We start from the raw sequence: 144179 nt of genomic DNA, 5'->3' as shown, positions 1-144179 counted from the left end.
AGAACTAACACAAGGATTGACTGACTCAGATCAGCTTCTGTAAAAGTCAAATTTCTGCACTAAAATATAGACATTAGAATGACACCCCAAGCTTTCTGAGTTTGGCAATAAACCCCAAGATACAATTTCTACTTGTATCCTACCATATTACAATTAACACAGTCACAGTGAACCACACATGGCATGTTTTATTAGTTCCTTCTTAGCTTTACAATGGTTTGCAAATGGGATTTTTGCTATATATATATATCTTTTTTTTTTTTTTTTTTGCACTAAATTCTAGCATGCCTGGTCATTAGCACATCATGTCCCATATTATTCAAAGTACTACGGTGAAGTGGGAATTGGGTTGGAATACAGAATTCATGCTTATCAGGGTATTCAGAATGCAGTTATTAAGAGCAGTCTGTGCATGTAAATTAGAAAGAAAAGATTTGATTACACATTTAAATTGAAATATAGACACTGAGATATGCTTTGTCTAGGGCCGTTTGCACTTTCTAATGTAAAACTAATGGCTTGTTTTAAAGCTTGAAAAGCAGATGTAGACTGCACAAAACTAAACTATTTATTTTAAGGATTGTATTAAAACTATCATCCTGAATGGGTTCATATGGTACTTTTCTAAAGTGAAAAGTGCATTAAGCCTTCCATTTAATATGATTTATACATATGTGGTTAGAGTACGTTTTACATGAAAGACTAATCCTAAAGTTGAAATCTGTGGGAATACAAAGAAGTACATGCAAGTGGATATATAACTTGTTAAAATGTGAAGTCATGATTCTCCAAGTTGAACAATAAAAATCAATCAATCAATCAATCAATCTTTATTTTATATAGGGCCTTTCATAGTGGACCACCATCACAAAGCGCTTTACAAAATGCAGTACAAAAAAACCCCAAAGCGTAATACATTAAATACAGTGGAAAGTGCACATAATACAAGTGCACAAAAATGTTCTTTATATATTTATGTGTTCATTATTAACACAATATATATTTGGATAAACCCTGTTTAATACTATGTTGTAGTTTTTACATACATTTTTGGAAACCAATTAAAATTTAACATTCAGAAGTGCTTTGTACAAAATAAACATTTAAATTCATGCAATTTAGCATTCATATGCATCAGATTGCAGTAGTGCTTGTCTCCTACCCATGTATTTATCATGGTTGATGTAATGTCACTCATATGTCACCCAGATGTCCCTGTGATGTCAGGAAAACAAGCAACTCAAAATAATTCGACTGCCGGCTACAGATCTCATTGTCGCTGTTTGTGTTTTCCAAATGCATATTGCTTATTGTACTGCTTATTGCAAGTGGGACCAAACATTACATTTTCTGTTAAACAAATAATTTATCATTGTGGCAGTGAGGGCTGCAGTGGTCAGACCAGGAAATGAAACAGATACACAGGATGGTACGGGGCAAAACGGCACAGCTGCGCTTTGTGGGGCTAAAGCTTGTATTTTAATTAATTAAACAAAAACAAACAGTTTAAACAAAACACAAAAGAAACGGGCACATTGGCCAAAACAAAATAAACACTAACAATAATAATACTTTCTCATAAAACAAGCCTTAATTACCTATTAAACAATTACCTTATTAAGGCTCCAGCCACATTCCCATGAGCTTTATATAGGGATGGGGAATTAACCCCATCCACCCAGCTACACATTATACAGCCGGCTTTTTCGCTGGTCTCGAATAATATATAATAACAGGTGGCTTTCGTCCGCCCGCACATAAACACCACAATAATAATAATAATAATAATAATAATAATAATAAATAAATAAATAAATAAATATACATAAGGGGTGAGCACCCTGTCACAATCATACATTTAAAATGAAAGTTTATTCATATAAGTCTCTGGAATAAAGTGTCAGCAGCCAATATCACTGAGACAGGCCTCTGTGCAGTATGTGGGATATCCCAGCTTGATAAACTTTAGTTATTTCAAAGTCTGTAAATACTAAAAAACATTGTTTGTTTTTTTATGAAACAGTTATATGCTGTTATTGACCTTTTATCAACACTATAGAGTAGTTTCATTTTTATTAATTAAAAAAGACCCATTAGATAATATATTAGATAATATTAATAAGTCTGCCTCTATTTACAACTTAGCGCACTAACAAAATGTATATTCACATTGAACGATTAACATAAATTAATTAATTAGTTATGAAAGGTTGAAAGAATGACAATTTTTGTTTAACATTAGTTTACTGTTGATAAACCCTCATAAGGGCACTTTGGAAAACTGACTTTCGGACCCCAGCAATAAAACAACATATAACTAACAACTGGAGTAAATGAATGAATGAAAATGTGTACATGGACACTTTATTTAGCTGTTCCTTTACTTCTAGCCATTGTTTGGTATAATATGTTGTTTACGCTATGCACAATGGATAAGACGCCCAATGCACACAGCTGTCTCCTAGCAAATGAAGGCACCACTGTATTCTGGACACTGTTGATAATTGACTGAAGTATCTAACATATTAAAAGAAGTTGACATAGTTAACCCAAACCAATACTTTAAGCACAGTACAGAAACCAGGACCACAGGACAGTTAAAAATTGAGTGCAGATAGACTTAGAATAGATGAAAGTAGACACTTCTTCACACAGAGAGTGGTGAGGGTATGGAATGGGCTATTGTGGCAAAGTGGTTTGTAGTGCACAGGTGTAGAGGTGATGCAGTGCTTAGAAACAACAGTCCAACAACAGTTCTAATGGTGAAAATGAAGCTTTATTTGATGTTTTAAATAATAAAATGGACTATACACAGCGATGTGTAAAGCCAGTCAAAACCACAGGGTTCAGTCCTGAAATAAAAATAACACACACTATACACAGACACGGTGATGAATCCCAACAGTGAGTACTCCTTGTGTAAGTGGTGATTTATACAGTAACAGTGAAAAAGTAGTGCAATGCAGTAAGGAGTTGATGCTGGCTGAATAGCGACAGCTCCCAGATTTAGTCTTCTATGAATGATAAGGGTGACAGTTAATAGACAGACAGCTACAACACAACAAAAACTCAGTTACTTTTGGCTTTTACCGTCCTTTACAGGTCTTTCACAACCATAACAAAGGAAAAGATCACTCGGCCACATCCCCTGATATACCTTCAGGTCACGCCCCCTTTGGTAGTGAGTGCAATCACGTATCCTCCAATCCCTGATTGACACATCGCCTACTGCAGTAAGGCGCTGACTTCTGGTATTGTGGCATCGCCCCCTATCTGGCTGACTGCTGACTGACCCTGGAACGAACTGTCAAACCATCCAGTCCGGAGCACACTGTTCCTGTTATACCGTGCCCCCACAGGTCGGGTGGGAGACTGTTGACTCGGATTCATTCGCGCTCTGTCACAGCTACCTAGTCATGTTGTTGAGGCAGAATCACTAGGATCCTTTAAGTCCCAACTTGAAAAAAGTTCTGATCAATCAGCTACTTGGAACTGGACAAGCTTAGATGGGCCGAATTGCCTCCTCTCATTTGTAAATCGTCATGTTTTTATGTTTTTATGTAATCAGTAAAAACAATGTGCAGAATAATGTTTGTGATATTTTGTCTAGCAGCTTACAAATATTTCTGTTGTTTTTTAAGATACCAGGGCAAGGCAAGGCAATCATTCACTGTCAATGCCTAAGATCCTAATTTGTCATAAATGACAACATTGACTACAAAGAGCTGTCCTGTGATGATATTGGACAGAAAACTTATCTTATACCATTATCCGCATATGGGCAATATCATCATAGCGTCTGAACTGTGCCTTGCAAATAATGGTAAAATAATAACTAACTTTGTATTTTTATTTGTAAAGGATGAAAACGGATCCCTACTTTTGATGGCTGTTATTACTGATTTAGTTTTTATGGATTTACTTCAAATGCAATCAGAACCAAATGTGTACCTAATCCTGTAAGTTTGGGAAATCAGTCTTCTAAAACATAGACTTGTGAAGCGCTGTATGTTGATTCTCTCTGATATTCCATCTAGTAATCCACCAGAATACCAAATGGAGGACTCTGCAGAAGTGGAAGTGGAAGGAGGTAGAGCAAGTTGTGTATATATATATATATATATATATATATATATATATATATATATATATTATTATTATATTATTTATTTCTTAGCAGACGCCCTTATCCAGGGCGACTTACAATTGTTACAAGATTATACATTATTTCACTTTATACAGATATCACATTATTTCTACATACAATTACCCATTTATACAGTTGGGTTTTTACTGGAGCAATCTAGGTAAAGTACCTTGCTCAAGGGTACAACAGCAGTGTCCCCCACTGGGGATTGAACCCACAACCCTCCGGTCAGGAGTCCAGAGCCCTAACCACTACTCCACACTGCTGCATGCACATATATATATATATATATATATATATATATATATATATATATATATATATATATATATATATATATATATATATATATATATATATATATATATATATAGTGAACCAAAGCTTATGCAGTATTTTTAATAATACAAATATAAAACAAAAACGAAAACAAAACCTAACTCCATTTTTGGAGCGCTGACCAAAAACGACAGGAACCTAAACTATCTTGTACCTGCCAAATAAACAATACACACAGTTTTACTTTTAAACAAACATGAAACAAAAGGATCACCAAGTACACTTTTCCCATATGGTGGAGTAGTGGTTAGGGCTCTGGACTCTGGACCAGTGGGTCATGGGTTCAATCCCTGGTGGGGGGACAGTGCTGCTGTACCCTTGAGCAAGGTACTTTACCTAGATTGCTCCAGTAAAAACCCAACTGTATAAATGGGTAATTGTATGTAAAAATAATGTGTAAAAAAATGTAATTGTATGTAAAAATAACGTGATATCTTGTAACAATTGTAATTCGCCCTGGATAATAAAGTTCCACAGCTCATAATTACTGTTTAATCACCTACTCAGACAGAAATAATTAATCAAAGGAAGTGTCCTACAGGCTGATTGGAAGTACTTCAAATTTAATATATTTATATATATAGTACATATTTTTGCTTTTATCTTACTGAACTGAAGCTGTATGTTTTCTCTCTGTGATGCTGCTTAGAAGAAAGGTGCATCTATGTTTTCCTGTGAACAAGTTTTTAAAATACTGTAGCTTCACATAAAGATACCGTCATATTCAGTGCCTATGCCCTCAATTAGCAGACAGTCAAGCAGCAATTCAGAACCGAACATGCTGACTCTTTCTTACATGCCATACCACAGTTGTAAATTCATTTCACGTAAAAATACTTCTTTGACTTTTTGAAGATTGTTTTCAAGATGACAGCTAAACCTTACTATTATCCTTTTTAATAGTTGATTCATTTGAAAGCTTAAATATCAAATATGAATGATATGTTTTGTAAAGATGTACAAAACTACACAGGTGGCTGGGATTACTACAAAATTAGTTTTCATTCATACTGTAGCGCATGCCCATGTGTTTCCTTTAGACTGAGAAGTGCATATTCTAGGAAGCCTTTCAAACAGAGCAAGATAAGATAGATTTGCATAAACCAGTTAGCTGTGTCTAACTTGGTGTCTAACTTGGTGTCTAACTGAACTTCATGTGCTATCCATTATCTCAAAACAAACAAACATGACTTTTGCAGTCATATTTGCCTTATACACTGTCAAAAATATCTATCTTGGAAGCAAATTTCCTTGAAGTACTTCTTGCTTTTTATCTTACACTGTGCAGGCTAGCTAAGAAGGGCAAAACCAGTGTGTAGGTGTGTGACAGAGATCGAATGACTCTTGGTGTTAGATCTCCCTCACGACCTGTGAGGGCACGGTGCAAGAGGAACAGAGTACCCTTAATTAAATGGCACGACAATTTATTCCGTAGGGTAGGTGGAAGTCGGTCATTTAGGAAGGGGGCGAAGCTACGGCACCCAAGCTCATTGACCCGGACGGTAAGCGGCGTGGCATCCGAGGACTGGAGGAGCGGATGCGCTCGTTAACCTCAGGGTCATGGGCGAGGGTATAAATAGGGGGCATGGCTTGAGTGATCGGTTCCTTTGTAGATGGTTAAGCAAATAAACCTAGAAGGAGCCCGTGAACTTGAAACTAAGAAACCGTGAGTGTTCGCTGTATTCGTCTGTCTTGTAACACTGTCTGTTTTGTGTTGTTTGTTGTTTAAGAGTACTATCACAATCCGGAGCTGTAGCCGTCGGCTAGCATTAACCCGGACTTCAGCACTCACTTCTTTCACTTCAGGACTGTCTTTTCACCACAAGCACCTAATTCACGCACTGTAGAAACTGTGTCTGTGTTTGTGTTTTGTGTGGGTGAGGAAAAACAGGACTTTTTGGTTGCGGGTCAAACCCGTAGGCTCTGTATAAACGGAGTGATACACGCCGCTGTACCACTTCCAACAGTATTATTATTTACAGGTTGTTGCCATAAGGCTCTGGACATTATAAACATTAATAAACACCCTTGCACCTGTACCATACGTTTCTGTGTGATTATTCCGCTCTGCACTGCACTCACCTGCACGTAGTTACCACTTTGCCACAAGGTGCCACCCACAGTTTCTGTTTTTGGCAGATTTGATCCGGCATGCTTTGGGTACTGCCTTGTGAACAAAGCTGCCACACCACCAAAATTGCTGAGAAATATCCATCCTACATAGATATTATTATTATTATTATTATTATTATTATTTATTTCTTAGCAGACGCCCTTATCCAGGGCGACTTACAATCGTAAGCAAATACATTTCAAGTGTTACAATACAGGTAATACAATAAGAGCAAGAAATACAATAACTTTTGTTCAAGCACAGTATAAGTGTGACAAACCACAATTCAATAATACAGCAGATAATAGTGATAGTTACATCAGGGTATGATTAAATAGTGATAGTTACATCAGGATATGATTAAATGCAAAGTACTGCAGGTTAAACACTTGGCAGATTACAGTATTCTGAAGTACAGGATTAAATGCAGTAAAATAGGGGCAGATAAGAGCAAAATAAAGCACATTTACATGAAGGGTGATAGTGTCCCAGGATACAAACAGAGGAGTTCTACAGGTGCTCTTTGAAGAGGTGAGTCTTAAGGAGGCGCCGGAATGTGGGTACTATTGTAGGCAGTTAATATATTCTTAAGAGCAATAAATTAAAGGACCTCCAAAAACTGTAGGGGATAAAGAGATACCTTCGATAGTCAAGATCTCGGTGGGACCTCTACAATAAACAGTGTCCTATTATAATGTACAAACCTGTTTTTAATATCGCTCTCTGAAAACGATGGCGGATTTACATGTTACAACAAGCCAAAAATAGACCACATTCCAGACTGTTCAAAGTTCATAAATCGTGTTTGTTCAACATGAGCGAATGACTCAATAGTGGGAATCTCTACTTAGAAAGATGGTATTTATTAAGCATGCATCAATATAAGTTTGAAAATCACACAAAACAGTTACACAATTAATGTCACATAAAAAGCATTACAATGAGAACTAAGGTTTAAAACAACAATTTATCAAATAAATATTAGTACATACTGACACAACAACAAGGGGTCACACAATACCTGAAAAGATATTTAAGAGTATTGTTACCTAGCCTGAAAAGCAGTCACTTTCAGCACTCTGTTACCTTGTGTTTCTCCGAGTGTCAGGGCCCCCAACCTTGATGGATAAATACTGAGAGCTGAGGGCTCCATGTGCAGTCTTGTAGTTTCTTAGAGTCTGAGCGAACAGGGCTAGCACAGGTCTGGGGCAGAGATTAGAGGGCTCACGCAGATCTGGGGCAAGCGTAGCGGGGTAGAGCTGGGGACTCAGATTAGAGGGCTAGAGCTGGGGACTCAGATTAGAGGGCAAGTGTAGGGGGGTAGAGCTGGGGACAAGGAGCTGGGGCTAAAGCAGGGGGTTTTATACTTTTCAAACAAAGAGATTATTTGAATTTCCTGCTGCATGCTCCGATTGGCTAGTTTGTAGCGAATGGGCTTGCAATCTTGATTGATTGCTCCTCCATTCCTCTGTCTGATTAGTTCTTTGTCATAATCTGGAAAGGGGAAACTTTTAAAACGTGCATAACTTTTGCTAAATAATTCAGATTTTATTCAGAATTCCCGTTATTTTTACCATAAGAAATTACATTTCTTTAGACACCAAACATGTCTGGTTGCGACTTTGGTTAGACATTGCAAACAGTTTAATTCTCTTAGGGATTTATTACCTGGGTTATTCTATACTTGTTAGGCAATTTAAGAATAAAAACGCTTGCATCTTGTACTCATAGTGGTATTAAATCAATATGATGTGAAATTTGTCTTAAATCTCTAAGCTATTTTTCTCTCTTTCAGACTCCTATGCTAAACCACCTCTCTCACTAGACGGGTTAATTAAATCATGGAGACCGTTTTGATTAGCCTTTTGTTTCCTGAGTGCCTGGTGCTTTCAAGGTGTCAGATCGATCGTTATTTCTAGGCAAAGCTAGACAAATTAGATTAAAGTTAATTCAATGTAGATTCCTGATACAATATCATAAGAACATAACATAAGAAAGTCCATGACATTTGCAATATATTTGAGATGACAATGTCTATAGAACCTACAGATATTTCAAAGTGCTTTGAGGCATATAATTTAGGGCATGGGCAAAACTGTGCACACAGAGTAGGATAACTTTCAAACACGCTTGCACTCCACTGTGCTCAGTTGCCACTAGGTTTGGTCAAATAATTTTTGAAACAGTCAAAATCACTCATAAAGCAAATCACTACATCTGAGATGGCGGGGCCAGGCTTATTTTCTGTCACATCAACAAAACTCAGAAAACATTTATCCAAGACATGCGTTGTCACATTGATAAACATGAGAAAGTGTGTTTCTGATCTCGTTAGTTTTGTCTAACATTGCAGTCACAGATTTAGCTTTAGGCACTTTTGCTTGTATTGCACCTGAGGTGGAATTAAGTCATTCTGAATCCTGTTGAACATGCCTGAGAATCCTATGGCTGTTGACAAGTGATTTAACACACTGTCATAGCCAGTAATCGTGTAAAGTAATTGAATGAACAGAGGCTTGGTTAGATGGTTTGACAAGTTTAATCTATCAAACACTTTGTACCACAGATTTTTTTGTCACTACATCTCTGTTTTGATGTGAAGTGTATCATATGTACGTACCTACATACGTAGGACCACCTACTCAATACCCCCTATGTAGGGATTTCATCCCCAGAGGGGGATAATAGGCCCTGTTTCTTGACTGGAAATGTTACTTATACGGCTGCTTTCCAAGAAATATGCTATAGAAAATTTTAACACTTGATAACTTCATATCTGGTGCTGCATTAGAATAATAAAATCTCAGTGTGCAAGATTTGTTTTCAGATAGGGTTGCACTTTCTTACTCATTTTATCTGCAGAGTCAAATTGTCCCCACTGCTTCAATGACTTATTTCCTGTCATCCTGTCACAAACCAGTTGTTCCCCTATTGACTAAAATCTTTGCAGTCAGTAACATGATTTTGCCTCCAGAAACACTGCTGAGGTGAAATAACATAAGTAGTAAGACACTAATAGACTTCCTGAAGGCAAACAAACTCAAAACGTTTCTTAACTTGGTGTGGTATCAGATTTAAAAATGAAAATACAGTATATATTCCTTTCAAAACTGCTTAATTGAGGCACATATAGCAACTAGAAGTGCATTACAGATAAGAATTATGTAATTATTTTGTCAGCTACAATGAGCTACAATCAGCTTAAATAGGCAGAAAGGAAGGAACAGAGACATGAAGAAGATAAGTTGAGTGCATGGGAAAAGCATTTTTTTCTGAAAGTAATAAACAATGGTTTCATTATTGGTTTTGTACTGTTAAGGCCGCTATACACCAGATGCGATGCGACAAGTGAAAATGGCCAGTGATGTGACAAAATGAATAGAACCTATACTTTTGATAAGTATCTTTCACACCACAGGCAACACCACAGGCTACATAGTATTGAATATTAACCCTTTGAGTAGTACGAATACACCCTGTACGTTTGCTGCTCTCTGGTCCCCAGGGAGTATGAACGTACCGGTACGTTCTGCAACTTTAAACTTGAATTACTGAGCCTACAAAACCTCTGATCACATAACATTGTAATACTAGGTTTCTGTAACACCTTTTATTGGTCTCTTGCGTGCTCTGCCAGATATTGACTGAATTACATATAATTATCCCAGTCACAAAATGCCAACAGTGTTTGTGAACCGGCAAAAATCGCTCAGTGAGAAAGAAGTATTAGTAATAATACTGAATTCAGATTGTGATTTAAATTCAAATACATACAATTCTTCCACTGAATCAGATGTCAGCAAATGTGTCAGTGAAGACATAAGCAAGGAATATTTACCATCAACATCAAGTGACAGTGAAGAGGCGACGCCAAAGTTCTGTGCGTTGCTCCATGCTTCAAGGAGTATCATACGCTAAAGCATTAGACCCCACAACCTGTTTACCCGGTGTAAGATAGCAGGGAGAGAGTCTGATTCCTCCTTGCATAAAACATGTGCGTATGCACATTTTGTTTAATTGTTTAATTATTTTGTTAATTGTTTTATTGGTTTTTTTAATTATCACCTGCACCAGACAATTATTGAAAATTAGAGCCTGGTGCAGGGTATAAAAGGGAAGCAGTCAGTCTGCTCGAGGCTGCTGTGGAATGAAGAGCCTGACGGAATGTTGTAAAGGTCTGTTTAAAAGCTACGTTTAGTTTGAAAAGAATTTGGTAATAGTGTTTTGGTTTGGTGTTATATGTCAGGTAAACAGCTTAGCTGTCCTGCACCTTAGACAGGGACCTGCATATGTGTGCAGTGAGTGCTCAAGGAGAGCTAGGGTTTTGTTTATTTTGTTTTTGTTATTATTAAAATATTGCATCAGCGCTTAAAAAAAACTCCTGGGTTTATTTTTAAAGGGGCAACGAACCAGAGTGGTGCAAGTTTTATTACACCGGATATGATTTATTCATGTCTCAAGCGCATGCAGAAGCAAATTATGCATAGTTTAGAAGCCCTGGTTCCTAGCATTCCATTTGTGTTAAAATGTTCAAAATATGGATAGAAATGAATTTAAACTCCACCAACATTTGTCCAATGTTAACGTTTTAAGGATTAAAAATAGCACACTGGACAATTACTGATGCTCATTACAGCAGGCTATTAAAAACATCAATTTTGACAGCCCGCTCTAATGGGCACCATTAAGGGCAAAGCAAATTCAAATTTTAAGATAATGCATTAGTAGGGCAATCACCCTACAATGCCCATGCCAGCTATATCATTCATAAATGCAACTTATGACAAAGAAAGAAATTGCTTACCACTAAGCTCTTTTATGAAGAAACAATTACAAGTTTCTCTAAGGAGGACATGCTAATGATAACAAAACACTTTTTAAAAGTAAAAATCAAATGCATATTTATTTGAATCAGTTGTCCAACCAATTCCCATCATTAAAAGATGCAGTCTTATTGTTAATATCTGAAGGCTAGGATCTGAAATTAAAGAGACACATCTTTCTAAATCATTTACCTTACTATCTGGTGCAACAAAAATATTAAGCTATTGTTAACATATGTCAACCTATTAATTGTGGTTCGGGGGGCAGGAGCTGGGCTCCACCCTATCCTTTCATCTCCTATCATCAATTTGATCTACTTCCTATTTAAATCATTGGTCAGACCCAATGTAGTTGCCTTGTGTTTTTCGTTCAACCTAAGCGACTGCAAGACCCCCAGCTAAAAAACTTCTTGTGTAAAGAGCAAGAAATAATAGCATGGAATACTTACACGAACTCTCTTCCTTGGATTCAGAGGGTTTCAAGGATAACTTCATGTCCGTATCAGAGCATTCTCCAACAGCGTCAATCCAAGATCCGATCACCCCACCACTCTTCCCTCTATCAGGCATATCCGTAACATCCAAACAAGTGCCACCCAGCTGCCCCTTTATTTTGGCAATTTCCATGTTAAAAATGCAAGTAATATTTTTGTGACAACTTTCAATTCTGTATAAATTATTAAACTAAGAATGTTTGAAAAAAAAATAATTCTTACTTGCCAAAATCACAAACAAAATGGAAAAAAGTAGACCAGTATGGTTTCAAAATACATGAGTAGCTTGTTATGTAAAACATATACATATAATTAATTGAAAATTCATTGATTTGCATCAGTATTAACCACATTGAGACGGTTTCTCCTGCAGCAGTAGTAATTTGTGCTGTCTAAGATCTCTTATTTTGTCAGATCTGCTATCATGCTTATAGTGGCTGAAATTTATTTGCAGCAGTGAGATGCAGCTTTTATATATTATAGAGTGCTGAGGCAATCCCGTGGGCACCAGTGCAGACGGAGACGTTTAATAGTCCCAGTATTTCAACTGTCCATCTTCTACATTTTAATACAGCTCCCTTTTTCATCCAGTGTTGTGTAGTGAAAAAATGAAGCTGACAAATGTTTTTTGATTCAAAAACACTTTATATACAAGAAAGGTATACCTCCATGTGGCAATGTGCCCCGCCCCTGTGTGCATTTGTGTGTTATGTGTTGTATGTTGCATGTGTTAATATTGGTGTATAGAGATTGGTACACGGGATATAAACGGGTCTGTGTTTCACGTGTGATTTAAATTGTATATTTGTATTTAGGCACGGGATTGCACATCACTGCACGTGCATTTAAAGCATAGTATGTCAGCACGGGGTTGCACAGAATTAATTCACGTGCTGGGATTCAAGTAAATAATTAATTAGTAATTGAATCCCAGCACAACAGTATATATAGATGCACGTTTGACTCACTCGAGGTTGGGTGTTCGAGAGCGGAGAACAGGTGAGAGAGAAGGAGAACATAAAATTAAGGAAAATATTAATAATAAGTGTTTAGTACTGATCGTGTTTGTTTGTCTCCGCGCACCGTTTGTTAAGTGTTAGTTCGTTTTGTTTATCTATTTATTTTGGCGTAAGTGCTGTGTCCTGTTTTGTGTTTGTGTTTGTTTGTTCAACCTTTTTATTTTCTGTTCTGTTTATTAAAACCACACCTCTCTGTCGTTTTATTTCCTGCTTCTGGTCTGACACCACCCACTCCGGCCGTCTTTGTGACACTCCAATACAATCATATAAGCACAAGTTTCAAACTGACTTTGGACAAGGCCTCAGTACAGCTCAGTGCATGATATGTTTATATCAGAAAGCACAAATATCCATGGAGTCAATTTGAAACAGATGAAAAGACTGACAAAACTTGATATTGTCTTATATTTATACCTTTGTAAGCAATTGTTGACTCCCCTTCAACCTGGCTAAATTCAGCAGGGTGTATCCATCTTGTCTTTTAAAATACTTCCCCCCCCCCCCGTCTCAGGGTCAGCCACGTGTGATGTGGCATGGTGCGTTCACTTTGTCTTTTAATGCACCTTCCACACATCTCAGGGTCAGCCATTTGTAATGAGAGAATTCTAAACTTGGACAATACTGATTTAAAACGACTATAAAGGCACATTTGCACACAATTTAAACATAATGATTAAAAACAACTTAACTATAAAAGACACACACATTATTATTATTATTATTATTATTTATTTCTTAGCAGATGCCCTTATCCAGGGCGACTTACAATCGCAAGCAAATACAAATACATTCAATATATATACACAAGTGTTACAATATAAGTCATACAATAAGAACAAGAAATACAATAATTCTCAAGTGTGACAAACCACAATTCAATAATACAGCAGATAATAGTGAAAGTTACATCAGGATATGATTAAATAGTGATAGTTACATCAGGATATGATTAAGTACAAAATACTACAGATTAAACACTTGGCAGATTACAATATTCTGAGGTACAGGATTAAATGCAGTAAAATAGGGGGCAGATAAGAGCAAAATAAAGCATATTTAAATGAAGGGTGATAGTGTCCCAGGATACAACAGAGGAGTTCTACAGGTGCTGTTTGAAGAGGTGAGTCTTAAGGAGGCGCCGGAATGTGGTCAGGGACTGGGCAGTCCTGACATCTGTAGGAAGGTCGTTCCACCACTGCGGAGCAAGGGTGGAGAAGGAGCGGGCTCGGGAGGCAGGGAAGCGTAGTGGAGGTAGAGCCGGTCTTCTAGTGCAGGCGGAGCGGAGAGGTCGAGTGGGGGTGTAGGGAGAGATGAGGGTCTGGAGGTAGCTGGGTGCAGTCTGATCAAGGCATCTGTAGGCTAGTACAAGAGTCTTGAACTGGATGCGAGCGGTGATCGGGAGCCAGTGGAGCGAGCGGAGTAGTGGAGTAGCGTGGGCGAAGCGAGGTAGAGAGAACACCAGGCGAGCAAAACTTATAATTAATGTAAAACTTATAATTAATAATTAATAACATAATTAATACCTCATGCAGAAAGCCATTAATACCTCATGCAGAAAGCCATTACTACAGTTGTTCATATTGTGTGAGTTTAGCCAGACTACAATGACTGATTTTACTGTTTGTAGGGTTCGCCAAGAGGTGTTGTAGATGTTCAATGCAGGTAAGCAGATGGACAAACAGAAGTCAGGTTTGCCACCCTAAAATCTTTTATTATTGTTTTTTAAGGAAACCGAATAGAACAGAAAAAAACTAAAAATCAAAAACTTCTAAGAAAATAAACCAAAAGCTTTGAGAGACACCAACACAAAGAAAACGCTAAACGCTAAATATCCTAATAACAGCTCTGATGATTACTCACAATCCACTATGATTAGAGTGTGTGATTGCTCCTCTTTTGCTATTCATTACATAATTGTCTATAGGCTAGTCCAAAATTCCACAATATTGTCAATGTTCAAACAGCTGACAGACAATTGCTTTCACAAGAATATAGAAGCAACACAATCAGCTAAAGAAAGAAGTGCATAGTTCTCTTTGCCATATTCCATCACTGCGTTACCCAGTTTTCATAGTAGAATACATCTACTTAAACCATGCAGAATCACTTAATTCATTGATTTGAAAAATCATTGACGGGAACATCTGATCCTTGAAAAGACCACCAGAGACAAAGCCAAAAACAACGTCTGACACATGAGAAATCGATTTTTTGAGACAACTCATCTCAACTCATTGTAACAAAATGTTTACTGTGGTTTTTGCACATTATTGAAAAGATACTAACTGACAAAAGGTATTTGAAATAGACACTACAGGCTTGATTTTCATCACTTCACAACAAAAAAAAAAGACGCTGGATATTAGTTGAAATGTTTTTTTTGTTTCTTTTTATTATTATTAAACTGAAATGTAGTCTTTACGTAACAAGAAAAATAAATTGCACACATACACATACATATACAGTCGCAGAAGAGGTATTTGGGCAATTAAAAAATTAGAAAAACCATATATAAAGTGATTTCTAATTGTTCTATTGAAAGATATACATTAAAGTAGAGATTCAGCTGTATAATAAAACAACAAATGATTACATAACATGCATAAAATGAAAAATAACATGCAAAAACTAATTTCATACTTTGACAAAAGTATTTGGGCAGTCGTATGAAACCCATTTGTTGCTAATTATTGACAATTATCATGATTGAAAGCCAACCCCTGATAATTATAGAATAAATAAATACATAATCATCAAGTGATGAAAAATAAATTGGAAATTTGTGATTTCAAAAAAGCAACAAAAATTGTTAAAACTAAAGAGTACAGCAATGATCTCAAAATGGCAGTGATACAATTAAACAAAAAAGCAGAAAGACTCGGTTTACCGAATAGCACTATTATTGACAAACACAGGAGAACAGGAACTACTGTAACTAGGTCCAGGTGTGAAAGACCGATTTCTGCAAAATCTGGAAGAACAATTGTAGCAGCCCAGCAAAATCCTTGGATTGCTGTAAAAGATTTGACACAATAATTGAGAGAAGATAGTCAAGAAATTCATAAGTAAACAATTCAACAATAGCTTAACAAGATGAATACACATGGGCGAAAAACCAAGATGTAATTGTTAAAAACAATACATTGAATACTTGAAGAAGCCTGGTGATTTCTTCAACCAAATTTTATGGTTAGACAAATCCAAAATAGAACTTTCACCAAGAAAGCAACAATATGTTTGGAGGAAAAGAGAAGGATTTAAAGTTAATCATGCCCAGTGTTAACATGATGGAGGTGGTGTGATGGTATGAGCTTAATTTTCTTCCTCAGGCACTGGCGACGTTTGTATTGTAGAAGGATCAATGAATGCTTCAAAATATCAAGACATTTTGCACTCTTATTTGTTACCCAATGCTAGAAGGCTTATTGGACGGAAGTTTGTATTCCAGCAGGATAATGACCCTAAGAATTTCTGAAAAAAAAGGAAGATTACTATTATGGATTGGCCATTTCATTCCCCAGACTTGAATCCCATCAAGATGGTGTGGATTGACTTGAAGGCTGCTGTTGCAAAAAGGAAACCAAAGTCGATAGCAGAACTCAAGAGCTGTATGTCTTGAAGAATGGGCAAAAAATATATCCAGAAAGATGCCAGGAACTGGTTTCAAAATACAAAAATGACTGCAAGCTGTAAAGGAAGCAAAGGGTGGGCACACAAAATACTAATGTAAGGGTGCCCAAATACATTTCATACTTTGATAAATTAGTTTTTGCATGTTTTTCATTTTATGCATGTTATGTAATAATGTTTTGTTTTATTATAAAACGGAATCTCTAATTTATATCTTAAAATAGAGCCATTAGTAATTGTCGAAATCGCTTTCTTTGTGGTTTTCTCTATATGTGTGTGTAATTTATTTTTCTTGTTACGTAAAGACAACATTTCAGTTTAATAAAAAAAAAAAAAAAAAACATTTAAACTGACATCCAGCATCTTTTTTTTTTGTTGTCTTACGCAAGGAAATCATTTTTGGGGTACGTGTACTGTTCATGTATTAGTGGCATCTCATTATCGAATATACTTTTCCGGGGTTGGAGGCACTTTGTCTCATGCTTCACATTGCCTGAGGCGTCCGTATATTCTATGTATACAGACACCTTGTCGGGCCTTATTGCATATTGTCAGTTATTAGCAACCCTGATAAAGACAACTTTTGGTTATTAACAACATTTTCCCAGGAACCAATCCCGTCCCAAAGACTTCAATGTTAATGGAATTCTGATATTAGCAACTGCACGCCGCTTATTGACAACTTCATTACCAGTTGCCAGTGCTACAGAGCGCACTTGCATGATTTATGTGCATACTTCATGCAGCTTTTATAACACACTGACTTCACAACTGCGTATTTCTGGCGGCCTGAGGCAGAATCGTGGCTTTGAAACTGGCTACGAAGCTGCACGCAAAATTGAGATGGATTTACAGCAGGAAGGGGTACATTGTAAAAAGCAGACAAAGTTGGACAACTTTTTGTTTTAAAATTGTGTTCTTTAGAATTGATTATAAGTACAACACATATTTTGCATTACTCTTTGTAAGGACAATTGTAGTACATCGTTGTGTTGTACTATTTAAGCCTACTCCTTTTTGTTTTACACACGCGTGAAGTAAACAGTTCTATGTTTGGGTATTTTGTGTTTCTCATGTTAATTTTGTAACACTGTAACATTTAAAACACATGTATTTCGGTGCCATATTTGTACATCTACAGTATATATCGTTCCATATAAATACACTTGAAAATGGGGGTGTCACAGACAATGGGAATGTGGGGTGCGCTACAGAATAAAACCACTTGAGGCAGTATTGAGTTTCTAGAAAATTCTATTATTTTCTGTTTATTATCTTTCACAACATTCCTTCTTCTTATTTAATAACTCAAAGTTCCTTTAAAGATCGTACTCTCTTTACATAAATCACCAAAAATAATTCCTTGAAAAATCCTCCCCTCCTACTAACAATGGTATTCGGTTTGGTAAAAAAAAAAAAGATTCTTAAACTTAAAAGAAGCGCTAACCAAGAATCTAAAAATAAACAAAAGAAGCTCTGACGGCTTGGAGGTTGAATTGCAGTACAGGATCGCTTTACTCCGCCACAGGTGGCTTTTCGCTTATTGGCAACTTTCGGTTAATGACAACTTTTTGCTGGGAACCGAGAGGTTGTTAATAAGAGGCATCTACTGTATTTATATTGTGAGGGGTGGAAACCATGGGAGGTGAGGAGAGGATATCAGGAGTGTGGGGTTCCTGATAAAATGTCCTCAGATAATAAATCCCTTACAGAGAACAATAGTGTAAGAAAGAGAAAAAACTGCAACTCCCATAAGCCACTCAGAACTAGGAAGGTACAGGTGCCAATTAACCTGCAGGCAGGTATGAAAAGGGAGCAGTACAGAAAGACAAGTTGGGTGTAGAGACTTGGAGGAAGTTTGTGCTGTACCGACCGAAATGATACTTACCAAAGGAACTTGTTTCATCTTCAACCTCAAAGGGAAGGGACAGAGAGGATTGTGTTTGAAAGTAAATATTTTTTAAGTCTGCTTGGTATTCCTAGTGTGTGTTGTCAAACGCTAAGAGACAGAAGAAACATCAGTGGATCCAACTTGAACAGAGTGAAGCATTTCCTAACTTTAGATCACTAAACAATTGGAATTAAAACAGTGTCAATTTCACATACATTGCGTTGGAGCGATTCTGGAATGCAGAGAACAGCACAGAGCTAGTGTGAGTACAACAATCTTTTATCATTTGAGGTATTTAAAAATATGCAGTGTATAAACAAAAGGTGCAGGTATACTTACCGTGTCTTCTCCTTCGTGGACTCAAAAGCACTGGACTTCCTGTTGCATATGTAAACAATCGGACCTAGTGGTTGTTTAAAGCTGCATGGAGCAGTGCATTGCCTGTGTTTGGTTTGTGCTTGCAAAAGGCCTTATTAGTTGTATTTAATTTAAAAGATATGTTATACTCTGCTTATATTCAGATAAGTATTATACTTTTATATTGTGCTGAAAGGCTGACTGTAAGAGCCTGCATAACTCCCTGCAAGGACTGTGATATTTTACCTGCAATAAAATGGACACTGCAGACAGAAATAATTGTTTATTTAAGCAGAAACATGTTCTGCTAACAATTGCATTTGTAGCAGGCCCAGTGTGGTCACGACTGTACAAGGGATATCAACGAGAGGGCGCCTGTGTGGGGACAAAGAAACAGATAGTGAGGAAACATATTAAAGTGAAATATTGCCTGAGACCCAGTCTTGTAAAGCACTTCCTCTGAAGGAACAGAGTCCATCCTGTGAACTTACCGTGCCAGCACCAGACGATCTGCTTGTGGAAGGAAATGCAAAGCAACAGAGTTACCAGGACATCAAGGGGAATACAGCGGACAGACTTGGAGTGTAAAGCCCTATCAACCCTGAGGTCTTGTGAACCAGACCGTGCACCCAGATACTGGACTTTGGCCAGCTGTAGTAATTTTACTACAGAATACTACACCCTGCAGTACATAAAAGAGAAATATTGTTTTTACCTGTTCAAAGGCAAGCTTCAGCAGAATTGGCTAGGGACAAAAGAAAAGGTGAAGTTAGAGCCTAGAGGGCAGGTTTTCTTTGATTTATTATTTTGTTTATTTATCTTTCAAATAAAAACATACCTTTTGATTGAGTAATCCTGCTGTTCTGTCTCCTCTCTGCAAAGGCAAATCTTGGATATATATATATATATATATATATATATATATATATATATATATATATATATATATATATATATATATTATAATGATGGTTTATATTAATTCTAATATTGAACATAAGAGTGAAGGCTATACAAAGAAAAATAATTTATCGATTCAAGGCTGTTAAAGTTTTTTTTTTTTTTACATTGCACCTGGTCAGTATGACACAAAACATAACAGACGGACCTAAATTCTGAACATATTAGGAAGATTAAATGCAATGTACTCTACAATTACATGAGCAACATGAATATGTATTATAAATTACAAATTACCCCTAATTATTATTTTTTTTAAATACATGTTTGATACGGAAAACAATGTAGTTTGTTTTCTGTATCAACCTAGGGAATTCAAGTAAAATATATTGGATTGTTCATGACTATTACTGTTTTCATTTCAATTACTCCCAAAGGCAGGAGCATATGTAGAATTCACATCTGTTCATTTGGATTTCACTCTTCATTACAAAGCAGTTAATCCAGTTGACAGCATAGCTGTTAAAATTACACACTCCTCGCTTTCTTCTGTTTCCCAGGCTTTCTCATTTACAGTTAATTAGTTTTTTTTTTCTTCTTCTTCTTCAAACACTTTTAAAACAAAAAGCTGTGTGAAGGGGTGATAACTGGGCTGAGTGTCCCATCTATTGCTCTTTTTCTAAAGCCTCTGATGGTGTTGTCTAGCCCCCTTGGTAGCCTTATATATTTTGTTTATATAAAACATTTGACAGCTTTACATACTTCAATCGCAAGACCCAGTTAATTGCCCAATGCCAAAAATATTTGAAACTGCCCGATATTAACATGGTGTTGCAAGCCACCGCAAAACTGCAGTCAAGTAGCGTCGGTGACAGGTATGTGTTCTCCAATTTGTTGTCTGCTTTGTCAGTGCTGGACGCAGTTGTTCAACCAGGTACTCAAATGTTTCTCTTCCCATGCAGAGAAAAATATAAAGATATAACAAATCAGATTTTTAGGAATTCAAAAATGTTCTTCATGTTTCTGTCACTCACAGTTACTCTGTTTTAGAAGCAGTGCTAGTCCATTCAGTCCATCCTTTTTGATCACTTTGTACACTTACATGCACCACATTTTGTCTTGACATCGTAACAGGATATCTGAGAACTGCCTGCTGTAGAGCGGTGTTTTTTTCCAGTGTGTCTTTTTTTACATATATGGTATATGATTGCTAGTTGAGATCACTTCCACTTCCTCTGCTGGCACATGTGTAGGGCTCTTTGTTTTTAATTTTTGGTCACCTAATGTCCCTTTAAAGTTATATTGAGCCGACTCTGTTTCTTAATTTAACTCTTGGAAAAGCGTTGATTGTGAGATAAGATCACTTTTGTTTTTTCTCCCATAACTTGAAATAGAAGCATAGTCTGATTCAAGTTACGGGAAAAAAAAGTGAAACTTTCCTTTCGCTGTGGGAGCTGTCATCTTCACCTGCACTGTCAGAAGTGGCATAAATGATACAAAACATGACAGAAAACGGAAATGATTCGTCATGCACACGTGACCTTTCCCTAGCCATACTTTATACAAGCTGTTGAGTCAGGCATAGTAGAAATCCTATTGAGTAAAATACCCCCTGGTCTTTTATTGTTAAATTCCTTTTGCCAGAGAAAAGGCACTTGTTTATCCTTATAAAATAAATCTCATGCATGAAATGTACACTAATGAATCAGAAGATCCAGATGTAATCTTACTTAAAAAGCTGTACACTGAGATTTAATGTGAGAATTACAGTAATGAACATTTAATTTACTTCCCTGTTGCCTTGCTTTTATATAGATTACTACACATTTTACTATCTGAAACAACTTCCTGACTCAAATGCAAAGTTTCAATTTTTAGCTATGCATTTGTAAGTGTACACTTAGTCAGACAGCAATCTCTAAGGATGTGTTGTATTTGCATTTATCTTTACTTGCAAATATCTTAGCTGAAATGTTCAGGTTGTAATCCAAAGGTAAAACGATAAGAAACTAAGTCTAGACAAGCATTTCAGTTTGTGCTTTCTTCAGTATGTGGGAGAAGGCACTTGACTTCATTTATTATAGTTTTATTATCTGGAAAACTTAGTATTAACATTATTTAGCGTAAGTTATTGATACTATTAGATTCCATTGATATAATAGGATCGTCTAGCGGCAATTGTGGTGTGCCAAGTAACGAGTACAAACAGGTATGTGTAACGAGTGTGGTCATTTTTTGCTTTAGCCTGTTTTAATTTTTTTTTACACACAAACCCTGTTTAACTATACATCTTGAAAAGTAAAGCATTCATATATCCTCTTATAAGGAGACAGAGGTTTACTTTATCTTAACAAATTATAATTTCTTGCGCTGTTTAAAAAAAATGTAACAAAGACCTCCTTTCCTTATTTTAGTTAAAGTAAAATAATATAGCTGCATTAGAGAGATTATTTGTGTTTTTGTATTACTTTTTTATTTGAGATCAGGTGTCTGATTTACTAGTAGTACTGTATTATATACAGATGCCACATCTGAAGTTAAGTGTGTATAAAACAGTTGAAAAGCAGTCGCATTTAGGACAACAGTTTTTTTATTTTGGCAAATATTTTCGGTGTTTTTTTCCATGAATTGTGTGCACTGCTTAAAGAGAAATGCATTTTGGAAAGGGCTTTTTATCTTAAAGATGATATATTTCGAGGAGACTTTTTTATGGTGGCAGGCGGGGGGTGGGGTGGGGGGGGGGTCCTTGTTGTTTTTATTTTATTTGAGATATATGTACGATTTTTAATGTTGTACTAGTCGTGCTGGTACAGGTATACAGTCAGACAGCACTTAAGCTATGTGTCTGTAAAATATCTAATAATTGCACTTGTAATTAATTTTGTTCACTTTGCACAAAAAAAAGCTAAGGTCTGTTTTTGCATTTGCTTTTACGACATATTTTTTATGCAAAGATATGTTCCACAAGTTGTATGGATTTTTCACGAGTAGTGTGCATTGTTTAAAGGACCATGTATTTTTTTCATCAGAGACACATTGAATAGTACAGGTGTTTGGAATATGTGTGTGTACATGTTTGAGGTTGCAGATTCAATAAGCAGCCATTAGCCTAATATTGAAAAGTAATCTTTTCTTTTTTGTATACATGCACATCCTCATCACAATAAATACCTAAAATCCCCCAAATAACACTCAAATAATAAATTGAAGATTTGTTATCTTCCCTGATTGATCTCATCATACTTAGCTGATCTTATCATACTTTACAATGTACTGTACAAAAGCACTCCCCCAGCCAAAATTATCCAAAAAAATAACTAGTAAATAAATAATAATTTTCAATTTGGTATAAGTGGTCTCTTCCACTATTAATCACCACCCTATCACAGACATCCCATATAATTTGATAATAAATAACAATTTAGGACTTCAACACAATAGAAAAAGTACCTGATAGAAGTGCAGTTGCGTGGTGTGCAAGGCGAGTCACACAGCGCAGGTTCACGTCCTGGCTGTAGGAAGTAGGCCAGTCTTCGCTGGGGACTTCGAAGGGAGTCACATTGGCTCTGGTGCTCCCGTGGGTGAGGTAGGCAAAAACGTCAGGGACTGCTTTTCCTCATTGCGCTAGAGCATACCCTGCTGGCCAGGCGCCCAGTGAGCTCAGAACAGACACCTGCAAGGCTGGCCTTCAGAGGCCGGTAGTTCACTGACATCTGCTCTCAAGTTCCTGGGTGAAAAAGGAAGCTGGTTTGGTCGAATGCCCACTGAACCTCCGGGTCTACTAAGCCGTGTGGGGGATTGCTGCAGTAAGGGGGAAAACGATTGGGCATTACAAATTAAGAGGAAAATCGGCGGTAAAATTATTGGACACAAAAACACTGTATAGTCACTTTCTGAGTGAAAATCAGGGCCAGACTTTTAATGACACTTCCAGTTTTAGCCCTAACCACTTCCAGAATGAGTAACAGGTTCTCTGCACATCCCTAATGTGTACATTCAACAGTATTATACACTTCACACTTATCTTTTAACATATTTTTTTGTATACAACTATTCACTGACTTACTCTTCAACTTGTAACTGAATCTGTGGCTCATTGGTTGTCTATCTTAATTAGTATTTGATATGTGTCTGCTGCTCCAGCGTAGGTCAGACACATTATGGGATCCAATTAGACATTATCCACGTGGTTTTCATGGAGAAAATGAACCGTATAAAATTGTCATTCCCTTGAGTTTAATTCTTGAACCTTTACAATTAACCCTTTTACACACATCTCAAATTCACTTGACTTAATGAGAAGGAATTTGATTGGAGTTTTTTTGTGATAATACAAAGTGGAATGTTGCACTTAAATGAATGCTTTATACCCTGTGAATGTGTATATATTAATAATCTGGTTATTAGCCCAATCATATGGACTCTAAATAATCATCTATCACTATTTCTGCACTAATGGATTTGTGTGAAATGTGGGAATTTACAATCCACAAATAAAAAAACACATTTTTAGGTCTTTAAAATAAAACAAACAAAAAACAGAGTGTTCCTTTTTTACAAGAACCCCCAGCTGTTCAAATATAATCAAGGTTCTGAAACTATGCAGAGGTATTACTATTTGGATAAGTCTGTGATCTTTCAGTACAACCTTATGATTGGTCAAATTCTTACCAAATCCTATTAAGAGGGGGTATGAGTCCTTCTCCACCACATTGTTCAGGCGCCTGTAGTCGACGCAGAAATGCCACTTGTCGTCCTTCTTCAGGACCATGACCAGTGGGGACATCCAGGGGCTGTCCGAGGGCTCAATGATGCCGGCTTCCCTCATCTCCTGGATAACCTGTTCTGTAGCCTCCTGACGTGCCAGTGGTTGGTGGCGGTGGCGCAACTTTCCCTCCTTCCCCATAGCAAATGACGCCCTTGCTTATATAATTGTGCTGTATGTATGAAGTAAAGATTGATGCTTGGCACCACTACCCTAGGTAGAACTATTGTTAGAAGCACACATCAATGCAGCATAAAAATCCCTCCTGAGTTAGCGCAGGGGTTGCAGCGGTGAGCCAGACTTAAAATTGGGCATTTCAAATTAGGGAGAAAATGGTGTAAAAAACAAATTGCCAATTCCAAATGTATAATAAATAAAGAAATAAATAATAATAATGATCCTTTCTCCCAAATGCACTTACTTTTATACAGTAGGCCACTCATGTGATCTTAAAAGATCTATATAGTACATACCTTAAAGATACATGATAGCTCAAGAGTAACACTTCATATAATTCATCATTACCTTTCCAAAAGCTAAATCTAATTATTTAGTTAATTTATTTTTGTAATGGCATGTTGTCCATTTACTTAACCAACTTACCTAATGCACTTTCAATGCCAAAAGCATTGAGTGCAATGCATAAAGCTGCATAATATTGTGGACTAGTGACGCAAATGCCATGCATCATTAGAAACATTGAAATATTTATATTTCAGCTACATAGCTGTCATTTGTATCTGATTAATTTATAAGACATTATTCTCAGCTTAAACTTGTTCTCCAGGAGAGAAAAAATGTCTTATGAGCATCATTTTTGTATTAAGATCATGCTCCCTGCTGCAACAATTTCATGATTTAAACGACTGTCTATTATGGGAACAAAAAATATCCTATGGCCACTAGCTGTAGACTCCAAATTTGTGACACAAGAACTGTCGTCATCTCAGACAACTGGATACATTTATTTAAATCCCAGTGTTTCTTTGGTTTATTTTAAAAAAAGAAGTAATATCTTTTTTTAAAAAAAAAAAACAACAAACCATCATGCTTGACTACATACCCTACAAAAAACCACCATCCTTTCCACAATAATCCAAAAAATAAATAAATAAATACATAAATTACATTTTCCAGATTTGCAATCTGTTCTAAGTGGTTTTAACTCAGCCCCATTCATTCATATTACTCAGGCACCGTAAAAGCCGCCTACGTGGCTTGTTTAAAAGTACAGACCCGGCGCTTTCCAATGACATCTTCCGTGTTTGTAAGCGGTGCTCCTAGCCGGAGTAAGCCTCTCATCATGTAACAGAGTTTTGTAGGCACAACTATTTTTTGATATAATTACATATCTGAACTAATCTTTTGGATTAATTATTGAGCACACAGTATGCAGGGGCAGCATGTGAACTATTGACTGGAGCAACTTCCGATCACCCAGCACAAAGTAGGGGTTAGTGAGCTCCCTGACCAGTGGACTGTAACTGAACCCGACATAAAGGGTCTCTACAGGATCGTAAATAGATTGGGGCATGCCATGAATATATATATAGCAGTGACCAAACATGATTTTTTATGAAAAGCATTATTTATTTATTTTAATTTTTTTTTACATATATTCTCATCTCTACCACATATAGTATGCCTGATCCTGTTGCAACTTGCATAATATGAAAGGGCATTTTGTGGCATTTCATTTTGATATAAGTTACATGCATGCAGCACAACTATTCAGTAGTTAAATATACATAAATGAAAACTGGCAGAAATAGGGCTGAGTGTAGTTACCAGAGATATCCCATGTCATTTTGTAATAAAGAATAAAAAATCTCGCTCAACAAGAATTAAAAAGAAACAATAGGACTTCAAAATGATAAAAATGAGATTTTTACAGTACTACTGTGTTAGCACCGTCCATTTCCAGTGACATCATCCGAGTATGAGTGTTGATTTCTGAGTACAAATATGATTATGTGTACAAGTAGTAAGTTCGCTACAAACTCATTTATATATACATATTGTGGTATGGTGGCTGAGTGTGCATGCATAATAACCAGATCAGAGATCCAAAACACAGTTTATTTTTATTCTTTTAAACAGAAATTGTCAAACAAACAAAAACCTAACTCACGGAGTTCCTCACTAAACAATAATAATTTTCTCTGCCTAAAGTCAGGACAGGTTAGCTGTTTACCTGACAAACCAAACAGAAGCACGTTTGTTAATTCACACAGATATCCTTGTTTTTTTAATTTTGTTCACCCACACCTCACTCTCCACACCCAGAGTTGGAAACAAACAGACTCTCTATACAGCTGGTTAATTAGTTAACGAGTTAACTACCATTGAACCATCATCAGGGCCATACCAAAGACCCAGGAGTTAGGGGGGTGTGAGCACACTTTGTGCCAACAAAATAATTTTACAATTGGTGACCAGAAGAAGATTTATTCATTTTTATCGAGATGAGACACCATCTTGGTAAGACTTGTGAAACACTGTAATGTGGATGTTAAACTTAGCAATACAAATAAAATTACACATTACTGTATAGATGACTGTGGGCCATTGCAGCTATTTTACAGTAAAACATGCCTCATTTTCAGAGTTGACCATTTCTTGGCAGTTTCATTTAGATCTAAGCTGTCAGTCAGATCCTTCCCACAAGCCAGTAAGATTAGACTGTCCAATCTGTCACCTGTCATTGTCGAACGGTTGAGGTTTTTTATCAGACCAAGCTTACTGAATGTCCTCTCATCTTTGGCAACAGTTACAGGAGCTGTTAAAAGCACCTGGTATGCATGGTATGTCACAATGAAGATGCTCCTCTTATCCCTACACAGCTGAAATGTTTCCTGAATTGTTTTAGGTTGAACATTTTGCAGTGAACAAGTTGACCTGAAAATATCCAACTCAGCAGCTAAAGACATAAGGATCTGGACTATGCACTTGAAACAGATCTCATGCTACAGAAATCCTGTCTTCTGCCAATGGTTCCAATGCCTTCAGACATACTTTCAGGTTTTCTTTGTATTGAACAACCATTATATATTCAGTATAGCATTGAATTCACACCTATAGTATTCTGATAAAGACAGCTCTGCCTGGGTCTCAGGATGATCATCTAAACGTCGTGGTAAGCGTCTGGTTTTGTGCTTCTTCCGGTAGTCTTCATAGGCGTCAATGTTGAATTTTGTAGCAAATACACCTGCTGCATGTATTTCAGCATTCATTCCTCATCATCTGAAATTATTTTCTCCAAACATGTGACAGTACTTTGAACAAGGTTCACAGCATGTAGTATGTTGAACTCTTCACTCTGCAGATTTTCAGTCAGAATCTTGGTTTTGTACATTACATTCTTCATAAACATTAGACTAACAATTAAGTCAAAAATGAAGAGTCTTGGAATACAATCCACTGGCCTTGTCCTTGTCTGACACGGAGGGACCACAGAAAATGTCTTTCAGAGATGCAAAAATTGCTTCAAAGGATTGCCAGACTGCTTGTATTGACTCTGCTCTTGCTATCCATCTGGTTTTGGACAAGTTGCGTAGTTTTAGTGCATTTTCAATGTCATCAAGTTGTGCACGTAGTACTCTGTAACTTATTGTACTACCAAAAAAAAAAAAACGTACAGTTCTTCCACTAGAACAAACAGGTTGGCGATGATTGGACTTGCATTGCAGCTGTGTTCTATTACTTGTTCAATTTTGCTTATACACCTTTGAATTTTCAACTCATTGAAGAAGCACAATCATATGACTGGAAACAGAGTTCATCAGTGTTCAGCGTATTTGACAAAATTGTATTTAAAATGATTTCAGCAAGACCACTACCTGTTTTATCAGTGCTTCTTTCATTTCCAAAATTATTTCTATTGGATCGCCATAACTGTTAACATATCTAACAGCAACAACCAATTGTGGCAATGTGCCCCGTCCCTGTGTGCATTTGTGTGTTGCGTGCGTGTGTAAATGTTGATGTATAGTCATTGGTACACGGGATATAAACGGGTCTGTGTTTCACGTGTGATTTAAAAAGTGTAGATTTGTATTTAGGCACGAGGAGGGCACAAATCACTTCACGTGCTGGTTAAATGTAATATGTGAGCACGGGGTTGCACAGAATTAATTCACGTGCTGGGATTCAAGTGAATAATTAATTAGTAATTGAATCCCAGCACAACAGTATATATAGAGACACGTAGCATTCACTCAGGGTTAGGTGTTCGGTGAGTGGAGAACGAGTGTGGAGAAGGAGGTAAAAAGAATAATAATAATAATAATAATAATAATAATAATAATAATAATAATAATAATAAGGAAAGAACTGTCTCACTCACCGTGTTTTGTTTGTCTGTCTGTCTGTTTACTGTCTAGTCCGTTTTGTTTACCTGTTTATTTTGGCTACCAGTGCCGTGTCCTGTGTTTTTGTTTCAAACCTTTTATTTTCTGTTCTGTTGATTAAATCCTGAGCGCGATCACGCGCCCAGCTTCACCAAACCACATCTCTGTCTGTTTATTTCCTGCATCTGGTCTGACGCCACCCACTCCGGCCATCTTTGTGACACGTGGTGTCCTGCGTGGGATCTACAGTGCCTCCAGGACTCAGGCCAGAGCAGGAACAGCATTTTTGGATTAAAAAAAAAAAAGAGAGAGAAAAAAAAAGAGGGGAAAAAAAATGGCAGAAGACGCAATCAAAGTGCGGGACTGGATGCTGGAAAATGCTGGGCTGGAGGCCCAGTCTATCCCAGTAGTCGTCCAGTTCCTGCGGTTTATGGACAGAGAGCGATGGGAGGCATATGCGAGGGAACAGACCCTAAGCACCTGGGAGGAAGGTGTGGGGTTGGTCCTCAGCTACCTGGAGGCAATTATACGTGGAACAGCAGCCCAGGTAGCAGGTCCACCAGCAGAGGAAGAATGCCTGCTGTCCCCGTCTCCACCAGCAGAGGAAGAATGCCTGCTGGTTTTGCGTCCACAGCCAGAGCGGGAGGAGCCTGAGTGTCCACAGCCCAAGCGGGAGGAGCCCGAACGTCCTACGCCTGAGTGGGAGGAGCCCGAACGTCCTACGCCTGAGTGGGAGGAGCCCGAACGTCCTACGCCTGAGTGGGGGGAGCCCGAACGTCCACAGCCCAAGAGGGGGGAGTCGGTGCGTCCACAGCCCAAAAGGGAAGACTCGGTGTGTCCACAGCCCAAAAGGGAGGAGTCGGTGCGTCCACAGCCCAAAAGGGAGGAGTCGGTGCGTCCACAGCCCGAAGAGAGGGAAGTCGGGGCTTCCACAGCCCCAGGACCCAAGCTGCCAGCAGAGGGAGAATGCCTGCTGGTTCCACCTCCACCAGCAGAGGGAGAATGCCTGCTGGTTTCCCCGTCAAAGGCGGAGCCGCACCAGTCCCCTGCAAGAGAGGCAGAGCAGCACCAGTCCCCTGGAAAAGGGGGAGACTACACGCTGCTCCCACCTCCATCGGCAGGAGACTACACGCTGCTCCCACCTTCACCGGCAGGAGCAGAGCAGCCGGAGCTGCCTCTGCCTCCGCCACCTACACCGGCAGGAGCAGAGCAGCCGGAGCTGCCTCTGCCTCCGCCACCTACACCGGCAGGAGCAGAGCAGTCGGAGCTGCCTCTGCCTCCGCCACCTACACCGGCAGGAGCAGAGCAGCCGGAGCTGCCTCTGCCTCCGCCACCTCCACCGGCAGGAACAGAGCAGCAGGAGCTGCCTCTGCCTCCGCCACCTATACCGGAAGGAGCAGAGGAGCAGGAGCTGCCTCTGCCTCCACCACCTCCAGGAGCAGAGGAGCAGGAGCTGCCTCTGCCTCCACCACCTCCAGGAGCAGAGGAGCAGGAGCTGCCTCTGCCTCCGCCACCACCACCGCAAGGAGCAGAGGAGCAGGAGCTGCCTCTGCCTCCGCCACCACCACCGGAAGGAGCAGAGGGGCAGGAGCTGCCTCTGCCACTTCCAGGAGCAGAGGAGCAGGAGCTGCCTCTGCCTCCACCACCGCCAGAAGCAGAACAGCAGGAGCTGTCTCTGCTTCCCATACTTCCACCACGGGGAGTACGGTGGCCGGAGCCCCAGAAAGGGGAGCTGTCGGCCACGAAGAAGGGGGAGGAGGTCTGGAGACCACCAACCCCAGCAGCAGTTTCGCTGCCGGAGATCGTGGGGGAGGTCCGGAGACCTGCTCCCACTGCAGCAGTTTCGCTGCCGGAGATCGTGGGGGAGGTCCGGAGACCTGCTCCCACTGCAGCACTTGTGCTGAAGAAGAGACTGTGGCCAGAGCCCCGGAAGAGGGAGCTGCCGGCTACGAAGGAAGGGGGTGAGGTCAGGAGACCAGCATCCCCCGCAGCAAGTTCGCTGCAAGCATGGACCAGCAGGCTGTCAGCCGTGCCACTACCGGCAGGGGTGCTGACAGCATTGCCAGCCATGGGCCCACTGAAGCCTCCCTTCCCAGCCCGAGACTTTGTCCTGGACTGCTGGATTTTTAAGGGGGGAGGTGGCCGTTGAGGCCATGTGTGCTGCGCACAAGGGGGGGTATATGTGGCAATGTGCCCCGTCCCTGTGTGCATTTGTGTGTTGCGTGCGTGTGTAAATGTTGGTGTATAGTCATTGGTACACGGGATATAAACGGGTCTGTGTTTCACGTGTGATTTAAAAAGTGTAGATTTGTATTTAGGCACGAGGAGGGCACAAATCACTTCACGTGCTGGTTAAATGTAATATGTGAGCACGGGGTTGCACAGAATTAATTCACGTGCTGGGATTCAAGTGAATAATTAATTAGTAATTGAATCCCAGCACAACAGTATATATAGAGACACGTAGCATTCACTCAGGGTTAGGTGTTCGGTGAGTGGAGAACGAGTGTGGAGAAGGAGGTAAAAAGAATAATAATAATAATAATAATAATAATAATAATAATAATAATAATAATAATAATAAGGAAAGAACTGTCTCACTCACCGTGTTTCGTTTGTCTGTCTGTCTGTTTACTGTCTAGTCTGTTTTGTTTACCTGTTTATTTTGGCTACCAGTGCCGTGTCCTGTGTTTTTGTTTCAAACCTTTTATTTTCTGTTCTGTTGATTAAATCCTGAGCGCGATCACGCGCCCAGCTTCACCAAACCACATCTCTGTCTGTTTATTTCCTGCATCTGGTCTGACGCCACCCACTCTGGCCGTCTTTGTGACACCAATCTGTCCTTGTTGGAAGAATCTGGTGTGGTATCTGCAGTCACTGAGTACAATCCTGCTTCTTTCACTTCAGACTGTATTTTGCACCTAATGTCTGATGCTAAGTGCTCAATAAATTAGTTTTGTGATGCAGCACTGAGGTAACTAACCTCTTCATTGTAGAACTATGACGACCAAGAAGTGCAACAATTTGCTGGAAGTTTCCGTTGCTGTCATCATTTGATCCACGGAATGCTAATCCTTGACGTGCTATGGTTCTTGCAACATCCAACAGGATGGTCATTGCTTCCCTGTTAAATGCTTTATCTTCTTCTTGGATACAGGCTGCTCTTTTTTTTTTTTTATCAAGGAGAATATCCAAATGGACAGAGCTATTCATGAAATGAGCATAATCAGACAATGCAGCCTTGTGAGTCTGGGAAGAAAAATGCTCTGATAACTTCCCTTCCTTGGATTTTCTACGACTCTTCATTCTGTGCCATGATCCGACACCCTGAACTGTCCAGGCTGTTTCTGCCCTCTCACAGGAAGGTCCTATTCCTCCCCATGATCGCTCTCCAGGATCATGAGCAGGAATAGGATCTTATTCACCTGTATGAATGTCTCCCTTCTCACTTTGTAGATCCTTTGAGAGGCAGCCAAGTTCCCCAGCACAACTATACCACGAACGCTCAAGATCATCATCTTTGTCTATGACCAAGTCTATATCTGAGTTGTTAAATTAATTTAAAGATATCTGTAAATCAATTTGAGATATCTAAAAATGAAATAAAGAAATCTCAAATTGATTTACAGATATCTTTAAATACTATGGAAACCATATGGATTGTGCTAGCATGGCATGCCAAACTGTCATTTAGAGATATCTTAAAATGAAATCATTTATAGATATCTCTAAATAACTTCCTGTTCATTTAATGATATCTGTAAATCATTTGAAGATATCTTCAAATAACTTCCTGTTCATTTAGAGATATCTCTAAATGATTTAGAGATATCTGATAAGTATTTAAATATATCTCAAAAACATTTAGAGATATCTTAAAACGATTTAAAGATATCTAAAAATGCATTTTAGATATATCATTTAAAGCTCCATTCAAAGATACCTGTAAATCATTTTGAGATATCTCTAAATGTATTTTAGATATCTTCAAATATTTAGAGATATCTGGAAATGATTTAGAGATATCTTCAAATATTTAGAGATATCTCTAGATGAATTTGAGATATCTCTAGATGATAATTTGGCTTGACATAGGAGGCAGCCATGTGTCAACAGTTTCGGCCTTGACCATCATATAATTGTTACCTTTAATTAGGGATCATTAAATTGTTAATTTTGACATATTTTGCTAAACAGTGACCTCTAGTGTACAGATACTTGTAATTACAATTTTACCATCCACTGACAGGAAATATAGACCTTGATATTCTTTTTTTGTGAACAATTATTTGTATTGATTTTCTTTTTCTTTTCCCCACCGTTTGGGGATAGGGAATTGGGGAACAAAAAAAAATATTACATTAATACAAAAATGCAACACCATATCCAGACAAAAACACGAACACTACAACAAAATACAATAAACTATTCATTAAAAGAGAGCTGTTTTATAGGAAAATACCACAATGTAACAATAATAATAATAATAACTTTAATTTGACAATAATGATAATAATAATATGCACTGTAAAACCATTGCACCTCTCCGCGGTTAGTTGCCCCTTTAAGAACAGACCCAGGACTCTGAAAATGAATTTTTAACGCGCTGACGCACTATTTTTAATAAACAAAACAAAGTAATACACAAAATAAACACCTAGCTCCTTGTTGGAGCACTTACTATACAGGCAGGTCCCTGACCAGCTCACAGGACGGCTAAGCCGTTTACCTGACAAACAAAGTAAAACAAAAACTGAACCACACAGGTTTAACACACCACCAAAAGGTTTCACACTACCTTTTTCCTTTGTTCGCCTGCACGCACTTGCAAGCGGACTCTTCACACAGCAGCAGCCTCGAGCAGACCGAGCAGACCTACTGCTTCCCTTTTATATCCTGCACCAGGCTTTCAATAATTGCTGGTGCAGGTGATAATTAAACAAACCAACTAACTAACAAAAATAATTAAACAAAATGTGCATATGCACATGTTTTACGCAGGAAGGAATTAACCCCCTCCCTGCTGTGCCACAACTGTGCCACTTCATCGGCAACAGTATCCCATGCTGCCATCGTATTAGCTGCCATCGTATTGGCAATGCTAACTGAGAGTCATCAGCCAGCAAAAGCACCTTAGGAGAGAGGGGCACGACTACCCCCACTAGAGAGCCCATAGTAGCTATTAACAAACTGTCAAAAGTTAACAATTTTTGGCCACTCACAGAACATATGCACGTGTGTGCCGTCACTCCTAAGGTACAAACCTGACAGGTAGGATCTGCTACCATTTTCTTCTGGAACCTCTGAAGTGGAGTAGCGTAGAATCTGTGAGCCATTTTATAATGAATAAGCTGATGTGCCAGATTTTTAGATGATTGTGGCAGAGTGGTTGCAGTACTGACGTCACGGACCAGGAAGAAGCAATACAAAACAAAGGCAAAGGTAGGTAGGGGAAACGAGACGCGTTTGCACTCGGGTTTTAATAATAAATCAAACAATAAACAAAACACTTTATACCAAACAAAAGGGCTCGATGGCCAAAAATACATAAACAAACAAATACCGAGTGGTACAGCGGTAGCAGTTGCTTCGGATGTATGATCTCATTCCAAACCGTCCTCCCGTCTCTAACTCAAAGGAAAATCTCTCCCCATTACCCTGGAGCTCGTTCTTTTAAGCTGTGGCTGGAGCCTTAATTAATTATCAATAAAACAATTACCTTATTGAGGCTCCAGCCACATTCACACAAGTTTTTTTAAATTAATAAACAAAACGAACAATAAAACACGGCTTTCCCACCGTCAAATACAAATATAATAATAATAATAATAATAATAATAATAATAATAATAATAATAATAATACAAGATATACAAATAATAATACAGGGACGAGGTGTACCCCATCACAATGATATAAAAATATTCTCCCAGATAGGGGTGACAGAAAGCTTACTCAACTCCCTATCCCAAATAGTAGTGATTGGAAGGGTCTTAATATTGAAGGAGACATGTTTATTATATATAAATTAAACAATCCCTACCCTGGGGGGAGAGCTATATAAGAGATTTACCAGAGGGTGAGGATGTAAAGGGGAACCCCAGGGAACCCCATATTCACGAAGGGATTAGCGTAACCTGAGATATAGAAAGAAAGAAAAGCCTGGAAGAGAGTATTGTTGCAAATCCTGAAAAAAAGGCCAGAATCATTAAAGATATCATTCAGTGTGTGTATGTTGTGCGTCAACATAGCAGAATAAACAAAAAGGTGTGAGATGGTTTTTAGAAAAATGGCATTACGCCAGATAGGGGATTGTATGTGCAGTACAGTAGGCATACAAAAAAAAATATGTTAACTTTATTCCACGTTTGCAACGTATTGGCAATAATTGTGCCCATGCAAATCACATTTTTTTTTAAGCCGGAAAAGGGGAGTTCCTGCAAGCGGTACAGTTGATCTAAAATATCCTTAATGGGACACCGAGGAACAGGAGTGTCTGGTTGAAACCACATCTTCACAGCCCTGAGCTGGAAAGCCCAATAGTAATATTGAAAATTCAGTAAGGCGAGACCCCCAGCGGATTTAGAGCGTTGCAAGGTGGGTAAACGAATTCTGAAGTTCTTGCCATTCCAGATAAATTTCAAGCACAACAAATTAATTTTAGTAATACATTTGGGGGGAAGTGATAGAGGAAACATGGAGAACAAGAAAATACGTGGCAACACATTAATTTTAATCACAGATATTCTGCCATGAAGGGTAAGCTGAAGTGGTGACCACATATCCAGATCTAATCATATTTTAGACAACATACTACCAAAGTTTCCTCCCCTAATTGATGGCAGTGTTTTGTAATTTTTTATGCACAGATATGTAAAACTGTCTGTGCAAGTAAGAACAGGTGCTAAGGTTACAAGTAATGGATCTGTAGTAAGTAGATTTAAGGGTAGTGAAGTGGATTTAGACCAATTGGTCTTGTAACCTGAAAAAGAACCAAAAAATCTGCAACGCATTAGGGAGAGAATTAGATATATATGTAAGATATAATAATACATCAGTCCACATACAGAGATATGTGGTGTTTGGTGCCCTGGTTGTCAATAGGAGTAATCACCGTGCTCTGCCTAACCGCTTGTGCTAGAGGCTCCAACGAGATGGCAAACAGGAGAGGACTGAGAAGACAGCCCTGTTGGTTCCTGTTGTCAGAGGAAACTGAGCAGACATCACAGATCCAGTTAATATACAAGCAGCTGGAGTACTATACAGCGTACGAATCATATCGATAAAGGGGGTCCCAAAGTCATAGTGTCGCAATACAGCCCACAAATAATCCTGTTCCACTCTGTCAAAGGATTGTTCAACATCTAATAACAGAACAGCAGAGGGTGATGGTGATCCCTCAGCCAGGTCTATACAATGAAGTAAACAACGCAAATTATCCGAAGCAAGTCTGCCTTTCATAAAACCCATCTGATTGTGGTGAATTAGGCAGTGAATACATGAGTCAAGTCGATGGACTAAGCACTTAGCATATATTTTTATGTCTGCATTCAAGAGAGGCAGTGGACGATAGCTAGAACATTCCAAAGCATCTTTCCCCTTTTTAAAAAGAAGGGAGATCAACGCAGACTTCTGGTCCCTGTGAAAGGAGCTGATTTCTAACAACTAGTTAATTGACTTTAGGAGAAGGCGGACAATCTGTTTCCATAATAATAACAGAAGTTCCGGCAGTAAAGCATCCAATCCTGGGGCATGACCCTTATTCATTGCACATACAGCCTCCTCCAGCTCCTGTAACGTCACAGGCGTGTCTAGCATTGAAGCTTGATGAGGAGATAGTTGGGGTCATTCCAGGGTGTTCAAAAAAATAATCAAAAACACTAATGTCTACAGTTGCTTCAAACACTAATGTCTACAGTTGCGTTGTTCTCCCTGCTTGGCCTGGGAAACGTCTTTACGCACCTCATCCTCTCCTCCTGCTTTTGCACCTCGTTGACTACCAGCTTCCTCTGTTGAACTGGGGCTGCCTTGTGCCATGTAGGAGGAGCTGAACTGAGACTAAGACCCCCTCTTCCATGCTGAACTTGCCCCATGATATCACCTATTCGAAGGGCAGCCTTTGCATCTTCCACAGCCTTCTTTGCCGCCCACTTTCTTCCAGTTTTCAACACAGATGCTGCCTCCCTTTACACATTTGTCGCGTGACTCTACTAATGTAATTTCCAGTCAGACCTTCCCGCACTTAAACTCCTCGGTTAGAGCGGAGACTGGTAGCTGCAGTATTCCTTTACCATAGGACCCTGAGCAAGTCACTTAACCTCCTTGTGCTCCGTCTTTCGGGTGAGACGTAGTTGTAAGTGACTCTGCAGCTGATGCATAGTTCACACACCCTAGTCTCTGTAAGTCACCTTGGATAAAGGCGTCTGCTAAATAAACAAACAAATAATAATAATCTGGTTAAAAAACTGTGCATCGAAAAAATTTGCTGCATAGAGAACGACAATACAGACCTCTATATTATTCTGCAGCGTAGTCACATAGCAGAATCTTCCCTCCAAATCATTACCTTGGAGACGAATTTTAAGGTTCAGCTGTTTCTTTGCAAGAATAAGGACACCCTTATGTTTATTCTGAGCAGAGGAATGCGACCTTGATATTCTGTTCTCTGTGACCTGGCTATTGTTAAAATAGAGATAGAGCTGCAGCATTCCAGCTACAATTAGCAACACCTCACTTAACGTGCTTGCTCAAAAAATCTCGAATTGCCGGTTGATCCACTTTGTACAGAGGAATGTTGGCTTTTACACACATTTTGACAAAATCTGAAACAACAGTTTCACACTGTTCTTTGGCAGTTGTAAGGTGCTGAAATGATCCAAACACAGTGGTCTGTTTCAGTGTTTTCGATGGCCCTGCTGTTCCGGCCTCATCTTGTTTACGTTTCCTTTTTTAATTTATGTTTAGCGCTTCCCATGTGTTCTACAGTGGTCTACCTAGGAGTGTAATCTACAGCCTTGCTGCATGAAGTACAAAACAGCACATTACCATCGGTGTGAAATTCGTCCTTGCAAAACCCGTTGACCTGATCTTTATGGGTGATTTGTATTACATAATAGGTATGTTTACATAAATTTAAAGCAAAGCTTGTGTTAATGTTTATATATATATATATATATATATATATATATATATATATATATATAGATAGATAGATAGATAGATAGATAGATAGATAGATAGATAGATTTGGTTATTATCAAACAAACAAAAAAAGCCTTGTATGTTTTTTGCCTCTCCCTAAGTGTAAATAGAAAGCTTGCAAGGTTTCAGGCAGGAAATCTACAGTACAAATGCCTGCTACATTCATTGGTTAATCTACAAGCCTGTTACCAGCAACTTCTAATTAACCAATAAGGTGTGTATATATACCTATTTTGCAAACTCAGTCTTGCGCTTGCTGTGCTTTCGAATTCAGTGCTTGTCGTTTGCGTACCCCCCGCCGGTCGTATCACCGTTGTCCCTTACTTTCACATTAGGATTCAACTCTCCAAGCGTAGACCAGTCCAGGATTCATGAGGAACGTTCTTACAGGAATCGTCAAAAAACCCACATCAGTCTTACAAATGCTGCATTGTTTCATTCTACAGCAATCCCTTCATCTCAGTCACTCCATCACTGAACGTTTCTCATTCCAGTAATCCTCATCCCAAAAATTCACAAGGTAGGAACTTATAACATAGTAATATTGTTATTTCTCCTTGTATTGCTTAATCAAATTCAGGACTGTGACACCTTGCTTGTGCAAAAACCTGGGTCCAATATTCACTGCACCATCAGAGCATCACTGCCATGGATAGCGTAGCCGAATGATAGCAGAAAGGAATATCCACTAGAAACTGTCCTCAGGGCATCAGATGATTCTAGGACATTTGCCAAGCACTCCCACCTTTAACTCGGCACCTCTCTGACATCAACCCACTGTGACCCTAACCCAACCCCAACCCTAACCTTAAGCAACCCCAGCCCTAAAACCTAACCCAATACCTAACCCTAAACCTAACCATTAAAAATCATCTGATGCCTTGAGGACAGTTTGTAGTGGATATTGTGCTGCAGCCGAATGCGAGAGCAGTCACACAGATCAGGATTTCAGAAAAATAAACTACATTGTTCACAGTTGGTAACGTATCATTGAATCTCAGCATAACATTCACACTTTACAAAGTTAGTCTTTCCAAATGCTGCTTGTACTCCACGTGCCGCTATTCTAGTAGAGTGGTCAAATGTTATGCATACCAGTCTGTCACAGGTATATGTACTGCGTGAACAAATGCAGAAGAATATCTGGATGGATCTATCTTTTAAGTCGTCAACAATTTGACTAATACAGACTGCATTAATTCATATTTTGACCTTTAACCTTCAAGTACTGGTGGAAATCAGTAATATTCTGCCAAATCACGTGATAACTCGGAAACTCCTCCCATTTAACCAACTCAGTTCTGGGATAAATCAGCAAATTGGAGAGCACTCGAGTTGGCTGTCCATGGAAACGAGGTATACTGGGGAAAATGCATGGGTTTCGGTTTATAATATGCAGAAATGTGGCATGTTGTAGCTCGTTTTGGAGGACATTTCTTTGTCTGAGAAATTGTAGCAATGTTTTGTGGTATTTTTTGGGGTTAAAATAATATCAACGTTGTGCATATTGGTAGTTTGTGAGAAACGTTGTTGAACAGGATGGGATTCATGCATTTGCCACGGGAGGGACAGGTAATGTGAATGTCTGTATCCTCTTGAGACCCGAGACTATTTTTTGGTATATTACAATTTTTGGAATTCTGCATGTTGGGGACACAAAGATATCAAACTGAAGACTTTAATAAGTCCAGCCTTACAACAAAGGAAATAAAAGCACATTAAAAGGCTTGTGTGGAAACTTTTAAAGCAGGATTATCTGCTAATTTCAAAAGAAAAACGTTTGAAGTACTGCTTGCTTTTTGGGTAACCTGTCTTGCCATGTTGTAGTAAAGAATTTTAAACCTGACACCTTGTCTTTTACTTCCATATACGTATATGTGGACTGTTTGCCCTATGTATGGAAACTTTTGAAGCAGTTTCTGCGTTTATTCAGGCACAAGAAAACGTTACACTTGATACATCGAACTTGAGATCTTTCAGAACAGCCTGGATTTCTGCACCTTTGGTAAGCTTTTTACATCTCTGATTTCTGGTAAATGGGCTGCCTTCGATGTCCTTGATTCTTATGGAGGCAGTGGAGTCGGAAGGGTTTTTTTTTCTGTGGTGGATTGTCATCTTCACTGGATTCTGAGGATGAAGTGGTATCATTCTCTTCAAATAGAATGACTTGCTCTGCAGATATTGCTTAACCTTTTTACATGGTACAGCCAATGTCTTGCATTCTGAATGGTACTGAAGCCATGAATTAGCTGCTGGCAAATCAGCCATGTGCAAAATTACTTACAGTCCATATATTTGTTTTGTAGGCGATTCTGTAGTAAGCAATCTGTCGATCTATGTGATCGACTCCATCCATTGATTTGTTGTAGGCAGCAACTGTCTGGGGCTGTTAGACGTCAAGGTACAGTTTATCCTTTTTAGACCAACGACGGCAACTGACCTGCAGTTCAACTGAACCACAAGTAGAAGCAAGAAGTATCTCCTTATCATACCATTTGATGATTGCTACCTCCTCGTCTTTTCTGAGTAGCTAATTTGTTGATCCTCTTCCCTTTCAAGACCTTTCGTACTAAGCAGTTTGTTGTTTTTAGGAAGTCTGTTTCTCATTAAGGTTCCACTACAGAACATCCCCTTCTGCAACAAAACGTCCATGAGCTTCAGAGACATGAAGAATCTGTCAAAGTGCACACAAGTGCCCTTTTCCAGCTGCGCTGTTAAACATGCTACAACAGCTTGTCCTTGGTTCGTTTTTTTGGTCTCCTGTAGCATTCCCTAACATTGCAAGCAGGTTGTCTATCTCCTGGTACAGCTCAAGGTCCAGCACTATACCATTGACTGCAGCTAACACAATTCAAGATCCCCTCAGGATTTGGTTTTCAGATTTCTCTAAATGTCACACAGTCAATTCTTCAAGATCAAGAACAATTCAAAAAGTAATTTGCCCAGGACATTCAATTTCAGCGTTCGAATTATTTTCTAACCACAGGCTAGACTAACTTACCAGAAGAGATTTACTTCAGTTAAGTTTTATAAAGAGCCATCTCTACATGTTTTTATAAAAGCTTCTCGTTGCCTTAGAATCTATTAGACTTGCTTCTCTGGTGTATTGCTTCTAACCCCTGATAAACCGGATGTTCTATCACTCACTCACACACCAATCCTCCAGATCAACAAACCATCTCAACGGGTCCAATAGAAAATCTATTCCAATTTGGAAATGATGCTGTGGGACATTTAAAGATCAGATCCAACATTCAGGATACAAATGTCGCTGCAGGACATCTAAGATCTACTCTAACCATCTTCCAAACCACCCCTCACAAAGGAGTCCGGGAGTTCTGTCAAAATTCTGCGCTCTGGATATTTCTCACCATTCAAGGATGTCCTTCTAGAAACTACATAATCTCTGCTACTGTGGGTTCCTTCAGCATGGCAAAATAATACGAATGAGATTGAATGAAAAACCTGAAATAGCAATTTAGACAACAGCTAATAACAGATATCAGGCATAAAGAGCATTGCAATCAAGAGACATCAAGTGGGTCTTGAGAGTTGATTTGAAGCGAGCAACTGTGGGAGCTGCACGCACTAAAGCTGGGAGAGAGTTCCAGAGAGTCGGTCGGGGCCATAAAGCTAAAAGAGCGCTCTCTAAGTGTGGTGCACTTTTGCTTGGGTATAACAAGCAAGCCAAAGTCAGAGGACCTCAGCTTGCGTGCAGGGACATAGTGGGTTAGCAGGTTATTATTATTATTTATTTATTTATTAGCAGACTTACAATTGTTACAAGATATCACATTATTTTTACATACAATTACCCATTTATACAGTTGGGTTTTTACTAGAGCAATCTAGGTAAAGTACCTTGCTCAAGGGTACAGCAGCAGTGTCCCCCCCCCCCCCTGGGATTGAACCCACGACCCTCCGGTCAAGAGTCCAGAGCCCTAACCACTATTCCACACTGCTGCCCAACCTGAAATCTTGTTACAACCTGAAATCTTGATGCATTTAAATTGGATTTTTTTCCTTCGATTTACACAACCTACTCAACACTTTGAAGAGCTAAGAGAATTTTTTATTGTGAAACAAGTTAATGAAAAATAAAAAAATGAAATCTTTTTGTTAGATAGGTATTCACCCCCCTGAGTCAATACTTGGTAGAACCACCTTTATCAGCAATTACAGCTGTGAGTCTTTTGTGGTAAGTCTCTACCAGGTTTGTACATCTGGATTTTGCAATATTCGCCCATTGTTCTTGGCAAAATTGTTCAAGCTCTGTCAATTTGGATGGGGATCGTAGGTGGATAAGTCCAGGCTTTGACTGGGCCACTCTAGGACATTCACTTTCTTGTTTTTAAGCCACACAAGTGTCGCTTTGGCTGTGTGCTTGGGGTGATTGTCCTGCTGAAAGGTGAGTCCCAGTTTTAGGTCTTTTGCAGACTGAAGCAGGTTTTCCTCAAGGATTTGTCTGTATTTAGCTCCATCCATTTTGCCCTCTACCCTGACAAGCCTTCCAGTCCCTGCCGATGAAAAGTATCCCCATAGCAAGATGCTGCCACCACCATGCTTCACAGTAGAGATGGTGTTATCTGGGTGATGTGCTGTGTTGGGTTTGCCCCAGACATAATGCTTTGCATTTAGGCCAATGTTTGTTTTTGCCACATCTTTTCAGAGTCTCCCACATGCCTGCCTGCAAAGCAGGATTTTACATGGGCTTTTTTCAGAAATGGCTTCCTTCTTGCCGCTCTTCCATACAGGCCAGATTTGTGGAGTACCTGAGCAATTGTTGACACATGGACAGTTTCTTCCATCTCAGCCATGGAACGCTGTAGGTCTTTCAGAGTTGTCATTGGCCTCTTGTTGGCTTCTCTGACCAATGCCCGTCTCACCCGGCTGCTCAGTTTGGGAGGACGGCCTGCTCTAAGCAGATTCTGGGTGGTGCCGTATACCTTCCACTTCTTGATGATCGACTTGACTGTGCGCCAAGGGATATTCAATGCCTTTGAAATCTTTTTATACCCCTCCCCTGATCTGTGCCTTTCCACAACTTTATCCCAGAGTTGTTTTTGAAAGCTCCTTGGTCTTCATGGTAGTATCTTTGCTTTGAATGCACTACCAAACAGTGGGACCTTACAGAGACCGGTGTATTTAATCAGAAATCATGTGAACCACTTTTATTGCACACAGATGGACTCCATTTAACTTATTGTGTGAATTCTGAAGGCAATTGGTTGCACCTGAGCTTATTTAGGTGTGTCATAGTAAAGGGGGTGAATACTTATCTAATGAAGACTTTTCAGGTTTTTATTTTTAATTGATTTGTCCCCCCCCCCCCCCCATTTTTTCACACATTGAAAGTGTTGAGTAGGTTGTGTAAATCAAAGGGTAAAAAATCCAATTTAAATGCATCAAGATTTCAGGTTGTAACACAACAAACTGTGAAAACGTCCAAGGGGGGTGAATACTTACGATAGGCACTGTATGTATGTATGTATGTATGTATAAATATATTATTGTATTACTTGTATTGTAACACTTGAAATGTATTTGCTTACGATTGTAAGTCGCCCTGGATAAGGGCGTCTTCTAAGAAATAAATAATAATAATAATAATATATATGAAATCACCCTACAGCAAAAAAAGCTCATACGATAATTTAAACCCTTGACATTTCAATGCCCAAACTGACATCTTTCAAAAAGCTATACTGAAAATCCTATTTATCTTCCATTGGTTTAGTAAAGCTTGCTTTTGGCTAAAACCAAATTAAAAATATTACTTATAATTTCCTTGGAGCATTAAAAGACCTTTCACAAACAAAAAAGTAATACCATTATGTATTTGATACTAGTCTTTGAGCTTTTCAATAACACTACTTTGTGTAAACTATACTTACAGTAAAGGTCATATTATATTGTTATAATGGTAAATATTATTTTGGTTTTAACTAAAACAAGGTAAGGAAGATTGAATTTAAAGACACTGCAGCACAAGACGAACAAGGAAAGCGTTTTTTAACCAACAAAAAGCCCTATCTTATACAAGAATATATAATAAAACATCAGGTTGAAAAAATGAAAAAAAAAACACCAGGCGAAAGTGTTTACGAGACACACAAAATCGATGTGGCCTGTATACACATCAGAGACACCACATCTCACAAAAACTATTGAAGACACCACAAGAAATAACACCTCTTTTTTAACTGCAAGAAACTCGAAAACCTATCTTTGTTAAAATAAGCCATGGAAGATATACTATTGCTTTGTTTTTCAACAAAAAATGCATTAAAAGCAGTAGCAGTAAACTGCAAACAGATAACCCAAGAATTAGGCATAGAAACTGAGTTTTCTTTAACCTAAAGTAATACTAGAGATCATGTTTTTAAAATTAATAATTTGTGTTTCTTTTAAAACTGCACATTTGAGACGTATTTAGCTCATGGAAGTGCAAAACGGCAAAAATGTATGGAATTATTTTGTTTGCTACAATTACTGTCCTTGCAAACAAGTCATACTTTTTTGTAAAATTATTAAACACTAGCTTGGGGAGTGTGTATACCCCAGCTCCACATGTTAAACATGCAAACAAATTAACACAATTAAAGGAATACGTATAACTGAGCTGAGACCTCAACACATAGATTTAACTGTTTGATGTATAACAGGGCTTCTGTTCAGTATGAATTAAATATATTATTTGTCAGCAATAATGTTATGGTAATTATGGGCAGCAGTGTGGAGTAGTGGTTAGGGCTCGGGGCTCTTGACCGGAGGGTCGTGGGTTCAATCCCTGGTGGGGGACACTGCTGCTGTACCCTTGAGCAAGGTACTTTATCTAGATTGCTCCAGTAAAAAACCCAACTGTATAAATGGGTAATTGTATGTAAAAAATAATGTGATATCTTGTAAGTCGCCCTGGATAAGGGCGTCTGCTAAGAAATAAATAATAATAAAAAATAATAATTATGAACATTTAAAATTCACCAGCACTCTTCAAAGGCTTATGCCTGCATGAAATAACTGCATTCACTAATTACTTGCTTTAATGTGTGTTGCTTTCAACATATCAGGCAAATGAATCTCAGTAATGCTGACTTGCTGAACTGATTTGGTTGCACAACAAAATGAAACAACTGCAAACCAGCATCTAAACAGACATATCAACATAACTGCAGCCAATAACTTTACCACAGTGATTTTTAAAAAATGTGAAATTATCTTTTTCTTTTAACCGTTCCCATCTCCATCTGTTCTTTATTCCCTCGTCAATCTTTTTGATACAACTTCCCCAGAGAGACAAACATTTTCATGATGACCAGATGAAGTGAAATTGCACATCCGATTGTTTCATTCTCGCCACGCTGCAACAAAATATATATATAAATAAATAAAAATACCCTCCCCTTGTTCACATGACTACACCGCCCGAGATCAGTGTAGATGACGACAGGAAAAATATTTTCCCCCACAGAAACCTCACCAGGACGGAGTTCTGTATTTCGGTCCATGATTTGAGACCCATGCAGAAGTGTTCAGCATTGACAACTTGATGGTTTCATGCAAAAGCAGGTTAATTGAAAAACCCTGGTGCTCTACTAGCATGTCCAACTGTATCGCTAAAACAGTATTCAAGTAAAATGCCAGCAAACTGACCTTGTTTATACCTAACAAATATATTTGTTAAGATAAAAACACTGCCTTCTTTCAGGATGGACAATATCCTATTGCTTTCCTTTTCAACAAAATGCATTGAACACAGTAGCAGTAAAGTAGCAGCAGACCTACCTAAGCAGTCACATCATCCACCTGGTACACTTCATCCATGAAAAAAAATACTTTAGGAAATATGTCCATTAGCAAACTCATGCCCAGATTTATAAACGGGTTCTGCATGTTTTACGACCGTAAAACGGGCGCTGAGGGTTCTGAATTCTTGGATGAGATTTATAAAACACACGCAATGGCATAAACACGCAATTATAACGTGATTTGTGGGGGCAATGTCTCTGTGCGTTTTAGTCCTTGATGCATATGTAATTCTGTATATGCATATGTAATTCTGGGGCGTTTCTGAACAAAACCACTAAAATTGGGAGGGGATTTTGCAAATTAGGTCTATTAAATTATTATTATTTATTTCTTAGCAGACGCCCTTATCCAGGGCGAATTACAATTGTTACAAGATATCACATTATCTTTACATACAATTACATTATTTTTTACACATTATTTTTACATACAATTACCCATTCATACAGTTGGGTTTTTACTGGAGTAATCTAGGTAAAGTACCTTGCTCAAGGGTATAGCAGCAGTGTCCCCCACCTGGGATTGAACCCACAACCCTCTAGTCAAGAGTCCAGAGCCGTAACCACTACTTCACACTGCTGCCTAAATATTCTGTCTAATTTATTAAAGCTGCCGGTAATTGTGGGCCTAGTATTTGCGTGATTATTTTAAGAACTCTGAAAAGCAGGCCTTAATTTGCCACAGTTAGACAGTAGGCTATATAAAAGGCAAGGTGATGTGGTAGACTTGTTTGCAGCAAGAAGGAGACATCGTTTTCAAGGACAAAGAAACATTTAATAACATTTTGCAAAGAGCTCATTTTTTAACCCTTCTGATCAAGTCAGTTTGTAACACTATGTAACACAATTTTTGTTCCTGGGTAGTAAGTGTTATTTCCTAATTGCTTATGCCTCAAAAGTATAGAAAATGGCTATTATTCCCCACAAACTTTGCTTTTGTGACCAGACAGTGATATTTTGAAATGTACCTATTTCCAATGAGAAAACGGGCAAATTTGTGTCTTTTCGTTCACATAAAGTCAGAAAAAAACAACATATGAATCCAAATTAACATGTATTTATACTAAAGTAATACAAAAATGACTACAAAAGATTTAGAAGTGAGTAGTTTTTCAAGATTTACGATTACACTGTAAATCACTTTCATGAATCAGCCCCCAAATGTAGTCTCCCATCATGTTCTCGTTATACTGTCCTTGGTAGCGGCGTTCAAAGTCCAGTATATCCTGGTGGAAGCGCTCGCCTTCCTCCTCCGAGTACGCTCCCATGTTCTCCTTGAATTTATCAAGATGAGCATCACGGATATGGACTTTGAGGGACATCCTACAGCCCATTGTGCCGTAGTTCTTCACCAGAGTCTCAACCAGCTCCACATTTTTCGGCCTTGTGATTGCCCAGGAAGCCCCGAACCACTGCGACAAAGCTGTTCCAAGTCGCTTTCTCCTTACTAGTGAGCTTCTTGGGGAATTCATTGCACTCCAGGATCTTCTTTATCTGTGGTCCGACGAAGACACCGGCTTTGGCCTTTGCCTCAGACAGCTTAGGGAAGAAGTCTTGAAGGTACTTGAAGGCTGCCGACTCCTTATCTAGAGCTCTGACAAATTGTTTCATAAGGCCCAATTTGATGTGCAGTGGTGGCATCAGCACCTTCCGGGGGTCCACTAGTGGCTCCCACTTGACGTTGTTCCTTCCCACAGAGACCTTGGTCTGCTGTGGCCAGTCCCGCCTGTGGTAGTGCGCCTTGGTGTCCCTGCTGTCCCAAAGGCAAAGATAGCAGGGAAACTTGGTAAAACCGAATGCCATCATTGCAGCCTCTTGATGCCATCTCAGAAAAATGCAGATATGTATCCACTTAGGCAGCTGGAACTAAACTGAACTGGTGGGCTTAAGGCCCCTGTATTTATACTACTATTTATATTACTGGAAAGTTCTAGAAGTTACTCCAAGTTTACTCAGCACTGAATCTATCTGGAATATTCTGGAAAATAGGTAAATTTCAAAATATCACTGTCCTGGTCACAAAAGCAAAGGAAATAACACTTACTACCCAGGAACAAAAAAAAAAAAAAAATTGTTACACGGTGTAATGGTTTACAATACCGATACCGTATTGTTTTGCAAACTCCAATTTTCAATGTTTCATAGCTTACATGACAAAACAGTAAAGTCTGCAAATAGAGAATATAGAATCCATGTAAAAAGGATTCTTCGAAGCACCAAAAAGGTCTCCACACAGTGGCAAAGCAAGGTTCTAACAAGAGCCTGTGTAGGCATTATTAAAAGAATGGTGGAGGAGATTAAGAAAAGATGGAACAATATTCCGAGGCGCACAAAAGAAAAAGTCTCATATACAATGAGGGCCCAACCTCCACTGTTATTTTAGTAATGCCTACAGAATGTATTTTTTGTAATATGGCATTCTGGTATTTAACAATGCTGATTCAGGCAGTATTGTTAATCAATACTGGTTAATCAATACTGGTTAATCAATACTGGTTCGATTGTTTGAATAGCTCTGATCTGACCAGCAGTGGATCTATAAACCACCACTCTTTCACTCTGTTTTTAGTTCACAGTTATTTTGAAAAATAAAGCACACCCTGTGTAAAACTTGCATGACTATGCAGCCTTGCTTTAGATCCCTTCTATAATATATACCTCTTGTATAATATCCCATAAAATGATCAACTGTACTGATTGACATACTTGGCAGATCTTCCACAGACTTGACTATATGGGAAGCTGCTAGCTCCTTGTAAACCCCAGCATAAATATATATTTTTTTCAACCAGCCCAACCCTCTACTCAGGAAAGCTAGAGGAATACTCCTCAAGCTCAATCAATTTTGTTCTTAAAAAGGGCGGGGTCTTACTGACCCTGTCACACACCTATTGTATACAACCAGTATGTATGATACTGTTACCCAAGTATACTGTGCACTTTGAAGTTCACTAAAACTCATATATAACCCACAGAAAAGCTCCAAACATTTTAAAAGAGATGCAAGTTATATTCTCAAAATTATGACAATGGTAGCCCATTAGGATTTTATTTACTTGTGTATGCAATTTAACAACATTCCTATTAATATGGGAGCTACACATCTGTAAAAATGTAAATATAATCCAATTATAATCCTGTTACAAGTTGCAATCTTTTAATTGCATGTTACTAGTTTTGTGACATTACTGATTTTGTTTGCAGTTTTAATTGCACAGTTTTAATTTGAAATGTAGACCTTGATAAATCTGACCCAATCTGTCAAGGCTGTTCTTTTAATTATTTTTTAGGGGAAATCTGAATTGTTCAGAAATTAGCATACTGATTGGTATTACAAGATAAATCACCCTGCAACTCTCCTTAAAAATCAATTTTCAAAATGGTTTGCTTTACGTTAGCTACAAAAATTAATGTTTTGGGTTCCAGTAAACAAATAAATTAATGGTTCAGCCTAATTGCTTCCAGTAACATGAGTTGTATCCTCTCATCTTTGCCATTTAACAGGGATACAATTGTCTTTATCATAACATTATTCAGAATGACCTTAGTGACATTGTATGTCAGACTGTAGAGGGTAATTGACCAAAGGGGGGGGGGATATTGTGGCAAAGTGGGGCTTGCTTTGTCACCTCTCTGAACCTTTTCACAGTCTTTCGGTGTAAAATAAGTACTTAAACAAACATGGATAGGGTGTAAACAGGGCAGTGCCTGTATATTTATTTACACAACACAAACGATTTAACAAACAAAACAAAAGCCTAGCTAAACTTAGTAAATACAGTTCTAAACTATAACTGGACAGCTAAGCCGTTTACCAGTTTACCAGTCCCCAAACACAATATCTTTTCTTCCTTTTTCGAAATGCGATCCCTCCAGGTCTACATTCAGGCCAACGCCTCCACCCAGCCAACAGAACCTTTTCCAGACACCTGTTTATATAGTTAGCTTTTATTATCCACAGGTGTTTCCCATTAACAAACCCTGCTTTCTTAACTGTTGGCCAGCTGTGAATTCTGGGAAATGTAGTCTTGGTGTGTGTATATATATATATATATATATATATATATATATATATATATATATATATATATATGATATTACCATTTTTTATGGTCTTTAACCCTTTGCAGTCCATTTATTAAGTGCGTGTCAGGCGCGTCAGGTCCAATTTATTTTCACATGCGCAGTTAATTTTAGACGCGCTGTTTAAAAGTATTTTTTTTCCACAGTGAAACGGGTTTAAAAGGCCCTGCATATCAACAAAGCACTCGCTAGGCATCTCCAGCCCCGCCCCGCCCCGCCCCGCACCACCCTTTCGATCGCTATCGCTTTCACATATGCTAAGAAATAAATAATAATAATAATAGTCTTACATACCGATCAATCATCTCCTGATCACTCGTTTTATCACCAAACTCCTCAACAATGCAATTCAAGCCATTATTTTATTACTATAACATCTCAAAAAGCTCTGCAAATGTCCGTGATAGTCTCTGTGCGCTGATACACTAACAGCCAGCTTGTTTCCTTATGACCGCCCCTATGTAATGCCAGGGGCATGTATGACTATTCATGAGATACGCCTTTTTTTATTCTTTTTTTTTCCCCCCTGACTCGTCTCGGCTCCTGTTGCTCCCTCTCGGCCATTGAATGGTTTTCTCAGCTTTTTCCGGAGAAAAAACGACTAGAAACCCGTTTTTTTGATGATGTCGGACAGGGTCCGACAATGGACCGGATAGGAATAATTGCAATGTCGGACCAGGTCCGACAATGGACCGCAAAGGGTGAAAGCCAAATGGTGAGCATATACTATATATGTTAGGGCCCCAAGCAGAAATACGACCCTATATATACAGTATCTTTTGTGTCTCATGTAGTTACACTTTTAAGAGTAAGTAATACAGACTATTGTGTTTCTAAAATGTCTAAGTAAAAAATGCATATTGAGCCAATACATTTAAAAAAAACCATAAGCATGTTATTACACTTTTTTTTTACTTGGTACCATCAAGAAGAATATTATCTCATAAAGATATTACCTCGTAAAAATACAACTGTTTATTACTATGTATACTGTAGCCAATTACTACCATCATAATTGTAAATAGTCAGCAAAGCATTTACTGAATCCTTCACAAAGAAAAGCAGGTCCTAGGTGACTTCAACATTCATGTTGACTTGCCTTCCTCCCCCCTAGTGACCGACTTCAACACGATTCTAGACTGTCTTGGGCTCCCTCAATCTGTCAACGTCCCCACTCTCACCCGAGGACACACCCTGGATCTGCTCCTCATCAGGGGCCTTGACATCTCCAATCTCTCCATCTCAGATATCTCTCTCTCAAACAGGTCCCGAGTACCTCCTCAACCTGCTGACCCGCTATGTCCCTGCCCACAAGCTGAGGTCCTCCGACTCTGGCCTGCTTGTTATCCCCAAGCAAAAGTGCAACACACTTGGAGAACGCTCGTTTAGCTTCATGGCTCCAACTCTTTGTAACTCTCTCCCAGCTTTGGTGCGTGATGCTCCCATTGTCGCTCGCTTTAAATCAACTCTCAAGACCCACCTGTTCTCTCTTGCCTTCCATGCTCTTTAAGCCTGATATTTGCTATTAGCTGCTACTAGTTAATGTATTATGCTGCTATCATGTATTATGCACTTTCCACTGTATTTAATGTATTATGCTTTTTTTACTGTATATCATGTACGATGCATTTCTCTTTAAGTATTATGGATTTTCTTGTTGTTACAGCATCTTGTAAAGCACTTTGTGATGGTAGTCCACTATGAAAGGCGCTATATGAATAAAGATTGATTGATTGATTGATTGATTGATTGATTGATTGATTAGGAGCAAAGAGTAAACCAATGATTTAAACTTTCAAAAACACCAGGCACCAAAATGATTTAAAACTGGAGCTAGCTAATGGCAAGGAGGTATTTTCAGCCTCCTCGCTGTAATTATATAAAAACGTATTTAACTTCAGCCTGGTAATGTTGACAAGCATTATACAAAAAATGTTAATGTACAGCTAGATCCTCCAGAAAACACTTCAATGTGTACTGTGCATAACAAATTATTTGTCCTACTGAAAAGCATAGACACATTTCCAACATACACATAACCGTAACTTTTGCACATGCTCCATATGCAGAATCTGGACCTTGTAACAGGGCTTGGCAAAACCCACCCACATGTAAAAATATCACCGAATGAACGATTAAGGAGGTAGGTCCTTAGTTGGTGATTCACTTAGAAAAGATGGACGCTCATCTGTCAACAACTGTGGAAACTGTAGCCAAAGGCATCTTGTTTTCTCACTACTAATATTTTAGGCTTTTTGTTTTTATAGTTATTTCATGTGTTTATTATTCAAATACAGAACATGTTTTTGGTAGTATTTTTTTCTATTGATTTCAAAAAATCCTGATCCCATCTTAAACCCTCGTGCTAAAATGTCAGATTCACCCGACCAGCAATTACTGAGACAAACTCAACTTGAATCTCATAAGAACTGCTGGCACTAAATATGTAATGTACAATTAGAGCCTTTGCCCATGCCACCAAAGGCATGGTATTTCACACAATGACTTCACATCCTAGCACATGTTATTGCTGACATAATGTTAGTGTTGGTGTATTATGTTTACAGTATACTAAGATTCAGTACATCTGAGTACCAGGCTTGCTACTCGCATAAGCTTCTGTGAGCATATTGTTGAGGCCTATCTATCCTGTCACAGACCTTCTGTATCCTAGCAAATGGAAACCTTTACATTCTAATCATGCCAATAGTACCGGACGGTTCTTCAACCTTTCTAACTAGTTGCATGTCAATATCAATTTAAATGCATGGGAAACAGTAATTGCCAATGCCAGTCCTTTTGTGAATGAAAATGAGCTATTTTATTTTCTAAATGAAAGCTTTAGGCTATTTTTTTCTTCAACACTTCTAAGATTTTAGACTTCCCTGTCATTTTAGAATGCAAATACTGCACTCTGGGTTACCGCCTGACAAGGCCCCATAGCTGTCATTTGTTTCTTGATTAATATATTGCTGTAAAACTGACCTTACAGCCAGTCCTGATTTTATATATATTACTGTCAGGCATTATATTACTGTCACTACAGACATTATATTACTGTCACTTTTGCACGTGCTTCTCACATGTAGAGTCCAGATTTTAAACACTCAATAGAGCTAAATTTATAAATATTAAAAGGAACCTGCAATTACAAATGTGTTTGACTCAAAGTCTTTTTTTAATGTCATACAATGTTTGCATTCATCTTCAAAAGTGTTTTTCAAAATATCCTGCCTAGTTTTACATTTATGTGGTTACCGAATCAAAAATATACCAGATTTTGCCGAGTCAAAGCCCAGGGCAAAAGTGGGAGAGGGACTCAGACAGGCAGGGGTGAAATAACAAACGTTATTGCAGAGGGAGTATTTTTAAAATTAGGTAGATTAAGTTTACAATTAGGCTTGCTTACATTAAAAGGTAGAGCACGGCACACAGTCACGCTAAAGAATCAAGAAGTGCAGTTAACATATTTAATGACTGGTGAAATTAAATTCAAAGCTGCTGCAGTATGTCCACTGTATCATCATTTCAAATCTTTTCACAAAACAAACATTAAACTTTAAAGCTGTAGTCTCCAGTGCAAAACCACCATGAAAAAAAAAACATTTGTGGGTGAAAAACACTAAAATAAGTTGCTACATTTAAATAATATATAAACACATGACATTTTTGGTCCACTAAAATAAAGGGATTTACATCATTTCTGTAAGTAAGAAATTGCAGTTTCTTTAAGGCAAGAAAATATTAGTCAGCTAGCTCACAATACAGTTTCAAGATAATTGATCAGTATTACCTGTACAGGGAGACCCCTCACAGGCAAAACCTTGGAGATGGAAAGTCTGGGGAGCTCAATTGTCTTGCACAAACCTCTTAGTTTATATAGGTACAGCTCTACAGCATTACATTACTCCCGTAGCTATGCAAACTAATACAGTTTAGTTTCAATCCTAATATACTGTATATAAGACATATAAAATCAGTCTCGTCATCAGTGGCCCCACGTTCACTCATAAGGTTAAATCACACACAATGCTATGGTTTATCTTAACTTACAGGATGTATAAATCACTGCCTTCTACACAGAGTCTCTTTTTATGTCTCTTAAGTTTTGCACAGCTGCATTCCAACATGCTTGGCTCAGTGCTTGCCACGGCTGAGCAAATGTTTATGGTAACACACTCTCTTATACAGTCCAGTTTTTACATGATTACATTGTATCACTATTTCAGAAAAAAATATGAATACTAATTTTAACCCTTCAGTTCCGACCTACAACATTACTCACGATTCGACTATGATGTTAATTAATAACATAGCATGACCCAGTGAGAGTCAGCCATGATATGTATCTTTTTATGACGTAGCTGGTATTTTTTGTGACAGCAGTATTTCTAAGTGCATGGAAATCTGTTTTGATTAATAGTACCATTTGACGTTATCAGACTCTGATAAAAACAAAATAGTGTAAATTCCTAGATTTTTGATTAACATCTCTGCCACAGCTGAGTGAATATCTGCATAATTAAATAGTATAACGGCACAGTAAAAGAAATGTCAGGTGAAATGATATGGTAACTTAAAATATATATGGTTCCTCAGAATTTTAGTTTTCAATATCAATGTTCTGGCCAAGATTTGTTTTGAATTGTCAGTCCATAGCAACTGTCACCGAATCCAATATCAAGAGCCAATTAACAGCAGTATACAGTATATAAATATGGAATAATTAAGTAGCAGTGCCTGGTCACCGAGGGAATATTTACATACAGTGGAGGATAAGGAAGTTCAGTTGCAAAACAGTCATGTGCTGCGCTTGAACAGAACCATGGCACATACATTGCATCATCTTATTCAACTGATGCAAGTTGCATCTGGGGTTGTAATATACCTATATGACTATAATTACACGTTGAGCAGTACAACTGCCTGGTTGAGGAAATATTTACATGGTTTGGGTTGTATTTATGCTTGGATTGGCTAAAGAGAACTTTAGCCTTAGTCTTTCTGATTTATAAATCAGAAACGTTCATATCTTTGTAGTTTATAAGCACTTTTGTTTCTTATTTCTAAATCAGGACATGAAAAAAATATAATAACAAGCTATTGTGTCGAGATCATAAGAAAAATGACCCCAGAATGTCTTGATATTCTACTGGCTATGTCATTAGGTCACAACATCTTTAAATCCTGAGATAATTCACCTCTCAACATAACTCAAATCGGGGTTTCCCTTTACAAAATGTTTGACTGCGGACCTAAAGCTTTTTTTCAGCTCATGTTTATTTTTTGTTCACTTATAAAATGCACATTAAACCCATTTGAACTAAATCCCTTTTTGCTCCATAGACAAACATTAATTTTTTTGTCACAGGGATTTAAACACGGACAACAGTGTTTAGCAGTAACAGTGAAACATTTCAGACAGGCCTAAGACACCACCAGTCGGCATTAACAATTGGTTTTTGATGGTCAGGACCAAGTTTACTTCAGTATTAACCCAGTCAATATTGCTAAGGGGGCTAAAACCATTTCCAAAATGTTTTTCCAATATTATAACAGCAGGAGAACATTCAAAGAGGAGGTTAAATGTCTAAGAGACACAAATGGAAAAATCATAGACAAAGAAAAAAAAAATAGCAAATATATTAAATGATTATTTTTCACAGGTTTTTACAAAGGAGGACACAGACAACATGCCCCACATGTCGACCTGTTCCTATCCAGTTTTAAATAACTTTAGCATAACAGAGGCAGAAGTGTTAAAGGGACTAGGAGCTCTAAAAATAAACAAATCCCCTTGTCCGGAGATCCTCCCAATAATACTCAAAGAAATGAAAGAAGTTATTTACAAACCGCTAACCAAGATCATGCAACAGTCTCTTGACACAGGGGTTGTACCAACAGACAAGAAAATTGCAAACGTATTACCTATCCACAAAAAGGGAAACAAAACCGAACCAGGTAACTACAGACCAATAAGCCTGACTTCTATTATATGTAAACTTATGGAAACTATAATAAGATCCAAACTGTAAAATTACCTATGGTTTTAGGAAAGGGAGATCATGTCTAAGTAACCTGCTTGATTTTTTTGAGGATGCAACATCGACAATGGATAATTGCAAAGCATATGACATGGTTTATTTAGATTTCCAGAAAGCTTTTGACAAAGTCCCGCATAAAAGATTAATTCTCAAAATGAATGCAGTAGGGATTCACAGAAATGCATGCACATGGATTAGGGAGTGGTTAACATGTAGAAAACAGAAGGTACTGATTAGAGGAGAAACCTCAAAATGGAGCGAGGTAACCAGTGGAGTACCACAGGGATCAGTATTAGGTCCTCTGCTATTCCTAATGTACATTAATGATTTAGATTCTGGTATAGTAAGCAAACTTGTTAAATTTGCAGACGACACAAAAATAGGAGGAGTAGCAAACACTGTTGCAGCAGCAAAGGTCATTCAAAATGATCTAGACAGCATTCAGAACAGGGCAGACACATGGCAAATGTTTCCTTTGCTGTTGCATATTAATTTGTTCAGCTAGTGTATATGCATATATATATATATATATATATATATATATATATATATATATATATATATATATATATATATATATATTATGTGGACAATTTTCTTTTTTTATCTGCACCCCCACTAATTCCCTCCCTTTTTCCGTAAACACAGAGTATCTTCTCCACCTAAGAAGTGCATTGCCATGATGCATGGCTAGGTCTATTTTCCCACGTAAAAAGGGATCGAACCTGTACCACAGTATAGATACATGTATTCTATTTGGAAAATATTAAAAAAGATTGTGAATAGACACATGCAGCCACATGTTAGGTTCTGTGCAAAAGTGACAAGTGAAAATTGTAAAAGTTATAGTTGAATTTAGAGACACATAAGAATTGTTGATTTTTGTAATACAAGCATATTATAACATGTCGCGCAAGAGGCAGAAAACAGAGAGACGCTTGGTTTATTTCCAATCCTTTAATGGGACTTTCTCTCAGCACCCACCAGTCCACAGCTCTTTCAGCAACGCAGGACTCATTACAGTGACAACCGTGACAACACAGACCACAGAATTTTAGTTTTTACGGGCACGGCCCCTTCTTATACACTTAGCTCCTTCCTGTATGTAAATCAGGGGCAGAGCTTACACACATCCCATTGGTCCTCGGCCTCACACTTGGGAACACACACACAGGACCAATCACAGGGGAGACACAAACGCGCACAAGCAGGCTTGAATTACACACACACACAGAGGTAAACACAGCAGCGGCAGGAATACAGAGCGGAAATACAGGGAGGGAAACAGAGGGAGTGAAACACAAATGCACAGATCATTACAATATGTATTGATGATGTTTCCTGAATTATCACTTCAGTGCAAGAATTCAGGATAGGCGAGAATCAAAGACAAAATGTCCAGGTGAAACTGATGCCTATGCAGATTATTTACCCAAAACCTTTAATTCCCGGGGATAGAATGTTCTCAAGTTGAAACTTAAAATTTAACTTAATTTTATTGTTATCAAGTAAACTTCATTGTTTTTTTTTAAACACCATTCAAATATACAAATAGTTGTTTTTATGTATTCACTTACTATCCCCCTGATTCTGTAACATGACCAACAGCTAAATATCTTTTAACTTCAACGGGCAACAGTGTGGAGTAGTAGTTAGGGCTCTGGACTCTTGACTGGAGGGTCGTGGGTTCAATCCCAGGTGGGGGACACTGCTGCTGTACCCTTGAGCAAGGTACTTTACCTAGATTGCTCCAGTAAAAACCCAACTGTATAAATGGGTAATTGTATGTAAAAGCAATGTGTAAAAAATAATGTAATTGTATGTAAAAATAATGTGATATCTTGTAAAAATTGTAAGTTGCCCTGAATAAGGTCATCTGCGAAGAAATTAATAATAATTTATTGAAGTTACATGCATACATGTAATGTATATGTAGTGTGAAGTCAAGATGTTTTTATCTATTTGAAAAAAACCTGCAAAACGTGGAATAAACACGTCTGTTATATCTCTTAAATATTTTTAGTTCATTGTTCTACCGAATTGTCCATATTAAAATATTACCGTAATTTTGACTATCATCTGTGAAATTTGAAATTTCACTCCTACAGTATATCATAAACTTGACTCAATGTTCTGGCCAAGCTGCAGTACTCTTTTACCATAAAGTTCCACTCTGCTTAGGCAGCGTGGAATTCCCAACCATTTTCTGATGTATGAACTGATTAAAGCTTCCAGCTTCTCAACTGTTGTGAAAGAAACCTTGTACACAGTCAGTGGCCACAGCAGCCTTAGCAGTAGACCAAACTGAAAGCACCAGAATTTCAGTTTGCCCAGTAAAGCGCTGCTGTCTGTGCTCTTCAACCCTTCCGCTGCTTGTTGTCTCTCTTCTCCCACAAGAACTGTGTCCTTTAGGTCCCCGTCGTACCATCTCCCAAGACTTTTCACTGGCTTCTCAGACCTGTTGGTATTGCCTCATTATTATTATTATTATTATTATTATTATTATTATTATTATTATTATTATTATTATTATTATTTATTTCTTAGCAGACACCCTTATCCAGGGCGACTTACAATTGTTACATGAGATCACATTATTTTTACATACAATTACCCATTTATACAGTTGGGTTTTTACTGGAGCAATCTAGGTAAAGTACCTTGCTCAAGGGTACAGCAGCAGTGTCCCCTACTAGGGATTGAACCCACGACCCTCCGGTCAAGAGTCCAGAGCCCTAACCACTACTCCATTAATGTAGAACCTTTTATCTACTACTTTACCTTTAATTATAGAGATGCTCCTTGATTTAGTGGGCTTGAATTGCATTCGTGCCCATTCAATTTTATTGGTTAATTTGTCCAATAACCGATTAGTACAGGCTACTGTTGTAGTCATGGTTGTCATGTCATCCATGTATGCTCGAATTGGTGGTAGTTGCATTCCAGAAGCCAAGCGCTCTCCTCCCACTACCCATTTTGATGCCCTAATAATTACTTCCATTGCCATGGTAAAAGCCAGTGGAGAAATGGTGCATCCTGCCATTATTCCAACGTCTAGGCATTGCCATGTAGTGCTGAATTCGGAAGTTGAAAAACAAAATTGCAAATCTCCAAAGTAGGCTTTCACTAAATTTGTTATTGTCATCGGTACATTGAAAAAATCAAATGCTGCCCAAAGAAGTTCATGTGGCACTGAACCATATGCATTAGCCAAATCCAGGAATGTCACATGGAGCTCTTTCCTCTCCTTTTTAGCTGATTGGATTTGTTGCCAGATTGCGCTGATGTGTTCTAAACATCCTGGGAAACCTGGAATGCCCGCTTTTTGTACTGAAGTGTCAATGAAGCAGTTCTTTAATAGGTAAGTTGACAATCTCTGAGCAATAATGCTGAAGAAAATCTTGCCTTCTACGTTTAATAGGGAAATAGGGCAAAACTGACTGGTGCTTGCAGAATATTTTTCTTTTGGTATAAAGACTCCACCTGCTCGGCGCCATGCTCTTGGTACAACCTGTTTTTCCCATGCCACTTTCATCAATTTCCACAGGATTCGTAGAACTCCAGAAGCACTCTTGTATACTCTGTATGGAACTCCATTAGGCCCTTGAGATGATGAAGCCCTTGCTTTTTTCACAGCTTGCTCTACTTCTTTCCACTTAGGTGCACAGTCCTCCATTTGGTATTCTGGTAGATTGATAGTTGTGATGTCTGAAGGAATTGACATAGACTCCTGCCTTTTTGAATCTATGTGTTTCCTCCAATTATCTCTCCAGCTCAAACTTAGATGATTTTAGTGTGCCATTTTTCTCACTGGTGAATAACTTATTTGCAAATTTGAATGGATCTTTATAAAAATTAATTCTCGCACACTCCTTTTTTTTGTAGCGTTTCCATAGGCGCTCAGCTCTGCACAATGTTGCAAGCTTATCTTTTATGACCCTTTGTAACAGATTGAGTCCCTCCTTCTGACTTTGTTCTACTCTTCTCCATTGCTTCCTCAGCTGTCTCCTTTCTCTAACTAAGCATTCAATTTCCTGCTGCCGTCTAGACTTTCCAGGAATAGTTTGTACTTTTTCCTTCCTTTTTTCAATTCCAAACCTCTTGCTTCCATATGCGTAGATGATGTCCCCAAATTTATCCAGCTTCTATTGAACTGTTCCACTTAACCTTTCCAATGCAAAACAGAGATCCGTGTTTACTGTGTCCCATGCAGTTTTCTCACAAGCTCTTGGCCATTTAACTGCAGGCTTGTGCCTGTTGAGGTTCTTTTCTCTCTTATGCTGGTTTGTCTGACCGGGTTCACTAGGATCATTAGGTTCATCACCAGTTGTATCCATGCAAGTCCTCCTCACATCTATGACAGGGGTGCTGATATCCTGCGAACTGTGGTTTGCTTCCTTCGCGGGACTTCATTTTACTGACTTGACTGATTTCGTAAGAAGTACTGCTCAATGCAAAGCCCTTGTCCCTTCTCCCTCAAGAATTTCATTCTCCCTTGATGACTCTTCAAACCCCTGACCATTGTCGCCTTGCTCCAGCCACAGACACAAACCTGGAGTTCCATGTCTTTGCTAACTGCAGATCTTGAACTAGTCTTTTGTGAAGTACTCTCCATTCTCATATCTGCTTCCGTTCCTAAGTCGTTAACCGTGTTGTCCAATGTTGAGTCATCTGCCCCCGCTCTCGCAGACTAGGGGTATTTTTCTTTTTAATTTCTTAGAAGCCTTGGGCAGGTGTCTCCAGCATCCTGTTTACCTTTGAAATAGTTCAGTTAGTGGTTGAGTAATAATCCTAGCTGCTATTTTTAAGAAATATGACTCCAGATTATCTGGTCCAGCAGACTTTCTTTGATCAAGGCTCATTAGTAATTTAAGTACCTCCTTGTTTTTATAGTTTGAAAATCAAATTTAGCTGTAGTCTTATCCTCCTTTAGTTTGTAGAAGTTAGAATCAATGTGTGACTGAGTATTGGCACCATTGTGTTATAAAGTTTTCAAATGCATGACTGGCCCTAATAAAATGCTTATTAAAACAATCAGTAATATCTTTACTCCCAGTATAACTACATTCATTAAATGTAACCTGATGAGGGAGAGCTGATGATACCGTAGTGCATTGTATGTTTCACAAGTTTCCAGAATTTACATGAGTCATTCATATTATCAGTAGTTAGTCTCAGGAAATAATCAGATTTAGTTTTCTTGATTCAATTCTTACACTTATTTGTCAAAGTACGATACTGTTGCCAATCATGTTCAGATTTTGTTTTCTGTGCTCTAGCCCAACACTGTTCCTGAGCTTCTACGAGCCTTTTATTTCACTAGTGAACCAGGGACAATTATATATTTTTACTTGCAATTGTTTTTAATGAAGCATGATTATTGATAACTGTACTAAATTCATTTTTTTAAAAAAAACTCCCAAGCAGTATCAACTTGTGGGAAACTGTCCAATCAATATGGGAAACTGCAGTTAAAAAAACCAGAATCTTCAAATTTGTTATAGTGTCTTTTGAAGAGAATTTTTGGTTTAAGTTTATCCACATCTCTGATACAATAAATTGTATTATGATTGCTAAAAGCATTTCAGAAAGTTCCTGCCTATTTGTACCTATTAGGATCATTTGTAAAGCATAGATCAATTAAAGATGATTTAGACACAAGTCCTTCAGATTTGGCCGGGTTAGGACTTTTATCAATTGAGTTAAACCCAAGGAAGAGCTTACATTTTTAAGAATTTTGGATTTAACAGTAAGTCAGTCACAATTAAGATCACCCATAAGTATCAGTTCACTATTACCTAAAATATCAGAGAGTCTTTAAAAAATATAATTAATAATTATTTCAGAGGCCAATGGAGGTCTATAACAACCTACTATCAATGAAATTTATAATTAAAGTTCGGGAGGAGGGTCAGACACCAATCTCCGCATCACCAAATTGAATCATTCAATTTACACATTAGCTAATTTAAATTGTTAGCACTATAAATACCCTCTTCACTTATCTCTCAGTTGCGTTTTGATTTCATCGTACATGCACGCATCATGGTCTGCATTCTGGATTATTCCGTTTCGACGTATGATGATCTGTTTGCTGTTTCACCGGAGCCGAGATCCACGCAACCAGTTCAACCAGCCCTTCCCGGGCCAACTCCACCACAACTTCGGTCGGCGGTATTACCACTCCAAACTTCTCTGCCCAGATGTCAGCTTCTCCTGTCTGCTGTGGCTCCCGCCTGGCCACTCGTTCCTCCGCAACTCCTGAAATCAGAGACTGGACGATCTCCCGGCTCCAGCTTTATCTTCGTAGCAACAACATCCCATTCAAATCTACAGCACGTAAGGAGAATTTGTTTACTTTATTTCATCCTTCCCGTCTCAGGCGCTATGACGTCAGCACTGATCGTTGCTTTACCCAGTGTTGCCAAGTATCACGACAAAACAAGCCCAACCCATGTCAGTATGGGTGTTTCTACAAATTCCAACCCGCGACTCAAAAAGCTAGCCCAATTTCCGCGTATTATAAGCGGACTTGAAACACCTCACCCGCACCGACTGCATCTCCACGAAGCGCTTCTACTACCGGAAAAATCCGAAAGCAGGACCATCGCACCTGTCAATCAAAGGCTCATTTAGCAGTTCCTGAGCATTCTGGCTCCAACTATAACCTTTCAGGTTTCCTCCCCTCACTGCAGGCGTCCAGCAGGCCCCTGCAGTGACCTCTTTGGCCACTATGGGCGTCCAGCAGGCCCTCATAGTGATCCTTTCTCTGTGAAATGCTTTTCTTTCTGCACTTCAGCAGTTTTGAGCATTTGTTTCCAGAGATTGTTTTTACAGTTAGGAGCGGCTGCTCCCGCGATCTATCCTGGGGGTTTCGACACCCGCCACTGTTGTATAATATGCATCTGTAACCTTTCTGGTTACACCCCCTCATCACTGCAGGCGTCCAGCAGGCCCCTGCAGTGATCTCTTTGGCCACTATGGGCGTCCAGCAGTCCCCCATAGTGCTCCCTTCACCTCCAAATATAACCTTTCTGGTTCCCTTCCCTCACTGCAGGCGTCCAGCAGGCCCCTGCAATGACCTCTTTGGCCACTGGGCGTCCAGCAGGCCCCCATAGTGCTCCCTTCACCTCTAACTATAACCTTTCTGGTTCCCTTCCCTCACTGCAGGCGTCCAGCAGGCCCCTGCAGTGATCTCTTTGGCCACTATGGGCGTCCAGCAGGCCCCCATAGTGCTCCCTTCACCTCTAACTATAACCTTTCTGGTTCCCTTCTCTCACTGCAGGTTCCCTAACCTTTCTGGTTCCCTTCCCTCACTGCTCATCGGCAGTTTTGAGCATTTGTATCCAGAGATTGTTTTCCCAGATTTGTAATAACTTCATTGAAGGAACCTGTGCTATTCTGCCTGTAACTTCCTTCATTTCCGCTCACCGTAACTCCACCACACCCAGCATCAACAGTCCCTCACGAAGATTGCTCCCTGCAATATGCAAATTGACCACGCCATATTCTTAATCAAAATTGCTGGGAAAAACGCATGACTGGCTAAAGCCAATATATCAAACACATTTAAAATCATGCCCATTGAGCCTGTCCTCAGGGGATTGTATTTTTTATATTTCCACTTTTCTGTCCAGTCCGGTCCCCCCCCCCCTACTAAACGCAATCTTCTGTCCCTCCTAGGCCATTTAAACTACATGGGATCATGGGAGGATTTGCAAACAAGAGGATGCCATTCAGCCCATCTTGCTCGTTTGGTTGTTAGTAGCTTATTGATCTCAGAGTATCATCAAGAAGGATCAAGAAGGATCCCAGGGTGTCGGCTTCAACATTACTAAGTTGGTTCCAGACCCTCACAATTTTCTATGTAAAAAAGTGCCTCCTATTTTCTGTTCTGAATGCCCCTTTGTCTAATTTCCATTTGTGACCCCTGGTCCTGGTTCAAAAAGTCTCCTGGGTTGACGTTGTCAATACCTTTTAGGATTTTGAAAGCTTGAATCAGATCACCGCGTAGTCTTTGTTCAAGTCTGAATAGCTTCTTTTCTTTTGGCCTGTCTGCATACGACATGTGTTTTAAATCCGGGACAGTTCTGGTCGCTGTTCTTTGCACTCTTTCTGGAGCAGCAATATCCTTTTTCTTTTAATGAAGTGTCCAGAACTGAACACAGTATTCTAGGTGAGGTCTTACTAATGCATTGTACATTTTTAACATTACTTCCCTTGATTTTAAATTCAAAACTTTTCACAATATATCCGAGCATCTTGTTGGCCTTTTTACAGCTTCCCCACATTGTCTAGATGAAGACATATCTGAGTCAACATAAACTCCTAGGTCTTTTTCAAAGATTCCTTCAATTTCAGTATCTTCCATATGATATTTATAATGCACATTTTTCTTGCCTGTGTGCAGTACTTTACACTTCTCTATTAAATGTCATTTGCCATGTGCTTGCCCAGTTCTGAATGCTGTCTAGATCATTTTGAATGACCTTTGCTGCTGCAACAGTGTTTGCCACTCCACCTATTTTTGTGTTGTGTGCAAATTTAACAAGTCTGCTTACTATGCCATAATCTAAATCATTATGTAGATTAGGAATAGCAGAGGACCTAATACTGATCCCTGTAATACACCACTGGTTACCTTGCTCTATTTTTGATGTCCCCTCTAATCAGTAATTACAGTTGGGTGCGGCTGCTCCCGCATTCCCCACCCCCCATCACTGCAGGCCCCTGCAGTGACCTCGCTGGCCACTATGGGCATCCAGCAGGCCCCCATAGTGCTCCCTTCTCTGTCAAACGGTTTTCTACCAGCTGCGAGCTTCAACAGGGCCCCACTGCCCCCTTCTATTCCTTACCTCCGCGGTCTTCCAAATGTAACCTTTTAGGCTACCCTCCCCTCACTGCAGGCATTCAGCAGGCCCCTGCAGTGACCTCCCTGGCCGCCATGGGTGTCCAGCACGACCCCATAGTGGTCTCTTCTCTGTGAGATGCTTTTCTTCTTTCAGTTTACCGGCAGTTTATTCAAACACTTTCAAAACCATTCCCATTTCTTTGAATATCAGTCAGGGCCGCAATACTGCATACTCTGGAGGCCTTCTGTTTTCTACATGTTAACTACTACCTAATCCATGTGCATGCATTTCATTGAATCCCTACTGCGTTCAATATGAGAAATTAATCTTTTATGTGGGACTTTGTCAAAAGCTTTCTCGAAATTTAAATAAACCATGTCATATGCTTTGCAATTTGTACGCAATGAGGATAAATCCTCGAGGCAGAGCTTTTATCTCCTACCTTCTCTCTATTTGATCCTTTCTGTCGATTCCCTCAATGATGTCATACTTATGGTTTGGTTCCTTTTTTTTCGCAAGGAACTCCGCCTGTGGGAGCTCCTACTAAAAGAAAGGAATGGCAGTCTCCTGCTGCACAAAGACATTCAGCCGTTCAAAGATGCAGCTCCCTCTCTTGGCTTTGGAGGATACTACAAGGGAAAATTGGTTTTCTGCTCCATGGCCCAACGAATTCAGCATTATTCCTATAACCGATCACTCCTCGTCATTGCGCAAAGTGTGTCCATTTGCTGTAGCCGCACTCCTTTTGGGGGTCTTCCTGGGCTCAAAATCCATTCTTCTCCACTCACAATTCACCTTCAGTCTAAATCTTTAACAAGATCGTTCATTCTCCCACCATATAATGAGAATATTCAGAAGGATTACCTGTTTATCTGTTACTCATCAGTTCATTTTCAGAGCTCAACACATTCTCGGCCACCTGAATATAATTGATTCTCTTTCTCGTTTCCAAACGCAGAGATTCAGAGCATTGGCTTCCGAAGACGACCTCCTGCAAACTCAGATTCCTCATTTCAGACCTGACATTCATGTGAGCCACCTGCTGCACCCTGATTTCTGCAGGCTCAAGAAACAACTCTTCTCAGCATCACTCCCCGCTCACTGCAAATGTACCGGTCATCCTGGAATTGCTTTAAATTTCACTTTGCATTCAACATTCCTTTCCATCATTTTCAGTGCCCGTAGTGTCATCCTGTTTTATGTCCCTTAAGAACAGAGCTATAAGATTTGAATTTCCGGCATCAAGTTTTTCTACAAACTCAACTCAATTTCAGTGTCCCAGCTCTACACTCTGCAACTCACAAATTGCACTAATCCTGAAAGGGCTTCAACTATCAGAATCTCTTTCTCCTCCTGCTTGCCTACCTATTGCCATCAACGTACTCTCTTGATGCCTCTCATCTGCTCCAGCTACTCCTGCCTGTTTTAGATAAAACCTTACAGCTCTTTCTCTTAGCCTTCTTGGGTTCCCATAGGTGCTGGGAGTCTACATCGCTCTCAAATTCAACCCCCAGATTCACCCCTTAATCTCTGACCTAGCAATCCCCTCATCTGATACCCTTTCCTTCCTGCTCAAAAGAAGTAAAACGGACCAGGAAGATTAGAGAAAGCTTTTCAATTTTGTTTATAAATTAAACTCCCATGTTGGCCCATATGACCCCTTTCTCTCTTGTCCATCTCCATCTTTCTCAGGGCGCATCACCCTCAGGCCCGCTGTTTATTAACGAAAACTGAACAATCGTCACCCAACATTTGTTCTTCTTTCACCTGATTTATTTCCAGGTCCGGATTCGCAGCTGAGCAGTTTTCCGGTCCTTCCTTCAGAATCGTAGCAGCTTTTTTCCCACTGAGTTCCAGACTCTCTTATCAAACGGTTAGGTCGTTGATCCTCCAGTGCTTACCAAGTTTACATTATAACAAATATTATGGAGCCTAAAAATGCTTTTACAGAAATGTGCTCTTAAGTGTTAGTAGCCTGCCTGGAGGAAGGGCAATCGAATCAGCCATGGATTCCCAGAGGTTTATTTCCCAAAAATGGGTTTTGTTTTCCTCTCCTGCGTGCTGATGATCATTTGTTAAAGGTTGGCTAAACCTTCAAGTGGGCTATATTCAATTCTAATTGTGGCATTGAGACCGACTTGTTCTTTTTGGGGGTCTCAGCCTCGTCCAGTTGGCCAGGCAGCGAACCCTCAAACCAAGTTAGGTTTGATGCCAAATGAATGTGTATATACAGCATACTTTTCTGTTAAATCGCATACTCCGCATTCTCTACAATAAATATTTGTACTAAAACATTTTGTGATTGGTGTGTTCTCTTTGGATCTCTCTGAAATCTTAGAGCCTGGTTCTTTGGTCCCCTTGAAAATTAGCTTTATGACCCCCGTCATAAACCAGCTGTATTTTCTAAGCAAAAACCTGTTAACTAGTTTTATAGCCCAGTGGACTCCCGAAGAGCAAACTTCTTTCATGTCAGGGCTGGAGATCAAAGGACTTGTTTATACAGCCGTGTGCTGCTGGCCAGCCATTTGCTTTGACACAAAATAATCTTAACTTCTCTACCATATTGCAGCCTTCATCTATCACAGCAGTGCTTGCATTTTTGGAACTAACAGTTTTTTCTATCCAATGTTAAATCACTTTTCAGAAAAATAACATGAATACAGCCGTCATTCCTCATGCGTAGCAAACTGCTATTCAATACTTGTTCCATGTTTTCCAACAATATACAGCATACTTTTCTGTTAAATCGCATACTCCGCATTCTCTACAATAAATATTTGTACTAAAACATTTTGTGATTGGTGTTTGTCCCGAACTACTGAAGTAAAGGGTGTGTATTTGGCAAATATAAATGCAAACCAGTAATTTCATATCCCTTGACAACAGAATCATCTAATTTTGGTTCTACTTGGAGAGTGTGAATTTGTATAAAAAATGTCACGTATCATAAGAACTGTACTATGAATTGAACGTGCATTGCTTAAAATACAGACGTGCTCAAATTTGTTGGTACCCCTCCACAAAAAACGAAGAATGCACAATTTTCTCTGAAATAACTTGAAACTGACAAAAGTAATTGGCATCCACCATTGTTTATTCCATATTTAATAGAAATCAGACTTTGCTTTTGATTTTTTATTCAACATAATATTGTAAATAATAAAACAAATGAAAATGGCATGGACAAAAATGATGGGACCGCTAACCTAATATTTTGTTGCACAACCTTTAGAGGCAATCACTGCAATCAAACGTTTTCTGTAGCTCTCAATGAGACTTCTGCACCTGTTAACAGGTAGTTTGGCCCACTCTTCCTGAGCAAACTGCTCCAGCTGTCTCAGGTTTGATGGGTGCCTTCTCCAGACTGCAAGTTTCAGCTCTTTCCATAGATGTTCGATAGGATTCAGATCAGGACTCATAGAAGGCCACTTCAGAATAGTCCAATGTTTTGTTCTTATCCATTCTTGGGTGCTTTTAGCTGTGTGTTTTGGGTCATTATCCTGTTGGAAGACCCATGACCTGCGACTGAGACAGAGCTTTCTGACACTGGGCAGTACATTTCGCTCCAGAATGCCATGATAGTCTTGAGATTTCATTGTGCCCTGCACAGATCAAGGCACCCTGTGCCAGGCGCAGCAAAGCAGCCCCAAAACATAACCGAGCCTCCTCCATGTTTCACTGTAGGTATGGTGTTCTTTTCTTTGAAAGCTTCATTTTTTCGTCTGTGAACATAGAGCTGATGTGACTTGCCAAAAAGCTCCAGTTTTGACTCATCTGTCCAAAGGACATTCTCCCAGAAAGATTGTGACTTGTCAATATGCATTTTAGCAAATTCCAGTCTGGCTTTTTTGTGTTTTTCTGTCAAAAGTGGAGTCCTCCTGGGTCTTCTTCCATGGAGCCCACTTTCGCTCAAAAAGCGACGGATGGTGTGATCAGAAACTGACGTACCTTCACCTTGGAGTTCAGCTTGTATCTCTTTGGCAGTTATCCTTGGTTCTTTTTCTACCATTCGCACTATCCTTCTGTTCAATCTGGGGTCGATTTTCCTCTTGCGGCCGCGCCCAGGGAGGTTGGCTACAGTTCCATGGACCTTAAACTTCTTAATAATATTTGCAACTGTTGTCACAGGAACATCAAGCTGCTTGGAGATGGTCTTGTAGCCTTTACCTTTACCATGCTTGTCTATTATTTTCTTTCTGATCTCCTCAGACAACTCTCTCCTTTGCTTTCTCTTGTCCATGTTCAGTGTGGTGCACACAATGATACCAAACAGCACAGTGACTACATTTCTCCATTTAAATAGGCTGAATGACTGATTACAAGATTGGAGACATGTGTGATACTAATTAAAGAAACTAATTAGTTTGAAATATCACTATAATCCAATTATTTATTATCTTTTCTAAGGGATACCAACAAATGTGTCCAGGCCATTTTAGAATATCTTTGTATAATAAGCAATAATTCATCTCTTTTCACAGCTTCTTTGCTTTATTCTATGACATACCAAAGGCATGCAAGTATACATGATAAAATAGCTTTTAATTTCATCACTTTTCAGGAGGAATGAAGCATTATTTCAATGAGCTGTAAGGGTACCAACAAATTTGAGCACGTCTGTAAATTTGTTTACAAAAGCTTTTGTGGCCAACTAGGTTTACAGCAGATGTATTTGACGTGTTCCACTTTTCATAGATTATTTTTCTCTTTCCCTGACAATGGGTTACTAAGGCAAAAAGCCAGGACAGGGTGTACAGTGCTGTGAATCATTTTTTAAGGTATTTTTTTATGAGTCCCTGTATATGGAGGCTTGAAGAATTTATAACTACTACTCATTTATTTGTTGATAACATGCACATTTAGAATATATTTATGTTCTTTTAATTTATCACACAGCTTGTAAATTGCTTCTGTAGGTCTACATGTTTCATACACATTGGTATGCAAATTGATGTTTGAAATTAGTGGTTCCCTACAATAATCATGCTTTGCACTATTGCATTTTTAAAAGCAAACCTTCATTTATTCTTACCACTAGTCCTCCAGACACTCAGACTGCATTAGTTGAACTCAGAGGGCAGGTAGGCTGGCTTGCATGCTGGGTGTCACTCATAGTCAACACAAACAAAACTGCTTACTGCATGCTAATACACACTGATGTCTGCAACTACTGTACTGTTTTACTTGTTTACTTCTTGCCAGCTTTAAAATCTAAAACTAGCTGTTGTTTCCCAATCCCATTTTTAAGGACCAACGCAACCATGCTCAACTACGGTTTTAGGAACCGCTGAACATATAACAATAAATAAGATTAACATTTCACAAAATGCTGTTTTTTTCTGGCAGTGTTTGACTAATAAATAAGTATGAAAAAAGCCTGCAGTTCTTAACCAACAGTAGTGGTGGTGAGAGTCACTTTAGAAAAATATGAAAACCTTTTAAGATAAGTCTGTTGTGAAATGGCTAATAAGTACATGTACTTTTGACAATCATAAGCCCATTTCACACTGGCGTTCCTACCCGGGTCCCGACCCAGGTCCCGACCCAGGTTCTGGCTACCAGGGTCCCAATTGCGCACAATCCCACACAATAGTGTGAATGGGTCGTACCCTGCTAACCTGGGTCAGCAGCGACCCACCTCAGGATGTTGGTTGGCACGTTTGACCCAGGTTGAGCGAGACAAAATGCATGATGGTTGTTCGTAAGCAGACGAAGTAACAAACAGCCATGCATGTGTGAAGGTTTCACTTCCGCAAGGAACATTTCTGTTTATTCTGTTCAACCAAATTTCTGTTGATTGAGACACACCATGAGCCAGATTGGATGAAGAAACATTTGCTCTAATCAACATTTGGGCCGACAGTTCAATCCAGAGAAGGCTGGATGGAAGCGTGTGGCAATGTGCCCCGCCCCTGTGTGCATTTGTGTGTTATGTGTTGCCTGTGCTGTGTTAATGTTGGTGTATTGTAGTTGGTACATGGGATATAAATAGGTGTGTGCAGCACGAGTATTTAAATTGTAGATTTGTATTTAGGCACGAGGATGGCACAAATCACTTCACGTGCATTTAAAGTATGTAATATGTGAGCACGGGGTTGCACGTAATTCATTCACGTGCTGGGATTCAAGTGAATAATTAATTAGTAATTGAATCCCAGCACAACAGTATATATAGACACATTTTCATTCACTCAGGGTTTTGGGTGTTCGGTGAGTGGAGAACGAGTGTGGAGAAGGAGGTAAAAAGAATAATAAGAATAATAAGAAAAGAAGTGTCTCACTCACCGTGTTTCGTTTGTCTGTCCGTGCACTGTTTACTGTTTAGTACGTTTTGTTTGTCTATTTTATTTTGGCGTAGAGTGACGTGTCCTGTGTTTTTGTATGTTTACAACCTTTTTATTTTCTGTTTAATTATTAAATGCTGAGCACAACCAAGTGCTCAGCTTCACCAACCTCACTGTCTCTGTCTGTTACTTCCTGTTTCTGGTCTGACGCCACCCACTCCGGCCGTCTTTGTGACAAAGCGTCAGTAACAAACCGCTTCTGGGGCATTGATAAGCGTATTTTCTTGCTTCTGTAATGCAAGTCGACCCAGCTTCTTCAAAAAGCAGTGTGAAATCGCGTAGCCGACCTGGATAGAGCATGCCAGTGTGAAAGGGGCTATAGTGATGCACTGATGCAGCTCTGTGCCCTTTCCCTGGATAGGATTTCCTTTTTTTTTTTCTTCAGCTGAGTTTCATGACCTGTGCATTATTTGTTTTCTTGTTGTGATAAGCATTTGCAGTACAATTGCAGAAGGTCAGGAAGTGGAACCCGATGCATTTTTGAAACGGTACAAAAAGGTTTATCAAGCTAAGATGGCACTGACCTACCCCTTCCAGACAGTAAAGTTATACAGTAATTTTGCGGTATACAGTATTACATAAATTCTGACAGAGCAACAGCTTCCACAAATAAAAATAAAAAATCAATGTGCTGTGTTAAGCACCCAGTGTTAACAACATGCGTTTATTTCTAATTCCAGGTTTTAATTAAAGATTTTCTAGATTGAAGACTGAGACTCAACCTAACTTAGAGTCCCTGCTGTAGCTGTGAAAACTGCTACTGCTGTGCACCACTGGCTATCGATCAGTTACCGTGGCAACTCCTGTTTATACAAGTGTCAACTACATTTTGTGAAAAATTCCCTGAAGAATGGCCAAGTAGCGCATTTTTCTTTAGAAAAAAAATCCCCTGGGCTGACACCAGATGCCATTGTTTCACGAGCACTGCATCACTTTTTAAAAGTGTACCTACTATAATATTGATCTTAAAACACACACACACAAAACCAAGACAATGTATTGCATTGTAATTTATGGTAAAAATGGTATTAGTTTTGTTTAACATTGGGATGGGGTAACCAAGAAAAATGGCAAAATATTTGCTATAATATATTTTTATTTTATTTTATCACAACTTAAAATAGTAATTAAATGTATTTTTAAACAAGATTGAATGCCATCACTAAGGTTTTTTTTTTTTAAATCCATTTTATAACAATAACACAATTTTAAACAATACAGCCTATCCTATACATTACTTGCCTCGTTGTCAATCAAAAAATAATTTAAAAAATACAAATCTTAAGCAGAAACAATTATGTTGTTAATGAACAATGGCATACAGCTAAGTACATTCCTAAAAGATCCCAGGTGCTCCCTGCTGGAAAATGAAAGTATTGAATTTACACTTCAAGCTGCACAGCAGTAGAGATTGCCTTACCTCAAGTTACCATGCGATTTACTGTGGTACCTGTGACATTTTCAATTGGACCCACTGTAGATACATAAATACAGACATGATATGACATTTTTTGCTCCTGTTACATGTGATTGAAAACACAATTTTCACATTTGGAGTTTAAGATAATTTTTAACAAACAAGTCTCTTTTATAAACAAAAATGTTGTTTCACAAGGAGACCTCAGAAATGCTTGGTACAGGTCTGTGATTACACTTTGAAGCAGAAAAAAGGGATAGCATTTCTGATGGAAACACCATCTGCATGAGCTAAATCCAGGAATGTTATATGGAGGTTCTTCTCCCTTTTTACAGGCTGAATCTGTTGCCAGATCACACTGACATGCTCCAAGCATCAATCAATCAATCTTTATTTTATATAGCGCCTTTCATAGTGGACCGCCATCACAAAGTGCTTTACAAGATACAGAAACAACAAAATCAAAAATACTTGAAATACAGAAAAGTGCATAATACATGATATACCGTAAAAAACAATGCCTAATACAATACAGTGAAAAATGCAGAATACATGATATAGTAGCATAATACATGAAATAGTAGCAACAACACAGCAGCTAATAGCAGATATCAGGCTTAAAGAGCATGGAAAGCAAGAGAGAACAAGTGGGTCTTGAGAGTTGATTTAAAGCGAGCGACGGTGGGAGCGCCACACATCAAAGCTGAGAGAGAGTTCCAAAGAGCACTTTTGCTTGGGAATAACAAGCAGGCCAGAGTCGGAGGACCTCAGCTTGCGGGCAGGGACATAGTGGGTCAGCAGGCTGAGGAGGTACTCGGAACCTGTGTGATGAAGGGCATTGTAGGTGAGCAGTCTCTTTGAAGGTCAGGGGGCATGAAATGAAAAGTACCCTGGCAAGATTAAAGGAGCATTGTGCTGCCTAAACCCTTCGGCACATGAAAGCCCTGCCATTAATGTTAATGTTTTGGAGAAAGAAAAAATTATACACATGTAAGCATTAGCTTTCATTTTATAAAGATAATGCACTGGCAATTCAGATTGAATCTCCAACGAGTGTTATATAGTTATAGCTTTAATATAAGGGTACATATTTTTAAAAATATGTCATTCATTTGAGACTTTGAGACTGTGACCTTGGACTATGGCTTTGGGCTATGTACCTGTAGGTGCCTAATGCACACAGTTGTATTTTGTTATTGGTTTTCTTCACTGAAACACATCATAACATTTCATCCAGTCTGTTATTAAGCATGCCTAAGAGGGCCCCTGTCGCTGTTAACCTTTTCAACTGGAAACTTTATATTCACCATTCTATATGATTTGACATTCCCCTTGGATTATTCTACCAGGGATGCTTTGTTTATGTTCACCAAAACCCCTTTATTTTTTTATTTTTTATCAAATGTGCAAATGTAACAACCAAACACATAAAATGTAAGGTATCTTAAAGCTCTAGAGTCTGTAACAATCAGTTTCATATGTTATGTTCTCCCTCAGGTTAGTTTGCCTGGGAGTGTGTGATTATCCACCGTGTTATTTTCACAATGGAAACAAAACATTTTCATACAAAAAGAAACCTTTTTATGCCCCCCTTAAAGTCTGATACTGATACTACATACAAAAATGTAAAGGGTTAAATAGAGGCTAACTGTATATTGCTTACTCACTTCAAAATACCTTCTTCCTCTATCCCCCCATCGATTTCTCCCTTATTGATTAACTTAAATAACACTATATCACCCCCCCCCCCCCCCCCCGATTTAAAATGTATTGTGGCTCAGCTCCACCCCCACCTCACCCACCATGAGCTGTAGATGTACAGTATTATTAGGACAGTTTGACCGGCAATGAGTTAGCTTTCACCTAAGGCAATAATAATAAATGCAAGGCTTGGTCATTTACTTGTTGCTGGTGTCCGATCACCGCTACACGCACCTTAGCAACCTTTTGTCTTGGCTGCCTTCATCTAAACGCGTCTAGTTGATTCCAGGCACTAGTTTAGTTGTTTTGTAGGAGAAATCTTTCTAAATTGTAAAGTCAATTAGGCAGAAGTGTGCATCTGGATGTTAGGATTTCAAATGATGAGCGTTATAAATATAATTAGAGATGCTACTACCGGTCGCATACACGAACAATAAAAAAAAACGCTTTGATCCAAAGCTTTATTGTTATATATATATATATATATATATATATATATATATATATATATATATATATATATATATATATATATATATATATATGTTATAACAGTCTAACGTGCGCCCATGTGTAAATATTGCTTATATAAAGTATTGAGTGAAAGGGATGAAGATATATAACAATTCAGAACCGTTTTTATATTAAAGCAGAGACTGTGCCTTCTACTTGGTACTCACAACCTGCATTCCGTGACGTTTGCGGGGGGGCGGGGGGCGGGGGTATGGGGGCTGCGCGGGTAGGGGAGGGATGTGCACACCATGCCCAGCCTTTCAGAAACTGCCATTCGAACTCTGTCACAATGCTACAAGTTTAAGAGAAACCAAATCACCATAACCTTTTTACTACAGAAGGTATTTGTTGGTTCTTGCCTGAATTTATAGATTCTGAAGCAGCGCCTCACAGTGCTAAATCAGATTATATATATATTTATTTATTTGTCATTTATTTGGCCATCACCAACTGACCACTAATTGTTAACACAAAAAGCATCGTTGTAAAAGTCTACTGTTGAAAAAAAGAACAAGAATGGCAAACTCAATCAATGGATCCTCAAACAGAACAGGGAACTTTTCTAACCAATTCATCCAGCCTTTGTGGCAGATTGGTTTCTGGTCTGTCGCGTATGGTTCTGTTGTGGCGGTGGCCGTCTTTGGTAACCTGATTGTTATTTGGATAATCCTGGCTCACAAACAAATGAGAACCGTCACCAATTATTTTTTGGTGAACCTGGCTTTTTCTGATGCCTCAATGGCTGCCTTCAACACCTTAATAAATTTCATCTATGCTCTCAACAACGAATGGTACTTTGGTCAAGGTTACTGCAAGTTTCACAACTTCTTTCCCATCACGGCTGTCTTTGCCAGCATCTATTCTATGACAGCCATCGCTGTAGACAGGTAAGGAACACTGCCAAATAAACGTTTGCAAAAATGATACATTTTGATGCATTTTAGTTGAAAATAATTAAAAGCCGTGTTAAAACTGAAAAAGTCAACAGTAGTATGTATGTATTTTGCAACTTTTTTTGACTAGTCTAATGTTTTTTTACAGCAAAGCAAAATAAATGTCTTAGTAATTAAAAACGGAATCTGTATTATAAAAATGAATTATATGTGCACGTTTTCATACACACTAAAATTTATCCCAGGTTCAGTAAATTGTCTACGCTCTCCCACTGTTTGTAGATCAACATTTATTTTTAAAAAACAATAACTAACATCTTTCATCTATGGGATGATGAGTCTAAGGATTGCCAGTCATTCAATTTCCTCTGTCCTGTTTTACTTTGATATTTAAAACATTGAAATTGGTAATACAGTATTGATACACCATAGCTTTTTGAGCTGTCGAATCCCCAGCCTCCAGCCTTTGATTTCAAATGCGTTTTGTATAGAAAGGATTTTAAAGGATTCAACAGAATCAGTTGTGTACAGGTGAGAGTCTTTCAATAGAAAGGTTATCTGAACAATGTGATTCCTTATGTTACAGATCTAATGTTCTTATTTAACTTGTATGTTCTTTTAGTTCAAACGCAAACATAAATAATATACTGTAGCACATTTAGGTATGTTCATCCTTAAGGTTTTAATATAGCATTTATTTTAATACCAGTATATAGTGTTTTTAGTCTTTAAAACTTGTGAAAAGGAACACAATGAAAACATTAATTTACATGTATTACTTTTCCCCGTATTATTTACACCCTGAATGACATCTGGTCTGGTTGTAATATAGAGTTGTCCAACAGATGGCTCTTGAACCACATATGGCTTATTGAACTCCACAGTATCTCTCTCTGGTCTTCCAGTATCTCTTTCAAAATTACAGTTCAGTTGTAATACATTGAAAATGACCTTTTTCGGCCATTTATTAAAATATTACTTTAATAACAATGTTCAGCCATTTGTTATTTGTGAAAACCCAAGTCAAAATTATTTTTATTCATGAAATACATTCTGACATCAGCCTGTGTTTAAAATATATACTTAAAGATGCAGGGTACGAAAAGAAAGTCAGTCAGACTTTTAGTATGTATTCCGAGTTATGAAGGCCATGAGCAAGTCATTGCACACAAAATAGCTCCTCTCATAGAAGTCATGCCAAAAACCTCACAGGAGGGGTGTGGCAGGGTACACCCTGCCCCTGTGTGTATTTTGTTTATTTTGTGTTATGTGTTGTTGTTAATATTTAAAATGTATGTATTAGGGCACTGGGTACAGGGTTAACCTTTCCTGCCAAATCACTTCACATGAAGAATGTGCCTGAGCTCGATTGAATGATTAACAAGCAATCGAGCCCCGGCACAGCTGTTTAAAAGAGCGGATCAGCCGCTCATCATGGTTGGGTGTTCAGAGGTGGAACGTGAGTGAAAGAAAACTAAAAATATATAAATAACAACAACTAATTGTGCTGGCTTTAAAACCAACGCGATACTTATTTACTTCAGTGTTTTGTGTCTGTCTGTTTTATTTTGGCCACTGTGCCGTTTTGTTTTCAGAAGTGTTTTGTTGTTTAAACTTTTGATTTAAAATAAAAATGTACACCAGCGCTTCAAACCTTGCAGTAATGTTGTCTGTCTCTTCCTGGTCTGACGTCACCACCAGCCATCCCTGCCACAAGGGGACATTTACTTTATCCATATGGTTCCACCCTGTTCATCAGTGGCAAAAATAAGAGTGGAATTTTCTAGAAAGCTCTAAATATTTATGAAAATTGATTGTTTAAAATATGTTCAGTTTTGGTGGAAGTGTTTGCTATAAAAGGACCAGCGGCCCAGTTTTCCAGAAATGTCAGAAAGACAGTCGTGGCTTTACTGGCGCAGATACAGGGTGCGACTATTACGCCAGTGTGACCTATGCGCCAAATATTAAACTACTGTACCAGTGCCAGAATGGGATCACTACAGCCACAGTTATTATGGCTCACACAAACTTAACTGTCAACATCCCAATTATTTTTTCAGCACCTACACAAAACCACTGTTCTAATTAAAATCCCGAGCCATTGTTTTGTCAACATTCAGTCTAAACCCGCCCCTGGGATCCGTAGCAAACAGCTATTGATTAGAAAGCCGAGTACATTTATAAAGTTTGAGTTTGTTGTAACTGCAATGCTTTTTGAGACTAGTGTGGCAGAATAGGGGGAGGAGTCAGATGAAGCACCTGGCTCCAATTTGTTTTAATGGGGCCCTGCATAAAGCCAAGGGAATCTCTGTAGTGAGGGCTACTGTGAGGAGACCTGTCTGGTTGGAATCTGCAAAGGTACTATGGAGACCTGTATGGGAATGTGTGTGAATGGGAAACGGCTTAGCCGTCAAGTAGTATTAGATTAGGATTAATCAGAAAGAAAAAAAAAGTTGAGTTTAGCACTCCCAGTTGGAGTTAGGTTTTTGTTTTATTTAGTTTGTTTATTTGATTTTGTGAATAAAAGTGTGCAAGTACACGCTGAAAAAGAAAAATTCCTGTGTTGGGTCAAATAAGTTGTGCACAACAAATTCGAGAGCCAAAGGTTTGGTTCCACTGGATAAAGTAGGACCGTCAGACAAAAAATGAAAATGCTACACAACAGGTTTGAAATTGCGCGTTGTTGAATTTGCCGAAATGCATCGCAGTGCTGAAGAAACAGTACGTGACTGGAGACAAAACAAAGACAAACTTAAATATGGCGAAAGAAAAACGAGCTGATAGAGGAGGAACGTGTTTATGGCCCGATGTAGAAAACACTGTTTGAATGGAGTACTTTGTATGGTTCTGATTAACAAAACAAAATTAATTAATTTTTACAGCTGGAAATGTAATGCAATTGTACTGCACCGTATGCAACACTAAGATGTTTTGTTTACTGGTTTAGATGGTGCACAGTTTAGTTTATTGGGTTTTTTGCCTTTTTAATTGATGGAAGCAGCATTGTTTAACTTTTCTTTTAAATTTGAATAAATACAACAAATTTGTAAAAGCCAATGCAGCTGGAACTATTGTCTATTGTGTGTGTATTCCCGTACCAAAGGTAAACAAGCAATGGTGGAATACAGCAGGGAGGGAATAACACACAGCATGCGAACAGACAGGGAAGACAGTACAAAAACACAAATGCACGGATCGCTACAATATCTATATTTGATGTATTTTGACAGTGAATTTCAATTTACTTGAACCAATTATTTAAAAATTTTGAAAAACTGATTAGTTTCTAGCAGTTTAACTAAAAACAAAAAACTGTAAAATTATTAATGAAATAAAATGTTGCAAACAAGGGTTATTTCGAAACTAAACGTGTATCTTTTTTATTTATCGGTGTTGAGCATGTAGAGAAAAAATCTATTGTAAAAAAAGCTATTTTAACACAAAAACTGTGTTTTCCTAAACTTGAAGTCTCAAAAAGGGGGGAGCGACTTTTACGCCAGTGCGACTGTATGTCTTGCCTATCAAGAATAAACCAAGTTGTAAGCTTTTCTATGTTAAAGAATCTTGGTTAGGGTTATTTGCATAATACAATAATTAGTCATAGGATTAAGGAATCTTTGGACAATTAGAAAATTAATACTGAAGTCTGGTCATTCTTGAGGCACTTAAGACTTAGGGGTAGGTTTACTAAAGTTTTGCGCCAATAGCCGCAAACAAGTCGGAAGTCATGGGTGAAAGGTCAAATATTATAATGAGATGTACGAAAGCAGTTCCCAATTGCGACACTTACAATTGCATCAATTTGTTTAAGAACTTTTGGAAGCATGTTTTAAACAGTCGCAATTGTTGCTGGCATTTCCCTGTCCACTTTTTCTCATGCATTGCCAGTTGTGCTCAATGCATTTTTGAGGCAAACAGCAATATAGACTGCACACATGTGCCGCTAACCCCTCCAGCTCATTCTGAGCATCTGTATAGGAATAGGAAACACACACAATTTAGCACTGCACCCCTGACTAACTTAAATAAAAACGGGCAGTATACATTTGGCTTATAGGCATGATAATATGAATTATTGGTATAATGCAAAATATGTTGCTAGTCCCTTGAAATTTGTATTAACGAGAATTGACTGTCCTCCTGTGAGTAGCATGCAGCACCATTATTATTTTGTGTTAATTGTCTAGGCTGCCAAGTTAATAAATAATGATAATAATAATAATAATAATAATAATAATAATAATAATAATAATAATAATAATAATAATAATAATAAAAAACGCTAACATCATTTAGTTTTGTAGCAGGGTAGCATCAGTAATGAGACCCAGAGGCTTGGATCTCCAGTTTTAATAACAAGCACCAAGGGCCAAAACAAAAAATTCAAACAAAGCTCAGCAAAAGCTGTCCAGGTTGGGCAGAGCCTTCACTGAACTTTGAAAACTAAACAGCAACACACAGATAAAAAAAATCACTCACCTACTCCCTCTCCCAGACAAAGGATTTCTGGTTGCTTTTTATACAGGTGGCCACTCTCCATTTAGCACTAACCTGCGATTGCTGGCAGAGATCCAAATTAACCCCATCCCTACCAAACCTATATTCCCAACACCCACACACTTTGTACATTTATGCTTTCGCCCTGCCATCAAGTTTTATTCACATTACACTAATGTGTGCAATACAGCAGAATGATTTATTTTGTGTTACCATACTGGTAGCCTACAGGCTAATGTAAAACGAAACTGCGCTAGGTGTTTGTTTGATTTTACTACTGTACTGTATAGGCGTACTGTACAGATTTATATATTTTTTCATAATGTAATGTGTAGCCTACCCAAAACACATTAGTGTTTGTCACCCGGATGGCTTGTTGGTGACGTTAGACCAGGAAGAGAATGGGACAACACACACAGTACTATAAGTGAAGCGCTGAGGCGCGTATTTATTTGTAAAATAAATATTTAAACAAACAAAACCACACAAAACAAAAGGCAGAGAGACAAAAACAAAACAATGAACAAACAAGTATCGTGCTGGTCCAAATCCAGCATGAGTAGCAACTGCTTATATTTTATCATTTTCAGTTCTTACTTTTCTTTGAGTTCCACCTCTCAACAACCAACCTCGAGTGAGCGAAAGCTGCTTGTTTTTATATAGACAGGTCTACGCCCCCGGTGTTTAAACAATGCCCTTGGGGCCATACAGACATCAAGCATGGCTAAATCCACGCTTGCACGTCCTGCACAACATCCCCTGCTAGCACGACTGAGCCATACACAGCGTTGGGAGCCCCTCCCTGCCCTCCTTAATCTGTCCCTGAGCCCTTCACAGAGTATTAAAAAAACCTCAGCTCAGGCTCAGATGCCTCGCTCTCGCACCTGCTCTTAGTCTCCTACATGGAGTGCTGAGCGGGCCAAGCAACTTGAGACAGGCACAGGATATTATGGACTTGAAAAACCAAGTGGTCCAAGTCCTTGAGTATTTGGCCAGGCAGAATTCTCAAGGCCTTGCTCTGGCCCCAGCTCAGCTGATACCGCCGGCCCTGGAGCTGACCCCGTCTGCACCGGTGGTCACCCCGGATGTTACAGAACTGGATGTCAGCATTGCTGAGCAGGACCATGATGCGATTTCATTCGCTGCCTCATGGGAAGGTGGCTCCTTCCTTCAGAAGCAGCCCCTACCTCCCTTAACCATTACTTTGGACCAGCGGTAGAGGAATTGCTGCAGCGCTCTCACCGAGAACACAAGGCGTCTCGGTAGGTAGCCTCAGTGCTCTGGTACAGGAGAGAACGAGATGCTGGCGTCCATCATACTCGCACGGTGACTTGGACGGTGTACCTAGCAGTCATATCTGCATGCCATGTCCCCATCAACTCAGTGTCCCATTAATTAAAGTACTATATATATGTATGTGTGTTTTCAATCTATTTAAGTTTATTTAGTAAAAATATGAATAGCCTAATAAATATGAGGGCATATTAAAACAACAAATGTGTTCTCTGTACACATTACATTATGTAGAAATATAGATATGTACAATAGGCTTAAACAGTAGTAAAATCAAATGAATATCTAGCAGGCTTTTTTTTTGTCTATCCTACATGTAATATAAAACAAATCATGCTGATGCGTTGTAGGCTTCACATTTTTGTAGGACACGTAGATAATAAAATATTATTTTAAATTAAAAGTAAATTATTTCAGCATATTTTATTTGTATCTTAGTCTACTTACAATTAGCCCAAAATACGCATTTTGGCTACAGAACCTTAAATATGTGCCATTTCATATCGGTACACAGCTTCTGCTGCATATGCTCTTCACTTTGCGGCAGCATTCAGTCGGTAGAATTTTCGGGTCATTTTTTCCTGCGCAAAATCCATGCCAGACCTTCATGAATAGCTCATGAATGTATGGCAGCTCATTATCTGTGTTTAACATGCTGTTTTGTATATGTAAACACTATTAATTCAATGCAAATGAGGCGGTACCGCTATTCCGACCCTTTCATTTTGCATCCGCTGTTTTCCTGCACGGAAATGGGAATAGTAAATAGGACTGGGACAGAACTACACACGGTAGTCAGGTTTTGTGTACGGTAAACGCTTTGTAAATGAGGCCCTATATCCCCCTCAGAGACTATAATCTTCCACTTACTCAACTCTGGTCTATATTTGTATAATATTATTAATGAATGTGCTGAAAAATTTCAACTGAAGTGGAATAGATAAAAAGCTCTTTAAATACATGTCATTTATCATTAGAGACCAATTTTAATTTCAAACCATGATTAAAATGAGCAAAACTACACCTATGTCTTGTCCGCTCTCAGCAAGACGGATGGGAGCTTCTGGTGAAACCAGTACAAACCATTCAAGCACAATGTAAATGGATACTTCGCAGGCATTGATGAAGACACTAAGCTCCTCATTTACTAAAGGTTCTTAAAAGTAGCCATAAGACACGTGTTAACACAATCCCGTAACACGCGTCTTAAAACTATAAATAAGTTGGTATTTACTAATGTTCATGCCGCTTATTAAGACGCATGCTATGGAAATCATTAGCATATTAAGACGTGCCTTATCACAGAAGATAAGGCGCGTCTTAACGAAATGACGACATAGGGGTAACTGACTATAAAGGAATGAGCAGGGATTGAGATACACAGTTGTCATTTCTTGACTTTTACTAAATATATGTATTAAATGTGTTTGAAAGCAGGATCGCAAAAATAAATAAATAAAAAGTTATAAACAATCCTACCTAGACACCATCATGGCTGTACAGTATATGTAAAAAGCATTTCGCTTATACAGTGTAGTAGCCTATTTTTTTATTCGATCAGTCTGCAGCCTTTAGGCTACACTAATGAAACTGTGAATACAATGAAGTATGTGTTTGGCAATTAGACCAGGTGGCATATTTCAATGATCAACGCATTTCTGTGCATTAAAATGCCGTTCAAGTGTGTGAGGTGGTGCTCGTGTCACATGTGTGGGTAACCGCTGCTTAAGCAGTACAGAGAGACATAGGAGATGGAGTTGAAACGCCAGCACAGGCACACAGGATTTATTAATTCAAAAAGAAAGTAAATAAGGAGGTCATGTGATGTTACCAGCGATGGTAACGCACAGAGGACACATACAGCAAGCTGTACAAAAGGCAAAATAAAACACAGTACAAAAGCTACAAATGAAAGTTGCCACACAGGGCGAGCGCTAGCCTTATATAACGAGGCGTCCCGCTCCAGGAACCGGCTACACTATGTAACCCACTCTGTACATTACTTCCTGGGGTCACTATCCCCTAAACTAACCTACTTATGAGCTGGTATTCATACAACGACTCCTGCTGCTTCATACGGCCTTGGCTGGACATTGCCTTCACAAGCAGCGCTTGCAGTTTCAGGGTTGCGTAGCTGTCGTTCCTGCAGAGTGAACTCTCTCCTCGAATATACGCAGCTCCCCTCTGGAACATGGCGTTGCAGTCGCCCCGAGCGATCTCCACCAGACACTGTCGAGACCCGCCCACCTGCTGATTGAGGACCGGCACAGCCAATCATCCACTGCCCCTCCTCTCAACCAAACCCAACAGGCAGCGCCCGTCTGTAAACCAATAATTTAGTCACAAATCAACTCCAAAAAGACACACAATAAACCCATTTCCCCATATAAAATTACACCAACACTAATTTACACATGTGCAGGGCAACTTTCCATCAGTACTACAGTGCCTTGCATAAGTATTCACCCCCTTGGACTTTTCCACATTTTGTAGTGTTACAACCTGGAATTAAAATGGATTTAATTAGGATTTTTTGTCACTGATCTACACAAAATAGTCCATAATGTCGAAGTGGGGAAAAAAAATCTACATATTTTTCAAAATTATTTACAAATAAAAAACTGAAAAGTCTTGATTGCATAAGTATTCACCCCCTTTGCTGTGACACCACTAAATAAGCTCTGGTGCAACCAATTGCCTTCAGAAGTCACATAATTAGTTGAATGGAGTCCACCTGTGTGCAATTAAAGTGTCACATGATCTCAGATTAAATACATTAATTAGAGAAGGCCGTCCACCAAAACTCAGTGACCAGGTAAGGAGGGCATTAGTCAGAGAAGCAACCAAGTGGCCTATGGAGAGATCCACAGCTGAGATGGGAGAAACCGTCCATGGGACAACTATAACCCAGACGCTCCACAAAGCTGGGCTTTATGGAAGAGTGGCGAGAAGAAAGCCATTACTGAAAAAAACCCATATCAAATCCTGTTTGGATTTCGCCAAAAGGCATGTGGGAGACACAGCAAACATGTGGAAAAAGCTTCTCTGGTCTGATGAGACCAAAATTGAACTTTTTGGCCTTAGTGCAAAACGCTATGTGTGGTGCAAAGCCAACACTGCTCATCACCCTGAGAACACCATCCCCACGGTGAAGCATGGTGGTGGCAGCATCATGTTATGGGGATGCTTTTCATCGGCAGGGACTGGGAAACTGGTCAGGATTGAGAGCAAGATGAATGGAGCCAAATACAGGGAAATTCTAGAGGAAAACCTGTTTCAGTCTGCAAGAGACCTGGGACTGGGGCGGAGGTTCACCTTCCAGCAGGACAATGACCCTAAACACACAGCCAAAGCTACACTGGAGTGGTTTAAAAACAAGAACCTGAATGTCTTAGAATGGCCCAGTCAAAGCCCAGACATCAATCCGATTGAGAATCTGTGGCAAGACTTGAAAATTGCTGTTCACCAACGGTCCCCATTCAACTTGACAGAGCTTGAGCAATTTTGCCAAGAAGAATGGGCAAAAATTGCAGGATCCAGATTTGCAAAGCTGGTAGAGACTTACCCTAAAAGACTCACAGCTGTAATTGCTGCCAAAGGTGCTTCTACCAAGTATTGGCTCAGGGGGGTGAATACTTATGCAACCAGCAAATGTATTTTTTTTTGTTTAATTAACTTTTGTGTCACAATAAAAAATATTTTGCACCTTCAAAGTGTTAAGTATGTTGTGTAAATCAAATGGTAAAAATCCCAATTAAATCCATTTTAATTCCAGGTTGTAACACTACAAAATGTGGAAAAGTCCAAGGGGGTGAATACTTATGCAAGGCACTGTAGTACTGATGGAAAGTTGCCCTGCACATGTGTAAATTAGTGTTGGTGTAATTTTATATGGGGAAATGGGTTTATTGTGTGTTTTGGAGTTGATTTGTGACTAAATTATTGGTTTACAGACGGGCGCTGCCTGTTGGGTTTGGTTGAGAGGAGGGGCAGTGGATGATTGGCAGGGGGGGGGGGTGAATACTTATGCAAGGCACTGTATCTAGCACGTGATTTAAGGTGTGCTTCATGGTCAGCACAGTTTAGTAAATATTGTCTGAATATCATTAGCCTCATTAGTGTGCTCATGCCACTTCATTTGAATACATCACCATGCATTTTGCATATTCAGCAGATGCTAACGCACACATCATGTTATTTTTAAGGCGTGCATGCTAATTTCATCTTATGCTTTAAGTCGCGCTTTAACATGGTTGATAAATACGGGATTATCTAGCATGCGCCTTATCTTTGGAAAACACGTGTGTTATCGCATAAGAACCTTTAGTAAATGAGGCCCTAAGAATCCACTGAAGTTGCATGATTTCAAATCAGTGTGAGAACATGTAAAGGCTAGATATTAGTTCTAAATTCTCTGGGGTCTATTTTAATTTAAGTAAATAGTGGTGCATCAGTGTGCTGCTAAGATTTCATCAGTGTTTGGCATTTTAATGGTATGCTAATGGTATTTTTTGAAAATAAAAAAGTGTTTGTAGATAAGGCTGCATGCTGCATGCTCTATGCCTCATAATTACAATGTTAGCAAAACTGAAAAATAGCTGATGAACTACAGTGTGGTGACTTCTAAGGAGCAGATACTACAACACACCATTAAGGAGCACATTATCTCCCTCCTGATTCATGCAATTCAAGTTCATTTTCTTCATAAAGCCTTTTCAAACCATGGCCATTGTGTTGCCATTCTGCGTTGTGTTATGGTCTGCTAATGGTTCGGCTAAGATTTCTTCAGGGCAATTTATTGGTGTTATAATGATATCCCAAAGGCTTGTTTGGAAAGTTTCTCTTCTATAGACAATTAATTAGATGGCCTTTTAATAATGAAAGCAATAAAAAAATATATAATGTAATCTAATACCCCAGATTTTACCTGTACACATTCCAGTAAGTCTTATTTTTAATATTTAAATGTTGACAAGAAATAGCTGCCATAATTTAGATTAATTGACCCCTTTATTTCATTAACTACACCCAATAGTTACATTTTGTCACTTGCAGAAACTTTTAAGTTACTATTTATTTATTTTTTTCTATGAAGAACCTAACAGTGTTGCTTAGTTTTTTTCAAGTTTATAGTTGGTCTTATAAACTTGAATCAGTTCACAATTTTCAGTATCCCTCAACGAGGGGGGAGGCATTAGCCTTGTTCTATACTGAGAGCAGACCACACTGTGTCTCCCAAAGGAAGCATGTTCATTTGTTTTGTCATGTCTTTCATTTTCTTGGAGTGCACAACCTAAATCTATAATTGTTTTATTTGTTTTGGCTTCTTGTACTGCCAGATTGCTTTAGTTCTGACAGTGACACATTAAATATATCTTTCTGACAGCTGCAAATATGACCAGCATGGACACTGAGCTGTCAAAATCAACTCTCTTGTTGTTTAGGTACGTGGCCATCATACACCCTCTGAAGCCAAGACTCTCTGCAACAGCAACTAAAGTGGTGATTGTGAGCATCTGGATCTTGGCGTTTGTCCTTGCCTTTCCCCTGTGCTTCTTCTCCAGGACTAGACAGATTCCAAATAGAATTCTCTGCTATGTGGACTGGCCCAGTGGCTTTACTGATCAGTTCATGTAAGTCATGTTATACTTTACCTTACTTAAGTTTCCTTCATTTTAAGATAATTTTGGTTGTTTATTAACTAACAACTAGCTCTGGGGAAATAGAAAATAACTGTTTATTTTGTTTGTTTTCTTTGCAATTGTGAAATATTACTGCTAATCACGGTATATGTGAAACCAGCCATGAAGGTGTACATGAATTCAGCTGGGGGTTTTTTCTTGTTTGTTTTCATACAGCAGTGTCTAATAAGTCTTACTGAAAATATCTGCTTTAAGAAAAAAGATGCCCCCCTAACTTCTGTTTTGCTTCCTGCAAAACATAGGGCCCAGAAGTCTAAACAGTGGGAAAAAAATGACAATGAGACCAAATAATGTCATGTAAGATTGACATTTTAACATGAATGGGGCAGCTTTCAGAGGCATAATTGAGAGGAACTGTAGTTCCTCGCGCCAAGTTATCAACGAGAACTGCCAGAGACTCTCTATACAGTAAGGATACTTTACGTGTTTTCAGGGTATTGGCGCAGCAAAAGTAAATCAGCCAAAAGCACCATTTCACTTTTAATTTGTAGTTTCCAAAACTATTGGGTGAAATGTAGAAAGAAAAGTCAATACCTGTCATACAGAAGAGAAATAAGTCACCAAAGGAAGGTAAAAATATCATTCTCCTCCTCCTTTTTCTCCCAGTGTTTTTTTTGCAGATTTTTGCAGACCCAGGCACTTTTATCCACGCATATGTATATTACAGGACATTTGAGTTTAATGACAATTAACTTGTTTTGTCAACATGGACATATACTAGGGAACACACTTATTTTGAAGTCTATCATTTATATTAAATTATTTATTTATGTTTTAAATTGCAACATTTGCTTACAAAAAATATCTTAAATAATGTAAATATAAAAATGGTCTAGCAAGCAGTATTTTGAAAGATGAAGTCAGCCAGCTGCGAATTCTCAGGATTTTGTTATGTTTTACATTTTGAGTCATCTCATCATTCTGAGGTTCTGATCTTGATCTCTGAAAAATTGTTTTCCTGTCAGTGTAACACTCACTGTGGTCCCTGTTGGTGCAAGGAAGTACGCTTTCCTCTCGATACTGGTTGATGAGAGTAACGCTATTTGTGGTCCACACTGGACAAAAAGGTCTCACCTGTAATCCAAATCGAGAAGGATGATTCTTCTGAGATAATTTTCTTGCTGATCATGGCTTAGGAATGAAGACCCAACAGCAGGGCAAGGCGTACACAGTAATAACACAGCTGCATTGTAGTTTTGTGGTTGTTATTTTTAGCTTTTTTTGTATCTTTCCATAATCTCTACGGACTGAACTACAATGGATTACAAACTTTACAAGCATGACCCAGGACGTCTTTTTTTAAAGGGATACACTCCTAATAGAAAACCAAACAAGGCGCTCATTTTTTTCTTTCTACGTACCTTTTTCTTAAAAAAAAAATAGTGTTGCCTGGTCAGGCTTACTGTTGCTAAAAATAAGAGACAGCGGGTGGAACACTTATTGTCCCACGTTATAAAGTATTTGCTACAGATCAGATTGGCATAGTTACACACATTGCCCGAAATTCACTGGTAATTGTTGACAATGGCCGGTTAATGTCCGAAGTACTCTACATTTATGTTAAGAAAACAACATTGCCCAAAATGAGCGGCTATTGACGTCAATGACCGGGCACTGTTGTCAGAGCCCAAGAGCAACATTGGCTGATTTTTGGCAGGATTTGAACCCTAACTAGTCATACTTTCACTCCAACTACTATTTACATTAACCCTATCCAAACGGATAGGGTTATTCCCGTAATGTGTGTGTGTTGTAAATGTAAAAAAACGCCAAGTTATCAAAAGTGCCCAGCCATTTAAATTTGAGATATCAAAAACACAAGCCAAGTTCCAAGAAACCATTGGGGCAACCTTGCCCAGCACAAAGCAAATAGGCACAAATGTAAAACCAATGGAGTGCCAAGGTAATTGCCAAGGTTAGCATTTGTGTTTGTAGTTGTTAGCTATATTATACATGTATACCATGTATGTTAAACTTCATTATTAAGCTTTTAAAATTACAATAGAACTCCCCAACCCAATAATTAATTGTTCGGTGAATCTTCTAATCATGCATTTTCTCTGGTACTCTGTTCTCGCCTCCATGATAATCATGATTAGAAGTAGCCACCAAACACTTACAGTATTATAAGAACATTTTCTATGCATAGAAACATGTGAAGGTAAAAGTGTACATTGCACATAAAGTGTGGGGGGGACTCTGACAACATTAAATATGTTTAGGCAAATTCCATGTCAGTGATCTCGATCACATTCCTAGTGGATCTGTGTGCCCTTGTACACCTGTTCTTCGTTGTTGTGTGGATAAGACACAGGTGTTAAAAGCCAAGGACGCATTGCAAATACGCAATCACCTAAGGAAACTTTATTGTAATATGTAATATGCCGTTTTCTAAACCAAGATTTCAGTTGTATAATTAAAATAAAATGTACAGTAGAGGTCAGCGGTCATAAAATGTACATATGCAGAATTCAAATAGGCTACAGTTACATTGATAATTTCTTGGTAGTACACTTCGTGCAAATAATGGTATATCATTTTAGCAATACAACAAACGTTCCATAAGGTTACAGATAGTTAAAACAAGTGAATAAATCTCCTTCTTAACCACAAGTATCGAAGACTAAAATGTTTTCATAATTACAAATATTTAATGATCTAGATTGCCTGTAAGAAATTAACTCTGGTCCTGTACACTCTCTCTCTCTCTCTCTGTATCGTCAGCTGCGGTCTGTTAAATTTCTGTTTCAAGGGGAGTTATATACTGTTTCATTAATTAAAACCCTCCTTTTCCAAGTGCAAATTAACTCCTGATACAATTAACACCGACTTGCTTTTAAATTCCCACGCAAACAAAAAAAATAGTCGCAAGAAGCACTGCTCGTTAAGATATTAACTGCTTGAAAAAGCCCAAATCAATGCTACGTACCGATTTCTTGATTAACACTGGAGTTATAATTTATGACCTTTTGAAAATCCTGACCATAATGTTATAATGCAATAAATATTAATTTCAAAGGGACATGTTTGTCATACTGGATAAATACATGACATAGAGTGCTTTTAATAACAAAACAGCAAGTTTAGCTAGAATCCCACACTGCAGCTACATAAAATGTAACTACATACAATAAAGTATAAAGTACACTACTCTGTTGCATGTGTTGTACGCATTACTTATTTAAGTGTAACCCTGTATTTTATTTAAGTTATGACAGAAATATCAATAACAATTTGTAAATATAATGACTCCACAGTCAGGGAAATGACTAGTTTAATGCTGGGGTAGCCTTAAAATCAATATGTTACTTTAGTTATTTTTTTTTATTTTTTTTTTCACTGAAATGTACTAACAAGTTGCATAACTGTGAAATCATATATATTCCAGTACGCACCCAAGCGCTATTTCAAGCAAATACTGTAGAATATTAAAAAGAATCCTTGTGATGATTTGTATTACTCTCTTGATAATGGACATGTATTATCACTATTATGTTTTGCTTTGTACAGGTATCATATCATTGTAACAGTGCTGGTGTATGTGCTTCCGTTGGTTGTCATGGGTATTACCTATACCATAGTAGGTGTCACTCTATGGGGAGGGGAGATCCCAGGAGACACTTCTGACAAATACCATGAGCAACTGAGGGCTAAAAGAAAGGTAAGCAATATATCTTTTATAAAGAAGACTACATTAATTGATAATAGAAAATCCACTCTTTTGATAAACTGTTCTCGTATAATATATATGGTACGTGTACTAGCAATGTCAATCATGGCCTCCATTTTGCTTTATAAAGTGCTGCATTTTATTCCCAAGAGGACTTATTATTTCTGTGTACAAATACTTGTGACAGTGTACAAAGCATACAGGTCCCCAGTTATTAAGAGTACTAAATTTAAATTTAAGTCCATGGCGGCATCAGTAATATATAGAAATGTCAACTTCCATTTATTCAAGAACGTCACTACAGGTTACAGTACATCCATTTTTTTTTTTTTTAACATCACATTTTTTTTTTTCTTCAGGACTGACATACAGAACCGAATAACATACAGTATATTATATATCCCCTCCCACCTCCCACCTCCCTTTTCCCCCGGCAACCTGTCAACTTCCCAGGACCCAATAAAAAAAGGGAAAAATACAGTATACAACCAAAGTACATAGAGCTCATTCAAACTGCTGCAGAGTCCAACAGCAAGGATACTTTAGCTGCTGCTTCCTCCCATGTTACCAGCGTGGATGATTTGGCTTTATTTATTCAGGCTGTAGAAAGTTCTAACAGAATAATCTCTTCAAAATTAAACAGCCATTGTCGCAAACTGGTGAGGGGTAAGCCATTGTTTTTTGCTGCCGTTAGACCAGCCAGCCAAATTTTACGTTGGCATTCAGATAAATGAAGATCAGACCAAAACTGCTTCCCATCTATCAACTATAGCCAAATATCTTTCACATGAAGCAGTTAGGACAAAGACTTGTAAGAGGCTTTAAGTAAATGCAGATCAATCTCAGAGACCATCCCGTTAGAGGAGCCCCCTGTGGAAATCCATTTTATTATAGAGTGTAGTTGTAGTCCGGACCCCCAGTAAACCTCATAAGCTCGTAGGGCAGATCAAAGTCTTAGATAGAAAAAAAAAGATGAACAAGGTAAATCAAAAATTGAACATAAATCCCAGAAACTGAGAAGACCATCCCCATTAAATATATCATTTAAGGTATTGATACCTTTTTTAGACCATGACATTCAGAAGAAAGGCTGTCTACCAGACAAAAGATCTTTATTATGCCAAATAGGAGAGTGTAGATGCCATTTAATTTTGATTCCCATATGCTTTTCAGCCGCTTTCCAGCCTGCAATCGAGTAAGCTTCAATAGGGCCATAAAGTAAAGCATTATTTTTGGGCATAAACCCTATGAATAAAGCATCTTGAAATCTAGTAGGGGATATTAAAGCTTCTTCGATTGCTCGCCAGGGCACAGAAGACAGCGGGTCCAGCCAGGTTTTAAGGAAACGTATTTGAAAAGCTAAATTTAAAATTTGGAACTGCTGATTTGGCTCGTTGTAATGTAGGTTATTTATCCCCCCATATGAATTTCTTGATAAGAGAATCAATTTTAACCCAGTAACCTGAAGGAGGTGGCAATGGTATCATGGAGCTTACAAAGTTAATACGAGGGAGGATGTTCATTTTAACAGTAGAGATCGGTGCATGTAAAGAGGTGGGCATGAGTGTCCAACTGCGTAAGTCTTCACAAACTCCTTGTAAAGTTCCCAGATCATTTTTTTTCTCTCAATTGTTTGTAGGGAGGGATAAATGTTAATACCCAAATAAGTAAACTGCTTTTTTACAGGAATGATTGATGGTAATTGGACCCTGCCAGCTGCAGGATTAAGGGGTAACAGGGCAGATTTAGACCAATTAATTTTGTAACCAGACCAGACACTAAATTCACCAAAAGCTGACAGAATTGAGGGGAAAAAGTGTTGAATATCAGCGACACAGAGCAGAATATCATCAGCATACAGGGAAATGGCATGCTTTGACTGTTTAAATTCAATAGGGGACGTTATTATATTTTGACGAATATTCTGTGCTAAGGGTTCCAGAGAGAGAGAGCAAATAAAAGCAGGGAAAGTGGGCAGTCCTGTCTGGTACCTCTATGAATAGTAAAGGTTTCAGAGTGAGTAGTACAAGTCGATACTATGGCAGAGGGGTTGGCATACATAATACGTATCATATTAATAAAATTTGCTCCTAGACCAAAGCGTTGTAGCACAAACCATAAATAGTCCCATTCAAGCCGATCAAATGCTTTCTCCGCATCCAAAGATAGTACAGCACAGGGAGTATTCAAGTTTGTAGCTTCATTGATGACATGTAGTAAACGACGCATATTATCCGAAGCCCTCTGTGGGGTCTTTACGTTTTTTTGGAATTAAGGAGATCAGAGCAGTATTGAGGTTGCGATGAAAAGCTCCCTCTTCCATTGCTGACTGCAGTGTTTCAAGTAAAAGTGGTCCCAGCAATTCCCAAAATGTTAGTAGTAATTCAGTAATTTCTTAACACTCTGAAGTGCAGATTTTAATTCAGCAAGGGAAATGGGCTTGCCCAGGTCTGAAGCTTCTTCAGTGGATAATCGTGGGAGATCTAGATTTTCTAAAAAGTAGGAGCAAGCTGCAGTGTTCAAGTCGGAATAAAACAAACGAAAAGCTGTGTTGATTTCTTTAGGTTCAGACACTTGACCTTTTAAGGGTGATCGAATAACTTGAATAGATGAATGGGCTTCGTTTTAATTTAAGTGCTAATAAACGACTTGGTTTAGGGCCTTGAAAAAAATATTTGACGGACCCTATACATAATAAATTCTGCACTATGTCATAACAAATCATGTAAATTTGTTTGGATCCAGAGAAATTGATGGGGTGGCCATAAACATCTTTTGATTGGGATCTGCTGATGGGGAGTTATGTGGTGCCTGAATCTGGGAGGGATAGCTGGAGGTCTGGAGGATGAATGGGAAACCGCTGTTTTTGGGCATAGAGCTGCTGAGAGGCGCAGACTCTGCATGTATTAGCCCGAAGGCCACTTAAAATACGATTTGAAGAGATCATTGTCTGGGGAAGACCAATCAATAATAACGTTATCTGTAGAGAGAATTGCTGCTGCTGCTTTGGCTGAAAATGCTTTATGGTATTCAAAAAAACATGATTCCCCGTATCTCACAGATAACTATACAATGTAATACAGATACTGATCCAGTTCAGCATGGCGATGAGGATAAGCAGAGCAGAGGACGTCCCGGAAGATAGAGAAGGAGAGAACAAACTCTCCAACAGAAAGATTTCTGAGAAGGCGGGGATCACGGGATTTTAATGTAACTGATAGATCAACACAATCAACAACTCTATGATCAATGAATTCTGATGATGCAATAAGAATGGCAACAAGGTTAACATCCTTACCTTCGATTATTTGATGGCGTAATTGAGGGGAAAGAGCGTGGCGGTGAGCAGCTGCTGCAGACTGAGAAGAAGCTGAAGCTAGGTTGAATTCCTTTATGATTATGGTTGGAATTGAAGCAGGGGCTGGCTGAGTTGATGTGGCAGGAGGGGCAGAGACTGAAGTGCTTGAGGAGGATGGAGGGGTGGATACAGAAAAAGCTGCAGCGGCAGCTGATGTTCCTGCTGAAACAAAACAGCCATCTATCCCATCCAGATGGGTGTTAATGGCTGACAAAGCATCTGCAAAAGGTTGTATAAACTGTTTGACATCCTGGAAGATTTGTGACTGCATTTCTGACATGTCTACTTTGGGTGATACGACTCTGAGGCTTCAGGCTGAGCTGGATTGATGACATAAGCAGAGCTAGCAGCTTGGGGTGGGGCTTGCGCTGTAGAGCGAGATCAGGCAGAGCAAGGTGGAAAAACAGGCTCGGCTGAAAGAGACTCACAAAGCAAATGAAAAAGATCAGATCTACTAGAAGTAGCTGGAATATTGATTCCCTTATCGAAAAGGACTTTGAGCAGTTTGGCTTTCAGCCAGTCTTTGAAGAAAAGTTGCTCGGGGTGGGGGTTCTGACGGCGTTTCCCTTTTGCAAAAAGCAAAACTCAAGAGAAGGAACTTAGATTGTGACGTGGTTTAAATAGGCAGATAGCTTTGATAGGCAGGAGAAAATAGGAGAGCAGCTCCAACTCCCGCCCCCGAACTCCACTTTAAAGTTAATATTAAGAGTGCCCACATACAGTAAACATTATGGGGTAGGTGTACTAAGATGGGCCAGTCGCAGCACAAACATACCACAATTTGCATTTTCGTTGCGACACTTAGCAAAGTATACATTTTGTCGTATGTACTAGGAGAAAATATGTTAATGAAAAGAGCCACAATATACTAATTTAAATATGTGTTGCGTCTTCCTAGCAAGATCTCTATTGCGAGAGTCGGGCGACATTGTTCTAAGAAATAGCAGGAGTTGAGTTGTGGTTTGCTGCAGCTGAGGGTACCCGAAGGATAACGTCTACACAAGCATGGGTGCAAGAATCAAAATAACATTGTTTTTGTTAAAGGTGAGGTGCAATGATTTTTCATTTTTTTAAGACTACGTGTATAAAAAACAACTCTGAAGTTGACACCTCTATGAAAAGTCCAGCTCACTCGAAGCTACGACAAATTTATTAGTGACATCACACTAGGACAAGCTGGCCATCCCGTCCGCTGCTTTCCTGCATTACCGTTCACCAAAACACAACACACCCAGAGGAGAGATACCATGGTAAATAGGTGTGTAATATATGGTTGCTCCAATTCAGCACGGCCATTGGTATCTCTCCATGAGTTTCCCAGAGCCAGTACGATGCCGGCAATGGGTTTGTGAGGAGGACCAGGGATTGGGATGCTAAGCCCAGCAGCAGCTGCATCTGCAGCACCCACTTTACCCAAGACAGCTTTATTAATTTAATGACCGTATTATTATCAAGATGGGTGCTGTTAAAGTTAAATTAAATAATAAAGATGCAGTACCATCCTTTTATCTGGATGGACGGTACCTGCAGGACAGCAGCAGCTTCTAGAAAAGGAGGCTATGTGGTCCAGTGGTTAAAGAAAAGGGCTTGTAACCAGGAGGTTCCCAGTAAAAATCCTCCCTCAGCCACTGACTCATTGTGTGACCGTGAGCAAGTCACTTAACCTCCTTGTGCTCCGTCTTTCGGTGAGACGTATTTGTAAGTGACTCTGCAGCTGATGCATAGTTCACACACCCTAGTCTCTGTGTAAGTCGCCTTGGATAAAGGCGTCTGCTAAATAAACAAATAAATAATAATTAAAAAAAGTAAAATTACAGGACTCGAGCAGCTGCCAGGAAAAGGAAGGTGCAGAGGGAAAGGGCATGATCCGATCATTTCATTATAATTATCTCTTACTGTTTGATGAAAATATGTATAAAGTGACGTGATTATATAGCCAACAACCTCCCATGTACATTATTAATAAATAATGTGATAAAATGAACACGTTATGTTCGATTTTGTCGGGACACTCCCGCGTAAAATCTTCTGACTCCGGATTATAATATCGCCAATCTTAGCATAAACTTCAACTTTATTTATTTATTATTATTTTCCCCATCCGACCTGTGAAAATGGCTTAGGCTACTTTATGATGGTGATGTAGGCTATATCAGATTCTAATAAGCCACAGTTAAAAAAAGTAGTATTTACTGTATATGTAATAATTATTATATTGATTTGTTCGGAGAAAGTTGTGCAGTAAGTCCAAAAAAGGAGACCTCTGGTTTTCCTGTTTTCATAAATTTACGGGTATTACTGTACTTGTTTTGCATGTTAAATTGCTGCTGATCTGTTGCCACGGAGATCCGACGCACTCTGTGTCTATTATTGGCAATAATATTGCTCCACTTTCTTTATCTGATGCGGAAATGCAAGCGCGGCTTCTTTTAAAAAGCCTACAATGAAGAAACAACAGACTGGCTATACGGAGTTCCTGAGCTGGGAGAACGCGCCGTTTTTTGTTCTTTGTGTCTGGAAAAAAAGACGATAGAGTCTGTATTATTTTTTGTTAATTTGTTTATGTTTAAAGGGTGTCAGCCGACCGAGTGACTAAGAATCTTTGCAGCGAGGCATAGCCTACACAGACAGTGAAGGTTATCGGGTTGTGTGTGTGTGTGTGTGTGTGTGTGTGACGCTGTGTAATTGACTGCATTATTATGTAAAGTCTGGTGTTACCTCAAGTAAATCCTATCACTATTGAACATCTTATTATAAAAAAAAATGTAACAATAACTAAAACTTTCAGAATACTTCAGGGCCTATGTCTTCCTTTTACTGTGAACGCTCAGTTTTTTTGCAATCTGCCTCCTTGTTGTTTTGTATACTTCCTATCAGTCATTGATGTTCTGCCCAGTTAAATACTTGTGTGGGAGATAATTAATAAATTAACCGTCTGAATAAGGATGCTTGGCACAAGATTTTCACTAAAAGCAGGCATGAAAATACTGCCAAAAACAAATTCAAATTAAAAAACCTGAAACTGACACAAAAAAAAAACAACTTTACTACTCTACCATCATTTACTACTCTACCATCAACAGACTACAACAAACCACGGAAGAGAGAGAATTAAGTGCAAAGCAGTTTAATCACAATACAATTCTATAGTGGGGCCCCACCAAATAAAAAATGTGTTTCTATCAAAAAGCTTTCATAATCATACAGTAGCCCCTCGCTAAACTGGACATGTTTGTCCGACATTAGGATGTGTCAGGTTTTAAAAAAATACAATAAAATCGCACACACAATCATTTATAGTGCTCAATGTATTTTAAATGTATAAATCATTGCGCTGAAATAACACAATAATTGAAACTAAATTATTTTAGTGTTTTTTTTTTATTATTATTTTTATTATGATTATTATTATTAACTTGGCAGCCGAGACAATTAACACAAAATAGATCATGGTGTCGCATTGACAAGTTATGATACTTACGGGAGGACAGTGAATTCTTGTTAATATGAATTTCAAGGGACCAGCAACACATTTTGCATTATACCTCTAATTCGTATTATCATTAGTAGCCTATAAGCCAAGTGCATACTGTATGTTTTTATTTAAGTTTGTCAGGGGTGCAGTGCTAAATTGTGTACAATTACAAACCACCTGCACATTAAAAGAATAGGTGTGTTTCCTATTCCTATACAGATTTTCAGAATGAGCTGGAGGGGTTAGCAGCACATGTGTTTGTGTGTGTTATTTGTTTATTTAGCAGACGCCTTTATCCAAGGCGACTTACAGAGACTAGGGTGTGTGAACTATGCATCAGCTGCAGAGTCACAATTACGTCTCACCCGAAAGACGGAGCACAAGGAGGTTAAGTGACTTGCTCAGGGTCACACAATGAGTCAGTGGCTGAGGTGGGATTTGAACCGGGGACCTCCTGGTTACAAGGCTGTTTCTTTAACCACTGGACCACACAGGCTCCTGACACATCCTGACACATGTGTGCAGTCTATTGCTCCCAACACATTGGGGAAACCAGAAATGTCAGAAATTTGTTTTCAAGGCTTGTAAGTACACCCTGCTTTTAGGAGAAAATAGGTATTTGGGTGTTCGCCTCAAAAATGCATTGAGCACAACTGGCAATGCACAAAAAAAAGCGGACTGGGAAATATTAGTAACAATTGCGACTGTTTTAAAACATGCTTTCAAAAGTTCTTAACAAACTGATGCAATTGTAAGTGTCGCAATTGCCTGCAGTTTTTTCAAACTTCTCGTTATAATATTTGAGAAGTATCGCCATCCCCTTTTTGCGAATTTATGTAGGAACGCCCATAATTACATATTCATCTAAGATTGAAGTGCAAAGAAAAACTGCTGCCGCAAAGCATTCCCTAAAATGTTGCACATAGCATTGGACTTGCAACTATTGCGACAGGCGCAACACTTTGGTAAACCTACCCCCCTTAGTGTTATACATCCTGCCATTTTATTTTTGTTTATAAGGCCTGCCATTTTATTTTTGTTTATAAGGCCTGCCATTTTATTTTGCAGACCTCCTTACGTCTCTAAGGTTTGCCATTCATTTCCGCATCTGTATTTTAAACCCAGTAAAATTAAAACAGGAACCATAGTGACCAGAAAGAGGCAGTTATCTTTTAAAAAGACACCACATACTCTTTTTAACAATACATTTGCAAAACAACCTCTCCTCATTGATAATTTACACATTCACTGTCAAGTATCCTTTTGGCACATACCATTTTCTGTACATCAATACTGCCCCCCGTGGCAGGTCCACCTCCCAGACAGTTTTGCCTGAGGGGCACACAGACTAATGGTGTCACAGATGGATGACTGTTGTTTAAGGAACCCATTAAAAGTTAGGATTCCATGCATTATAAAAAGACAACCGTTTCAGTCCAGTGGTAGCTCTGGGTTCAAATCCTACACCTCCCTTTTCATGGTATTTGTTATAAATACATATTATTTTTAAACAGGTATTTTATGCTTTTGAATTACGTGTTTTCTCATATACGCTTAAATGTATTTATGACCTGAAATGTTATATATATATATATATATATATATATATATATATATATATATATATATATATATATATATATATGCTTTCATTTTCCAAAATGTGAACTGGTTCTCAGTTGATTTAACCAGGATATATAAAGGATGTATTGATAGATTGAATGACAGAAATGTGTTTTCCTGCTTGAGGAAGATTTTTAAACAGGTGTTGCCCCTGTATGTCTTTCCTCTGTGTACAGATCTGCTTCAGAGAAATATAGATTTTTTAAAAATCAGTATTTGAATTATATTGATTGAGAAGGTTTAACTTCTAGTGTACAGTGAGATGCTAAATATACACTTCTCTGGCTGTGTTTTGAGATATGCTACAGCAGCACCTTTTTTGCTATCGACTAATGTTAATTTGCATTGATGTCCTTCATTTGTTCTAGTCCCTGAATGCCAGCTTTCTATTCAGCTTTGTCCTCATATAAAGTGCCTCATGATGGTTCTGAGTGTGCTTCTGAGTGGAAGATGTATTGGACCACCAGAGACAAGATGCAGATAGAAATGTAATAAGAAGTCAAGGGTGCTGTCGCCCCATGAATTCTCCAAGGTCAACAAACAATCCACAATATATAAACAATCATTTTGTGGTGACACTGGTGGATACACCAGAAACCCACATTCACAGGAGGTGTAATAATCCATATTCTTTACCTTAGTTAACATAAGAGCAGAAAGATTTCAGGAATTCCCTGGATATGGACTGACTTAGTAAATTATCTTCCTAATTATTATTATTATTATTTATTTCTTAGCAGACACCCTTATCCAGGGCGACTTAAAATCGTAAGCGAATACATTTCAAGTGTTACAATACAAGTAATACAATAAGAGCAAGAAATACAATAACTTTTGTTCAAGTGTGACAAACCACAATTCAATAATACAGCAGATAATAGTGATGGTTACATCAGGATATGATTAAATAGTGATAGTTACATCAGGATATGATTAAATACAAAATACTACAGGTTAAACACTTGGCAGATTACAGTATTCTGAAGTACAGGATTAAATGCAGTAAAATAGGGGGCAGATAAGAGCAAAATAAAGCACATTTAAATGAAGGGTGATAGTGTCCCAGGATACAAACAGAGGAGTTCTACAGGTGCTGTTTGAAGAGGTGAGTCTTAAGGAGGCGCCGGAATGTGGTAAGGGACTGGGCAGTCCTGACATCTGTAGGAAGGTCATTCCACCACTGCGGAGCAAGGGTGGAGAAGGAGCGGGCTCTGGAGGCAGGGGAGCGTAGCGTATGGGTCTGTATTGTATTGAAAGGATAATGGCATTGCCACAGCAACGCCATTATCACTAGTAAATGGATTTATTTACTCTTCTTTGTCTGAAATAATCATTGTAATAGTAGACTTTTTGAGAGCATTGCTCAAGCCTTCATGTAAGGTCATTTAATCAGTAAGCAGTGGTTTTGGAACAGGTGTCATTAAATAGTGTCATCTTCTCAGCTGTATTTGCCAATCTGTTATTGAGTAATAACAGAACGTCAGACCTCCATAGAAAACAATGTGAGAGTAGTGCCTGGTTGTTGTATAATCTCTCTTTATTCCTTTAAGATTACGTACTGTGAAAATATATTAGCACATTTCTATTAATTAGCGCTCACATACTCATCAAAAGTTAACTATGTCTGTGTGGAAGGGCAGAAACCCTGCTGCTGCAAATAGTGGCCATTGAGTGCTAATTGGGGAGTGGCCATGTGTATTTAAGGCAGGAGAAATCCTTTGTCTGGTTGTGACAGGGTAGCATCACAACCCAAGTTGTTATTGGCAGGAAGAGAGACTCAGAAGCAAGAAGCTGTAGGTTAAGCGCTAATGCGCACGTTTAATCACAAAACTGGCACACAAAACCACATTAACAGATAAATAGACGCAGTGGCCAAAATAAAAGGTCTACAAAAACTTACGGACATAACAACGAACAAACAGCACAGAAACACACACAATTACCAACATTAACTCCCCTAACACCCGTGATTGCCCTTTTTATACACCTGTGGCTGGAGCCTTATTAACCGTACATCATTCATTTATGGCCCCAGCCACATTCCCACGTGTTTTCTAGCAGGGAGTAATTTAACCCCCTCCCTGCCAACGCAGTATTCCCCCCACACACACCCCTTACACCCTGACACATTGGTAATGGGAGTTTTGGTGAGTCTCTCATTCCTGATGCTATCCTGCTACATATAGTTTTAGAAGTGGGATAGCATCCGAAATGAGAGACTCAGAGACAAGAAGCTGCAGTTAAAGCACTGTTGTGCACTTGTAATACACAGAACAACACAACATAACAGGTTTATCACAAAACAATAATGAATACTAACACTGAAGTCAGACTGGGCATTCGCCTTCACTGACTAACACAGAAAAACACACTTTAAACATGCAGGTTACACTCAACAAAACTCCCTTTACCAGACAAATGGTTTCTCCTTCCTTATATACATGTGGCCTCTCCTCAATGATCTAATTGGGGAATGGCCACACCCATTATTTTATGGGTATTCTTGTTGTTCTTGCAATTGCTGTTATTATGTGATTTGTTTTTTCTTTAGTTTTTTTTTTCTTCATGTAAAGCACTTTGTGGCGGCCTTTGTTAAAGGCGCTATACAAAAATAAAGATTGATTGAATAAGGCAAGATCTATAAATAGTGATTAGAATCTTTCTTTGGAGTAGTTTATAGAATCTTGCTTATGAGAATGTATCCTTTGAGTCAATTGGTACATGTAGTCTTTTACTATATGATATAGAAACTATTTAAAAAATCCAATGGATATCAGAGAATGCATTTTAATGTGTGTTCTATTCAAGGATTCCATAATTCCAAGACAGTAATGACTTCAGATACTCTAAAATAAAAAAAAATAAAAAAGAATTGTCTAGACATGTCCTTACAACATGTAAAGCGATGTAATTTACAGTAAGGCTAAGGTTTTCAAACACTTAAAAAGAAGGATAAAAATAAATATGTTATTGGCTCCAACAACTGAATGCACCTCATGCATTTGTGGAATAATAGAGTTGTTCAGGTTAGTGTGACTAGCTAAAACCACAGGCAATCATCAGAGATTACCAGCAGAACTTTGAATGAGAATCGGGGATCAGACTGATGGACTAAACATTGCCTTTGGGATCAGGATTGAGGGTCATCAGAGTTTATAGGGTGATTGCAAAATGGATCAGATGCAAAGTACCATATTCCTTCGAATTTAAGACATGCTTTTTAAACATTTTATCTTCTCAGAAATGGCTTGCATCTTAAATTCGAGTATAGTGATGCATGTATAAAACCATAACAAAAGATGTGACTGAGTACACAAACAGCAACGTGACTTACTGCCAAGACAAGACAAACCAGAACATTACTGCCCGACCTCGAATCATCCATGACGTACAGGCAGCCATTTTCAAAGAAGCGTCATTAGCTTCCTGAGGAATTTCAAAGAGAAGCTTTTACAATTTCAGCGTTTCGTTAGTAAGATGTGTGACCAGGATGGCTGGTGGGTGACGTCAAACCAGGAGGACACAGGCACAAGTACTGCAGGGTTGAGACACAAATGCGCTCCTTACTTTATTAAATAAATAAAATATGAGAACAGAAACAAAACACTGAATGCAAAACAAAACAGCACAGTGGCCAAAATAAACAGATACAATAATTTAAACAAGTATCGTGCTGGTCTTAACCCAGCATGCTTAGCAATTGTTTTTAAAGTTTGTCTCTCTCTTACTTTCTCTCCACTCTCTCTTACTTTCTCTCCACTCTCATCAACCTTCTATGAGCGGCTGCTTTGCTTTTATGTATGTGGCCATCTCCCAATTGGTAATTACTTAATTAATTTGGAGATGGTCACATTACTCACAAGTTTAGCTGGATGGGGGATTTTAACCCCATCCGTGCAGTAAAACAACAATAACAAAACCTTGTTTTGTTTAAAACAAACACAAAACAGTACATTTAAATAATAATAATAATAATAATAATAATAATAATAATAATAATAATAATAATAATAATAATAATAATAATACAAATAAACACAGGAGACAAACAGTACGGATCGGAAATGCTGAATCGACCTCCACATTTTTTCGACATGCCAAGCCATAGCACGGTTCACAAACTGGGAGAAAAACTGTTGCGAGTAATTACAATTGGAAAAAAAAATGTTCCTCAAATTGATTGTGGGAAATTTGGGCTGCGTCTTACAATCGAGGGCGTCTTAAATTCGAAGGAATATGATACATTTCTAAACTAGGAATAAGGCTGGATATGGAGAGTAACCAAATGAGTAAAAAAAATCTGTTCTCATACATATTTTCCCGAAAACAACTGATTAAAGACATACTGATAAATGCTGCAGCCAAGGATCCTTGACCTCAAGATTTACTGTATGAAGGGAGGTTTAGATCTGTGAAAGCTTCAGTATACCAACTCAAACAACTGTAGCACACTTGGAGGTGTCTTTGTGAAATGTAAAACAATTGGAAACATATGGAAAATGCTGCTTCATTAAAGAATAACAGTTACCAAAACTGGGCACTGTCCAAAATGGCAGAGCAACCCAGATGTTTGGTAAAGAATTGCTGATTATGGTTTGGAATGAAGATTCGTATTTGAACATGGCTGCGGTGCCTACCAAGGATAGTCTGGCAATGGTTAAAATGGTCAATAATGGCCAAATCATGGTCTATGTTTATAGTTCATGATATCACATTATGTATACATGATACAGATTCCTGCGAATGTTGACACTGGAGGACATTTCTGCCTATTTATGTTGATGTTTTGTTTTTCAAAACAAAGCATTTGGACATCATTGCTTAGACTTCTGTCTTTTGTGCAGATGGGGGGGAGAAGAATGGGAATGTGTAATGTATGATAAGTATGTGTAGAAATTAAAGCACATTTTTATTTCCCTATCCCTCAGATTGTAAAAATGATGATCATTGTTGTTGTGACGTTTGCCATTTGCTGGCTGCCCTACCACATTTACTTCATATTGACTGGAATATACCCTCGTTGGAACCGATGGAAATACATCCAACAAGTGTACCTTTCTATCTTCTGGTTGGCCATGAGTTCCACAATGTACAATCCCATTATTTACTGTTGCCTTAATAGCAGGTAAGCACTGCATTCAATGCAAATGGGGGGAAAACAAATAAAAGAATACTTATAAATAAAAGTTTGCATTTTTGAAGTTTCATTATAATAGCTATTTTGGCCATATAGTTTGTAAAATCAGTGTTTGTTGGTTTAGAACATATACTCTCTGTGTTTTAGCACTATTAAATTGATGTATACTGTCCCAGCTTCTTTAAAGCATTACACATAATCTACCCAAATTACTGTAAATGACATCTCTTGTGTAAAGAAAAATATCAAACAGAATTTTATACACTTTGGATTTCAGAAAGCAACATGCACGGAATATCAATACATTTTGTTCCAAAACCCTATATTGCTATTGTTCTATTTCATTAAAGTGTGTGGCAGAGTTAATGGAACTACTATTCTGACAGATGGACAGGTCAGTTATTCCTTCTGGCAACATTAATTTTATTCATATGCAAGGAAGGCATAAGATCATTTACATGAGTTCCAAATGCCTGTTGGCACCCAGACATTTAAATAGATTTGGTTGAACTGAATAACAAGTTCAAAATATATTGTCAATTGACCTAACATTTCATCATTCATACCTCTAAACAATTTCAGAACCAGTAAATCAGCAGTAAATTGTTAGTTGAATTATTTCTGTTAATGGCTATTCAGTCATTCAGTCTCAAGCCCACCACTGATTGTGAAAATAGCATTTTTGTCACTATGTGAAAATCTGAGATGCTAGCAAATACACATTTAAATGTGTGTTTTACACTTGCTGACACATAATCATGGTGCTAGTCTTGATGAAGACTGCCGCTGAACTGAACCAGTTGGGACCAGACTCTGATGAGTTTAATTATTTGTTCAGAGTACTGATCAGAATCTCTACCGTTCAAAAAACGCCTTGTATAGTCTTTGTTTTAAGTTTTTTACACTTGTATTTCATTACATATTAGTAATAACCTTCATCACAGATATATTAATCTTTGGTTTCTACAGACGTTATTTGCAAGTAATTCATTATGACACAGTGGTTTGGATTTTGGGTCAGTTTGATCTGCCAGGGTTTGGATTAGCATGAGTCTACTGTAAAATAGAGCCTTGCAAACATTTTGTTAAAATAAATGCTATTAATAACATTGTAAAATGCCCCATGATTTAATATATATATATATATATATATATATATATATATATATATATATATATATATAGAATAGAAATGTATCTAAATCTAAAAACACATTTTTAAAAAATGGCACACCTCACTCACCACAGTAGATCATCTACAGTTAATGCTTAAGTAGTTACTATGTAATTATTTATGAAGTTTGATACTGATGATTTATCGTATTGTTAATTCTGTGGGGTTAAACACTGTCATGTGTGTTTAACAAAGGATATATTTGATTTCTTACTTAGGTTTAGAGCTGGATTCAAGAGGGCATTCCGTTGGTGCCCATTCATCAAGATCTCCACCTACGATGAATTAGAGCTAAAAACCACCCGGTTTAAGCCGACTCGCCAGAGCAGCATGTACACTGTCTCCAAGATGGAATCCAGCATGACCGTTGTCTTTGAGCCCACTGAGGGAGACAATCCAGACCCTGCCAGGAAGAAAAGTGCCACTTCTCGAGACACCAGCCTCAATGGCTACAGCGCCAAAACATCAAGGAGTTCGAGCTTCTACAGCACCACAAACACTTCTGTGGAAGAGTATTCATGAAGCCTACAGACATGCATGGATTGTAAACTGGAAAAAGCATTGTAAATCCTATAGCTTAGCATCAAATGTATGTAGAGGACACTTTGCATGTAGTACACTCTTTTCCTCCTAAGGTAACTTAAAGAGTAAGTAGCGGGGTTCCGAAAAATATAGTGTTATATGTCCCCACGTGTTGCTACAACTGTTTAAATAATGTACCTGTAATTTTTCTTTTCATTGTTAACATTCTGACAGTGTTTTACACTTATAATTTTAAAGTCTGTTTCAAGGCTCTTTTCAAAATGGCCGCTCTAGTGCACTGGAGTTTGACATCTGTCCTCTAAATCACTGCAGGAAGAGCTCTGGTTTTTCTGTTCCGTACCAGATCATGGATCATTATTTTTAACAATGCGGGCAATAATCCTTACACTATCAGTGCACTAGGGCGGCCATTTTGAAAAGAGCTTTGAAACAGACTTTGAAATTATAAGTGTAAAAAGTTGTCACGATGTTAACAATGAAAATAAAAATTACAGATACATTATTTAAACAGTTGTAGCAACACAGGGAAACATATAACTATATTTTTCAGAACCCTGCTACTTACTCTTTAAAGAAAGGAATGTTTTTTTTTTTAAATTATACATTATTTGAAAACTGAGAGATATTGAAATTATCTTAAAAATAAAAAGCCAAAGCATTACTTAAACCAGTTGTTTAAATTGAGCCCATTATTTTCCCAGTAATCTGAAATTATCGACCTTTGAAGGGGGGGGGTCCATTCATATGGGAAAAAAAGATATATTATCCAAAAAGAAAAACAAAGCATACAATTAAATGCATTCAAGACATTTCAGAAAAATCTGAATAAATCAATTAAGATTTCAAAGTGACTGAAGTGTTTCCATGCTAATGTTGCAACATCTTCAGATTAATTTAAGAATCACCACAAATCCAACACCATGACAATTCCAAAAGATCTTTTCCAGTTTTGGGGAATAAAGCATCATACCAGAATATCAGATATGTACTTGTAAATAAATGTCTGCTCTTTAAAGTACGGTTTTAGAAAAATATTTTGTTCAGCTATACATGTTCTTACAGTGTTTCTTTTTATCTTGTTTGTTGGTGTGCACAGCAGGTTTCTTTTTAAACATCAATGTATGTAAATCTTGGGTCCAGTTGCTTGGCTATGGTTATGTGAGATACATTACAATGAGAAGAAACTTAATTACCATAGTCTGCATATATTATATCGGTCATTTAAATGTATCATGTTCATTGTATTAGAAGTCCACGGACTGCCAAGGAAACAAACTACTATGTGGTGCATGCTACATAATTTGTGTATTGTATTTGTAATGTATTACTGCAGTGTACAACAGTAAATGTTTGAAGTGTGGTAGTGACAATTGACTATAATAAAGGTTGACTTTTCACAGCCTTTTATAAGATTAGCCATACACAGCTTGTGATATGGCAAACAGCTGGTCAACTCCCCCAAAAAATTATCACCAATCTTGTGTGTGCCCTTAAAGCCAGCTGCAGGCAGTCACCATCACATACAAAACCTGCTGCTCCTGCTAGTTGCAGTAAATGTGCTCAGGGCGGGTCTGCCTGTGCCAGTAAAATATGAAGTACCACAAAAAGGAGTCTTGTTGTAAATGTCGTTTTTTTTTTAAGTGTAACATTGTTTACTTATTGAAAACCTTACTGTTTATAGTTCTCTTGAATGTTTATTTATTATATACCATACTACATGGAGGTCTACAGCTTAATACGTCTTCTTGATTTGTAATTAGACAAACGAGCATTTATTCTTTTGTGCTGTGAGCTCTTTCTTTGCTTTTTAGGTATTGCATTGCTTTAGGCAGCATGTGCTTTATGAATTGAATTTGTTTTCACTACCCTGTTGAAAGCGAGAATGGTAGATTTCTATTTTTTTTCTGAAGTGGTTGTGGTGCAGGCATAGAGAATGAGAATGAGGAGGGGGAATATGATTGTATAGACACCTTATTCGTTTTTTGATTATCAGATTATTAGTCATTTTCGACTAAAGATACAAGCAGTATGGGATTTATGTGAGGAGTTATCAGAGGATTTGGAGAACTCCACGATGCACAGCTTTGCCGGTCCTGTGACAGTAAGATAACCACTGAGCTAAGATTCTATGGGGGGCTTTCAAAGTATGGAGGATATTTTATGCCAAAATGAAAAATAAATACATACATAAATAAATGTTTATATGTTTATTTATTTCGACATTTATTTATTCATTTTTCCATATCAAAGATCCATCGGAGTCTACTCAGGTTTAAGCCAGTGTACCATGTCCAAAATAGTGACTGAAGTGACTGCGTGTGAATAAATATATATGCTTTCTGAAAACTACAGTTGTCACAAAAAAACAAAAGAATAATTTTACACAATTGCGGCAATTCAACACGTTATCCCATCCTATTTTTGTATGGTCACAGGATCTGTTGATTCTTTGCCTTGCAGGAAGCTTTAATATAAAAGGAGAACTGCATCAGCAAGTATTTCTACTTCCTCAGATGAAAAATGAGGTTTTCTGTTGTTTTTTATTTTCTCCAAAACCAGAGGCAAGCTCTCCAGTTGTATTGGGGTTTGCAGTGATTTATTATAAAACATGAAAATAGGGCCGTAGTGTCTTACAGTGTTTATGCATGCATTACCAGCTGTAAACAGACCAGCTCAGCAGAGCCTTACACAACAGGGCAAGGCTTCCAGGACACTTTAAAATGAGATTGAGATACAGCAGATGGACATTATTTTAAGTGCACATATTTGTAAATGATGTTCTGCTTGAGACATATTTTGGCAAATTGCATGTCAAGTTACTTTTACAGATTTTACAGTTTTGTTTACTGTAGTTTATGTTCATTTTCATTGGAGGCTTGCTGTACAGTAATTCTATGGGCCCTATTCTCGAACCAAGCTTATAAAGACTGAGCCCACCTTTCCCAAAATGTTCTGGAAGTCTCTCACCACATCCTTTGAAACTGTATTTCCCATTTGGGGGGTGTCCGGCCTTGTTTGGCCTCTGACTTTGGAGGTTGTACCTCAAATGAGAACAGCTTCTGGTGGACTGGAAGACGAGATCCTGGGCCATACTGTGTAATTATTGCAGATTTTCATGACCCATAAAGCTGTGCCTAGTTATTTGAATGTGGCAGCCTTACAAAAATCAGCCTACCTAACCGGACATATAGATCAATGCCTTGTGCAATACATATCTACCCCTGGATAAAACATACACAGCACATCAAGTCCCAGTGATTTCAAGGCTGCTTATACCTAACCATTAGTGATGGGTTAAAACCAAGCTTCTGAGCTGGATACTGATAGGGATTCCATTGTTATTATTATTTATTTCTTAGCAGACGCCCTTATCCAGGGCAACTTACAATTTTACAAGATACTGTTAATTGTTATGCATTCATATACATTTAGAGGGGGCTGTATTGCATGAGACGCTGTCATGTTGCTTTATTTTGCTCTTATCTGCCCCCTATTTTACTGCATTTAATCCTGTACTTCAGAATACTGTAATCTGCCAAGTGTTTAACCTGTAGTATTTTGTACTTAATCATATCCTGATGTAACTATCACTATTTAATCATATCCTGATGTAACTTTCACTATTATCTGCTGTATTATTGAATTGTGGTTTGTCACACTTGAAAAAAAAAAAAAATTATTGTATTTCTTGCTCTTATTGTATGACTTGTATTGTAACACTTGAATGTATTTGTATTTGCTTGCGATTGTAAGTCGCCCTGGATAAGGGCGTCTGCTAAGAAATAAATAATAATAATAATAATGTTGGAAGGGCCATTTCAAAGACAACTATATACCACCATTAGAGCATTTTTATATTTTTATGATAATGGTAATTTTAAAGCATCAAATACTAAATTTGTAAAATAATTAAAAACATTCCGATCGTCCTGAAAAATATTATCAATGTTTTGTACTGCATATTTAATATTGCTATGATATCACAATATAGATGTTGGTTGTTGATTGTCTGTGACTAAAAACCTGTCATATCTAACCATACAGTAGATATTTTAAGTATTTTAATAAATGTTTCAATTATGTAAATTAAATGTCCAGCCTGTTGAATACTTCTAAAAGGATTTAAAATAATGCTGTGTTTAGTCAGTGTGTTAAAATCTATTTTGAATGTTTTAAATGTTTAAGTGTTAAAATATGATCTATATACCCCACATGCTGCCAAAAAAAACTGTACAGTTGTATACATTTATTTTTGTAAAACAATTCGATATTGAAGCAGTGGTGCATTAAAATGTATGTTATCTTGATGCATAGTGCGCTTCCTGCAGGCCTTGTCAAATTGTCCACTTGTTTACATATTTTAAATAAACAACTCATAACTGTGTTGTCTAAAAATATTTTTGGGTTGAAGTGCACATCACAGATGCACACTGATGCAAATACCTTCTTGTATAGTTCCCTGTAGCAACTCCAGAGTCCAAACTTCACAGCCTATTATAAAATAGTATTTCAATGCAGGTGCAGTCTTAGGGTAAATGCATCATATCATATCAGTTCTGTTTTACACAACATTCTGCAAAAATAAAATAGTATTAGTGTTATTATTATTTAAAACATTCATATTATTCCTGTTCTTTAAAATCACAAATCCATAACTGCTGTCTCCCACTCATTAATTAATATTCATGTGGATTCAGTTATTTTTTAAGTAAAACTCAGGCTTCCTTTGAAAAATAAATGTAAACCTATACTTGCCATACAAGCAAGTAACATAATGGGTCTAATATAATGGTTATAGATGATTAAATGTAGAGGTTCCCAGGTGTACATTCATAAACTGCTCTGTACTTATATTCTGCAACACCCTCATGACACAGACCTCTGTGAACATTCATGTATCTGTACTATTAGTTTTATATTGCAGAAATAAATGTTTCTGTTGACACCGAGCAATACCTGACAACTTGATTTAGTGGGTTCAAAATTGCACGTATCATTGCAGAAATTCATTTGGGGAGCTAATTAAAAGATTTTGATTATTTTTGAAGAGACAGATATCTAAACAGGGATAATAAGATATTAAGTTAACAAAGGAACAAACGGTCTGAGTGTGGAGTCAGCTTGTCATTAAAGACATCTACACCTGTATGTGAACAGCAGACAATTGCATATTCAGGGAAATCATGATACTGTAATTACTATACAAATCAGCAGTGGATTTACAAATACTGTATCTGAAGAGTAATCGTGCTGGCACAACAAATGATTATAGAAGCTGCAAGAAGCATTCAATGTAAATACCGTATAATGCTACGTATTAATTTAATTTGTTTTCAAAAAGATTATTATATTTAGAGTCCACATTAAAGATCTGTGCTGCTGATAACTATATTATTAATATAACAAAACAGATGTAGAAAAAAAGCACAGTACATTTTTGCTTTGCTTCCCTGATTTTCAGCAGAGCTTGCACATGACTTCCATTACCTCCTGCTGATGCAGGCAGTAGAAAGAACAGGCCTGTGACAGAGAGTTAATAAGGGTTCAATGAGGAAGGTAGGCATTTATATGTTTAGCCTACTGCACAGAACTCTAAACTATGTAATAATGTAGTTCAGTTATACAGTTCTTATCTCTTTGAACATCAGGGACACTCCTGCATTATGGGCAGTATCATTTATTTATTTTTTTAGGTGTGATAGTCCTTGGAAAATGAAAAAACTGATTGATAGTATACTATTATTATTTATTTCTTAGTAGAGACCCTTATCCAAGGCGACTTACAATTGTTACAAGATATCACATTATTTTTATATACAATTACCCATTTATACAGTTGGGTTTTTACTGGTGCAATTTAGGTAAAGTACCTTGCTCAAGGGTACAGCAGCAATGTCCCCCACCTGGGATTGAACCCACAACCCTCTGTCAAGAGTCCAGAGCCCTAACCACAACTCCACACTGCTGCTCTACCGGTATACTTACTGGAATTTCCATATAAAAACTACGGTAAGGATACAAATTTTAAGGATCCTATGATTTCCTGTTGCTAAGCACAGAACATATTTAAATCTTTGTCTAGCTTGTGGTAAAGGCTAATATGAAGACATTCAATCTTTGCACTTTTGCACATTATTCATAATTAACAAAGATATTCACATCAAAATTACTGTCACACCGAGCAAACGCTTTTCATCTAGTGTTTAAACCAATTAATTGTTTCTATTACATATTAATAAAATAAAAGGGTGATTTTAAAAAAAGTTCATATTTTTGTAATTATACTAATTAAAAAAATGTGGCATTATGTACTTTTCATTAAGGAATATGATTAGATTTTCGGAAAAGATTATGATGGGTTATTTATGGAAATTACCACTAGTAGTACCGGTAATTTGAATAATGAGGTTATTAGTCACAAGGTGTAGTTTCGCTGCAACATTTTGGAAACGTTGTTCGTTTTTAAAAAGGGGTTATTTGTGCCGGATAGCACCACATCCCAGATCTGTTTCCTTTTTGTCAGACAGGCTAGAATTAAACAGTTTTTAAATGATGAACCATATGAACCATAGCAAATGTCCCACGTCCCGATGCATAGGAATAAAGTCCTGATATTTACACAGAAAAAGACTCATTTATTCTGCACAGTAGTGTTAGTGAAAACCACACGCTGTGCTCTTCGTGCGGCTGACACATCTGCTGATCACTAACTTGCCGGTATACAAAGGTAAGAACGATTCATTGTGTCTATGTTTACTGTCATGCTGGTCGAGTGGTGTTGAGTTGAGGGGATACGTTTATTATTATTATATGATTATATGACCGCCTTTACTACCGGTCTCAACCCGGGAGTCTCATTCTCTCCGGGGTCTCGGCTCTCGAGCTTCCCTTTCCAGCGGCACCACAGCGCGCCAGTCGCGGCAGCCTCCTATAACTCTCGTGATTCTTTCTGCGCACAGGTATTCACCCTCTCGGCTACCGTACGTGTCCACTGCTTCCTTGTTTTCAAAGGTTTGCCCTCTTTAAATCCGCAAGTGCAGTTTTACTGGTCAACTACACCAATCTTAATCTGTGTACAATTCAAAGGATTATCTACAAAATAAATGATCTGCTCTCGTCCTGCAGTAATCCCGGGTCCGTGTTAATGCAGGTAGTGTATCTTTTCAACAATACAAAAATGTGCACATCAAAAACACATATAAATCATTAACAAATATACAAACAACAAACGTGCAATGCTTGCAAAACAAATAAAAAAACACTAAATCTTAAAGTGCAAAATAACACACGAATCATACGTGAAACAAAAAATAATACACACAGACAAATAATAAGATGCACTACATCGTCACACACGTGACACGTGCAACATCTCCCAACAGTTGCTGTCGACATTCTCGATTTTAGCAAACTAATTAGTATTTCACAAGGTTTCTTTTCTCCCCTTACCAACTGAGTGTCCCGATATTTCACTCTTGCTATCTGGTCACCCTAGTTCCATGCACTGAATGAAAAAAGTGTACTATAGCGATATATTTTAGGATGCAATGTCTATGAGTAACAAAATCGATTTGTTGCACCCAAAACGGCAAAAAAAACTATCGCTCTTAACAACAGCAATGTCGTCGGTCATGTTCATCAGATTCCTCGGCCAGACACTTCACACTTCACACTTGCACACCCGAGCCAAGCCGAGCCCACCCAGCGCTGCTCGGGTGTGTTCACACCACTATTCAAAGTAGAAGCTGCACTGTGGAACGTGACGTCAAATTCAGTGGATACAGGCGCACAGAGGAGTGGTGTGGATTTGTTTTGAGAATGGATCACGAGGTCGTACTGTCCGAAACTATAAAGTCTACCAAAAGATTTACCAGGAATTGAGAAATATGGGAGTAAACCGCAGCGCCAGTGCTTAATTTGTAAAGAAAGAGGTGCCGGGGCGCAAGCAATGACAATAATACCGCCCTAAGAACCGCACATTCAAAATCATAACACGTTTATTTAAAAGAGTACAGTTAGATGTTTATTACATTCACGTATTCTACATCATATACAAAGTTGTAGTAGGTGGAGGGAAAAATAAATAAAGGCAACCGCAGGACAAATAATAAATAATAATAAAAATACTTTATACTTGTTTTGTTATGGTTTTGCATTTAAATGTTTTTTTTTTTTTTTTTTTTAAAAAGGCATTGAGAGGACCCCAGAAAGACGACATAGATTTAAAAAAATATGCACCCCAACACGAACATTGGTTTGACCCAGTCTGCAGTAGTATTAACATCGATGTGTATGCAAGCTAAAACAGAAGCCGCTGGTAGATTACAAAAACAATTAATTAAACTTAGGCTAGGTAGTTGTTATCTTAGTTTTTCTTACTCATAGACGTTGCATCCTAAAGCAAGAGAGAACCAGATCGTTATTATTTTGTATTGTTTTGTTTTAATATAATATAGGCTAATGATCCTATTTTAGTAGGCTACAATTTGTTTTTTCATTAAAAAGTTGTCGTTGTTCTTTGTTGAAATTAATGTTCAGCTGTCATATTTTGTTGTGTACTACTCATTTAATCAAACCGTGGCTTGCATAGTTCATGACGTTTTTCAAATCAAGTAAGCTTATTTGTGTATAAAAAACGACAATAGAGTTGCAGCCAGTGTCATCTTACTTAAGGCACTCAAGCTTAAATCGTAAAGTAATTTAAAGTGGGCTACAACAAACGTGGCGCGCACGCAAGAACTTGCAGACTTCATACAACTTTTATATGATTTTTACCTATGGGTACCGGGAATATGACTGCACTGCACAGCGCGAAACAGTGTTGTGAAAAAACCAAACAACAAAAAAAACCTTGTTTGTATTTGTTTTTCACATGTTGCAGAATGCAAATACAAACCATTTCATTTCATATTATTAAAGTTAGATTAACTACGACTACTAATAATAACTTTAAAACATTACCGATAGTATGTGATAAATGTCAGTACACACATCAGAAAAAATAGATTTAAAGTAGGCCTATTAAAATCAAAATCTAAACGTAACATAAAGACATTTTTCTTTACAACTTGTTTTTATACATGCAATGTTAATATACTATATTTAAAAAAAAACATATTGAATGTGATTTTCAGATACTTATTTTGTATTTATTTGTTTTCTGTTAAGGGCTGGTTTATAAAGGAACTACAAAATAACACGCGCAATTACTGATCACTTTATTCATTGGAAAAAATATATGGAATACAATTACTGAAACAGCAGTAGAGGTTTTTGTTTGTTTGTTTGTTTGTTTTTGTCTCTGCTTTAAATGATACCTGTCAGCGTTAAACAATTTAAAAGAGAAATTTAGTCCCGTATTTCTCAATTCCTGTGAAATCTTTTGGTAGACTTTATCCTTTCGGACAGTATACGAGTTAACCCCGTCCCCAGCCTTGCTCAACACAGAGCCAGTACCAGATATCTTGCAAGGCCAAGCTTGTGGAATCTACATTGTTTTCAAATTTATACATGTGATTGTGTTTCCTCATTTAAACAGATGAACAGAATATATAATCACTGTATTAAATTAGGTTGATATGCATGCTGCCTGTGTGTACTGTATACCAATGACTCAACATTGGATATGTTATGTTAGCTATAGCTAGATAATAAAGTTTGGAGATATAGTGTTTGCAGTATACCTATTCACTCTATATAGGAACATTACCATGTTAATGTAAGCTATGTTAATATGTACTAATAAGTGCCATTTGTTTTTCATCAGGGAAGTCTAGTGGGTATATTCCGTGACTCCCCTCACATCAGATTATCAAATTACTCTCCTTGTTGACCATTTCAGGATCCTAATCAACATGCCGACCGCCCTTTGAACCCTGCAGTTAAAAATACCAAAACACTACAAAAACACCTATAAAACATATTAAATATTAAAATGTTTTCACAACTACAGCATGCTGTACTGCATCCCTATGGTAAAACAAACAAACAAACAAACCTGTGTGGATGCCACTAGGAGAATTGTTGGGAACTACGCTACTACATGCCATTTGCAAGAAATAGGCTTAGGGAGTCTCCTCATAGGAGTAAAAACAGCATGCCACGAATAGATAGAAGGTAATTGCCATTATTTTAAAATCAAAAATAAATACAAAAAAAGTAATATTTTCATCAGAACTTTAGGTTTTTTTTTTCCTAGATTTTACTTTTGTTTAAACAACACTCAATGTTGCTCATCAGTTAAAGTCACATAAATTTGCTGAATTGTGAAAAAAAGATATTAAAAAGAACTTTAAGGGCCAAACTCAGTACATCGTAGCCCGTTCAGATGGGCGTTTCCTTATTTTCTGAGCTAAAATCATTTGTGCATGCCCGGGCAAGCGCAGTACACGGTGTACCACGTTTTAATGCATACTTCAAAATAACACCACACCGGTACCCTTTTGTTCACAAATTAATCACTGAGTTTAAACAATATAATCATTTCAACTTCTAGAATTACATATATGGGCTCTTAATATTCAGTTTTAGCCATTTAAGCAATAAAACACCAAAATGCTGGAAGGAAATTGCATTTTGTATGCAGCCAAATGTGTGGAATTTGTACTGTTCTGGACTGATGAACAACACATCAGTCTAATTACCACCTGCTAGTATTGTTTGAAAAAACAGACAAACCTAATGTATATTTAAATAACTGACTTCACTTCTATTTGTGCTTTATTAAACCTAGAGTCACTACTGATTGTAAACGACATCTGGGTTACCACAAATATGAGACTCAGAACAGATTTACTATTAGAATACTGTATAGCTTATGAAGAATAATGTGACAAGTACTGTATGTGTCTGACCAGAACTCTGAAATTTGTCTGTCAAATACATCTTCGATTAATGATATTACTGTATTTTGTCTCTGAATTGTTAAACATGATCTACCATATTTAAAATACAGTATGAGCCTGTGACAGAAATACAATGATTCTTGGTGGTAAATCTCCCTCCCGACCTGTCAGGGCGCTAAGTAACGGGAACAGAGTACCCTGGACTGGTTAGCCTGACAATTAATTGCCAGGGTTAAAAGGAAGTCGGTCATCTAGAAAGGGGGTGGAGCTTCGGTGCACTAACTCATCGACCCGCGATGTGGCAGCCGCGGATTGGAGGAGCAGCTGCAATTGTTTACCAAGAGGTCATGCGTGATGATACAAATAGGGGATGGAGCGACGTGATCTGTTCCTTCTTTATGGTTAAGGAAGGACCCGGAAGGACCCGTATTGTGTTTATCGAACCGTGAGTGTTTTGTTTGTTTGTCACTAATTGTTGCTATTTGTTATTATTAGTAGACGGCTAACACGTTCCGGAGCTGTCGCCAGAGGCCAGCATGAACCCGGACATCACTGCACCTGTATCACAATAAACTGTATTTACACCAAGAGCACTACAGCACTCACCCAGGACCGGTGACTGTGTTTGTACAGTATATTGTGTGTGTACTTTGACTGTGTTTATTATTTGGGACTGCAAACCCTTTATTTACAACACTGCAATACACATTGCTGTTTATTGCCTGGGATCTATTGTTTGGTCACCAGACCTGGATTACAAAATTAAATCACTTGCTTATTGGACACTTGCTTTTCATTGTGCACCACATCACTCCTACACCTGTGCCCTCCTATCCACTTTGCCACAGAGCTTCATAAAATAAAATAAAATATAAACTGTAAACAATACACTGTGACAGGACGGCTCGAGTGGTGACGTCCCCAGCCAAGGCAATCCTGGCAGCAGCAATGCTGGCTTCTTTGGTAAAGGCAATTCTGTCAGTGGAAATAATGACAGCAGCAAGGCTGGCTCCTCCAGCCAAGGCAGAACTTGCACTGATGCAATGCACTCTGATAGTGGCTGTGGCGTGGGCAGCGGTAATGCGGCCCTCAGCGTGGGACACTCCGACAGTGGCAGCGGTGCGGCGTACTCCAGCAGTTACGGTGGTGCTGGCAGCGGTAATGCTGCCCTCAGCGCGGGACATTACAGCAGTAGCAGCAACGCGGTGTACTCCGGCAGTGAAACTGCTACGGGTGGAGGTGGTCTTCTCACCTCTCCCCCCCCCCTCCTTCTCTGTAGTCCGCAGTTCCCTCTTCTGGGGCTCTGGCAACAGAACTTCCTGCAGCAAAACTGCTGCTGGTGGAGGTGGTCTCCTGACCTCCCTGTGCGATGACAAGCAGTCTTCCCTGGGCGGTGACATGCAGGCATTCTCGGGCGCAGACATGCAGGCATCCCCGGGCGGGGAGGTGCAGGCATTCCGAGGCAGGGATGTGTAGGCTTCTCAGGGCAGTTACTTTCTTCCCTGTTGTTATATCAAAAGAAAGTGTTCACCGCCAAGTGAAGCCTGATAGTTTATGATTTGGAGAGGTATGACACAGGCCTGGTTTTTGGGATGGAACCGCATAACAGTCTCACGTTTTGATTGGTCCATGTCTGTCACATGAATATGTCGTCACACGAGTGGAAAAGCTTGCAGGCATTTTTAACATTGTAATCAGAGAGAGAGAGAGAGTGATCTGCTTTCCACAACCTTACCATTAAAATATAATGTGGTATTACGCTGTACTGATATAACAAACTATGGGTAATTACTTTATATGAATTATCATGTTATGCACGAATGTAAGAATTGGCTTACTGTAATGGTGTACTTTTTAGCATATATCTATAATCGTTTATGCGATATATTTTAATATCAAATATATGTCTTCCACACTATTACAGTTTTGTTAGAGGATGTATTAGTTTAGATCTAATGTAATCACAGTTGTACATATAGACTGCCCATGTTTTCATTCACGTCCCAAATTGTGGGCCGCTTTGGTTTTTAGATAACGTCCCAAATTCTGGGCAGCTTTGGTTTTTAGATAACGTCCCAAATTCTGCATTTTTGAATTCAGGCCAGTTTTTGAGATATTCTGCTTAGCTGACAGCCGAGTTTCTAAGTCATGCATGCACAGTTTACTATAAACTGGACCGTTATTTCATTTAAGAGTAACCCTTAGTACATGAATCAAAGCTAATGTACTTTGGACATTTTTTGTATGTATTTTGCTATAGGAAATCGCGGTCGCGGGGGGGGGGGGGGGGGGGGGTCCTCCTGTCGTACCCCCTGTCGTACCCCATGAGTCCACAAATCCTGGGCCAACAAACTCTTTAGATGCACAATAGTCTTAGCTAAAGCAAATGGGCTCGTTCGAGTTCGTACTACCCACGACCGCCATTGGCCGAGCCTTACCCCGACGGTGTTTTTATAATGGGATTTGCCATAGGGAAGGGGGTGGTCTCTTATCATACCCGTATCTCCACAACCCCTGGGCCAACAAACAAAAGGGCACTCTTTGCGTGCACAAGAGTCTTAGCTAAAGAAAGACATCGGCCACGGGTTCATACGCCACCCCACCGCCAGATGGTGGGCGTTGCCCCAAAGGGGTTTTATAATGGGATTTCCCATAGACATTTTTCAGAGTGCTATATCTCGGGTTCCGGGGGCCCCTGTCGATCCCTCCAAGTGACGTGTCCCCAGCTAGAAAGGACACCAGTTTAGACTTTTTTTGCCAACCTGGAGCTCAAAAGCTATTGGAAATGCAACCTTGACATGCCATCATGCTGAAAATGTGTAAATTTGTTGAAAATGTAGCATTTGAAAACGGGTGGCTCCCTGTGAAAGAGGGCCCCCAGACATGCCCTTAGGATGTTCAACCCGGTTTCTAGGCCCCGGGGTCATGGAAATATGACCCAAAAAAGGGTAGTTTTTGGACATTTCTGACAGGGCGTATCTCGGGTTCTGTGGGGGTTAGGAACTTGATTTTTTTTTTTTTTGCGGTGGGGCCCCATGGGGCCCCGCACAAGTAGTCACCATTTTCATGGTTCAGATGCCAGGACGGCTTGGCAAAGTGAATTTTTTCATCATGACGAGTTTTTGGGTGAACCACCAGGGGGTGGTTTGGGGTGCTCCCCTGAGTCTATATCACTTTGAATGGTGGTTCTACGTGCTCGGGTTCGAGAGATATGCCTGAAATGTATTTTTCAACCCTGCCATAGACATGAGTGAGGCTGAACACCCTGAACGCCCTGAAAATATTTTTTGCAAAGAATTGCTACGAAACTGGGCATGTTACATTCAGGCTAGTCTAGAACCCTTCGAACGGTGATTGTAGGTGCTCTGGTTCGAGAGATATGACTGAAAATGTGTTTTTTAACACTGCCAAATACCCAAAAATATATATTGCAAAGAATTGCTACGGTGGGTGTGTGCGTGCAGGGGTTGCATGTTGGTGTGTGCGTGCCGGGGTTGCATGTTGGTGTGTGCGTGCAGGGGTTGCATGGTGGTGTGCATGTAGGGGTTGCATGGTGGTGTGTGCATGTAGGGGTTACATGGTGGTGTGTGCGTGCAGGGGTTGCATGGTGGTGTGTGCGTGCAGGGGTTGCATGGTGGTGTGCATGTAGGGGTTGCATGGTGGTGTGTGCATGTAGGGGTTACATGGTGGTGTGTGCGTGCAGGGGTTGCATGGTGGTGTGTGCGTACAGGGGTCACATGGTGGGTGTATACATGTAGGGGTCTTATGGTGGTGTGTGTGTGCAGGGGTCTTATGGTGGTGTGTGCGTGCAGGGGTTGCATGGTGGGTGTATGCGTGCAGGGGTTGCATGGTGGTGTGTGCGTGCCAGGGTTGCATGGTGGTTTGTGCGTGTAGGGGTTGCATGGTGGGTGTATGCGTGCAGGGGTTGCATGGTGGTGTGTGCGTGCCTGGGTTGCATGGTGGTACACGTGTGTGGAGGGGAATTGGAGTGCAGGTTTTGCGCAAAAGAGGGGCGGGGAAAAGACTGGGAAGGGTAGGGTAAAAGAAAAATTACTACAATCATTTATTTTCACTTTCGACTCCTAGTCTCCTTTCCCTCACTTTATGATTTTATTTTGTGATTATTTAATTATTGTCAAAATAAAGGGCCTTCATCTACTCACAGTTGCAGTCTCATTTCTGTCCAAAAAGAACCTGAAACACTACAATATATTGATGGACGTTACATAAGAAAATGAGATGTCCTTTTTTCGGAATACCATGTTCCTTCCCAAAAATGTGTTTTAATATTAGCCTTTAATAAAGGAAAACGACTGCTTTAATTAATTTTCATGTATCTATTTCAGTGCAATGTAGTTTCTTCAAGTAATAAGAAATACTTTTTTTAACATTTACATTTCTGTTTTTTCATAAAAAAAAAAAAAAAAAAAGATTTCTGGGGAGAGTAAAAAATACATTAACTTTGATTCATGTAATAAGGGTTACTCTCAAATGAATTCACGATCCTTTTTATGGTAAACTGTCCAAGGATGACTTAGAAACTCGCTGTCAGCTGAGTCCCCAAAACTGGGCTGAATTCAAAATTGCAAAGCGGCCCAGAATTTGGAACGTTTTCTGCAAACCAAATCAGCTCAGAATTTGGGACGTTATCTGAAAACCAAAGCGGCCCAGAATTTGGGACGTGAATGAAAACAGGGGCAGTATATATGTACAACTGTGATTACATTAGATCTAAACTAATACATCCTCTAACAAAACTGTAATAGTGTGGAAGACATATATTTGATATTAAAATATATCATGTAAACGATTATAGATATATGCTAAAAAGTACGCCATTACAGAAAGCCAATTCTTACATTCGTGCATAACATGATAATTCATATAAAGTAATTACCCATAGTTTGTTATATCAGTACAGCGTAATACCACATTATATTTTAATGGTAAGGCTGTGGAAAGCAGATCACTCTATCTCTCTCTCTCTGATTATAATGTTAAAAATGCCTGCAAGCTTTTCCACTTGTGTGACGACATATTCATGTGACAGACATGGACCAATCAAAACGCTAGACTGTTATGCGGTTCCATCCCAAAAACCCGGCCTGTGTCATACCTCGATTTGGAGTTTGCATAAACATAGTAATTCATGTTTGGTACAAGCCAAAAAGGACTCAATCAAAATATTTTTGTTGTTTTATGAACTGCAAATGCAAGTCAAAAAGGAAGTTAGAAAGGCCAAGAGAGAGACAGAAATGTACATTGCTAAGGGAGCTATAACCATTTCCAATTTTTTTTCCCAATATTATAACAGCAAGAGAACATTCAAAGAGGAGGTTAAATGGCAACATCATAGATGAAGAGAAAAAAATAGCAAATATATGAAATGATTACTTTTCACAAGTTTTTACAAAGGAGGATACGGACAACATGCCCCACATGTCAACCTGTTCCTATCCTGTTTTAAATAACTTTAGCATAACCAAGGCAGAAGTGTTCAATGGACTAGGAGCTCTTAAAATAAACAAATCCCCTGGGCCGGATGAGATCCTCCCAATAGTACTCAAAGAAATGAAAGAAGTTATTTACAAACCGCTAACCAAGATCATCCAACAGTCTCTTGACACAGGGGTTGTACCGACAGACTGGAGAATTGCAAACATAATACCGATCCACAAAAAGGGAAACAAAGCGAAGGAGAGCCGCATCAGTGCCCAATGATGGAGGGAGACTACCTGCTGCTCCTGCCTTCACTGCCAGGATGCTGCCCGCTCCTCCCGCTTCCACCACTAGAGGGAGACTGCCTGCAGCTCCCACCCTGCCACCATGGGAGGACTGCTTGCCTCTCCCGCTTCTATCACTAGAGGGTGACTGCATGCTGCTCCCGCCTCCATCACCAGGGGGAGAAGTGGAGCTCCCGCTGCCGCCTTCTTGGCCGGGGGCTCCCCCCCTGCCTTCGCCTTATGAGAGGCTGCCGTCACCTTCGGAGGGACTGCTCCTGCCCTGTCCCGCACCGCCTGGGGTTGCCTGTCCCACACCACCTGGGGTTGCCTGTCCCGCACCTCCTGAGGTTGCCTGTCCGGCTCCGCTTGGGGTTGTCTGTTCTGCACCACCTGGGGTTGCCTGTCCCGCACCGCCTAGGGCTGCCAAGCCTGCAAGGAGACTGTGTGGTCCAGTGGTTAAAGAAAACAAATAATAATAATAATAACTCCTAGGGCTGCCGAGCCTGCAATGCCTAGGGCTGCCATGCCTGCAATGCTAAGGCTGCCATGCCTGCAACGCAATGCTCCCCTCCCGAGTTCTCCTCCCGAGGGTCCGGAGATGTCGCTGTCGGAGGGGACAGAGCTGCCACTGTCTATCCCTTTTACATTACAGGAGAGCCCGGCGCTTTCTCTGCCTGGGGGTCCAGAACCACCGCTGCTGGGGGGTGAGAACCGTCCACCATGTTATTTGTTTTGTTATTGTTTGTAAAAACCTCATGAGGATGCTTGACTAATCAGCTACTGTTTATTTAACTAGCTGACAGTCACACATCCTTATTAAACCCGTGCAAAATATGACCAAGGGATAATCAGATAATTATAGCTGGTTAATCCCTTGGTCACGGATATAAAAGCCTGCAGCTTTGCTTGTTCGAGGAAGTATGTTCATGAGTAGAGAACGGGTGTGGAGAGGAGGTAATATATAGAGAGAAATAACAAATACTAAGCGTGCTGGGTCTACACCAGCGCGATACTTACTTGTTATAGTTTGTTTGGCCAACGCGCCTTTTTGTTTTGTGCAGTCATTTGTTTTGTTTAAACTGTTTGATTGTTTATTTTTATTTAATAAAATGCTAAGCACCGTAGCATCTCAGTTTCGCCCCGCAGTTGCCTTGTCACTATGTTTCTGTTCCGGGTTTTACGTCATCCACCAAAGCCAGTCTGTCACATATGCCCATGATACTTTTCCTTATGTGACCCCACTTCTCCAGTACCAAAGGAGAGATATGGAACCTGGGTTCTGTTGGTTAATATTATATATTAAAGATAGTGGTGTTTAAGGACTGTATGCAATTGCAATGGAATGTATTTTGACTCTGCTCATCATAACACTATAATAGGTGTGAATGCTGACTAAATAAAAAAATAAAATGATATGAAAAATAATAAAATACACTCTTAAACTATTATTAATAATAGTACCACTTTTCCTAGAGATCTCAAACATAAAGCAGGGATCCCCAAAATAAATGATTGTTGATTTATCCCAAATGAAATTAGGTTTTATTCAGAAAAATATATTTTTTAGCTTTTTTAATTATCCTAGATCTCCAGACCACACATCCCAGACAGCAGGCTGTTCCCTCCTCTCTTCCACCATGCACTCCCTCTGCTTGTCTGTGTCCCACGCCTTCTTGTGTCCCCCCAACAACGCTGCACTTTTTTTTTGTAGTTTTTCGTAAAACTGTTTATTGGGCTGTGACAGGAATGGCTGAGGGTCTGACGTCACGGCAGAAGAAGGGACCACAACAACAAAAAGGTATTGTGCAGTGGCGCGGGCGCCGTTTTATTTAATGAATCCAAAAAAATAAATAAATATTTAAACAAAAGAACACTTGCTCACAGAGCAAAATAAAAGGGTAAACAAAAACAAATCACGAACACAAAATCCAAAATAAACCATACAGGTCAGGCTGGGCAGTCGCTGTCACTGTTCCTGTATGCTATGATTTAGTTTCGTTTTTAAATAAACCTTCTCGCTCTCCGTCTCTCTACTCCAAACACCCACCCCGATCTAGAGAGCTGCAGGCTTTTTATAACAGGTGACCATCTCCCGATTAGCAACAAATTAAAATCGCCTAATTAATTCGGGAGATGGCCACCTTCTGCACGAGTTTTACTTATTACTCCTGGCAGAGGACGAGCACTGATCTCGCCTCTGCCAGGACACGTTTTAAAAAATAAACAAAACACGGCACTACGCCGTCATAAATATAATACAATAAAACATACGGCGCTCGCCGACATAAATACAATAAATCATAATAAACAAAAACAATACTCTGCACAGGGGCGGAGGGGGAGACCCCGATCTAAAAATAAACAATGTACAGGGCTGCTCGCCCTGTTACATGGGCTCAGTTTAATCAATATTGCAGCTGTCATCTCCCAGTTTCCATGGCCAGTAGAAATAAGTAGAAACTCCTATAGTCTCTTAGAGGAACACAGGTTAGTCTCCAAAACCTGGCAAGGGGGTTACACTCACAATTACAATGTGCCACAAAGTCACCTGTGCCCTGAACCAAGGCTGGTTTATGGTGCTGCTGAACTTCTTAGAATACTCTGAGACTGTTTCCAAAGCCGTTCACCTGGTGCTCCAAATTAAAAAGTGAAGGTAAATAAGACAAGAGAATAACAAGCTGTGAGCCAAAGGGTGAAACCTAGCAAAGCAGACATTGGGGTAATGATACTCAGAAGAAACCGTCTGTTTCTGCTTTAATGACTTATTGATATGTTGTCATATAAATAACCTCCCACTGGCATTTCAACTGAAGACAAACAGGCCATTGAGGTATACAATCTGTTTGAACATTGCTAGGCACAGTATGGCTATTAAGAAAACTAGCAGAGTAAAGGTTAGCACTGGCCAAAAAGTTCAGTTCAGAAATGTGATGTAATCCTATAATGCAATTGTTAACAGCGCTCTAAGCCCTGTATTGATTTTGCACAGAATCTTACATTTTAAAAATTAAAATAAATAAATAAATAAATAAATAAATAAATAATATTGTAACACAATCAGTTTCTGGGCAAAGCAACACGGAACATTATTTATTTATTTGTTTATTTATTTATTTTTCAAATATTGATGAGCGCTGCCTAATACAGTGCATGAATAAATATTACTGACTGATAACACAAGTCAGTCCAGTTTTCTGGATGTCCCCCTTTTACCCAGACTCAGAGCTACATTTACACTACCCATCTCTGCTGTTTTGGATCTGTCAGGTTACGTTTTTTATTTTTTTTTGGAGAAACATCATCAAGCGAAACTGGGTTGAACTGTCATTAATTAGAGAGAAAGATAATGTGGATCTATCAGGTAAAAACAAAAAAAACAGATAAACTATTGAGAATCTTTATCTTAAGGGCAGCAGTGTGGAGTAGTGGTTAGGGCTCTGGACTCTTGACCGGAGTGTTGTGGGTTCAATCCCAGGTGGGGGACACTGCTGCTGTAACCTTGAGCAAGGTACTTTACCTAGATTTCTCCAGTAAAAACCCAACTGTATAAATGGGTAATTGTATAAAAAACAATGTAATTGTATGTAAAAATAATGTGATATCTTGTAACAATTGTAAGTTGCCCTGGATAAGGGTGTCTGCTAAGAAATAAATAATAATAATTAGGATTCTGGTGTATTCTTTGCACTTTTCTACAACTATTTTTCTAATTTAGTTGTAGAAGTAGTAAATCCTGTTTTGTTTTTTGTAATAATACTGACTTAAGCATTTTAACTGACTAATACATTAATAAAATAAAAAAGAAATGATAACTAACACCAAAATATGAAATATTATTTTTTCAGCACATTTAATCATTTTTTTGCACCTTACTACAGCATACATCCACTTGTTCACAGCCACTCAGTGTTGCTGCAAAAGTTTGCAATGGCTGTTTTCACAGGGCCCGAGTATGTTTGTGTGAACATTTCCCTAGCAACCAGTGACACATCAATTTGAGAGAAAAATCCAAGGCATGGTGAGCTAACAGTAAGTGCTATACATGCACCTCTGTTTACAGGATCTTTATAACACTTTTAAGATGGTGTATAATCAAAACATAATCTGTTGGTATTTCCTAAGCTTTTAAGCTGATGACAATAAATCTCATCTTTAGCAAAAGAAGAGTGCTCTAGTGCTTCTCGTTCCATCATGGTGTCTTTCACAGAACATACTTTATAATTTATAAATCTTTTCCTGAGCTACCTCGGTCAGTACAACCTTATAAAGACAACTAACAAACATAACCGGACTAGAGCTGAATGAAGACAACCCTTTATTTGTGTACCTTTTTGGCTTGTAGCCTTGTGACAGAGAGAGAAAGAATTCGAACTGTAAATCTCCCTCCCGACCAAAAAAGGCGCTGTGTAAGGTTGATCGTATGATTCCTCCTAGATGGACTGCCTTGACGGTAGGCGGAAACCGGAAGGTGACCATATTAGGGGGAGCACGTAGTTGCACATACCTGGAAGGATTCCATTGCAAGCAGCTGCGGGGCGGGCCCCTATTGGAGAAACCATGGCAACGGATTGCTTGCAAGGAGGAGGTTCTGGGTACAAAGGGGAAGCAGCTACGTTAGTACGGCCCCTTGCGCTGATGACGATATCCAGCCGGAGTCTGTGTGTTTGTTATTTTTTGTGTTTGTCTTTATTAGAGGAGGAGTGAGAGTCGGGAGCCGCAGCCGCGGAGCCAGCACTAAGACCCGGAGCACGTCCCTCACAGCACAACACAGCACAGCACCAGCACTCACCACGACCCCGGAGAAAGAGCACAGTTTCGTGCACAGAGGATTGTGGTCACAGGAGTGTTATTATTATTGTTAATCAGGACTGTAAACCTGCCGTGTTCCCCCCGATACCATCGCTGGTAGAGGGGTGGTTAATAATTATTATTTGTGTTTTTCTAAATAAACACAGACTTTTTGGGAGAGAACTCTGGTCTGGACCTTTACTTGTATTTACATCACTCACATCCTGTTCACAAGCCTATTGCACGTTTTTCCTCATATATTTTCAGTATAGAAACATTGCATAATAAATACATAAACCAGTGCAGCATTTAAATGTGAAAGTAATCAATTGATTTTAAAGATTGGACACTCTCGTATTAGGCTGTCAGTAGCTGATAATTGATTCTGCAGGATGGTCCCTGCTTGAACAATCTTTAGTAATTTGTCGATAAGGTCAGGCTGCCTGATACATCTTTGTCTACATATTTTAATAATAAACCTGAAACTAATTAGGCTGCATAAAACATGGATTGAGTGTTACATTTTAAATGGTAAAGTCATTTACATTGTTTGGCTTAAAAAAAAAAGTATTTAAAACCTTTTTAGTTTTTAGTTTAGTTTTCTTTTGTCTTTTCTGCCAATCCTGATTGCACAGCCTATCAATAGAAAAAGTGTATTTGATTTAGCATTCATACTGATTTTAATTTTATTGTATTTATTGTTTTACCAAATTAAAACTGAAAAATGAAGCAAAGCGGTGGTTCAGGCAGGGAACTCACTTTTAATCAGTCAATCCAATCAAACTTATTAATTGTGGATCGCTAACAACGTAATTACTTGTCCAATGATCGTCAGGGAAGGGATTCAAATCTTACCTGATCCATTACCTCCCTGCTGCAAGTTAGTTCGCCTCCTCCTCCCAGCCTCCACCTGTTTTTTGGCTTCGTCTAAGGGGGAGGGCAGCTATCCTGCCCCCTGTCCATGGTTTTCCTATGGTCAGCCTCTCCACTTATCAGCAGAATAATTTATGGGCAGGGGTTCTCTGAGGCAAGGCTAAATATGTATTATACATGAAATGTGTTATCCAAGAACATATAATATGCATACATGTGTTATAGTGTCTAATCTGTAATAAATATTGTGTCTATCGCATGAGTTCCCTGACTGAACATGCAGTATTTACAGTATAGGGAGTGGTAAGCAGAGTCTAGGGGATTTATCTGTTATACTGTATTTTATTGTTTTTGGTTTAAAACACAAAGTGAGTCAGTTGTATTGTAGCAAAACAAGGTGAAGATGACAAAAAAGAAAACACAGGGGATTCCATTAAATTTAGACCATGGAGAAGGGGGATGTCTTCTCTATAACGTTATCAGAGTTATCTTCAAACAAAGTGAAATAGTGCTTGGACTGCACAATGATAACTGGACTAGTGAAAATGGTACTGCAACTAACACAGGGTATAAGAATGGATTTTAAAACCTCTGGGACTCGACCTAAGGTTAAGGTGTTTTTTTTTTTTTGGTTTTGTTTTGTTAAAGCATTTACATATTTTAATAATAGCTTTAATTTACATTTTCATGCTTTTTTTACCCTTCCCTCTTTTTATGTTTGCTTCTATTCTGTTGCTAAAATGTTTAGATTAATGGCTTAAATCACCAATGCTTCTACTCAGCGTTGCATAATTTTATTTAATTAATGCTTTATTTAAGGATTAAGCATTAATGTTGCTTATGTTAAACCTAATTACAATCCGCAATAAGAGGCACGCAGAAAATCCGAGAACACTGGATTGTTTAATTGGATGAATTACCTAATGTGAGAAACAGTTGAATAAACCGTTCCATTTTATTCAAGCGAATGCTTTTAGTGAATGAGGCCTTAAATATTGTTTCTCTGTATGTGTCTCTACAAGGGCTGTTCAAATTATACAGATCTTTTGATAATCACAATTTATTAAAAATATACCATCCACAAACACAAAAAAAGTAAACTCCAAGCACAGGAAACAGAGTTCCACAATGCCTTAGCAGGGTAGCACACTACGGTAAAGTGAAACTGCAGTATGGTAAGGTTCGGCTGGAAATGACACAGATGGAACCGTGTGACGAGCATGTGAGGGAGGTAGCATCTGTAGTGAGAACTGGGAGAAAGTGGGCAGCAAAGGATGCATGGAAGATACAAAGGCTGCCCTTCTTATCAGTGCTATCATGGGGCAAGCACAACAGGGAAGAGGAGGTGGCGGCACAAATTTATCTGCAACCCATTCATTTGCAACTTCAGTTATCCGTGACTCCCTGCCGAGTTTTATCTCTGAAATACAGTACTTTATTGCCAATGTAGACTTAATGCCCATGGTGCACACACACACACACACACACACACACAAACCCCTTTCACACTGGCATGCTGTACCCGGGTCGGAACCTACCCGGGTCAGGACCCATTGTCATGTGGGTCGGCTACACGGTTTCACACTGCTTTTGATAAAGCAGGGTTGACCTGGGTGACAGACGCAAGTACATAATGCACGTATCAATGCCCCGGAAGCAGCTTGTTACTGATGCTTCCATCCAAGCTTCTCTGTACTAAACTGTCGGCCCAAATGTTGATTAGAGCAAATGTTTCTACAGCCCTGCTGTAATCTGGTTCATGGTGTGTCTCAATCAACAGAAATTTTGTTGAACAGAATAAATAGAAATGTTCCTTGTGGAAGTGAAACCTTCACGCAGGCGTACATGCTGTTTGTTATTTCATCGGCTTATGAATGGCCATTATGCATTTTGTCTCACTCAACCCGGGTCAAAGTGTGTCGACCCACATCCTGAGGTGGGTTGCTGTAAGACCCAGGTACGTGGTTTCACACTACGTGGGTTTGTGACCCGGGTAGACAGAACCCAGGTCGGGAGTGCCAGTGTGAAGGGGGCGATAGACGCATGCGTTACAAGGTCTGCAGAAGAAAAGGCAGAAAATCTGTAGAGATATGACATGTAAAATCCCTGCCTTTTCTGCCCCCTCGCCAGCTACACCACTGCTTTCAGTTCATTATTAGGTAAAACTGTCAGTGCACGTATTTCATAAGTTCCTCTTTTTTGATACAGTGAAAAACATGTTTCAGACAGGCTGTGATTGTAATTTAGCAATATTGCATATGTTGTCTTCATCATTATTGTTTTTTTATTTATATATATTTTTTTTTGGTTAATGTCACCCACCACTTGTAATCAACACATTGAAATGTTCCAGTCAGAATATAATAGGAGTCAAGTACAATAGCACAATGTAGCATACAGAACATGGCAACGTGTATGTGTATTGTATATTGAATGGAATTTGTATTCATGATAAAGTCAACTCCTCTTATTGTCACATTTCTAGTTCCTTTTAAGTAATATTAAATGGGTTTGACTGTATAAGTATACGAAACAGCACCATAATTCAACTTTAATCCTGGGGCTAGTGTAAATAGCAAATCTGTGACCATCTGAAAAACTTTTTCTAGTTCAGTAATCAATACAGGTATGGGAATAGAAGTGGCTCATGCTGGGAAACTCATTATGTGGCTCTCCTACTTTGAACACTCGGAATCTCCAGTGACTTGCCCATGTAGAGAAGCGCCAGTAGTTGAAAACAAACATTAAACATGCAGACTTGCCAACGGATTAAAGCAAACATTAAACACCCACTGGAGTATAAATGTTTCCATCACTGTGTGGAGATTTAGGTATTCCGTCAAGTTTTGTTTATATCTTTCCTGCTGAGCAACTTCTTAAAAAAAAAAGGACAGCCTAATGAGTCAATGAGTGAATGGAGCAGAACAACAACAGCACAATTGAAAACTGAATACAAATTTGAATGTTCTGCAAAAAAAATCACCATTATACACTGGAAATTATCAATTTTGAATCTAAGAATTAATTTCATTGTAACAGTTTTTTGACACTCGTTGTAGGTGGTGTTGTGTAGAAAAACAGTCTCTTGTTAATAGTGTCTCAGCAGAGTCATTTTTATTCCGTAAACATCTTCATAGCAGTACAATACTACTGCATTCAACGGATTGAGTAGCTCCCCGCAGTACAGAGAACTACAGAGGAGTTGCCTCTTCATTTAATATTTATAGCCACTAGCACACAGCCTCCTCCAGGCTCCTCCAATGGTTACCGTAGGGGCGCACATATAGCAAAGACAAACTTATCCTCTAATAACCCTACAAACTACAAAAACACTTTAGTCCTTGCTCTGATCTGATAACATGGGCTGCACCCAACAGGATGTTCAAGGACACTGCTATGCAAGTAGCTGATATGCACTCAAGAGAATGTTCAAGAACATCCTCCTATGCAAGCAGAAAAACACAACCCAAGCACCCTTGTAAGTGAAATTTTACCCAATATACATAGCAATTTCACCTACAGTCGTGTTTCAGAAACATCAACCGAGGTGCGTCAATAATCAGTCAGTTACAGTATATGAACTTTAGAATTTTTATTTTTATTTTGTACTATAAAATAGGTTATTTTACAGAGAAATATTAGTTAGAATAGAGTGTTACTGGTTATGCTGGCAAAATAGACATTTAATGCTACGAAACAAAACCATCAAAAACATGCTATATTTAAATTAGGCAAATCCAGGTAGGTTTCTTGTTTTGTTAACAATAATTCTCCATATGCAGATTTGGAGTGAGACTCACTAATTTCAGTACCTTTTTGGCATCCGTTTAAGCAGTCTCACTCCTAAAAGAAAGGACAATGCATTCCCATAATTCACTCCTATTATATTTCAAATAATTTGGATACTCTGACCTTTGCATCTTTGCATGACTAGTATCAGTATACAAGTCAATATAAGCTAAATGTAGTGCTTGATAAAGTCTTCCAAATTATGGTTAAAATTTATTTTTTGAATGTTGATGAACCTGTCGGTAAGCAGCATTTTATGAAATGATGTCATGGACATTATGTCTACTGCATTATTTCCTCTGCATATGAAGATAAATATCAGGTTTCATCCCTGTTTGTCGCTGGCTTCACCATACAACGCTGACAACAAACTACATGCCACTCAAATTTATTTTGCGTTGATTTTTCTTTTATTTGCTAGTATCCTTACAGATACAACATATATTGCAACATGTTTGCAAATGCCACTTCTGCTCAGTGTTTGACTTTACCCAAAACAATTATAAGCCAACCGTTTGATATTCTATGTAGTCAGTGGAAGACTTTGTGGCATACCTGTATATAAATAGTTTTTTCTGAAAATGTTGTTTTTGTAAGGGTAGGGAATATGCTATCTACAGTACAAAGCATTGTGCTGTTATTTCTTGGAGCAAGTTGCGAGAGCTCTTGCTATTTACAGTCAAAGATTACGAAATTTGATTTATCATTTATTAGGTTACAAAATAAAATAAAAACTAAACCATTACGAGTATTTCAAAAGCTGAACTTCCTTGCATTATTTACTTTCACATAAAAAAATACTTGTTTTTTTATTGCAACTGACATTTCAAAGAAAAATGTGTTTCCTGCCAAGGGCAATGTGACATTTTGTCAGGAACTAATACGGTGGTATAAATGAAAAATAACCTCTTCAATCTCTCTTCAAGGGATGCTTCCAAGCTTTTGTGGTGAATTGCCTAAATAAAATATTTAGTAGTACTAAAATTAAACTTGGTAATACAATTACATAAATGTTTTTGATCACACAAAAGACATCTATAAGATTTTGTTTTTTCAGTTTCTGTTGCATCATCCATTGCTAAGTTGAGTATAGTACTGTTTAACATACATAGCTTGTAAACTCCACCACTAGCACACTGTTTACCATACTAAAGTTGCATGGTTATAATATACCATGCACTTTCCATAGTTTACCATGTCTTTTAATATACTTTACCATACCTCTCCGGGCTTTACTATGCTTACCTGTGGTTTACCATGCTTATACTGTGCTTTATTACACTTTACTATGATTTTATAAGGACACACACAGACTACACTTAGGTCTCTGTTTAGGAAAGAAGTTACACAGTGTTACAGTAGCCCAAAGTAGTGACATTACTAGTGTAGTTAGAAATGAACTAAAGAAGGGTTAATATTAAGAATCAAGTTGTGTCATGTGAGGAGAAAGTCAAGTGGAGAATAGGTTTAAACTGGGTGAACTTTAGTTGAACTCAAGAATACGCTCCCTGCAGTGCTAACACAGGAAATACTGCTGTTGAATACAAACAGCAATCCATGGATAATGTAAATCACAACAGTGTGAATAATATCCTATGTTTTAGAAAGATGAGAAACTGGGTCAACCTTATGATGTATTAATATAGGGTGATCAGCTGTTTAGAAACAGGGTGGAAGATAGTCAATGCATTTGTAGCTAATTAGTCATCTATGGGCATCACCCTAATTAATATGTTGTGACAAGATGACAGAGGTTTGAGACTCAGAGACAGTTTTAAAATTCAAAATAAAGTTTTTTAATAAACAAAAATACAAAATAAACAGACACAAGGGCCAAACAAAAAGGTTTCAAACATAAAATAAACACAAAACAAAAAGCAAAACTTACAAAAATAAAGGTTTCCAGGCTGGGCGTTGTCTTCACTGGATTCAAACACAAACAAACAGAAAAACAGCACACACACACACACACAACACACCACACCACACCACAACACAACACAACACAACACAACACAACACAACACAACACAACACAACACAACACAACACAACACAGGCTCCTTCTCCTTCCAGAACTCTCCTCCTAAATAAGAGGCTGAGGCCTCCTTTTATGCCAGGTGGCTAAGTCCATAATTGAATAATTAATTGACTGATTGCTCCCACCTGACACAATCAACCTGGGCAGGGAGGAGAATTTAACTCCTTCCCTGCCAGTATTTCTAAGGGCAGAGCCCTGCTCTGCCACACACCTCCCTCCACGTACAAAGGCCGCAATCGGCCAAACTCCCCCTCCCCCCCCCCCCTTTGAACCCAAGCCCTCCCCCCAAGAGTCCCCTTATGTCCCTTGGGTGGGCTATTTCAACGGGCGGTGGTGGGCGGGGTTGATGCCGGATCCCCCAAGCTTCCTTCAATAGCGGGGGCCCCGGACCTTCAAAGCCCATGAACGCCTCCCTCTGGTGGCGGAGGCAGGAACGGCGGCCCGACTCCCTCTGCTGGCGGAGGCGGGAACGGCGGCCCGATTCCCTCTGGTGGCGGAGGCGGGAACGGCGGCCCAACTCCCTCTGGTGGCGGAGGCGGGAACGGCGGCCCGACTCCCTCTGGTGGCGGAGGCGGGAACGGCGGCCCGACTCCCTCTGGTGGCGGAGGCGGGAACGGCGGCCCGACTCCCTCTGCTGGCGGAGGCGGGAACGGCGGCCCGACTCCCTCTGCTGGCGGAGGCGGGAACGGCGGCCCGACTCCCTCTGCTGGCGGAGGCGGGAACGGCGGCCCGACTCCCTCTGCTGGCGGAGGCGGGAACGGCGGCCCGACTCCCTCTGCTGGCGGAGGCGGGAACGGCGGCCCGTCTCCCTCTGCTGGCGGAGGCGGCTCGTCTCCCTCTGCTGGCGGAGGCGGGAACAACGGCTCGTCTCCCTCTGCTGGCGGAAGTGGGAACAACAGCTCGTCTACCTCTGCTGGCGGAGGTGGGAACAGCAACTCGTCTCCCTCTGGTGGCGGAGGCGGGAACAGCGACACTGGTCCTTCCGGCGGCGCTGGACCCTCTGGCAATGCCTGACCCCCTGGCGACGCTGGACCCTCTGGACCCCCTGGCGGTGCAGACAGGCAGGCAACCCCAGGCGATGCGGACAGGCAGGCAACCCCAGGCGATGGAGGGAGAGACAGCTCCGGCTGTTCCCCATCTGCTAGTGGTGGAGGGAGAGACAGCTCTGACTGTTCCCCCCTCTGCTGGCGGTGGAGGTGGGAACAGCCTGTATTCTTCCCCTGCGGGTCCCTTCAGCCCTGGGCCTGTGGGCTTCCCCTTCTCGGGCCGTGGACGCACACGACTCCTCCCGCTCGGGCCGTGGACGCACCGACTCCTCCCGCTCGGGCTCCTCCCCCTCGGGCTGTGGACGTTCGGGCTCCTCCCTCTCGGGCTGTGGACAATCGGGCTCCTCCCTCTCGGGCTGTGGACAATCGGGCTCCTCCCTCTCGGGCTGTGGACGTTCGGGCTCCCCCGCTCTGGGCGACGGCAGCGGCCCCCATTCTGGCTCTCGGGACGGCGGCTCCTCCCTTTCTGGCTCTTGGGACGACGGCTCCTCCCCTTCTGGCTCTCGGGACGGCGGCTCCTCCCCTTCTGGCTCTCGGGACGGCGGCTCCTCCCCTTCTGGCTCTCGGGACGGCGGCTCCTCCCCTTCTGGCTCTCGGGACGGCGGCTCCTCCTCTTCTGGCTCTCGGGACGGCGGCTCCTCCCCTTCTGGCTCTCGGGACGGCGGCTCCTCCCCTTCTGGCTCTCGGGACGGCAGCTCCTCCCCTTCTGGCTCTCGGGACGGCGGCTCCTCCCCTTCTGGCTCTCGGGAAGACAGCTCCACCTTCTTTGTTTGAATGACTGGGGCCTCTCCCATATCTACCGCCAGGTGATGCTGTTCCTCCCACTTTTCCCACCTCCCCCCATCTCGATGCCACAGCGTGTTGATAACTATGGGGAGGTCGTGAAGGGGTCCGCCTCAGGGGGCATCAACCAGTCCCATATTTCCTGGGATGGTGGTGAAGGCGGTGATGTTGGAAGTGGTGGGGTGGCTGCCGAGGACGGGGTTTGCAGCTGCTCCTGGTCCAGATTGTGGGGGCATCCTGCCCAGCTGTGGTCATCCGCCTCACAGCGCCCACACCAGTCAGCTGGTGGCCCATCTGGACAGGACCTCCACCGATGATCCACCTTCCCGCACCAGGAACACCAAGGGAAGAGGTTGGCCGGGTCCTCCAGTGGTGGCTGTTGTTGCAGCAGCTTACATTTCTTCGGCTGCTGCATCTCCTGCCTTTGCCGCTGTCTGCTCTTCTTCCCCATTTTTTTTTTCCAGAAAAAAAAAACTCCTCAAAATTCAAAAAAACAAAAACAAACAAAAAAAATACTGCCCTGAGCCTCCAGGTGGCGTTATCCCACTTCTGACACCAAATGTGACAAGATGACAGAGGTTTGAGACTCAGAGACAGTTTTAAAGTTCAAAATAAAGTTTTTTAATAAACAAAAATACAAAATAAACAGGCACAAGGGCCAAACAAAAAGGTTTCAAACATAAAATAAACAGAACAAAAAGCAAAACTTACAAAAATAAAGGTTTCCAGGCTGGGCATGCATTGCCTTCACTGGATTCAAACACAAACAAACAGAAAAACAGCACACACAAAACACTGGCTCCTTCTCCTTCCAGAACTCTCGGCTGAGGCCTCCTTTTATGCCAGGTGGCTAAGTCCATAATTGAATAATTAATTGACTGATTGCTCCCACCTGACACAATCAACCTGGGCAGGGAGGAGAATTTAACTCCTTCCCTGCCAGTATTTCTAAGGGCAGAGCCCTGCTCTGCCACATATGTATATATAAACTTGACCACAATACAATTCTTTGGACTCATTTGGGACAGATCTTGACCTGTGAGAATGGCTACCGGTTCAGGTAGATACTGCGCACCTATTCCATAACTGTTAAACTAGCTGACTGCATATATCATGTTGAGAGAAATATGTTGCAATAACATTTATCTTGAACTTGTAATGATTCATCTAGTACCTTAACTCTGAGAAAAGTTTTTGGAAAATAGTCCCAAAAATGTTCATAAAGGATCACACACATAATTAGAGAAAACAAATACTTTATTAAACAAATAACATGTTTTACTTGTCGGGGCTGCGTACAGTTAATCTGAACAGTGCCAGATATCTGAATGGAGCAATATTATTGAACTGTCCATGTCTCACTTTGTTGTTGAAAAATGCTGTGTCTCAGCTCCAATCCAGCTGACAGGCTGTGATTGGCTGACTTGGCAGTTGCAGGTACAGGATTGGTTGCTTTCGTCGATGCAAAGTATTGATTGGCTGGTTTTGGTGGATAATAAAATTATTTAGGACCAGTTGTGCTTTTGTTTAGTATTTAATGTCCAATAGATGAGACCTACGCTTAAAAATACATCAAGTCAAGAAGAAAAGGCCAGTGCCTGAGTGGATTGATTTTAAATGTGATTCACAGGTGATGCGGTGACGTTCCAGCGGGCATCTACTGTGTATTAATGCCTGCTATAGCTGGAAGTTGATTGGCTGATGATACTGTATCATTTTCTAATGTTTAATAACATAATTTGATTATTAACATTTACCATTGTTCAAGACTTATTGATATTCAATAAATTATTAATTAATAATACAGGACTTGGGATATTTGATATAACTATAAATAAATAATACCACAATACCCTACACTAGTACAACAATTTAGAATATAGAGAACTATATAAAGAAAAATATGTTCTGTTAATCATAGCCATGCCTATTTGGAAATGATTGTTCTTAAAGACAACTTCAGATATAAAATGTCTCTGAGCACTTAGAGCTGTGTTGTTAATACCACATCAAGTCCATACATTGGCATAAGGTAATGTTATTGAAGGAACACACTGTGTTTAAACAGATGACAATTGAGAGCCTTGTGGTCGAAAAACAGAACATATATGCACTGATCTTGCAATACAAAAATTATACCCTTTTTTGTCATTATTCACTGTGTATCTGATAATATGCATTTTAAAATAAGAAATGATTATTGCCTACCCTTAGTATATTGTTATTTGTATCCTTGTTTTTTCATTATAAAGCAAAAAACAACAAGTTATAACATAACTGGGGCACCAAATTTCATGTCCAGTTAAAGTAAAGGGTTACCACGATAAGATGATGCTTGCCAGACACAAACACGTCTACTACAGCACGTCTGATTAATTTTGTATCCTTTTCTAAAATGATCTTCAGATGATCCCTGGATAATCCCTCATGGAACACCTGTGCAGGGACAGATAAAGCAGTCAGTATGAATGACACAGAGTGGTTTACAATCTAATTTTTCAAAGCTGAAGTCAGTCACCGAGTATAGAGAGTAGAGTTAGTGCAAAACTCTTTTTCAATATCAAATAGATACAATTTAAATGACTGAGTCTACAGAGTCCTTAAATCAACCAAGAGGTACAATACTCTACCCCTATCAGAGGACAACCAATTCAAACATAACATTTAAAGTCCAGGAGATTTCCTGGGGAATATTGACAAGCTGGCAGAGTTGATGATCTAAACCTCAGGATATTAACCCCAGCAGTATTATTTCTCTTGTAAAATACCCTGGCCCAAGGTCGTTATTGCCTGAAGGGTTACAGAACACCCTGCAGTGTTACAAGAAATGCATTACATAGTAATGAATAATTCTGCCCTTCTATCAAGGACATTATACAGAAAGGACCATACACATTTCCAAACACATACATTGCAGTCTGCTCATGTTTCACTGTGCTTTATCTCATATTTTCCATATTGGGCAATATATTTTTCATCAACATCTCATAGTTTTGATATTTAAAAAATAAATCATAATTCAGCTAGGGAATACAACCAGGGACCTTTCTCCACTTTCACTTGGGAGCATTTGCCAAAAGAAACAGGATTTGTCTTATGATGATCACTGTGTATCCAGATCGTGCTCCCTGCTGCAACGTTGCTCATTTTATTTTCCCAAAATAGCCAATCATTTAACTCAGATAGTCAGCATAGTTGGATAAACACAGGGTGTGATGATGTCCATGTGAAGTTAATGTGAAGGCTGCCAGATATTGCTGTATCAGCTGTTAAAAATGGTCACCATTTGAAGGAAATATTTTATCTTTGGAACAGTAAAATGGCATTACATTTCCACAAGGACACTCAACAATTATTAATGCATGCCAGCCTTCATTTCAATTAGGGTTATGTTTGTCCGTTATAGTAGTGCAAGGTATAAAGTAATTTAAAATACTGTGGAAAAGGACAACTTTGGTAAGCCTTACAGATGGGGTGGTGTGCTCAAGATTAACTACTGGGCAGGATTTTCAAAAGGTTGTATATGATAACTCCACTGTTAATCAAGAAATCGGTATGTAGCATTGATTTTGGTGTGGGAAATTAAAAGCAAATCTGTCTTAATTGTCATAATTTATCAGGAGTTAATTTGCACTTGGAAAAGGAAGGTTTTAATTAACGAAACAATATATAACTCACCTTGAAATGATACAGAGAGAGAGTGTATAGGACCAGGGTTAATTTTTTTTACAGGCAACCTAGATAATTCAATATTTGTAGTTATGAAAATATTTTAGCCTTTTATATACTTGTGGTTATGAAGGAGATTTATTCACTTGTTTTAATCATTTGTAACCTTACGGAACGCTTGTTTCATTGCTAAAATGATACCGTTATTTGCACCCAGTGTAATGTTACTACCAAGAAATTATCAATGCAACTGTACAGCCTAATTGAATTCTGCATACATACATTATATGACAGCTGACATCTACTGTAGATTTTATTTGAATTATACAGCTGAAATCTTGGTATGGAAAACGGCATATTAGATATTACAATAAAGTTTCCTTAGGTGATTGCGGATTTGCAATGCGTCCTTATTGGCTTTTAACACCTGTGTCTTATCCACACAAGGACGAAGAACAGGCGTACAAGGGCACACAGATCCACTAGGAATGTGATCGAGATCATTGACGTGGAATTTGCCGAAACATATTTAATGTTGTCAGACTCCCCCACTCGTTTGTATGCATATAAAATGTTCTTATAATACTTTAAGTGTTCGGTGGCTAACTTCTAATCATGTTGAGTTTATTTATCGCGGAGGCAAGCAAAGAGTACCAGAGAAAATGCATGATTAGAGGAATTCACCGAACAATTAATTATAATGTGATATCTTGTAACAATTGTAAGTCGCCCTGGATAAGGGTGTCTCCTAAGAAATAAATAATAATAATAATAAACAAATTGTGTATTGGGGTAAGGACTTCTATCGTAATTTTAAAAGCTTGGTAAATATATAATGAAGTGTTACATACGTGGTATACATGTATAATATAGCTAACAACTACAAACACAAATGGCACTTCATCATATTTACTGATAGCCTACAATCATACATACTAAAATACATACAAAAGTAGATGTCATCATAAGAAAACAAATTCCAAACAATATACATAGATGGCTTACAGTATTTTTTTTCTCTTTAACCAAAAAGAGATTGCAAAGTGAACATTAAAATAGTTGTATACCGTAAGCTGTGGCAAAATATCCCCCTGAATGAGGGTAAATGACTAGTGGGGTTTAATTTATTTTATTTTTTTTTCATTTTTCAGATAAAAAAAAATTTCCATTTGGCTTTGCTCGCTGGTGGGAGAGCCGTCTTCCTGTGCGCTAGTAGTTTCCATAACAGTGAATTATGCTTCCATTTATTTCTCTTGATCTCGTTAACATGCATTTTGATTAACAAGTTCCCCTTATCTAGTCATTGAGACAGGAAGTGATTTAGGTGACCTGAGACAATTAAGCTTTTTAACGAGAAATTTGTTCATTAACGACTTCGACTCAATTTCAAAGCATTAACGGATTGATTTAATAGACACGTTACGTCTGAAAATCACTTGCTACTAAAGCCCTCGTTACTATACCACGAGTTTGATACAATAACACCTTTTTTTGAAAAACCTGCCCACTGTATCTTAAATGTTATCAAAATGTACTAAAATCATTTGAAAATGTCATTCATCAATAGCCCAAATAATCAAAAGCACACTTGTTGAGGCAGAGCAACAGGAAGCAGATATGTTTTTAAAATGTGTCATGGACTCTCAGCTGTTGCAATTTTATCATCAGAAGAGCGTTTAGTGAAAAGAAAAACAGCCTTGACTCTTCTGGAAGTGATGAATTGCTGAGGTCAGAGGCCTTGGATCAACATGAGTGCCCCAGGGTTGACAGACCAGAGATTAGTAATTGAACTAATGTGGACAGGGACTGAATAATAATGTTTAACCTGGGATAGAAAGTGCATACACGAATGCCGGCAATCATTGAGTCAAATGGTTAATGAAAAAGTTAATTAAATCTTTAAAAAATAATTATTCACAGTATTTCATTTTTTTACATTTTTGCAGTCTCCAAACAGTCTATAAGTAACTACAGTATGTATAATATAACCTCAATATGGGAACATAATAACTGAAGGCAATGGGCTAGATTCTAAACTTATTTACTCCAAGTCATCTTTAGCTCAGATTTTGTCTGAAAGTAAAGTAAAAAATTATGACCTTTATTTTAACAAGCTAGATATGCCAGCATCTCTCAATTGTATTACATTGGGAGACACTATAACTATCTGTCATTTTGGGCACTGACATGGTTAAATAATATTTATTTAAGACCACTTAGGGGCATTCATCCAAGAAACATCCACATTGATCACTCCGTTTGTCCCTTCGTATTTACAGATACATGAATCGAAGATACTTACATTTTGTTGACAAACACCTTGAAGTGGTGATGGGCCAGATTTCCCCTCCCCCTTCAGTATGTCCTGAAGGCCAACACCTGGATCTTGCCTCACTGAACCCTATGCTTATTATAAGTGATGGGTAGTTGGGCTGCCAGATTATATTTATGTCAGGTCAAATCGGAAGAAATTGCACTTGAGAAGCTTGACTCCTGAAGTGATCAAATTTACTGGCCTTAACTTACTCTGTACTGTTTTTATTTCCTGTAAATTGACTGAAGAGCAAGTTGGAAAAACATAAACGCCATCCTAGATTAGTATTAGTTCCTCATCCAAAGCACTGCAGATATCATACATTAGTGCCTTTACTGGATGAGCCACTGCAGACCATTGTGTGCACTTCTTTCTTGCTTCACTATAAATTGCTATTTTATTTTAACCCTGTAGCAGGATAGCGTCAAGAATGAGACTGAGAGCCAAAAAGTTGCAGTTAAAGAACTGTTGCGCACGTTCATTAAACAGACAAAAGAAACAGAAACATGGAGGCCAAAATAAAATGCTTAAAGAAAAAGAATACCCCAATGTCAGGCTGGGCAGTCCCCTTCACTGAGCGATACAGAGTCGAGACAGCACAGCTTAACACAGGTTACACTCACCCACACACCAACCAACAAACAAAGGATTTTTCCTTCCGTATATACCATGTGGCTGGAGCCTAATTAATCATCAATTGTTCAATTAAGGCCCCAGCCACATTTCCACATATATTCTCACATATATCCTATATTCACAAACCACACACTCACACACACTATTTATATTAAGGGCTTTTCACCCTGCCCCAAACCACTAACCACATTATTATTATTATTATTGTCATTTAGCATTTTATTCAAAGCTACTTAGACTTGGGGGATGAACTATGCCTCACAACTGCTGCTGCAGAGTCACTTACAATAGGACCCCGGTTTTACGTCTCATCTGAAGGACGGAGCACAAGGAGGTTAGGTGACTTGCTCAGGGACACATTCAGTGAGTCAGTAGCTTGTAATTTCCTGAAAAGGTAATTTATTTTATATATTCTGTACATTCTCAAAAAAAATATTTAAATTGTCTCGTTCCTGCTCCTGTTCTACTCTTTATCGATGCAAGTTGAAGCTTCGTCTGTGACTGGCTGTTTGGACATCGCAATTCTCGTTGCTCTTTCCACGTGTAGCCTACGTATCTGCTGCTGTGCCAGTCAGTTGGTGTAAAACCACCAAATTATGATTAGGCTGGTAGAAGCATGTGATAGGCTGGTAGAAGCATGTGATAGGCTGGTAGAAGCATGTGATAGGCTGGTAGAAGCATGTGATAGGCTGGTAGAAGCATGTGATAGGCTGGTAGAAGCATGTGATACTCACAAGGCAGTCCAGAGCAGCAAAAGCAATATGGCTCTTCCGGGAAAATAGTTCCATCAGCCCAGCCAGCACCCAGGACGAAAATTTGAAACTGGGACAAAATTCTGATTTTCTGAAACTGGGACTGTCCCGGCCAAACCAGGACATTTGGTGGCTTTAATCAAACTGTAGTAACACAGAATGCCAATGAGAGGGTTTATTGATTGATTAGACTTTAGCTGATATATCAGTATCGCAGGACAGTATTATTCACACAATTTTTTTGGTTATACTGCAATCCAAAGACTTTGATTTCCATTTTTTTTTTTTTTTACATTTGGAACCTTAGCAGATTTCGGGATATTTGTATAATAGGGGAGCAAGCTGGACTCTAGACATGTTGTTAATATATAAATGCATTTGGTGTACCACCTGAACATTTCAAGGTCTTTTTTTAAGTCATTTTTCATTCAATGTTGTTTTCAAGCATATTGAAGAGAAATATGAATGCAAAGTAATTATACAGTTATCAAAAAGGAAGACATAAACAAGAGAAGAGTAGTAATAAAAAGTAGAAATGAGTGAGAGAGTGAGAGAGAGAGAGAACAAAAAGGAATGATACCATTGGCTACAGATAAAATGGGAAAGACTGCCATGCTGCGCTATTCAGTAAATCCACAAAGTAAACATTATATTTTCTGTATCATTTTCTAAATTATGATGATGGTGAGGCAGCCGTAGCGTCTTGTTAACAAGTGGGATGGATCAATGGGAGTACAGATGGACATGACATAGCTCGCTCACACGT

At 38.9% G+C, this 144179-nt stretch overlaps 1 protein-coding gene across 1 annotated transcript; it reads left to right on the top strand.

Moving 5' to 3' along the window:
• Positions 1-75076: 75076 nt before the first annotated feature.
• On the top strand, positions 75077-110533 carry LOC117409578 (neuromedin-K receptor-like). The gene is made up of 5 exons (XM_034015840.3): positions 75077-75677; positions 86918-87106; positions 90686-90836; positions 104230-104426; positions 105831-110533. The coding sequence occupies exons 1-5, from the start codon at positions 75307-75309 to the stop codon at positions 106132-106134; spliced, it is 1212 nt and encodes a 403-aa protein (XP_033871731.3). The 5' UTR covers positions 75077-75306; the 3' UTR covers positions 106135-110533.
• The last annotated feature ends 33646 nt before the right edge of the window (positions 110534-144179 follow it).

This window comes from Acipenser ruthenus, chromosome 2, assembly GCF_902713425.1.
Source record: "Acipenser ruthenus chromosome 2, fAciRut3.2 maternal haplotype, whole genome shotgun sequence".
Lineage (NCBI taxonomy): Eukaryota > Metazoa > Chordata > Actinopteri > Acipenseriformes > Acipenseridae > Acipenser > Acipenser ruthenus.
The sequence above is the reverse complement of the archived record's forward strand: the minus strand, read 5'-3'. Positions and strand labels throughout refer to the sequence as shown.

What these genes read in the sequence shown, in the direction of transcription:
- LOC117409578 (XM_034015840.3), top strand. Translation starts at nt 75,307, where the DNA reads ATGGCAAACTCAATCAATGGATCCTCAAACAGAACAGGGAACTTTTCT. An exon ending in GGCTTTACTGATCAGTTCAT is followed by an intron (nt 87,107 to 90,685) that starts GTAAGTCATGTT and finishes TGCTTTGTACAG; the next exon opens with GTATCATATCATTGTAACAG. An exon ending in TACTGTTGCCTTAATAGCAG is followed by an intron (nt 104,427 to 105,830) that starts GTAAGCACTGCA and finishes TTTCTTACTTAG; the next exon opens with GTTTAGAGCTGGATTCAAGA.